Source organism: Thalia democratica, chromosome 6, assembly GCF_965202585.1.
Source record: "Thalia democratica chromosome 6, ktThaDemo2.hap1.1, whole genome shotgun sequence".
Classification (NCBI taxonomy): Eukaryota; Metazoa; Chordata; class Thaliacea; order Salpida; family Salpidae; genus Thalia; species Thalia democratica.
Genome location: NC_139170.1, coordinates 49000395 through 49144573, shown reverse-complemented (window position 1 = coordinate 49144573; position 144179 = coordinate 49000395). Strand labels below are relative to the sequence as shown.

General features: G+C 25.6%; 5 protein-coding genes across 5 annotated transcripts; 2 read left to right on the top strand and 3 right to left on the bottom strand.

Moving 5' to 3' along the window:
- The first annotated feature begins 25299 nt into the window (after positions 1-25299).
- Positions 25300-29404, top strand: LOC145837897 (ubiquitin-ribosomal protein eL40 fusion protein-like). The gene is made up of 4 exons (XM_082945383.1): positions 25300-25319; positions 25951-26062; positions 28604-28793; positions 29248-29404. The coding sequence occupies exons 2-4, from the start codon at positions 25960-25962 to the stop codon at positions 29339-29341; spliced, it is 387 nt and encodes a 128-aa protein (XP_082801509.1). The 5' UTR covers positions 25300-25319; positions 25951-25959; the 3' UTR covers positions 29342-29404.
- A 9371-nt stretch (positions 29405-38775) lies between these two features.
- LOC145839201 (uncharacterized) lies at positions 38776-39656 on the bottom strand. Its single transcript, XM_082946809.1, has 3 exons — positions 39528-39656; positions 39181-39448; positions 38776-38967 (listed from the first exon to the last, which is right to left on the bottom strand). Exons 2-3 carry the CDS (start codon positions 39421-39423, stop codon positions 38776-38778), a joined length of 435 nt encoding a protein of 144 aa, XP_082802935.1. The 5' UTR covers positions 39424-39448; positions 39528-39656.
- A 3131-nt stretch (positions 39657-42787) lies between these two features.
- LOC145839200 (RNA polymerase II subunit A C-terminal domain phosphatase SSU72 like protein 5-like) lies at positions 42788-44235 on the bottom strand. Its single transcript, XM_082946808.1, has 4 exons — positions 44140-44235; positions 43739-43888; positions 43267-43522; positions 42788-42886 (listed from the first exon to the last, which is right to left on the bottom strand). The coding sequence occupies exons 1-4, from the start codon at positions 44226-44228 to the stop codon at positions 42788-42790; spliced, it is 594 nt and encodes a 197-aa protein (XP_082802934.1). The 5' UTR covers positions 44229-44235.
- Positions 44236-65683: 21448 nt separating this feature from the next.
- Positions 65684-124255, top strand: LOC145838089 (inositol 1,4,5-trisphosphate-gated calcium channel ITPR1-like). The gene is given in 61 exon segments (XM_082945625.1): positions 65684-65807; positions 66737-66807; positions 67315-67430; positions 71410-71519; positions 71959-72094; positions 74032-74195; positions 74932-75097; positions 75398-75493; positions 75914-76089; positions 76415-76571; positions 77295-77345; positions 77684-77793; positions 79970-80129; positions 81216-81359; positions 83746-83918; positions 85355-85474; positions 88251-88376; positions 88952-89099; positions 89566-89669; positions 92480-92618; positions 93790-93922; positions 94529-94713; positions 95540-95630; positions 96510-96739; positions 97087-97263; positions 98764-98808; positions 100960-101040; positions 101274-101396; positions 101839-101979; positions 104152-104251; positions 104478-104605; positions 105188-105308; positions 106062-106138; positions 106443-106598; positions 106937-107056; positions 107464-107590; positions 107921-108084; positions 108324-108496; positions 108788-108896; positions 109439-109504; positions 109624-109724; positions 110179-110335; positions 110537-110654; positions 110934-111010; positions 111405-111504; positions 111924-112027; positions 112366-112569; positions 112802-112912; positions 113157-113282; positions 113522-113758; positions 116308-116500; positions 117083-117208; positions 117465-117628; positions 118007-118171; positions 118993-119111; positions 119941-120080; positions 120592-120749; positions 121532-121700; positions 122015-122175; positions 122821-122967; positions 123497-124255. Coding segments are annotated over 61 exon segments (8073 nt in total). The 5' UTR covers positions 65684-65712; the 3' UTR covers positions 123584-124255.
- Positions 124256-132916: 8661 nt separating this feature from the next.
- LOC145838594 (TLC domain-containing protein 4-B-like) lies at positions 132917-140173 on the bottom strand. Its single transcript, XM_082946212.1, has 7 exons — positions 140014-140173; positions 139796-139879; positions 137311-137369; positions 137011-137108; positions 135843-135916; positions 134614-134769; positions 132917-133461 (listed from the first exon to the last, which is right to left on the bottom strand). Exons 1-7 carry the CDS (start codon positions 140157-140159, stop codon positions 133317-133319), a joined length of 762 nt encoding a protein of 253 aa, XP_082802338.1. The 5' UTR covers positions 140160-140173; the 3' UTR covers positions 132917-133316.
- Positions 140174-144179: the final 4006 nt, after the last annotated feature.

Below are 144179 nucleotides of genomic sequence, written 5' to 3'. Positions count from 1 at the left end.
CCCTGATAATTTTTTATTTATATTAAGACCTGCGCAATAATTTAAAAAATCATTTTGTTAATTTCAAAGCTTTTAATTCTTCATATGATGATTTAAGCTTACGCATAAGTTAACTTGTAGAACTTAAGTATTTTGTCTAAGTTTAGTTTTGATTTGAATCTTTTGTTATATATTTATAGTTTATAAACTTAAAGTTAGATTTATTAGAATAATTTTTTCACAGTATTAAAAAGTATTTTACTGAGATTTTTTGTAATTTCTAGTTTACTATCAAAAGTATTAGTTCAGGGTTACCGTTTTACCTGGAATCTTGGAAAAACCTTGAATTTGACAATTTAGGCAAAAAAAATCTGGAAAAACCTGGAATTTGAGAAATTTTGAATAAAAACTGAAAAAACCTGGAACTTTAAGCAAAAATCACTACAAAAACCTTGAAAAATCTGAAATTTTAACAATTTTCACATGTTCAGTAGTAAAATTTTGATTTCACCCAAAAAATCTATCATATAAATAATTAATTTTTTACATCATCAAAATTTTTTTCATTAAAAAACATATTTAAAGTAGCTTAACAGTATTTTTTCAATGTTTTTATACTATTTAACACAGTTTCTTACCTTAAACATAACTTTTAACTAAAAATAGACCCAATAATGTGTACTTTAAAAATCTGGAAGAAATTTGGAAAACCTGGAAAAAGTTTTTAAAAAACGAGCGACAACCCTGATTAGTTGTAAAAACTAAATCAAGATTAAAAAATTTCTTTAAAATAACCACATAAAATTATTTTAGAAAAAATATAGTGTTAGGAAACAAAAAAACAGTTTAATTGTAGAGTAAAAATATTAAAACTTAATATGTTATTATACTACCCACATCCCAAAAATAAAATCTAATTTTTATTTTGTCATTTTAGCCAAAAAAAAATTTTCAGAGGTCATTTTGGACTAGTGTCTTGGATTCTGTGCTACCCCTAAAAAAAATAACAAAAATATATAGATTGTTTACCAAAAATGATATTACGACAGAAAAACAGTGTATGTTAAATTTCATAATTGAGTTTCTTAAAAAAAACATTTAATGTTTAGTTTGCTATGTAAAAACATTAGAAATCATTTGTTTTATACACATTAACATTTAATTCTCATCAGATCAACTAGCAACACTAACAGAGTTGCCACTAAACCTGGAATCTTGAAACTTGTTTGTAAATTTATACTTCATAAATTACTCTTGTAATTTTCATTTTATGTTTTTAAGCCTTGTAGAGTATAATTAGAGATTGTAGGTTTCTGTAAATAACTTAGCACAACTAGTAAAAATTTAGGATTTTTAAGTTGTAACACCAAAAATTATGATTTATTTGAGTCAGGATTTTTTAAATATAACATTTGAATGGTGTTTTTTTTTTTTTGAATTATAATATGCTTTTATAGCCTCAATTTAAGAGAAATTAAAAAATAAAATAAGCAGTATTTTTTCCAACTGTTTATGTATCATCATTAAATAAGTATTTCATTAATTACTTTTTATACAGGGTGGCCACTAAACCTAGAAAAACCTGGAATTTGATAAATTAAGCTGAAATAACTGGAAAATTATTGAGTTTAAGAAATTTGAAAAAACCACTAAAAACCTGGAATTTTAAACAAATTTTACTTGTGAATTAGTAAAATTTTAGTTTGACACAAAAAAAAAATCTATCATATAAATAAAAACTTTTTGTCATCATCAAATTTTTTTATTTAAAAAAAAATTTAAAGTAGCTTTAAAGTACCTATTCAATATTTTTATGCTACTTAAAACTATTTTTTATTTTAAACTAAACTTAAAACTAAAAAGGACCAAGAAAATGTACTTTCAGAAACCTAGAATAAATTCTAAACACCTTGAAAATACTTGCCAAAAACCAGTGGCCACTCTGCTTTAAGTTAAAAATTTATTTTAGTGTCATGATAAAATTCAAAAATATGAAAACCTGTATGTAAAAAAGACCTTCGTTTACAAAAAGCTAGCAATTAAATGTGCGTAAATTATTCTATTCGAATAAGGTGAGTAATAAAGTAAATTTAAAAACTTAAACTACCATATCAGGGACAAAAAAAATCAATTGTAGATGTTGTAGGTGTTTACCACAACTAGCCACATTTGACGTATTTTGCCAAAATTGCCATAGTTTTTCCAATTTTATCATTTTTTACTCTAAATACAATATGTTTGCCATATTTACCTTGATTTAGCAAAATTTCACCATATTTAGCTATTTTTATTTTAACTGCAATATATTTGCCTTATTTTGCATTTTAAAAAGTTGCAATTTATTTTTATAGTTGTTATATTTTGCCACATTTTTCCATGTTTTCAATTATTTGGCAAAACTTTACCATATTTGCAATAATTTTCTTAATTATGCCATTTTTGCTATAGTTGCAACATATTTGCCATATTTGCATATTTAAAAATACTTTTGTCATGGAGTGATGAATTTACTTGAATTTCATTTGTTTTGAATGCTGAATATATGAAAGTAAGTTAAATATTACTATATACGAGTGTGAACTTAGCTTGAATGACTTTTTTGTATCTTTTAAAACCAATTATTTTCAATTTCTTTAATGCTTTTATTCAAGCCAATTCTCGCTTGTTTACTATAATTGGAACAAAGTGCAGCCATATAGCTAAAAATTAACTCAGTCATAACAGTGAATAACTTAGTTATTTAAAATCCAGCTGGTTTTTGTGTAGCTGAGTGAAAGATCTACTTGATTAACTCCTGTCTAAAATTTTATTTGTAGTACGTTTGTTTTTGGTAATGTTTAAATATAGAGTTAATATTTAAGCTGTTTGAATAATTGCTTTAGATTTAAATGTTAAATAGTTTATTTAATCTTTCATAGTTTATTACTTACTTAGAGTTATTATTTTGTCCTGTACAAGTCATTAAAATGTATTAATGGTGTGCCACTAAATAACTGTAAGGTCCTAAGACAAAATATTTTAATCGTTTTTTATCGTTAAATAAACAATAGTGTTTTTAAGGATGGTTAACTGTGTGAAGTATTTTGAAAAAGTTTTAAATGTTTATAGTTGTTTTTAATTATTTAATTACTGCAATAAAACTTGGTTTATTATTAAGTTTCCACTTTTTCTAAGTAATTTATAATAGTATAATATAATTTCTACTTTTGAAATACAGTGCTTACACTATCTTATCGTGGTTCATTTTTTAGAATAGATTCTTTACCTCAAATTTTGTATAAAGTAGAAGAAAATAAGATCTAGTATTCATAAGATAATAAAAAAATAAGGTAGTGTTAAATTATTATTTGGTACACTTAATTTGTTAAGACTACCAACAAACTAAGAGCACCAACATTCATGGACCACATTTATTAAAGTTTGCTATTTTTTGTCACATTTTGTCATAAATGCCAAATAAAAATATTAATTTGTTCAACATTTGAATTTTTTGTCTTACATATGATAGTTTAAATATACTTACTGCGATAGGAGATTCACGGTAGTGTCACAATATGGCTCGTTATCGAGTTGCACACCACAGCTACCTTTTAACGTATTGCTCAGAAGAAAAGACTTTTTTAGCTATTAAATAAACAAAGTAAGTAGATTGTGGGGCGCACAACTTTTCTTTGTAAATTAAATTTTGAAATTTTGAAAATCAGGAACTTGATTCTAATAAATTTATGCTAAAGTTAATGACTGTGTGTATTTAGGAATCAACTGTGTTGAAAGTAAAGATAGTTGAAATTGTTTATTTTAGTACAAAGTGTAAAAAATTTGGTTTTTTAATAATATTGATTTTGAAATAATAAGGAGTACTATTTCTAATACTAAAATATCAATATTATGGTAGCTGTTTTCTAACAACTTGAAATACATTATAAACTTAATAGGAAGGTTTATTTTATCTAGGAAAATTTTAAAGTTGATTTTTTTTTTTTAAGTTATGACTATAACAATTAATTCTATAAGCTTTTGCAACTTCTTTTTAAACAATGCAATTTAAATAAAATATGTTTTTGGTTATAATTTTTAAAATTATTAAAAGCTACGAGAAAATGAAAATTCAAAATATTTTTTCTAATTAAAGTCTTTCAAATTTCTCTATTTATAAAACACAAAAATTTTCTGACTGACTAAGTATAAAAAAGCAAAATACTTTTAGGTATCTAAAAAATCACATAATATAGAAAAATGGCAATGCTTCCTATTATAACCCGCTATCGTTTATGGGACTTAAAAGAGAACAGGTTCACTTACAAAGCTGAGAGCTCCATTGAACAGTACGGTGAAAGTTCAAAGTACGAGTTGGAAGAAATGCAACCCACGGATCCCGACTGCATGGTGATCAAGAAGTGCTTCGGACAAAAAACAGAAATCGGTCACGTGTTCGACGTTCGAAAATATTACCGCGTCGTAGCGCGCGGTGACAAAAGCAGCTGGGGTGAAAAAAGCGACAACCTGCTCTTGTACCACGGAACGAACCCCGAAAGCGCCGTCGGGATACTCCAAAGTGGCTTTTTGCCTTCGAAGGAAGCAGAGTTCGGGCCGGGGGTTTACTTGACCGCCAGCAACTGCCAAGCGCTGAGGTTTTCCGCGAGCAGCATCGCCTTGGACGAGCTGAAGTCGAAGTTCTGCTGTGTTTTTGTCAACGAAGTGCTCGAATCGGAAAAGCTGAAAGAAGCCGCGGCGGGAGACGCGGTGGGAGGTGGAGCGCCGCGGAGGAACCAGTTTGAAAAGTACGTTGTGAAGGAGGAGAAGAATTTCGAAGAAACCCATGAGAAGGACAGTTGCGGGAGGAAAATCAGGAGTTGCAGGTCGGTTGTTTCCGACAGGTCCAACCATTTTGTTTGTCACGAAAATTTTGTGGTACCCAGGTACTTGATAGAGTGTTAACAACCACTGCTTTAGAATAATTGTTCGTTATTTAAATACAAAACAGTCATTTTCTCAGTAGAGCATATCTAGACTCGTGTTTGTTAATAAAACAACTAACTAAACGTTTCTTTATATTATTTATTCAGTGTTGTATGTGCTGAAGCTGTTACTATTTATTTCAAACTACAATACTATAGTTTTAAAGTGATGAAAAACTAAAAATACTTGTTTTTGAAAATATATTAATTCATACAACAGCAAGTCCTTGCGGAAATTCTGTATGGACAATAGTTTTGTTTATATTTAACAATTATAAGACTCTGTAGCGGAGATATCAAATTTTGACATTTCATAATCGGCTATTAAATGACAGGCAAAAAAAAAGATGGACTTATATATATCTATAAAAAGTTGTCATTGATGTAGACTGTAAGATGTTATTTAATAATTTTTATTATACTAATATCCGTCTTTTAATTTTAATAGAGCTAAGTGTAAGCTATTTATTTTCTAAAAGTAAAACAAAAACAGTCTTTCTAGTTTTACAAAGAAGAACAGTTTTATTCTTTCGTAAAATGTACAGCTGTAGTTTTATTTAATTCATATTAATAATGCACCTAATTTCTTATTTAATGCCTAGACTTACAGTAAGAATTGTATAGGAATATTGTTTCATAATAAACTTTACCAAAATCATTTCATAAACGCCCCTTTGCACAAAATTGGTTATTCCATGTTTTATTCAGGGATCAGTAGGTACCAAATAATGTCTAAATAATTTTTAAATTCTTGAAAAACGCGGTCAAGCCAACTTCACACTCTGAAAACTGTTTGGCTTAATGAAAGCTTTGAAAATTTTCAAATTGATCAAAACCTAGTAGTAGACACATTTTCAAAAAAATATTTCTTTAGCATCAAAGAAATCAGGGGTTGCAGTGCAAGTACAAAATATTGACAGTTACTAAAAAAAGATTATAGCCGTTTTTACACATATTATTAACAAGGTTTAGAAAAAAAATATTTTTAATTTTTTTGTTTTTACTCAAACTCATTAAATAAAAACAATTAAAAAAAAACCCAATTGTTTCTAAGGGGCCCCACTCAAAAAACAAAACCCCAATATTTTTTAGCTTTTAGACAAAAGACCTTTCTCTAGAATTAAAAAGAAAGTTTTTAATTAGCTATTAAGGTAAGGAAAATAATTAAAGCCAAAGTTTGGACATTTAAATAAATTTATTCAAGCTAACTTCACACTCATTACAAAAACACTATTTTAAACCATAACAAAATGAGCTATAGTAAAACAGTAGTAAATAGTAATTATAAAGTTTATAGTGTTTTGTACACTATTACTTTGAAAACTTTTATTTATTGTGTTTTAAAAGTATATATTGTAGCAAAAAGTATATTGCAGGCTTGATTAATGCTTTTCAGATTGCCAATTCATGCTATAGTTTTAAAGCAAAAAAGGGGCAAATCTGTTTGCAAAACTAGAAAATCAATCAAAATTGTATATATGATTAGATAAAACTTATCTTAGTCTAAATATAAACAAACTGAAGTTTAATATTAAAAACGTAAGTCTACTGTACTTTTTACCTATATAAAATAACAATCAATTTTTACCATAAAAGTTTTTATATACTTTCACTGCAACTCAACAGAAACTTACTGGAAAAATTTTAGATAGAACTATAGCTTTTCAAGTAAAAACAACAATTTTACAAAACTACTTAAGTAATTAGATTACTTTAAAAAACCAATCAACAAAATCAATTAATGTAAAATAGTAATAAATGCAAAAATAACAAACATTATAAATTACAAAACAAAACTAAATGTTAACACAAACAAAGACACTTTTAAGTAAGTAAAATAACCAAGGAAACTTTTAAACAAATTAACCAAAGACACTTTTAAACAAATAAGGAAGCCTTATAGTCAAACTCTTTCTGCTTACACAGTTCTGGTTTATTTAAAAATATTGAGATTGCTTCTAAATTGTAATTTAAAATGTTTCTTTTTTACGTCAATTACTATTTTACATTAATTGATTTTGTTGATTGGTTTTTTTACAGCAATCTAATTACTTAAGTAGTTTTCTAAAGTTATTGTTTATATTTAAAAAAGCTATTGTTCATTTTTAAATTTCTGCAGTAAGTTTCTGATGAGTTGCAGTGAAATTATATTAAAACTTTAAAGGTAAAACATAGATTGTTTTTTTATAAAGGTAAAAACTGAAGTTTGTTAGTTAAAACATCACTCATTTTTTTTGCAAAATAATTCCTTGTAAAAACTTCATAAAAACACTTTTTTAGCTGTTAATTTTACATTTAAAAAAATACATTTTTTAGGGTGTTTACGGGGTTGCTGCACACTCAGTCTATCTACTTAGGATAACTGAAGTTAGTTTAGGTTAAAAAACCCAAGTCTATTTAAAACTTATATATGAAAAAACTAAGCTAGTTTGGGTATTTTTCCAAAATAATATAATGGCTTTTTTTATTTTAATTTTATTATAATATTTTATATTGTTATTTTACTGACTCCTTTTCTTGTTATTATGGTTTTTAAGATAAATTTATTTTTATTTATTCAGCTTTTGGCTTACACTACTTCCTCAAAATTTCCCATAAATTCATGCTAGCTTTTTGACTGACTTTTTTGCTTCAAGAAGTGGCAACTTTGTGTGTATAGAAAAGTTGACAAATTGTTATGTAGTTTTATTTTAGTTTTATTTATTTAAATTAGGTAACTTGCAAGTGAGGCTTTTTGAGCTATTTAAGCTTTATAATCACCTTTGACGTATTGAAAGTATAGGAAAACAAATTTAAAATTTAGTAAATTAAAAAGTTTAATTATTTAACAAGATATCTTACTTTCAAGAACTGAATTCTATACCAAATATGGAAAGTAGTAAAAAAAAGAGTCAAGACATGTTAGTATTCTTGTCTAGGTTAATCACGTCTAAGTTTAATGTCAAGTTTTCTAGTTTTTGTCTTGTAAATAAAAGACTGCTTTTTGACAACCTGTCTTTTTAAAGAACAAAAAATCTGAATTTTTTAAAAATTAATAGTTTCATTTTTGTGTGTAACTTTTGATTGAATATTCTAGTTACAAAACAGTTGCTTGTCATGTCAGATCACTGTGTAGTGAAAGGGGAGCAGAGCTACATAAACAACAAAAGTCTTTGTTTTAATGTGTTTGCAGTTTCAACATAACTAAAATTTAAACTTAAGTAACAACTGCCTCTGATAATTAATAATTATTAATTTGATTTACTTGAATATATAACTAATCTTATGTAATTTTTGTAAATGTTTACTACTTGTTATGATAAGTTTTTTGTAAATGTTAAATTTAAAATTCTTGAAAGGTGTATTTAAAACATTTTTTTGCTTAAAATCAGTAAAAATTCATCAGGTTGTTTTTATTTATTTGAAATTTAGTGATTTGAGTTTTTTTAACCAAAAAATCAATGTACTGACTTTTGGAGTATAAAATTTTTGAAATATTCTATTCAAAATTTATGCTATTGTAAAGACTTAAAATTAAAGGTAAATACTTTTGAAATAAAACCATATGTAGCTGTATTTCTTTAAACTCAAAGTTTTGTAAGCAGTAATCAAGTATTCTGATTGAAACTTAAATATGAAAAAAACTTTAACTCATTCAGATTTAGATATTATAGATTTTTTCTTATGCTTTTATAAACCTGTTTGATTTTCAACAAATCCTAAAATTATAATATGAATAAGAAACTTGTTTAAAAAGCTCAAGATTGACTTAACCCTATTTATTTATTTTTTTAGTTTTAATTAAAAAGCTAATCAAATGGTACTAAGTCAAACTCCTTTTTATGGTTTTTTATGTTTACACAACTTAAATTGACTTACTATTTTTAATTTTATGGTAATTAAATTTATAAATGATTTAAGTTTTCACTTTTTAGCTATCATTGTTTTAGTTAAATAAATTAAACTATTCGTAAAACTATCTAATTTGCTATAGACTAGAGATAAAGCTTAACTCAAATTTGAATTTTGACTAGTGATGTACCGGACTCACTATCCGGGTCCGGGTCCGGCCGGATATTGCCATTTTTGTCTGATATCCGGATCCGGCCGGACTCTAATTTGAAAAAAAAGTCCGGATCCGGTTCCGGCCGGATTCTAATTTGAAAAAAAAAGTCCGGGTCCGGTTCCGGCCGGATTCTAATTTGAAAAAAAAGTCCGGATCCGGGTCCGGCCGGATCCTAACAGAGATCCGGCCGGACCCGGATCTAGTTAGTAAAAAAGAGCATATTGAAAAACATTTTTTTAAAAACAAACCCTGTGTTAATTAATAAGAGTCATTTTTGCCACTTAAAATTAAACACCTACCCCGATTGGCTCATTTTGTACACGTGACTAATTTACACTTGTTTACATTTAAACTATGAAATAAACATTTTAGAAATGCAACTCTTTACAAATGTTGTAAAATTGAAAACTTTGGAATGAATACTTGCATTATTTGTTGTTTAAAGTTGAGCTCAGTCAATATTTAGAGTTAATACGGTTGAATGTACGAGCCAATGAGAATCATATGACGAAATGTTTCAAACTATATACTGATGCAACAAAACATCAGAACATGACAGGCAGTTTATATGAAAGCAGTTAGTTAGTTTGGTGAGCAGCTTGAAGCAACAAAATATCTTGAACTTTTTGTGAATGCTTATTGTGAGTAGTGTTTTGTTTTAAAAGTGAATATTTCAACTGGTGTTTAATTGTTTAAATATTTAAGCCAGGTTTATAGTTTAATAGTTTATGAAAAATTTTAATTTTTCTTGTTTACTAAAAGTTTTATTTAATTTTTAGTATATTGTTTTAAGTCTTTTGAAATAAATTTAAATAGTTTCCAGTTTTTAAAGTGTTACCAAAGTAATTAATAATTTTTTATATGCTAGTATTTCTTGTAGTGTTTTATGTAAAAGATTATTCAGTCAAAACTGTCGTGTCTGATTATAGAAAGTAGTCTCAGTTTGAATTTAGTATTTGTTAGATATTAATTATATACGGTAGGATTTAATTATAATGGGTACTACTAAAAAATTAAGTGTACCACAATCAGTCCACAACTTTACTACCAAATTGTCAACCTTTGCTAGCTGTTATCTGATTATTAGATTAAAGTAATTTTAAAAACCTCATTCTGACTCAGGCTTGTTTATACTCACTCTAGCTAGTTTTATTGACTTAAACAGTGGCAACCCTGCTAGTTTGAAAATTTTTGGGAATTTTAGAAAATCTTGGACTGCCTGGATCAAGCTAGTTTAGTTTTTTGTAAAAACTCAGGCTAGTTTTCTTTTAGATTTTGAATGAGTTTGAGCTGATCCAGTTTTCAATATTTTGTAATTTTCTAGTGTATTTTGTTCATGAACTTGATTTCAGATTTTTAATTGTAAATAACACCTGAATTTTTAAACCTTGTGGCTAGCTGTTCTACTTATTATTAGATTAAAGTTATTTTTTTTTAGTTTTTAAAAACCTCATTGTGACTTAGGCTAGTTTATACTAATGATGTACCGTACTCACTATCCGGGTCCGGGTCCGGCCGGATATTGCCATTTTTGTCTGATATCCGGATCCGGCCGGACTCTAATTTGAAAAAAAAGTCCGGATTCGGTTCCGGCCGGATTCTAATTTGAAAAAAAAAGTCCGGATCCGGTTCCGGCCGGATTCTAATTTGAAAAAAAAGTCCGGATCCGGTTCCGGCCGGATTCTGATTTGAAAAAAAAGTCCGGATCCGGGTCCGGCCGGACCCGAAATTGTGGGTCCGGTACATCACTAATTTTGACTGACAATTAAGACGTATCACATGTTTTTATATCTAAAATTATTGTATTTATCATAAATTGTATACCTGTTGTTTAAAATGTTTACTCATGAAAAGTGCGAATAATAAAATTTTGTTTATTATTTGCAATGATAAGATAGGTAAGATAAATATTTAACAATCTTCAAGATATTTAAAAATTAATTAAAACTATAAAAATTGAAAGCTTCAATATAGACACGTTTAAGTATTTTACTACCTGAAAGTTAGATACTAAAATGGATTAGATAGAAAATATAAGATCCAGTGTTAAAGTTATGTTTATGCGCTATGCTATGCATTATAAAAGGATTTAAAAAAAGTTTCTTGGATGCACTCCTTAATTAAAAAAACCTTAAAATTAACAAAAATATTCTCCTTGAACATTTTTAAAAATTGTTTTAAAGTGCATAGAATGTGTTTTTGTGATGATTGCTACATGTAAAAAAATTCTGACCAAAAACTTGAAGGTTTAATTTTAAGTTTCTATACAATTTACAAAAGGGTTGTTTTCAGAAAAATTTATTTCACCTTATTTGACAGTTTTTCAAATTGTTTAAAAGTTTTTACAGAGTGTTTTTGTGATATTTAATTTTTTTTTCCTGCAGGAAATTCATGCCATATTTGTAAGCACCCTATATGTATATACTAGTACTAAACTAGATTGAGAAATAAAAAAAAAACAAACACCAATTGTAATAAATCCAATAAAAACTTAGTACTGTATACTCTGAATATAGTAGTTGTACTTTTAGAGTTTATAACTCAAGTTTGGTGAACTAAATTTAAGTTCATTATATTACATAATAAATTCAAAAGTATTACTATGCATTAGAAACCAAAGGCTCACTGGGTTGAATCATTAGAGCAATGATACACCTAAAAAGGTTAAAAACTTATTATGAAATTATTAATACAATTTTTATTGAAATGAATGTTTGTTTACAAACGATTTGTTGTAAATGTAGTGTTTTATCTTACTTAAGTATTTGAAAATACATCGAATTAAGGGGTTTTTCAATAAGTAAATAGTACTTGTAAACTTTCAGCATTCCATAACAAAAATACGCAACTGTTAGAAACTAATTTTGTTTTGAAGAAATTATACCTTATAAACTTAAAATACCAAAGACTTTTTTATATAACTACAGATTCTCACAGTATATTTTTTTACAAAATTTTACTTTTAAATAATATTTATTTAGTCACTACAACGTTTTAATTTTTTTCTAGTTTTAAAATTGAATAACCATTATATCTATCAGTCCTACAACATATTGTTAGAAAATTTTCTACACAGAAGTTTACTAGAGGTTTATTTTACCAAACATTTAAATTCAACTTAATCTCAACCTTTTTCACTGAAAAACAACTTTTAGAACCTATTTACTATATTGTTTATTGGACTATAAAAATAATGAAAAATAAATCAAGCTCTCAAAAAGTTTTGTTTAAGAATAAAAAACCTTTCGATTTTCATTTTTCACCAAGTTTTTAAAACAATTAAAAGGTATTAAACAGAGACAAATTTGGACTAACATATTTGCTGAGGGTTAAAATAAGTCTTAGGGAAAAAAATTGTCTAAGTTTATTAAAATTACTATTCAATTAAAAAGTTTTGTTTTTATTTCAAGTAGTTGAAGTTTTCAACAACAAAAAAATTAAAGACTAGATAACACATAGACAATGTCTAACTTAGTAGTTTTTGTGTTTATTTATTTTTGTTGTTAAGAAAGGTTCCCCAATATGGGCTATATCCTTCCTTTCTGTTAAATTTAACAAACACTGGCTTTAAGTTGTAAGTAAGGGCTTTAAGGTGTAATTGAATAGTGAAAAGGAGATAATTATATAGGGCGTTTCTTTTTATAGCTCTGCTATCAAAAAATTATAAATATGTGTAGTGGAAACCCTGTTCTTAAGTTATATAATATGGTCTAAGTGAAGAGAATAACTACTAAATAACTTAACAATCTTTTACAGAAAAATCTGAAGTTAGTCAACATTAAAGCAAATTAAATTAACTTTAAAGATGAATTTTAATATTTAAAACGTAGTCATAGCTAAAAAACTTGATTGTTGGCTTCCTACTTGTTTGATTTTTTTAACAATTTTTTATTTTTTTAAGATTAAGTTTAAAAGAGTAATAATTGGTTTATATTTTTTAAACAACTTAAAAAATAAGTTTATTTCTATTTGGTAATAATTTTGTTTGAAACTTTTCATAGTTTTGACCAGCACTATTTCTATATATAATTTTTATAAAATACTTTTGATAATAATAGTTGTACTAAACATTTTATTGTATCTATTATTATGACTGATAACTGAAAGGTTTGTACACTAGGTCCTTGGACTAAATAATTATTTACTTAAACAAACAGTAAAATAACTATTTTAATTATGTATTTTAAAATACCTGAAAATATTAGTTTTTGTAAGCTACAGCTTGTCTAATAAAATTGTTAATGGTAGTAAAAATGTTAGTATTATATAGTTAAAATTACATAATATTTAAAACTACAGTGGAAAAAGTTATTTTATAGTTTATCTAAGGAAAAAAATTGTTTAGTTCTGTTTAAAGATGTCAAGTATAAACCTCTATTTTTTAAAATCTTAAGTTGACTGAATTTACAAACCTACTATTTTTGATTTTTAATTTCTTAATAAAAAAAGTCTTCTACCAACTTTTACAAGTCAAAGTGAAAACTTATACTTCAAAATGCTATCAATCCTGACTTTTAACCTTTTTAAAATAAGTTCTGTTGTTTAAATACTAAGGTAGAAGTATAATGCAACTAATAATAAAAACTAGTTTTATTTTAAGTTTAATCAAATATTTTAATTCTTTGTAAGACTCAAGATTAGCTTTCGGTTTATATTTTCTTGTTTCAGTAGTATAAGTTACAAATGAATCTAAACCAGGAAAGTCTTAATAAAACTTTTGAAGGCTTGAAAAATTTAAAAAGTTTCAAAAGTTTGGTAAACCAATGCAAAGACACATTTAGATACACCCTTGTTGATTTGTCAAATGGAAACAAAGACTTTGAAGTTATAAACCGCTGCTTGCAACAGACTGTCGGTGACAGCATAAAAATTGCAAAAATTTATAGAGTACAAAACATCAAAAACAAAGAAAAACAACCAAACAATACCAACAAAAGAATATACTTTCATGGTACATGTCATTCAGCGGTGTTGGGAGTTCTAAAGTCCGGCTTCATGTCTTCTAGTAATGGATTATTAGGTGAAGGCTTTTATCAAGCTGGAAACTTCAGTGAAGCCATGCTCTACAGCTTGAGAAAAATGGAAAAGAATCTGCCTGCTGAATATGATGAGGATAATTCTAACAACTATTTGTACGTGTTTTTCAACAAAACATTAGATAAGGTCAATATTCAAGATATCATAGTAACAAAAAGTGAAATTTCAAGAGGAAGCTACCAAAGACAGAACTGCAATTTGTCTTTTGAAAAGTACTATGTTAAAGAAGCTACCAAGCAAACTTTCGAAAATGATAGTTATGGACATGAAATAAGGAGCTCAATAAGCGATGACTCTGATAAGAGTTGCTATTACGTCAGTCATCATGAGTCCATAGTTCCAGTATATCTTGTTCAGTTTTTTTTGTCTTCTCCAATTCAGCATTGATATCCATTTGTTATACTCCAGTTTTCTGTGGTCATGTTTACATGGAGCTTTCTTATGCCCTTGGCCAAAGTTTTTGTTCAAGTTTTACCCTCTAGGAGATTAATCCCACAGACTCAGTTAATTTGCTAGCTTGTTTGCTGCAAAATATGATTTTAAGCTTAACGAAGTAATGCCTATTTGGTATTTTGAATTTTACCTTATTATGGCTTCTGAACTTGTTGACTAAATGCATATAAGTTCTACACATCAACTGCTTTTCATTAAGAATGTGATAAGTGAATACAATTTTTGCATCACATTTTTTGTTTTACTGTTAACAATCAGATGTATTAAAAATTTATGATTTATTTGCATTATTTTTTATCAAGTACTTTTTTTTGCAATTATGTTTTTACAAATTTAATTATGTTTATGTATTTTGAATTAAAGCTTCTGTTGATAAAATTTTTGCTTTGTTATAATTTAAGTACAGATGTTTTTTAAACTAGTTAGAAAAAAAAATCTTTCAATTAGTTTTTCTATTATATAACTTTTTTGTTTTTTTCTACTGTTTTCTAAGGGCTTTTTTTATATCAATTACTTTCGAAAAAATTGAATCAGTGAAAATTCACTGACAACACAAAATTTAAAATAGAAAACTAGAGCATTTATTTTAGAATAAAAAAAAGTTTATACTTTAATATATTTTTCCATTGCTTCAAAATATTTTTAAAGTTTCAGTAGTGATTCAGTTTCAGGAAATAATATTTTGTTCGAAATGAGTTAGTACTTAATACTAAAGTTTCTTTTTCTATTTTTTATTGTAGAGCTTGAAAAAAGCTTTTGCTAATTATTACATTGTGTTTTTAGGTTTTTTTAATCCTTGCTTGGTTAATTAAACCCTGTATTTAAGAGCAATGGTTTACCTAAATATAAGTTTAATAGGCATACATGGATTGAGCTAAGCTTCTATTTTAAATTTACTTTTTTCAGCATAATTTATTTAAATGACCAAAGTTCAGGCAGCTATTGTACAATATAGTTAGTTTAACTTGCTTAGTACTTGATTATTTCTTCTTAAAACTTTAAGTCAGTATTTTTTACTAAAAGTTTTAATACTTAGTTTGTTTCATATTAAAGCTGTAATTTGTTACATAAAGATTTTAGTTTCAATTTGAAAAAATGTTATATTTTTAAGCTACTCTTTACTAAAACTATCTTCAAATCTATATCTCAAGTTAATACTGAAAACGTTGTCTTGCAGAGTTTATAAAAGGTCAACACATTTTTTTACTTGTTTGCAAACTTCTGTGTGGTTTAAGTAGTTGAAAACAAATTTTCTATAGCTTTTTATTCTTAATTATAAATTTTTAAATAGCTTTTAATGCTTACAAAATTTGTGTGTAATTTTTATTTATTGTAGACTAAAGATAGTTGAAATTATTGAAAATTAAAATAATGTATGTTTTTGATTTAATTAAATCGTTAAACAGTATTAACTGTGAAAAATTTTTGTCGAGAGGCCATTGCATCCATCATTATCAATTTATTACCTTTATATTTAATTTTACCTCCAAAAGGTAAAAAAAATGTTAAAAAAAAAAGTTGTGTATAAACAATACAGCTTCATTTTCAATTATAAGCTAGTAAGACTTTATACACTTATAAAAGTGTATCAATCTACATTAAATTGATAGCAAAGTATAGCAATTAAAGCTATAAGGTAGTAATACAAGTTTTACTAATTATTATTGTTTTAAATTTAATTAATAAAATATACTGCAAAACTCTGTTTAAGCTATATTATAAAATACTAAGCAAAAGCTTGCACGTATACAGTTACTTTTTACAAACAGAAAATTAATTTACGTTAATACAAGAACATTTTTGTTTTAAGCAATTTTTTAAACCTTTTAATGGAATTCTTGATTCAGTCCTTATTTAAATCAAAAATATTTGATCAGCTTATTTTGATCAGCTAATCAAAAAAAAAATTTCAACAACATTTGTATTCTGTTGGTGTTGTTTTAACAATCCTATATCTTTTTGGTATATCTCTCTATATAAAGACTGTGTATATATAAAACTTGTTAGGCTTTTAAAATTTACAAGTCTATTTGTACACAGAATAAATTATGTAACACATAACTTATCTTATAAATAAGGAAATAGAAAAAACTTCAGCATAGTTGTTACATCAATGATTAGTTTTGACCTTATCAAACAAGAAAATCATGAATATCATGTCATAAGTAAATAAAAAATAGATAAAAAAAACTGTTATAAGTCCAAATACTCTAATTCTGAAACTAATCCTAAAAATTATTTTCATGCATAAACTGTTTTGTTGTTTAAAAGTAGTAAAATGAGTTTTCAGTTTTGATATTTTGAAGTTTACTTTACTTCTAAACTTTAGCAAACTTTTTGGAAAACAAGGTTACATGGCTATTCCTATTAAGACAATAAATATCATACAATTCAAATTTTAATAAAAATTTCAAGTGGTCCTTTCTTATAAAGTAGATAGGAACTTTATAAGTAAATACTTACCAAAATTTACAACTGATAGAGATTTTGAAAATAAAAAAAGTTTTGAAAGCAATAACGAACCAACTCAGACTTGGCAGATTTTAAATTGCCAGATTTAAGAAAAGCCTTTTAACAAGGTTTTAAAACCATTTAAAACAGTTTGTGTATTTTCTTAACATTTCAGGTTTAATATGGAGCATTGAAGTTGCCATATGCCACAAAAGTTCGACCTTACATTCAAACTGCGAGATTGTAAAAATTTTTACAACAACTTCAACCACCTCATATCAAATACGAAGTTTGTAATAAAAAATGTTGCATGTGAACATATAAAGTAAGTTATTTATAAATATTTTTGACTAAGATTTTTAATCTTAACTTTCTTATTTAAAGTAACTAGTCTTTATTTAAAGTAAATAAACTTTATTTTTTATAAACAGTCTACATTTAAGAAAGTTTAATTGGTAGAAATTTATACGAAAGTTTCAAATAACTACTTTAACTTAAGTATTTAATGAACTGATAAGTTACCATAACTATAATAAAAAGTGAGAGATGTAAACATTATACAGCCCCTTTAGTTTTTTTTTTGGTGTCTATAAGATTTTTTCCAATATGTTTGTTATAGAACTAATGAGTTTGTAAATCTTCAAATACAGATATTCTATTCTTGACAATAATAATGTAGCACTTAACATAGATAAATATATTTAAAAGAATATTATTACAGAAATGAACAAAGTTGTAAACGATTTTACCTTTTTTAAGTAAGGTAACTAGTTTATATTTGTTATATTAAAAGAATTTATGAATTTAATAAAGTTTCTACAAGAATTCTTATTGGTAATACCTAGGTTAGCAATAAGATAGCTTTGAATACTTCTAAAAAACTAAATATACTGTGAAAGAAGTATTGCTGTTAACAAAATAGTCAAAATTTATAGAATTTTGAAGATGAAGATTTATTTTTGACAATAATAAGTTTTGACTTTAGGACAAACGTTTGTCCAAATTACTTATAACACAAACTTAAAATTTGATAAATTATTTAAAGTCATGTTACAAATATCATGAAACAAATGAAAATGATTGTGCTATATTATTCATGTAGTTTGTTTAATTTGTAAAAACTAGACAAAATCTGTACAAACTTTCCAAAGTCACACAATCCAATGTTTCTGTGTTTTTCTAAGCTTTCATCTAAAGCACGTGACCCCTTGGAACAGTAAAGGGGCCACAGGAGACGATGCTGTCATAGTTTGAAATTTAGGTTACATTTTCTAGAGCTGATGATCATTAGCAAAAACATAAAGGTTTTGAGCGTTTATAAGGTAGTTTAAAAACTTATATTAGATGTTATGGAAAAATTTAGAAAACTTAGAGGCCCATAACCTGTAAAAGGCTGGGCTAAAAGGCCATAAATTAAAACTTAGACTAGATATTCTGGAGTTGATGATGAAGAGCAAAAATAGTATGTTTTAAATGTTTTTAATGGTTTTTTTTCATAAATTTTGTTGGGGGGCATAATTTTTTTAACGGTCTTTTTAAAAAAGTTTTGGAAACCCTGATCTAAAGAAATAATAAATTTAATCAATATAAAAGTTATTTAAACACAAGTTTATTTGAAGAAGCTACTTATAAAAACTAATTGAGGGCAACACACGGTTATAAAATGTTTATGTAAATATTTTTCTGACTAACTCATTTATTGATCAGCTCAATTTGTTTTTTTAGTAACTTATTAACAATTTTTAAACTATACACTTTAATACAAGATTTTCAAAAAAATATATATGCATATTTGTTAGTGTTTGTTACTAATGTAATTTATATGAGTGTATTGTAACAGAGAACAAAAAAGGTTGAAAATTTCAATAAATTACAAATGCTTTAGGATTTAGAACAAATCTAATGTTTGGAGGAAAAAACGTTGATGAAAATTCAATGATGTTTATGAAAGAAAAATTAATTTGTAATTACCAAATAAACTCTTCAGTTAAGATAGGTGTCACATCGGCTTTTATAAATCATCGAAATCGTTGTTTTTGTAAAATCTTCTAACAAAGATGAGTACACTATCACTTTGCTGCATTAATTTAGGTATATTTATAATTTGTTTGCAGTATTTTTCTTTTAACAAATTCGTAAGCACAGTTCACAGTAGACCAATAATTTTATACCATTTTATATTTTTGTTTTCTATAGTTGTTTTTGTGTTTAAAATTCTCTTGATTGACTAATTTAACTCAGGTTTAAGTTGTATATTCTAAAAGGTAATATTTTATAAACACAGAATTTAATATTTTAGTGAATTTAACCTAAATTTGACTTTCTTAAGCGTTCTAAACAATAAAAAACTGAATAAGTACTTTATAAAATATATTTACCATAAAATATTAATTTTTTACTACATAATATTGTACCTTTGTTAATTTACTACAAAATTTACTGATTGCTAAAACTTTATCAAGTTCTTGGAAACTACAGTAGCAGTTTGTAAAATAGTATAAAAAAGTATTAATTTAAAAAGTTTTGTTTAATTATTTAAAAAATTGGTTTAATTATTTTAATATTTAAAGCATGTAATTTTTTTATAAGTTTTTAATTATTGTGTTTGGATAAATACCAAAAATAAATTAGTGTAACTAAAATTTATTTTAAGTTTTAATAGCAGTGCTATAAACTGTAATCTATAGAAAATAAATTTGAAAGACCAACATAAACCAACATTGCCTATCAACAAGCTCATTTTCAGCCTTACAGGGTCAAGACCCTCGTTGCCATGACGCAGATATACGAGGAGGGGGCGTCCAGTTTGTACCGTGGTTGATGCCCGCATTCTTACAGAAGAACTCCTCTGTGGCCCTGATGTTTGGATAAAATAATTACTTTGAACGTAGACTGGTCATCAATTATGGTGTGGCTGGTAGCCAAGCAACCGTAGTGTCAGGAATTCTGGCGGGGACCTGCAAGGCCTTCCTGACCCCTTTTGTAAGGGTCCAGACCCTGCTTCAACACCCCAAGTACTTAAAATCCTTCTCGAACACACAGAACGCCTTCAGAAAAATATCAGGTGTCAAGGAGTTGTACACATCTTGCACAATCTTTCAACTGCCCTCTTCTATTCTATGAAGGAACCTGTTAAAGAGCTTGTAAAGCTCCAGGAACAGGAGAACAAATTAATTTCAGCTTGCTCTGATTTCATCAACGTTTCAGCCATAGAGGGTTTCATCAGTACCATATTCTTCCCAGTAAACGTTGTGAAAACAAGAATGCAGTCTCAGATTGGGGAAGTTACTTGTCGCTCACAAGGATTTTGGTTTTTAATGTGAGGGACCGATCTATGAGGATGGTGTACCGTGGCGTTCATTTGAACCTTATAAGGTCCATGGTCTCATGGGGAATAATATACACAATGTATGAGGTTTACTTTAACACCTATTTGAGTAGATTTAGAAAATAAATATCTTTAACTTAATGTTTATTTGTTGGTGCAAAGTTTTATTTGATGTTTACAAATTTGCTGCTCACTTATGACAGTTTAAGTGTTTTAAAAATTCACTTTTTAAATTCTATTATAATACATTTTCTACTCATTTATAAATTACTTCTTTTTGAAATTATAAAGCTGTTTATTAGTTATAATATTGCATTTAAGGTAGTATAAAATTGTACCTTTGTAAGGTTTGATTTTTTTTGTGTCTTGTATTTTTAGATAATATTAAAAATAGATACTTATAAAATACATTAAGTTTACATATTACAAAACAAATAACAAAAAAAAAAAATTTTAATGTTTTTATGATCTTTTGTTTTAATTATATTTATTATATTAAGGTGACTTTGTTTTAGTTTTTATTCTATTAGGAAAATATATTTCAATGTCAATTTATGAGAATGCTATAAATGACAATACTTCAAAATAAGTTGTTAAAATTTTATATTCAAGTTTTAAGCATTTGTTTAAAGTTATCTATAAAAAACATGCCTGTTAATTTTAATGCAAAATTTTTGTGTAAGAGATTCTTAAATCCATTAGATTTTAACAAATATTTAAGTTTTTTTTTAATGTAGCTAATTATAATAATTAAATCAAAACAAAGTTTGTTAATTTTTAAATTTTTAGTTGCAATAACATTTTAAACTTTTAGATTATAGCAAATAAAAGACATTGAAGTTTTATTTTAATTGTTTTGATAGAAAGTGTTTAAGAGTTATAAAATTTTTCAGACGTTTATTTTATGACAGTTTGTTTTGATGTTGATTATAGAGTTTTAATGAATAATCATCTATTCTGTCCTTTATTTTTTTTATATCTCAATCTAAAACAAGTAGTAAATGTATCTTTTTTATTTGCACAAAAACTCAGTAAGAGTTTATAAATTTAGTAATTTTTATTACCTTAATAGTGAGAATTAAGTAGGGTTTCAGTTGTCAAGTATTTAAAAAATCTGAAAAATTTAATATCATTTAAGTAGCTAAATATCAATTACTTTTCTATCTGAAGTAGGGGCGGGCAACGTTCGGCCCGTGGGCCGGATCTGATCCGCAGAGTGAAAATGACCGGCCCCATACGGTTTTTTAAACTTTAATGGGATCCGCGAGCGAAGTGACAGGCCCGCAAAGGGTCAATATTACAAAATAACTATAAAACTTTGTACAAAACAAAACTGTAAGAATTTGACTTAAAAAACATGCTAAAAAACTTCTTTATAAATTAATGCGTACTTATAATACACCATTTTGTCCCAATATTTTGTATTGTTTTAACTTAGTTGGAATATCTTTTTGTCAAATTACCCCAAACAAAGTGCGTTTTCAAGTAAGATATTTTACATACGTACCTTTGTCAATTACAATGTCAATTCTATTTATAGAAATTATTTAAACGTCTGACATGTCTCAATCTACATCTTAAGTTGTCATATATGAGAAAGTTTTGTGAATTAGAAGGGTTCAGAAAAGTGATTAACTGTATCCATAAAATTAGACTCCGGCCGGATCCGAAACTTTTATTTAAATTAGAATCCGACCGGATCCGGATCTCGACTTAAAATTAGTATTCAGTCAGACTCGGATCTAAAAATTCATTATTCGGCTGGATCCGGTAAATCACTAATTCAAAATGCTTCGGCCCGCAAAAGATTAAAATTTTCCGTATCCGGCCCGTTGATTGAAAAACGTTGCCCACCCCTAATCTAAAGTTTAAACTAATAAAAGATGTTTAAATAAAAAGTATAACAAGTAAAGAATAGTGAAGCATACTTTTAGAATTAAACAAGCATCTTATGCAATTTATGAATTTTACTCATAGTTTTAATTTTTACCATTCACTATAATGCTATAAAGTTCGTTTATTCAACCTAATGTATAACTTAAAAGAGTTTTTATTTTACTTATAGTTTTTTATAAGCATAAAAACCTTCCAGTTTTTTTTTTAAAGAGTTGTATAATATTAATAACAAACTTTTATAAATTTTAGATTTTCTTGTGCAATTATGTTATTTTTAAAAACTACTGAGTACTAAAGTTAGCTATAGCAAGATAAATCATTTCAAACTTGCTTAAAATAAAATATTCAATTTAAAGCCTTATTTACCAGGAGTCTACAACAGAACACAGTTACAAACTACCGAAGACCACCAAATATCAGACTTGGTAAAAACCACTGTGTTTAGTATTGAGAATCCCCAGCATTAAAATTTTAACAGAAAAGTTTTAATAAATTTTATTATCTTGGATATTTAAACACTGAACACATTGCTTTTTACCAAGTCTACAATTAAGTTTGAAAATAACTTTTTTGCAATACTTTTTAAATAGTTGTTTTTAAACTAGTAAAATATGTGCTCTTAACTTAATGTATACTAAACTGAACTTATCTTTATTAATAATTTTATTACAACATTAATTTTATTGAAATTTTTAATCAAAATTTTAGTATAGTTTTGAAATCAAGCCAGTGGAAACTTTTAATGAGAAATTTGTCCGAATAATTACGAAATGTTGTCAACTGCTGTTTTTATGGTTTTCTAGATTGTTTGCATACACATACAACGTTACAGTCATTCAAAAATTAATACTTTTTTGGAAGTAATAAATCTTTGCAGCGAGCTAATGTAAATGTGGCTTAAAACTTGACTAACAGAAAGAACTAGTAAACGTTCGGGTATTTTAAACTGGTTTGAATTCAAAAAATTATGTTTCATATTCTCCATTTTTAATCTACTTTATAATTTTGAATAAAAAAGCCGATGCATTAGAAGACTAGTAAACTAGAAGATTTATTTTTTACAAAAAAAGCTATTGTATTAACTTTTCAAACATAATATTCAAAATAAGTGATATTTTTTTTAAAGGCATTCTAAAAATTATATAACTTTTTCGTTACACATTCATTTTAAAAAGATAACCTGTTTTTAAAATTAAGTGTTTTACATAATCAAGTAGGCTTAATATAACCATAAAGACTTGCACAAATATACATACTTTGAGTTTAATACCTTATATTTGGTCTTAAAATAGCTACATTAATTAGTTACATTACCAAATTTTAGCTTAAATCGTTAAAGTTAACCGATTAGATTGAAAATTTACTTATAATTAGATTAAGAACTATGGTTTTGATTTATCAAGTTGCAGTAACTTTGCTTTGACTTTTCGTTAGTGATTAAAACTTTTATTTTTGTTATATAATTACGAATATTAAAATTTATTAGATGTTAAAAATATCTGCCAATTAAAATTTAAACAAAACAAGCTTATTGAAGTAATTCAAAACCAAAATTTAAAGTACTAAAATTATTAAAAACTAACGTCGTTTTTCTATTGGTTTAACTATTAAAAAAAAATATCAAAAGTTTATTTTGCAAATTAATTTTTACTCCAAAACCTCGTCAGTATTTTTTGCATTAAGATTTTTTTTAAAAATATTGTTATTCAGATTAAAAAGATATTTGTTTTTTATATTTAATTATAAACACAGTTGTACTTGTAGTTGTACAGATACAGAGTATAATAATGCAGATAGAATTACTAAACTGATATTTGAATAGTTAACCAATTAAAGATTGTTTTTTAAAATTTCTTTATTTATATGAAAATTAATTCTGATATTAACTTTTAAAAAATAAATTTCAGTTTAAGTAAATTCAAATAACAATAGTAGTTAATTGAAAGAAAAAATTACAGTAATGTCGCATAGACCTTAAACTTCATACTATTTTAAATGCTTATTTTGAAGTATGAAGTTTTAGTTTGTTCATTTTAATTTGTTTATAAAGTACTATGACTTATGAGTTATTCTAGTATTTATGATTGTCGAAGTTTATTAAACTTTGTGTAAAATTAATAACCAATTAGTTGCATTCAAGAAAAACAATAAAAAGATAAACTTATTTTAATACTATTTCTTGAGTCATAGAACTATAAATGCTTTGTTTCTATGTAAATTTTCAACATTAAAATAATAAATTAATAACTTTATGAAAAAATAGTATGATAACAAAAGTCCATTTGTATTTTTAAAACCATAAATGTCAATATTTGAGTATTGCGTAACTCTAGTGTCTGCAAATACTGTGCTGGTAACAACTGTTTCTTAAACTAAAGTCTTCAAGTGTCTACTCTTGACTAATAAAGATAAAAAAAAAAGTTTGAAACAGCCTATTTTATGTAATTCGATTTTTAATGGATCTGCTTGATAAGGAGTTAGAAGAAATTTCCAAAAATAAATCAAAAAACTGCTCTTTCGACAACTACATCTAAGACTCAAGAACTCTAGAATCTTGATTTAGTGACCTTTATACAAATACAACTCTTAAACTTTATGATTCGTAACTAGACTCACCATGCTAAAATAATTAACTTTAACTTTTTGTTAATAATTTTTTACTAAAATTGGAAGAATAACGAGCATTAAATTTAACCAAAAATAAAACTTTTGAATGAACAGCTACAATTAAGATAATTTAAATTCTGGCTACTATGATTGTGGTCAAATATTTTAGTTGGTTATATAAATATAAAATACAGGCTTACAGGAAACAATTTGTTATTAAATTCTTTTTATTTGTTAAAAAAAATATTTCAAATAATGAAACGTTGTTAAAAAAAAAACTGTGTTTTTTATTTGAATTAATAAAGTAAACAAATTCTTTTATATTTTAAAGACATACTTTTCTATTCAAAATATTAAAATAAGAAACAGTTACTTTTTTTTATCCAAGTATTGTAGTTGGTAATAGTAGTGGTTTTGCTTAAGAGTTCTATTGTATACAGCTGTTTTTTTGTCCCTGGTAGTGAGTATATATTCTCAAAGCATAAAATGTCTATTTTGGCTTTTATGTACAATACTTGATTTTACCATCACAAACTTCTCTTTCAAGCTGTGTTTTGGGTTTAAGGTATGTTAATTCAAATTTTAATAAATTGTTGCAAAAAGTTCATTACTTAAGATTTATTAATCAGAAAGATATATATTTCAAGCATGTGAACTCAGTTCATAGTAGATTAAGTTGCAAAAACATTTTACAAGTTATTGAGTACAAGTTATTAATACTATATAAAGGTGAAATAAAAAACTGAAAACATTTATGAAGTAAAAATAATTTGATTTAATTACCATGTGTAATGTCATGAGAAGCTGTTATATAAGTTGATTGAAGTTATAAATGAAATAATTTTTTTCTCATCCCTTAACTGATCTTCACCAGCTTGAGAAAGCAGTTAAGCCCACATGCTAAATAGTTTACTCAGTTATTACATAGTTAAAAGTTATTTTAATTTTAAATATATTATTATTACTTAAAGCATTTTATAAGTGTTATTTCTGAGTAAGTGTAAAACAAAATATCTATTTACATAGAATAGACTAAAAACTGAAGATATGTCTAAGTTGTGGCCATTTAATCAAATTATACTTTTGTAAACCTTACTACTTTTCAATTTGTACACTTGAAAATAACAACCTGTGTAAGAAATATAAACACAATTTTTTTAATAACATTTCAAATATCACGCACACATTCACCACAGACAACCAGAATGCAGATTTTCATCAAGACCCTGACTGGGAAGACCATCACTTTGGAGGTCGAACCCTCTGACGCCATTGATGTTGTCAAGCAAAAGATTCAGGACAAAGAAGGTAGGTATGTATTTTTTATATTGAAAAAAATATAATTTTTATAGTTAAGTGTTGATGTATGATTAAATATGTTTTTGACTTAACTATATATTTACAATCTGACAATCTTAAAATTAACTTACGACATATTAGTTATTATTTTTAAATGTTTAATATTAGTTAATAAATAACCATCAAAAACTAATTAAAATTTTAATTATTAATGCTACATTTTTATATTGATTATTTACGTTGTGTAGTAATATAAACAATTTTTCTTTTATATTTATTCCTATTGTTATTTATTCAATATATTTTTTATGTTCTTATACTTTCTACGTTAAATTTTAACATGTATCATCTTATTGTTAATTATATTTTTTGTCATTATCCATATTTACCATTCAAACTCAATTGAAAGTTCCAATGTTTTTGATCAAAAACTGGCTATAAAATAAAATCTTTTAGAAAGATCATAAACTTAAAGCAGTCAGTTTTTACACAGTAAACAATTTCACATAGTCTTTTGAGTTGTAAGAGTTTTTACAATAAGTATTTGACAGAAACCCACATTTTGTAATTTTTATTAATTACTAACTAAAATCTAACATTTTGTTTCATTAGTTAAGAATCAATTTTAGAAAGTTTTTTTTACAATCTGTTATAATTAAATAAAGTCTAAATTTAATTTTTCTACTAAAAAATGCTCATAAACATCAAAGGTTATGTAATTTGCGGTAAAAGTTCAAAAAATAAAATGATTAAGTAAACAAAATCAAGCCTTCAAATTTTAATAGTTAAAAAATTATAGATGAAAATGTTTTGTTTTACATTTATATCAATTTGAAATTAATTTTTTAAATATTATGTCTTGAATAAAATTGATTTGGTAGTTTAAACCCACCAATTTAGCTTTTGTTTAATGTTTCACTATGTTTCTTTTAAATTTATAATTGAATATCTAGAGTAGCTTTTCTAAACATTCTTACTCTTGTAAAAGGAAACAAGGGTTAACTTATTACTTTTTACATTTACATTTTTGTAGAACTTAATAATAAATTTATTTTAGTTCATTTACATAAATCAGGGTTGCCAAAAACCTGGATAAAAAATGTAGAGTTTGACAATTTAGACTTCATAAACTTTGATACATTTAAAATGTCAAATTATGAACAAAAATTACTAAAGAATCTGGAAATAATTTAATTTGAATTAAATTTAAAATAATTTTAATTTAAATTAAATTAAAGATAATTTTTTGTGGTATGATTAACCTTTTTATTATTAAAAAATATCATATTTAAAATAACTTTACAGTTTCTTAACAATGTTGTTATACTACTTGGGACAGTTATGTTAATTAAGTACTAAAATGTGCCAAAAAACTTTTGCTTACAAATTTTTTGAGTGTTTTTCTAAAAAACTTATGCCACCTTTCTAAATGTTGTGTTCAAATTTTTTTTAGCCTTTCAAGTAATAGGGTAAAACAAGCCTTTTGAATAAGTTAAATTAAATAAGAAAATTAAAAAGTATTTTAGTCTAAATACTTGATTCAGATAAAGTAATATGTATTGAAAATGTGTCTAAACATTAGTAAATCTTAAGGTAATTATTTGTAACAAACAAATAAAAGCCTATATGAGTTTAAAACATTCAAAATTTTCATTTTTGTCCACTACTGTTTATGAAAGCATATTTTTAATACATAAAGAGTGTAATTGTGAGCTTGTCCAGTTATTTTTCTAAAAGTCTATTTTAAAGTCTGTTTAATAAAAGTAAAAATTTAGATTTAGTAAACTCTGAAATTAAGTTGGTTTCTTGTTGAAACTAAAAATATTAGTATAATAGCATACCACCCTATACCTAACTATAAAGTGAATATTTAGATTAAATATTTTATTCTAAAAATTAAAAAAAAAATTACAGTTCAATTTGAGTAATGTACTAAACGAACCCTCTTATTTTATTATCTGGTTGTTATTTTTCTCTAAGGTTTTATACAAACTTTTTTAAAACAAACTTGAAGCATTTTATTGGAAAAAAAAAAGTAAAAAGAATAATAAGTTTTAGTATAAATTATATAAATAAATATTATACTATTGTTTCTAAAGGTTTTTGTTTGTAGTTTACTTATGTTATAGTAAACAAACTTTATTTTTTTTTAAATGTAATGAAGTAGTATTTGCTTATAAAGTGAGATACATCGCTAGTTTTTTTGTTCAATTGGTATGTAATATTGTAAATAAGTTATTTATTAACAAAAGTAAAATTTGTTTTATTTTGTTAGTGAACAACTTTTTCCGCTTGTAATACATCAAACACTACCAGTTTTAAATAAGTTAACTAAAGTTACAAAATGTAGTTACTATAATTAGTAAGGTTTAAAAAAAAGTTGAGAAACTATTTATTTTAACAAAACTGCACAAATGATGATTTCACATATAATATGAAATCAAAATCAGCATGAATACAACAGCCCTTTTGCGTTCTGATGTGCAGTATAATAAATAAAAAGTATTTATAATTATGTAAATAGTCACTAAATTCCTTAAAATCTCACAGGAATTCCCCCAGACCAGCAACGTCTCATTTTCGCCGGCAAGCAGCTTGAAGATGGCAGGACCCTGTCAGACTACAACATCCAGAAGGAGTCCACCCTTCATTTGGTGCTGAGACTGAGGGGAGGTGTCATTGAGCCATCTCTGAGGATTTTGGCACAAAAATACAACTGCGACAAAATGATCTGCCGCAAGTGAGTATCTGTTTTGTTTTTCTTTGTTTATTTTGTAACTTGTTTATCTAATAGTTCATTGGTAATTTTGCAGTGTATTTTGTATAAATATTTTATTAATATGTTTTTTTTTCAATGTTTGTTAGCATTAGTAAACATATAACAAAAGAATTCATTATCAATATTTGAAACTCTAGCATTGCAATAAATTTGATTGCTTTGTTTTGAGAATCAAGTCTATTTGAAATAAAAAATAGCTTAATTTTGTAGAAAGCATTGTAATTTTACACTGTTTGAAATAATGAATGAGTTATTTAAATATTTTTAAAAAAGCCACAAATGATGATTTCTGATTAATATGAAATCAAAATCAGCATGAATACAACAGCCCTTTTGCGTTCTGATGTGGCCAAGCTAAATATTGAAACCTTCATTTTTTATGTGTTATTTTATTTAAACCTCAATATTTTCGCAGGTGTTACGCCAGGCTCCACCCCCGTGCCACCAACTGCAGAAAGAAGAAATGTGGCAGGACCAACCACCTCCGCCCAAAGAAGAAACTCAAATAAATTTTTTGTTTTCTCTTTTGTGCTTGCAATAAAATGTAGACAATAAAATTCTAGAGCTTCGAATGTCTTGCTTTAATTTTATATATAAGTTTGTATTGTTAGCTTAAAACAAGTTTTAACTTGACATATAGTTTAAATATTATGAATTATAACGATAGCTATAGTTTATCCCATTAGTAATTGCATTTTATAATATTTTTATTTTTCAAAAAATTTGTTTAGTTTTTACATCTAAATGCAACTTAAATGTTGAAAAGTTTAAGTACTTAAAAACTTAAATACCCTTAAAAATTTAATATCATAAAAAATGCACACTGTTACCTTAATCTATACAATTCGTAGTTGGAATTTAAATTTTTTTTTACATAATGTAGAATTTTGATTGAAACGTAACCTAAAGATAAAAAAATTTGTAAGTAATAAAATTTTTTCACTAAACCACACTTAACAGTATCTTTTCAATGTTGTTAAACCACTTGGCACAGTTTTTAAATTAAAAAATAGACCCAAAAGCGAATAAGTTAAAAAACCCGGAAGTTAATTTCATAGAAGGTGTGGCAACCCTGAATAATATTACATGTGTGATACATAATGCCATAATCAGGGTTGCGACTTTACCTGGGATTTTACAAATTAAGAAAAAATTAAAACTGGAGTTGGTGAAATTTCCAAAAAAAAATCCTGGAATTTTCCACATGTTCAGTTGTAAAATTTCGAGTTGACACAAAAAAAAATTGTCATCAAGATTTTTATGTTGGAAAAAAGTATTCAAAGAAGCCCAGTATCTTTTCAATTTTTTATACTTCACAACACAGTATCTTAACTTTAAACTAAGAATAGACCCAAAATGAGTGCTTTTAAAAAAACCTAGAAGAAATTGGAAAAACCTGAAAATATTTTTGAAAAAAAAAAAAACGATTGGAAACCTTGATTATTTAATATCTTGACAAGGTTTGAATGTTCAGACTTCTAAAATACTTTACAGTACCATCTCACAAAAGTAAAACTGCCCACTAAAGCCAATGCCTTAAATACGGCTTTTATGTACGAAAGGCCAGCCCTTTGATAATGGAAGTTGATAAATTGTTAAACTAATACAAAAGCTCATTAACGTTTAAAACATAACAGAAAAATAAAACCGACGTGTGAAACAAATAAGATTAACATTGAACAGTCAATTAAAACTTTACCGGTCTTATTTAAGAGAACAAACTGTTGGGATTATATCGTAATTTTTATATTGGGTTTACTTTATTGGTCTACCGGATTCACCAAAACATGACCTGGACTGTTAAAAACCCAATTATTAAACTAGGATTAATTAAAATTGATCTATCGGACCCACAAATTTAGGGTAAGATCGGATCCATTTTAGTGGTTTGAATTTAGCTGAACCCGGTAGATCACCAGTTTAATTTTGTACTTTTCGGGATGTTTTTTGTGTCATTAGATTTTAACTATATATAATAGTACATACTTTTTTCTACAAAAAAAAAACATTGAATCTTGTTTATTTAATTAGTTGGAACTATTTGTGATATGGAGACCCGATTGGATTTTAACAATAACTAGGGATCCCTGAGCTCACTAGATCACTTACTGCAATTTCAAAGTAGCTACTCACTAGATCACATGATTACAACTTTTTTTTGGTTTGTGTTAGATGTAGGAGGTAGAAACTACTTTACTTCGCTTGGCAAGAGACCTTTTATCTAGGAAAATGCAGTTGATTATAACTTAAAATTTCCTGTGTTCTGATTGAATTCTTGGAAATGATCTTTATAACAAGTTTACACCAAACGCTAACAGCCAAGAAAATTTTTGCTTCGTATACTGCCTTTTAGAACAAAAAACAAATAATGCTGTAGAAGAAAAATCTATAATTTTTTTAATAAAATTTGACGAATATATTTGTTGCGTTTCTTTTGCTACTAAACATAAAACTTTTTATTTTACAGTACTTTTTTTTCGATAATGCCTGAGAAGTAAGTCTGCCTCGTTTCTAAAAAAAGCTCGCTCTATCTATAAGGTATTACTTGGGTAATAAAAACAAACTTCTAATTAAAAAGGTTGAGACTTACAGAAAACTAATTTAGGTTGTTCAACAAAATTAACAAAAAGGTTAAAATTTGCCATAGTTATTGATTTGTAACAGTTTAAAACTTACAAGTGTTTATATTTCATATAATCAAAGTTAGCGATTCCCATTCTAGCCAGTAGAGTATTCAAAACAAGTTTTATTATTGTAAATGCATTTGATGAATTATAATTTATCCATTTCGAGTACAAACACATCCTTAACTGTTTTGAAATTTAGATATGAACACAAAAAATGTCTCGCAAAAGACACTAACTTGAGAGTTTGTTATAAATAGAATTTTCGTATGTTTCAACTATGTACAATAAAACTTCATGTCAGTTAACTAATAACACTTATAGTATAGTTAATAAATATATTTTTTACACTTAAAATTTGATGACATACAAATTCATTAGACAAACGTATACATTTATAGTGCATTCATACCAACACGCTAAACATCCTTGGTTGGATCGAACAGGACATTTAAAAATAAAAGACTTGACTTTAATTTCTGATGAGAAGAAAGTTCTTCAGTCTATGAGCAGCAAGTTTAATTACACTTATTAGATATTTTCTTTTTCGTTAAAAAGGAAACTTTTTGTAGAAAAATGCTATACTCAGTATTTAAGTAAATCTTTAAACACAGTTTAAGTTTCTAGCTATGAACATTAGTTGTTGTATAAGTTGGTAACACGTTTCTTTTTTCAAAAAATATAATTTGTTAGTTAAATTAGAACAAGTTGCATTGGTCATCCATAATATCCAAATGTTGAGAGAGATGTTAGTAAAATGTAGCAATGACGGTTACTCTTTTTTTATGCTTATGTAAAAGAATATGAAAAAAAGTTCTAACACCATTAAGCGTGGAAATTGAATTTATATAAACTTTCTCAAATTTCTGTGTCAATAACTAAAGTTTGTGGAATAACAAAATCTAATTGTAATATTTCATAAAAAAAACAAGAGCTTTGATAGAATTTAGTCTGAAAGACTGAATAACCGCACTATCAACAGTGTTTTTGTCTGAAACAAAATTACTTGCCTTAAGGTAGAACATTTTAAGATAACTAAAATTATACAATTAGAATTAAGGTAGGATTGGTGCACAAATTATTAAAAACTGAATCATGTACGAAAAAATTTAGTTCACAAAATATAACAATAAAAACACTTGATTTATCATTATTATTTATTGAACGACAAAAAATACGCTCAAAAAGTTTAGTCCAAGGACCTGGTGTACAAAAGGAACTTTTTAAATTGAACATTTTATGGTTTAGTTATAACTATTGTATTAAATATTTTTTGTTCGACTTAGAACTATTGAAAAGAATGTTTTTAACTAGTTTGTGAAATGACTAATGCATTTATTTTTTAACTAATTTTTAAGTTTTTTAAATGTTTAGACAAAGTAAAAAAAAACCTTCATACTCTGAAAAACACTCAAAAAAAAAAGCACTGTATACTCCTTTGATCAATAAGTTATCTAAAAAATACTTGTTTCTTAACTTGACTAAGTTCAAATCAGAATATTTTGTAGAAAATTTTTGTTTAGAAATAAATTAGCTGACTCGCTGTTAAAGATAGCAGCTATAGCATATGATATTGATACGAATTTAAAAAAGATATAAATATGGAAAAAATTAAAAAAAAATGATAATACGATTACAGTTACTAATATTGAAAATATCTAATTATTAATTTTAAAAAGTAATCACTGAAGTGACTTTGCTATGTTATAAGCACTTTAAGTTATACTTTAGGCTTTAAAAACTACAATTTATAAGTTGTTATGCAATATTTATTAAATGAAAAAAAAAAAAACGCTCAAAAAACTTTGGTCAAACGACCTGGTGTAAAAAAAAACCTTCAATTATCGAGTGGTGTACGGTTCGATGACCGAAAGGTTTATTTCGTTTACCAGATCCTCAGACTAAAAGTTTTTAAGAATTTCGTTTTGTTTAATAATCATAATTTATTATACACCAGACAGTTTAATGTCTTGTCCAGGACTAATGAAAAAACTTTTAATTAACTTTTTTTGTAAAAATTATAAAAAAAACCTATTACTGATAATATTTATGTAGCATAAAACATGTAGCTAAAGATTTAAAAGAAATCAAGAAAGTATTTTACTTCTTAGCTAGATAAACGGAACAAAAATTTATGGTATATTAATATATACTACTTTTGATAATTCTACAAAATATAAAATACTCATAAAAACTATTTTTGTTTTAATATAACTAATGCTGTGAAAAAATAACTATCAATCTAGATTATACAAAATAAAATAAAATTTAAACTACAAAATCTGTTATACTGAATCGTATGTATTTACTTGTTTAGAATTTAAAAGTTGTATCCGTATAAAAATATTTTTGTCTCGAAAAAATTTTTTTTAGAAGTTTTAAAATGTGCTGCTTATAAATTAATGACATGATTATACTTCAGTTTTAATTCAGAACTTTATAGTGCCTTAGACTTATTAACTACATAGATAAAATAAAAATGTAGATTTTTTTTGTCCAAAAAGAAAAAAAAGTTTATTGAACAAACGAAAAAGACTTAGATCATTATTGTTCTTCTTTAGCCTCAAATTAGGTAGCACTTAGCTTACAATATTTTTATAACCTCTCTGCACAGTAAAAAATTATGTAATTTCAACTTAAAACTTCGATGTTACGTTTCAATGTTTTTGTAAATTTTTTATTACCACTTCATGTGTTTAATAGATCCTCTTCTGATGTTGTTGATCCTCTTCTGAATCTTTGTGTTGTAAAGTATTACTCAATTTATTGAATAATTAATAAATATTAGTTGTAGCAGATAAAATCATGCTATTAAATGCGAAAACTAGATAAACAATGAAACATTTTATTCGTTTTACCAAGACAATAAGATAAACGATTTGTACTTTATGAAACGACTGAATTTATATGTAACTTAGAAGAACGATAATTAAGAAAATATTTAGTTTTATTCTACTATAACTTTAAACGAGTTCTATCTCAGGTCTACCCTTGGCATTGTTTTGGTAAAGATTATAAACTGTTCTTAAAGATTATTTGACTAGAATTTATAAAACAAATTCAAATTTTTTTTTATATGTTCAAAAAATTAGAGACATTGTTTTATATAAGGTAAAAAACATTGATCTTATGTATAGTAAGATTATAAACTACCAACTGGGTTGCCATATTTTCATTTTTTGTTAGTTTTTAAGTTGATAAAGCTATAGAATTTCATTCTTAAAACTCCATGCAATAGTATTAATTACTGTTTATTGAACGAAAAAAAAAAAAAAAGTGCTCAAAATGTTTGGTATAAGGACCTGGTGCACGAAAGACTTTTTTGTTATTTAGTCATACACCATAAATACAAGTTGACGTCTTGTCCAAGACTATTTCTTTCCATTTATTTACTATCTGCTAAGTTTGAAGTAGTTTTAGCATTGAATATGCGACTATGTTGATTTTAAAAACACAGACATATAACTAACTAAATGTAACTTTTTATTAAAACTGAAGTAGGTTTTGTTGTTAAGATTCGCTATAAAAACCTGTTTTATATTTTGTAACATCAAAAACATTACAGCTAAGTAAAGAGATACCATTAGTTGTATTTTTATTTTCACAGGTGTAAATACAAATATTTCAGCAAATAATATTCAGTTTGGCTGCTTTGCTAAATGTATTTTATAACCACCACCAGGTCCTAGGATCAAATATTTTGAGTGCTCTTTATTTGTCGTTCCTTAAACAATATTAATATGAGTATAACGGTAAAATAAGTCTTAAATTTAAATATTATGAAAAATTAAAATTATAACCACCAATGTTACAGTTTCCATATTTTGGTATATTTTCAAGCTTCTTTTAATCATATTTCTAAAAATATTTAGAATTTGAAAAAATGATCCTAAGGATATATTTGATACAATTTTTATGATAAAAACATTTTGAAAAAAAAAAAAAGAAATAAGATAATTTAAAACAACTCAGAGTTAGAAGAATTTGAGTTGTCATATATTTAATTGTTACCTAGTAAACTTTGTAGTTTAAAAAAAAATTTTTTGTGCATGTGTAAAACATGTTAGCATTTAGTTTTCAACTAAATTATTTTTTAAGTATTTAACTTAGAAATTAAAACTTAAGATGGAAAAGGACTTAAATTATTTTTTTTGCTCTAAAATAAGAATTTTAAGCTTTTACAAATAAAATAAAACTAGAAAAGTTAAAAAAAAATTAATCTAAATACTTAACAATTCTAATTACTTAAAACTTTTAGTTAGTTTTAGTGTAGACTGAGGAATTAACATAATAATTTTCAAAAAAGTTAAAAGATAAAAATTTTTTAGTTAAACATACCAGAATGCTTACAGATCCTTACTTTCTCATTATATTAGTTTTTGAAATACAAACTAGTTGCGTTAGTGTCATGATATAAAAAAAAGTCCTAAGTAGTTAAAATAAGCAAATGGATAAATAACCTTTTGACTAGAAAAAAAAAGTTGAATTTTTTACTTGGTTTGAGATAATTTGTTTTTCATCCAAGCGTTTAAGCAACTACTCAAAAATATATATTCACTATTATATTTGTAGCCGGTTTGCTAACCGAACGGATAAAATTAGGACTTAGGTTTTCCAACAGCCCTCAATAAGGTACTTGAAGAATGTAGTTCAAGAGTGTAAAACTCTTTTTAAATTTAGATATATAGTATATAGTTATAAAGTGTAATCAGTAATAAATACTTTGTTTTTACTTGTAAATAAGTGTATAAAACTCTGTTTATGACTAAAACTGTTTTTAATGCATCTTGTTAACAATATATAAAATCTAAGTGAAACCTGATTTGTTTATTGTAATTTTAAAGAGTTATTGCACAATCGTTGCTTACCTATCGGAGATGTTTATATAAAAAAAAACTTAATATAGAAGTGTATCCGAGTTGCGCATAACAATATTGTTATATTTCTTACAAAATTATGCACATCCTATTTTTTCTACGGTATTACTTAATTAGTTTATTAAAATATTGACATTAGTTTAACAGAGCCTAAACCTGAACATACAAATACCCGGGCATTACCGGAAGTTCGTTGTATGATCGAAGTTTTATGTTTACTTAACTATTTGAATTATAAAGTCTAAATTAATTAATTATTAAAATTTTAAACAAAACTTTTCAACTACTTTTGTTAAATTTTGTTCAGTTGATTTTATAAGTTTACTGATCTTTTTTTTCGAAATTATAAAAAATAGTATTGACTATAAGAGACTACATAAACTTTTCTTAAAGACTCCAAGTTAAAAAAATAGTTTAGTTCTACACATATTATACTTTTTTATAACTAATGTTTAATAAAAGACAGTTTTTTCTGCAAGGTTATAACTATTTAAATTTGTCGTTTTAATCTGAGTATAATGAATGTTGTATTTCGACTACAATATAAATTAGCTTTCAAAAATTTGATTGATTTTTTTTAGGATAAAAATATAAGATTTAGTTTTTTTAACTTTAGAATAAAACGGTTATAATACGGTTATTCCTCAATTTAAACTAAAACTAGCTTTAAGAAAGTGTTCAGTAATTAGAAGTATTAAGTATTTAGATTGAATTTTTTTTAATTTCTCTAGTTTTGTTTTATTTGAAAAATCTTGAAATTTTTGTTTTGAACAAAAATAATAATATAAGTCCTTATACATTTTAAGTTTTATTTTTTAAATTAAATGTTTAAAAACTACTTAGTTAAAAACTAAACATTAATATGTTTTACACATGCACGGAAAATTAAAACAAAAACTATAAAGTTTCTCAGCTAACTATTAAAATTATAACAATACAATTGCTACTAGTTTTTTTTCTAAACGTTTTTATCATGAAAATCGTATAAATTATATCCTTTGTTTTTTTTTTTAATTCAAAATATTTTTAGAACTATGGTTAGAAGAAACCTAGAAAATAACTAAAATATGTAAATTCTATTATTGGTGGCTATAATTTTCATTTTTCAAAAATGATAATTTTCAAATTCGTTTTACTATTATACTCTTATTAACTATACCTTCAATTTTTTTTAAGGTGTGATCTCTAAACTTTTTTTACAAGAATTTGAATAGTCGTAATTTGAATTGTCATGTATCAGTTAAACTGGTAAACTACTTCAATTCTTTTTCCTTGGTATAAAATGTATTTAGCGATGTAGCCTAACTGAGTACAACTCGCGAAAATGTTTTTGAACTAGTTTCTTTTTTAATAACAGTTGGTATAAATCTAAAAATATAAACTTGATGCTCATACTCAAAACTGTATTTTAATTTATTGCTAATTAATTGTGATATTTTTATTGAAAGCGTAACTCAAATTAATACCAGCATTTATAAGAAAGTTTAGTGAACAATCACTAAAATATTACACAGCTAAATACAAGCTGCTTACAAACCTGATCTAAAATGTTATAAAAACAGTTGAAGATAATAATACTTATGGAGTTTTATAGAAAAAATTAAAAACTAAGCAGATATATTTATGATACCATCAATGTGTTCAAAATTTTTAAAAACTATGAAATTTAATTTAAAATTTGTAGAATAACAACTAAATATACTAGGATTATTTATTTTACTAGAACTACTATTCACAACTTCCTAAAAAAAAACTTTAGGATTAAAAGTTGAGTAAGTGTTGTAAAGTGTAAAATTAAATGTAATGACTTGGATTTTCTAATAAATTCTTTTAAGATAACAAATATCAAGATTAATCTATAACTAAAAGTTACAGAAAGTTTTGTTTATGTACCGGACAAGAAATATCTTTGATATTTGACTTGATAACCAAGAGGTTTTTTCGTAAAGACCTTGATATTTTTACACTGACTTAAAAGTTTAGTCTACTTGTTTCGATAAAGATATCTATTCTGGGTAGAATGCTTTATAAAGCATTGAACTTTTAAACCATAATTTAAAAATCTTATTCCAAACTGTACAGAAATTATTGTAACATAGAACCTATACTTTACAGTTTACATTATAAATTTTTAAGTAAAAGTCTTGAAATTAAAAGTTATAGATTTCGGCAACACATTAAACTTAAACTAAATAAAAAGTACAACAATAATTGTTTGGTTTATATTTATCAGACGAGAAATAAATTATTGGCAGTGCTCAAGGTTCACATAATTATCTAAACAAACCTAAAGGTACATTACCAAAAGTATAACAAAATTAAGACAGGTGATAAGAAAACGAAAAAAAGTGATTAACAGAACCGGTGGAAAACAAAAATACGTCACATTTCATGAGTTACTAAAATTGTTTTATGGGGGGTTTGGACCTAGCCTGGTAACTTTCAGCATTCTACCAACTCTGGTTCGGACCACACTTCACACCCTTTCCTTAAATATAAATTAGTTTCTACTTCATCAACACTTTTAAGTAGTTCTATTTTTTTGTATTGTGCCGTGTAGCCATCTAGTTCTGCAGTTTGATTGAATTCTTGGATAATTCTAGGAATCGTTTCGTCTTCAGGTTCATCATTTATCTGAAATAAAGATGACAGGTTCTCATAAAAACTATAAATGCATTTGTTCAAACACTTGAAAAATTAGAAGACTTTTTTAGTTTTTTAGGTTTTGTAGAAAAACCAAGATTTTGAAACTTGAAACAACTTAAAGTTTTTATCCGTGAGTTTATAAATATAACTTATGTTTTATTCGATTAGTCAAAACAGTACAAACTACATATTTTTTCTTACCATGAAAGCTAGAGCTGCCACGTGGTGGCAGGCGTTTTTAATCTCGACCAATTCGTCCTTAACGGGAAAATGGACGAAATGAATCACTCTGCCTTCAGTACGATCCGGTTCGTCCAGACTCGTTATCTTGCTTAGCAAGGATAAGGTGCTCCGAGAGTCTAAGCTTATTATGACGTCATAGTCATAATTGGTTTCGCATATGTTTTGAGGGCAGTTTTTAGTCTTTATATTGTCGTCTAACATTTTAAGAACTCCGATTTTGTCATAGCTATAAAAAAGTACTAAATTATTATTAAGAATATGCCTATTATCATTGTTTAAATAAAGAAAATCAAAACTATACGTACAAAGTTGGGTTAAGGCGACTCAGATGTTCTAATATTTTCTTGTATGGAGTGCCGTAGTCAAAACCTATGACACTTTTAGGGTTCGGGCCGGGAACATAAACTCGTGGGACAGTTCCGAAAGAATCGACATTTAACCCTTCACTACTGCAGAAAAATCAGTTTGTAATACATTTAAAAAACAGTTAATAAAAGTCAAGTTTTATTTAACTGACGAGTCTTTAAAAATCCATTAAAAAAAGTATAGAACAGTTTCAATTAAGTCGCTTCTCATTAAAAAAGTATCAAGTTATTTTGTTGTTAAATATATATTGAATTTTTACCTCATCATTTTGTGAGCTTGGACACTCCTGTTCATATTGTGCCTACAAACAACGGCAAAAGTTTTTTTTGAATCCAAAGTCATTGCTTTTGTATCACTTTACTACTTATTAAACAGCTGTTAAATACATAAGTGTTATTGAAATTTAAATAAGTTTGAAGTTTCTAATTTTATTTTGAGACAAAAACCTTTGAACTTTTTAACTTAAACCAATAGCTAACTTTTAAAGATTACGTAATAGCACAATATAATTAATGATGTCACAACATAAGAACTAATCCTTTTTCTATTAGGTTTAATTAAAAATTCTGTGCATAGCTTTCTTTTTTTTTTGCAACGTGTTGTGTTAAATGTTGTATCTAATTATATAATTATTTAACAGTACTTTCGACCAAACTTGTCAGTTAGTTTAATTAGGTATTTACTGAGATCGCTTGGTCAAAAGGACTATAAAATAAGTTTTATGTGTAGGTTTAAAAGTTTTTATTTATTTCTCAGTATAGTTAATATTACCTTCTGTAAGAATCATTTAGTGGTCGTACTATATTGCAAACAAAAAATTAGCTAAATAACATTAAGTTAATAAACACAATTAAAAAGAAAACTATGTAAATTCTATCGATCAAAAGTTTATTTTTAAAGCTGTAATTAATTTCTTTCTCATTTTTAGTTATAATAGCAACCAAAACACTAAAAGCCTTTAGTGAAGCTACGAATATATTTTTAAAAAAGACCAAGTTTAACTACTTTAATCGTTTAGTACTTGCCATTTTACATAAAACAAATAAATCACATCTAATAAGAGTAGGGTATCAAAAACTTAAAAGTATTGGATTAAAAATACACTGTTTAAAAAGTTCTTTGTTAATTACCAGTTTAGTTTGATTTTCAAGATAAACCAGAGGCAAACTTACAAAGATATATAAAAAGTATGGCAACGAAACCCAAAGTGTAATTACTGTAAAAAAACTAGATTTTTAAGTCGATTGTTTAAGTATATTTGTCAGAGCTTTAGTTTTAGGGATATTGAACAGTAAAACTGTATTAGGCTTTCTTTATAGCTGCAATCAAGTATACTGTGTAGACATAGACACTATACTTACGATTGAATTACTTTGACTAAAAACATTAAAATAAATTTAAAAGAGTATATTCAAAGTGTTTCGAGTTTTACTAAAGTAAAAATCAGGTTTGCTAAAGAATTTTTTTCCAAGGTTTACAAAATTTCTTCCATATTTACTATAGAAAATGTCTTTGGTTCTTTTTTTAGTATAAAATTAAATTTAAGGTGAAAAACTGTCTAAAATAGTATGAAAACATTGAATAGATGCTGTAAATCTACTTTGTTAATGATATGTAAACTAGAATAAAATAATGACAATTTTTTAGTATGATATATTTGTTTCAAATCAATTTTTCATATAAAAAATCTTTAGAATTCCAGGTTTTTTAATGATTTTTGTTCGGAATTCTAGGTTTTTTAACTTTTTTGGAAACCCTGAAATACGTATTTAAATGTCAACATCTTTAATTAGTCAAACATATTAGACAAAGTTACGTCTTTTTACAGAAAAGTTTTCACAAACCAAGTTGTATACAATATCTTTAAGGATCACACTAAACTAAACAAATTTAGTTTTAGATAATTAGAACATTGACTTACAGTTTTTTTTGCAACTTAATTTTTTTTTTTAATACAGACCAACATTTTTATACAAAGCATTTCAGTGATATTTTTAAAAAACTATATTTTATGATACTGAAAACTGCATGTGTTATTTGTTTCAAAATTTTCAACAAGGTTAATTAGTTTTAAATAAGTTTACTTCAATTTCCCAATATTTTATTTGGTCTTGAAACGTTTTTAAGACTTTTTGATGGTATTGGATTTTTTTATGTGCCTAGACTGATTTTATAAAACGGAAAATGTTCAAAGATTGTTATTTGACTTCAAACCATTTTTATAAAGCCAACTAAAACTAACAAGTTATTCACACCAAAATTGAACAAAAAATCTATGTATAATTTTACGTTTTCAAATAATTCATACTTAAAAACAATAAATGTTTTCAAAAAGCTAATGATTTCTAAAATATTCTAATGTAAACAAAAGAATAACAATCGTATTCAAATATATAAGCTATTATATAGATAATACATTTTAGAGAAACTAAAAAATTATAAACAAACATTTTCGTTAGACCAATCAAGGCATCACTTATAAGGTGTTAAAATTTATATAAATTTAGGCTAGAATCTAGTCACTAGATTCAGTTTTTCCAAAGTTTATATAAACAAGAGTATAAGTTGCCTAATATTATGTATACAATGAATATTTTATACATAGAATAATAGTTTAAGCTTTAGAGTATATTGTTAAGCTGTAAGTTTTATGGGTCGAAATAAATTTTGATTTTATCTAAAAATACCTCATTAGACTTTTTTTAAATTTTTTACAGTCTAGTTTTTTACTGTACTAACTAACTTTTGCTGTTTAGTATAATAGCTGCAGCATTATGAATAACTTAATTATATGTAAAATTTATTGTAACTGAATTTAATAACGAAGTTAGTATCTTTGAAACTTTCTTTTTAAGAACTTGCATTTAAACATAAATGTTTATATACATATATATATATATATATATATAGAAACTTAAAGTTTATATTAATTTAGAAGTTTTATAGCTAAATAAACGAATAATACAGACTTGTGAACTGTTCTAAATGTATAGAAAATTTTCATATCTAATAATTTTAACAGTAAAAAGAAGTTCATAAAACAAAACTTACATGATTGAACAAAGCACCATAATACAGACAATAGCGCATCAAAAACAACATTATTTTTACTGAAAAAAAAGCTTAAACATTAAGCAACCATTATTCTTAAACTAAACCTAACTCTCAACCATTTATAAAGACCTGCAAACAGTAAATATTATCTAATCAAGTCGTATGCCACGCTATAAGATTTACCGAAACTTTCGTTGAAGCGACGAACTACCTCCAGAGGATTGAACGGGCTGCTCTCCTGAAGCTGAAAACATATTAAAAGTTTTTATTAAATGTAATATTTACGTTTTGCAATAAAACAAAAAAGTTGTTTTATTGACCAAAGCTTTTTGCTGCTCAAAACAATTTAAACTTTCCACAAATCAACCAAAAGTTAAATATTTACACACAAAAATCTTCCTTTCACGCACGCACGTTTGACAAAGCCTCAAAAACCGCACAGGAAGATTAGTGCATCTAGAACGGGGTTTCCCAAAATCATTTTCACTATCGCCAAATTAGCATGAAAAATTGCCCTTTATTAATTAAATACTTAATTATATTTCGCTACTTTACAGTCAAAATATCACACTTTAGGGGAAGCCCCGTTCTAGAACCACTCATAAACTAAGTAAAACATTCAACCATCATCGCCAGCACAGCCACGTGGTGCGAGTCTTCCTTCACGTTTTGCAGCTGATCCTGAATAGGAACGTGCACCAGGTGAACTTCCCTACCGGAACTTTTATCCGCTAGATGGCGCAACACATCCTCCCTGCTCACGGGGTCGAGCGTTATGACGACGTCGTGGTTGTCATGGTGACATGACTGGAAGCGCTGGGGTCGGGGTTTGGTGCGCATGTTCGACCGCAGCATTTTCAGTATAGAGGTTCCGCGGTAGCTGTTGGTTTTTTGTTATTACATCATAGGATTAAAATGAAAAAAAATTTGCACAACTATGTTGAAAGTTCTCACTAGTAAATAAAGAACTACGAAGCTGTTTTATTGGTTAGAATTATTACGTCATACGACTTAAATTTCAAAAAATACCTTGCATAACACTTAAGTTAAAAAGCTAAATTTTAGGGCTAGGAAGAAATTTATTTTAAAAACTAACTAGTCTTGATCAATTTGGACTAGACGGTCGAATATCTCTTCGTATTTCGTACCGAAGTCAAATTTGACGGAATCACTTTGGGATGGGGCGCCCGGTAAAGACACGAATTTCTCAGTGCCGTAAGAATCTACCCGCGTGAAACCAATTTCGCTGTTTTCGAAATAAAATATACGGATTTTTGTAGACTTACTTAAAAAATAAAGCACTTGATAATACCATACTTGCTTTTAATGCCAAAAAACTATTATATATAAATAGAATGTTCGGATTATAATATACAATTGGTCTATGTTTGCTTGTTAAAGTTTACGTTATTTATAAAGCAAAAATTCATTGTAATAACGCAAAATTTATTAGAAAGTAAAGTTAAGTATTTTTTTCAGAATTATGCTATTAAAAACCTCATCATTCTATGAACTTGCACGCTTCTGTTAATATTGTACCTACACACAATCGCGTATTTCATTTGACGTTTCGATTCTTCCAACATAACTTTAAAAATCTGCTAATGGTATAGTTTTAAGGCGCGGTTAAACTTGATATAAAAACGGCCAACTAATATTTTAGATGGTAATCAAATCTATGACGTTTTACCTGACGAAAATGCTATATATATCTTAAAATTGTTTCAGACAAATATTAATTAAACATAACTCAACTGTTCACAAGGCCTTATAAAATACATTAATTTAAAGAAAAATAGGTGTTATCTTACAAGTAACACGATAAAAACACATTAGGAATTTTATTCTATTTAGATACCATTTGCAACTTGATACAACTATATTTTTTATCTTATAAAATTTAAGCTTTTCGAATCTAAGGTTTATTTTTTTAAAAGTTAACTGAAATGTAGCACATTAAAATTTATAGTATAGTTTAATGTTTAAAAAGTTTTAAATTAGTAAGTTCAGAATCAAATGCTCATTGAAAAACACGCAAGAATCTGCAAATGGAAAAACGGCCCTACTAACTTTATAGTAAATCAATATTAGTAATTATTTATTTGAGTAGTCTGTATCATTTAACTTTGTATAATTGCGTCACAATTAATTAAAAACTTTTCTAATCAGTAAAACTGATTTACATTTTTTTTATTAGCCTTTGAAAAGAATTAAAGGTTTAATATTTAAAAAGTTTCAAGTTTTATTTATTTTTATAGACTATAGATAATTTCATATTAAATACTGGCGCTGGTTTATTTACGAATCAAAAAAGTTCTTTATTTGGAAATTATTGTGTATAAGCAAAAAGTTATTTAAATTTAATATATGTTTTAAGCACGATTAAACTATATAAAAACTGTTAATGATTTTCTAATGACTACAAACTATTAGCTTTATAAAAATTAAGAAAACTGTTAACGTATTTTAAAATAACTTTAATATATTAGTCTGTTTAGAAGGAAAATTTGGTTGAAAATAGCTTAATTTATAGTAGCAGTTAATTTTTGCAAATGAATCAATCGGGAAGTTTTAGAGTAGGAATGGCCAACGTACCAACCGCGGAGTGAAAATAATCAGACCTCCAAAATGTTCACAAAGTTTAAACGGAATACGGCAAGCTTAAGCGAACTTTAAAATATAAGCTTGATGTTTTTGGGATTTGAAACAATTAGCAAAAAGTTCTTTGATATGTTTTACGGGAGATTTGAAACATACACAAGGTATAATAAAAATAAATCATATAGAATTATTATCTGTTGAAATGAATTGGATAATTAAGAAACTTAAACGAACTAACTAAAATGCTCCCGACTATCGACTAAAAACGTTTTCTAAATATATTTTGGAAGGTAGGGTTTAAAATTGCATTTAGATGCGTGTACTTAAAAACGGGTTGTGATTTAGTTCAAATTATAAACGAATATAAGTAACAAGTTTAAAAAGATAAGTTCTATGTAAATGTTACTTTATAAACTTAATAATACAACATGCATTAAGTTTTAAGTAGGATGTTAACTTTATCTTAATATTCGTTAATTAAACTCAACTACAAACTGTTGAAAAAAGCTTAAGTAATAATAAACGCTAGTTGTTTGTCAGGAAAGAATACAAGCTTAGCTACTTATTTGGTTAGTTTGGTTTTAAATTATAAGAAATAAAATATCTTAATTCTAAAAAGATGTATAAGGGTCAAACAAAATTTATTTTAGACGTTGGCTGGTTGTTAACTCAATATAACTTTATGTTTTATGAACTTCTACTATATGCCATTTTTTACCACCTTCACCGCAAAAGGGGTGTCGAAAATTATGAAGCTTATCTTATAACATTTTAAAGGAGTGCAGGTAGAATTAAGCGTAAAGTAACTTACACGCTTGACTTTCAAAAACGTTTATCGCTGTAGAGGGAAAAGCGAGACTGATTTTTTTCTACCACAAAAAAAAATGCTATTGATGTTATCGGAGTGGCAATTTAGAATTATTCACTTAGTTTTAAAGATGTGTTGAAATTTCATTCTTTGTTAACTGTTTAGAAAAGTTAAAAATCTTTATTTTTTATTATGTAAACTAGTGCAAAGCAACTGGACATAATTTACTAATAAAACATTAAAACAGGTCTAATTTATATAGACATTATTGCTGCAGAATAAAACTGTATACATACAAAAGATAAACTATTAAGTCGGAAATGGCCATACACTTATATATGTATAATGAACTCCAAACATTTAAAGAGATATAAATTCTAGTTGCCACTACAACTAGTTTAATATTCAACTGCCCTTTCTAACGCCAAAATGGATTAAAATTAAAACTTCAGAATCAAAGTGTTACAAGTTCTGATACTTAATATCTATAAAACTAACCTGTTTATAAACAAACTTATTAGTTAAAAAAGCTATTCACTTACCTTAGCTGAATTGTTTGATTTAAATGTCTACTAATAAGAATTTTAGCGATCTAACGCACGGAAAAACTTATCAAGAGTTCCTTACCCTTTTATTCCTGTACTATACTTACTTGAACTAGTTTCTGATTTAGTACGACAGAGTTTACTAGATTTATTAATCAGACAAATAATAGATATAGAAGAACTTCACGGAGCATTGGCTGTAATTAATTCCTAATGAACCTTCTCGTCTAGAATTATGCATTAAAAAGATGCTACTGCTTCTTCGACTGTATTGGCTAAGTGAATTGTGTAAGAAGTCTATCAGATAATTTTACGTCATAATGCTGTATAAGTTGTTTGTTTATTAAAATTGTTTTACTACAATTAACAAAAAAAAATCAAGAACTAAGTTAAACAATTGGTAAAAAATCAAGTTGCATACAAAAGATTTTAAAAATATATATTGTATGAAATTTATAGGCCCTCTAGAAATACTAAAACACTAATTAATAAATACTACAAATTTTCATTTTTGCTGTTTCTATGATACATTTTTAAAAATTCAAACTATTTCTACTAACTCCAAGGTTTTATAGCTAGCAAAAAATTAGTTATATAGCCATTTATTAGAAAATAAATAATTACGTTTTGCTAATACAGAATGGTTTATTGAAGCATACAACTTGCCTAATTTTACTACATATTTATCCACTAAATTAACTACACTCACAATATAAAATTTAAGTTATAAAATCTACTAAAATTTAGTTTTTATATGTAATTTTATTTAACTGACCTAGTAATAACAACTTTTAGTTAAGTATTAAATTATTACCTTAATGTATTTTTTAAGTTATAGAAGTCTGAAATACTGAACAAATAAATGCTTAATGTGCTAATCAAGTCTATTTACATAAATATAGAATTAAAACTTTATATAAATAACTACAGCTTTAAAAGAAACCCCTATACACCAAATTTGAACTGGTTCACCAATATATTTTCAGTGACTTTTGATACTTTAATAACTTTTAAACCAAGCTCTTGCAAGATACTGTTAATAGCGATAGATTACAATTGGATATTATGCTAACAATTCATCACGTAATTGTATAAAATTGATAATTATAGTACCTATTTTCTATTAAAAAACGCTACTTTTAAAGTGTTTTTTTATAATATTTTTATCCATACGATGGACTTTTTGTGTCATGTCGAAATTTTACTATTTGATATGTAAAAGTTGTTTAAAAGTCCAGGTTTTTATGTTCAAAATTTCTAAAAATTCCAACATAATTTGTCAAGAAAGAATATTTACAGTTGCCAAATTTCACGCAGTTTTACGTACCTTAATTCATTTCAAGTCTTGATTTATGCTAAATCTTGGTTTAATAATTTTATTTAAATAAGTGTAACTGTTAACAGTTTATTTCTAGTTTTTATTTATGCATCTTGATAACAATCACATTTAATTAATTAAATTGTTTAAACAAAATTAATTTTAGATTATAAATATAAAACTTAACGATCATAACTAACTAGATTTACACTGCAAATGATTGAAAAAAACTAATATATGTATTTAGAAATAATTCTAGTCAACAAAAAGTTAACAATAGTAATGCATCATAAAAAAATACAGAAAATTTATAAATATCATTCACAAGTCCTACAATAGTTGATTTCTAACAAGTTGAAATTTTATCTCATATACACGTCTAATTTTATCAAGCAATAAAAACTAATACGTTAAAAACTAGGTACTTATTTATAAACCACTAATTATTATACTACTTAATCAAGCTTTAATTAGTTTTAAGTTTTTAATTGTTTATAATTCCCAAGGCATACTAGTATAAATATCACTACCTATTTTTTAAAAAATATCAGAAATATATATCATATAGCTCTTCTTCATTATTGATTAAATTTAAATAAACCTGCAAAAATGTTTAGCTTTAATTTTATATTTTAACATAAAGCATTAACTTTATCAAAATTGAAGCTAATAAATTAAACTTTTAAAAGTATTTATACTTTGTTCTAGAAATTTCCAACTTTTAAAATGTATTTTACAAAAAAAACTTATTTAATAAAGTTTAAATAAAAAAATATTAAGGTATCAACATTTGAACTATGTACTTAATCTTAGAGTTAGCCAACACATTCTAAAAAATTATTGGTAATTTACAACAACTTTGTTTTGAAACTACTTGCATATCAATGCATAATTTTGAAAGCTGGGACAAACATAACAAGTTGTGATTAAAAAATTTTTCCTGCTGATTAATATATAATACTATTGGGTAAAAACTCTGTTCTTTATAAAGATCTATTAGTAATATATCAAGTTAGACGTAACACATGTAACAAATTAACTGAAAACAACAGTTACGCTTCCTGATGTTCAAGTAAATTCATAGAAGTTTTAAAATATTAAAAAAAAGCTCATTTTAATAACATCATTTAATCATAATTTATAGTTGTTTGAATAATAATTTTGTTCATTTATTTAAGCATAATCAAATAGACATATAATTAAAATATATGCAGGGTTGCTACTATGTGAGTCAAAAAAACTTCCTTGAATTTTATTTTAAAATCCTTTAATATTTTATTATTTGATATAAATTATAATGTTAAATCTAAGAATATTGAAGAACTAACCGGCAAGTTTAAAAAATTTCTTAATATGCACTTAAAAATAAACTTTTTTGAACAAAATAATGAAACTGGATTAACTAAATCTCATTCTAGATCTAGAAAAAAATTCGCTGAGATTTAAAAAAAAATCTTAATATTTCCCTAAAATTTATAGAAAAAACCAAAACTGCCCTGAGTTTAAAAAAAAAGAATCATAATTTCCTGAGTTTTCTAGGACTTGAAAATTCATTGAGTGTGTAGCAACCCTGCAAATGTAAAAAATAATGTATGCTTTAAAAAAAAATTCAATACATAGTCATTAGACCAAAAGTAAAAAAAAGATATTGCAAAATAAAAAAGAGCACTAAATTTTTTATTCATACTTATTTTTAAAACCACAGTTTAATTTTATTATTTGACTAATTATATTATGCTAATAATTATCACTAACTACATTTATAAGTTTCAATTAGTAAAACTTAACTAATTAGCAGTGGTAAACATTAGCTAAATAACATTTGATCATAAGTATTAACTTAAGTGTTTGTAGAAAATCCAATATTAAAACAAACACTTAAGTTAATACTTATGATCAAATGTTATTTAGCTAATGTTTACCACTGCTAATTAGTTAAGCTATACTAATTGAAACTTATAAATCTAGTTAGTGATAATTATTAGCTTAATATAATAAGTCTAATAATAAAATTAAACTGTGGTTTTAAAATTAAGTATTTAAATATGAATTAAAATTTTATTAAATGAAAGCTAATTATTTAAGTTATTTTGCATAAATAGCTTACTAATGATAAACTTATAGATTTAAAAAAAGTTACTGCATAAGTATTACGTCCTGCATTAATTGTTTAACAAATACTTCTCTTAAAATTTAAATATTTCTTTTTTGGATTTTTATTAATGAAAGACTAAATAATTCTTCACAATAACCAAGATAAGATGTTTATTTTTACACATATGTAGTCATTAATCTAGCTAGAATTACACTACCTTTTAATAATTTGATATAACTTATATTGAAAACACAAACAGATTGAAAACAAATTATGAATTTTAGAAAATTACTGGGTGGATGAGTCAATAATCTAAAACTGACTTAGCAATAACAAACTTGGATATAAAACTATTCAATTAAACAAATTAAATTGTTGTAAATATAATTCCAAAAGCTTATTTGTTTAAAAAAGGTCATCTTAATATATTACTACTATCACAAATCTATTTCATTTGGCGCTTCTTTGCTATCCATAAAGATTTTAATTAAATTAACCTGTAAAAAAGGTTTAGCTTAAATGTAATAAATTAATCTATATAAATAATTGTATTGAATTAAAGCTAATAAATTCCACTTTAAAAAGTATTTTTACATGGAAAGACTTTTTAAGAAAATTTAAATAACTAAATTTATAAAAAGGACTATGTACTAAATTTGTTGTAGTCAACCAATAAATATTAAGTGACTATTGGCACTTTAGTATGTTTCGTAAGCTTAGTTTGAAAGTCATTCAAGTACCAATAGTCACTAAAAATTCGTTTTAACACTACTTGCATATCAATACAAAGTTTACAAAATCTTTGATTTTAAAAAACCATGACTTAAAACACTTTTCTGTTGATTTATATAGTATATTTTTGGGTATAAATGCTGCACTTAATAGAGGTTTATTAGTAATGTACTAAATTTAGGCTGAAATAATAGTTACAGTTTCTCATGTTTAAGCAAATTTATAAGACTATTGACCATATTTAAAAAGTGATAATAAAAAGCACACTAATTTGGATAACATTATTATATCCATATTTATAGTTAAATTTAAAACTTTGTTTAATTTTCTCAGCATAACATAATAGGCTCATACTAAAGTAAACGAATTAATTAAAAAAATTAATGTATGTATTTAAAAAATCATTCAACACTAATCCATATAACAAAAAGTACAAAATTGTATTGCAATATAAAAAAAGAGTACTGAAAAACTTTATTCATACCATTTATTATTCATACTTTTTATTTATTTATATAAAATTTAAATTTTATTATACCACTCTTTAAATAATAGTTTTTAGCACTAAAAAATCATCTGTTTTACAACTAATACTCAATCAAAAACCACTGAATTTTTTTTTTATACTAACAACACTAAGCTAATAAGCAACAATAAGTATTTAATTGTTTATAATTAGTATGACTTAATTAATCAGCTCTGGTTAACAATAGCTCACAAAATTTGCACATAGTTTTGAATAGAAAAACATTTTGAATAAAAAGCTTACTAATGATAAACATATATGTAATTAGTCATAAAACATTTAGTGCATAGCTCTATTTCTTGCAGTAAGTACTTATGATAAAAGCAAAAAAAAAAAAAACTGTTAAACAAATACTTTCCTAAAAGAATTTAAAACAATTTTCATTTAAAAATTAAAAAAAAAACTGTAGACTTCTTATAAATTAAAAACAAACAAATATCACGTAAAATAACTTAAGATGTTGGATTTGAAACAAATTTAATTTAACAACAAAATAAAAAATCACATAACATATACAAACTAAATATATCATTAAAAAATTTTTTAGTCGTTACCTTAAAAACACACATTATAGAAACAAATTAAAAAGACTAATGGGCGACTAGACAATAATCTTTAAGTGACTTTTCTATAAAAGCTTTTCATAATCTTATATTTTACAGTATTCAAAAAACTATACGTAGAATAAGTTTAAAAACAATTTATTTAGAAAATTTAAACTTTTATTTGTAGTTCACACAATCATCATTTCAATTATAAATAACAAAGTAAATATGCTTTACATTAAAGTACAACTTATTTAATTAAACATTAACCTGTTTGTAAGTTAACTAATTAAAATTGTTTTAAATTCAATTCTTAAAGCTCAGTTATTTAAAAAATTAACATTATTATAGATTAAAAATATCAAAAAAAAAAAAATTTTTGTATAGGGCTCCTGTAATGAAATGCCTCTTTCATATGCTCCTCCATTGTTTGAATGTTGAGTGTCACAAAATAGTCAAACAAACACAAACATCAGAGGCAATGTTATCATGATTATGAGCTGTTGTTTAAGACCTAGAGACTAAAAAATAGATCTGTAGTACACTAGTAAATACTGCATGTAAATTTATTAGTGTATTATAAACACTACTGTATATACAAGGTTGCCACTTGTTTAAAATAATTTCTTTCAGGTTTTAAAAAGTACACATTTTTGGGTCTATTTTTAGTTTAAAGTTAAGTTTAAGGTAAGAAACTGTGTTAAAAAGTATAAAAACATTCAAAAGATACTGTAAAGCTACTTTAAATATATGTTTCTTAATAAAAAATTTTTTGGATAATGACAATTTTTTATTTATTTATATGATAGATTTTTTGAGTAAAACCAAAATGTTACTACTGAACATGTGAAAATTGTTAAAATTCCAGGTTTTTTAGTGATTTTTGTTCTAAATTCCGGTTTCCTTTCTCAAAATTTCTCAAATTTCAGTTTTTTTTGCCTATATTGTCAAATTCCAGGTAAAGTGGCAACCCTGTATATCAAGTAGCATCTAGTATTTATAGGATAGTTATTAAATAAGTTAGTATTTAATTATCATTAGTAGGCCCAACAAATTAAGTCCAAAATCCATGGGTTACACTTCTTCAATATACATAAAAATCAAAATTTAATAAACCTGCTAAAAAGGTTTAGCTTTAATATACTAAATCCATGTCATTTATGAGCATATTTGCAATTTACTATAGTAAAGTAATCAATTTACCACAAGTAAAAGCTAATTACAATAGATTATATAAAATCAACATTGTGATGATTTTAAAGCTAGCAAATACATAAACTTAATAGTATTTATACTTTATTCCAGTGATTTTCAACTTTAAAAGATAAGTGAAACTTTGCTTATAACATACATTTTAAGATTAAGCTCAAGTCAAAAGGTAGTAAACATATTTCTGTCTATTTTAATACTTTTATTAAAATATAAGTTTTCTATTCAAAATAAATTTATTCATATGCATACTACTTTAGAATATACTTTTTTACACTAATGAATAAAAAGATATCAAATAATTATTGATGTACCCTTGATCTCAATTCAAAATAATGAAAATTGTTATTGTTCTTATAAGTAGATAAAACTATAATCTATACAGGTATATCAGGATATTTAAATTTAAATTTTTTAAGTTAAAAGTTTATAACTTTATCTATGTTTTGCTACTCAAAGTTTTTTTTTTAATGACTTAATCTATTCAACTTGATAACATCAAGATCAATTATTTTACAGTCTTTACAGCATACAAAGAAATTTTTTATAGTAAAACTCAATAATTGCAAGTCTGCTTTAGTTGTAAACCTTCAATTTTGTTTTCAAATGCAAAATAAAATTAGCTTTTTATGATTTACAGTGAGTAGTTTTTTAAGGTCTCACTATTTAAGAGTGTTTTAAAAAATATAACAGACACAGGGTTACAATAGGCTAAAAAAAACTTTTTCAGAATATCTAAAGTTTTGAAACTACAAGTTAATTTGTACATTTTTTGTATAAAATAAAATTCAATGTAAAAAAATGTTTTCATATTGAATAAAAATATTGAAATTGGAATGCTACTTCAAATGTGTTTTATATAAAATAAAGTTAAAATGATACAAAATAATCATTGAGTATGATTAATTTTTTATTTCTTATTTACATCTCATGATTTTATATGTAAAATTATTTTTAAACTTCAGGATTTTACAAAAAAAATTCCAACACTTCTCAAACTTTAGGTTTTTTTCATGTTTTCTGCATAAACTGTCAAATTCTAGGTTTTTCCATTTTTCTAGGGGTTATGTCAACCCCACAGAAAGTTCCAATTAAGATTCGTGTTTAAGAAGGGTAGCTCAGAAAACATGCATCTTATTTGATTTTATCAAAAGAAAGATTAATTTTTTATGTATTATCTTTAAAGGTTATTTTTAATTTTGATTATCAAACTATTTTCTTATTTTATTGTTGTATGTTTGGGTAAGGTGGGTTAGGGATAAGGGTATAAATTAAAAAAATCAAATAGATGTTGTTTTGATATGTGTAAATGATATGAATGTTTTTTAAGCTACCCTTATAGAATGTCAACTAATACATATTAAACTTGAACTACTATTGAGTTTACAATTTACTGAAACCAGAACTAGGAATCAGTTTTTTTTTCTTCAGTTTTTGAGTTATAATAAAAATATCTGAAGTCAAAAATTATTTAAACTAAAATAAAAAAGACACTTTGTACAAAAATCAATATATATTTCACGCTATTTTCATCAGTGGATACATACCAATTAATAAAAGATAAACTTAACTTCTATAGTGACAGTAATAACCATTATAGACAAATATTAATTATATACAAAATCAATTACACAAAACTAATCAAAATATTAATTATTGGAACTGATTAAATACAAATATATAAACATTAAAAGAAAGAAACAATAAACAAAAGACGTAAACAAAGAAACGCTACACAAAACTATTTTTGCCTTCAAAGGGTAGGTTTTCTATTTAAAACACATATAGATTCCATTTTGACTAAGTCAAACACATTACAACAATTTTTAATTATTTATCTCTCCAACAAATTTTTCAGGTTCAATTTCTTAAATCTTCTTAAACCATTTAGGCGAGATTTGATAGTTTTATTTATTAACTCAAGAGTGTATCCAATCCTAGACAACAAGGTCTTAATTTAAATAGTTACTTCTTCTAAGAATTAAAGAGAACAGATAAAATATGCGCGATGACACAGTGTCATTATTAGATTGACTTTATGTTTCAGACCACAATTTGACTGAAAATAGAAATAATCACCAGTAGGGTGATTCCAGGGTTGCTTAGCAAAATTTTGTATATTTAGCCTGACTTTTCAAGATTTTAACCAATTTAGCCTAACTTTTACCTTCCTCTTAGGTACGCATTTAAACTACTAGTTGAACACACATTCTGCTTAGGCATATTTTGTACACATTTTTATCAAAAAAAAATTCTGTCAGGTTTCTTTTTTATTTAGAACAGTAATTCTTGGCTACTAACTTTCTATTGAGTAGCTGCTGTGTTCAGAATGTACTTCAGCAAAAGACAACAGTAATAATAAGTTATGGGAATGTAAAAATAAACAATATTAACTTAATTATAAAAACAATTTGCACTGAATTAGGTATGCTTATTTTCTTATATGCTTATCTATTTGCAAATTATCTCTAAGTGCAACAAATGAGTAAACTACTGCCAAAGAAAATTTAATATTCTCAAACTAAGTTGTAATTATTTCTGCAAAACTAATAATGGTATCAAAAATTGAACATTTGTAATTAACTTTTTTAAAACTTAAAAAAATATAACATCATTTATATTAAAATAATTAGCCATGATCTTACTTCAAATATTCAATTAAACCTTACCAAAAAAAAAAAAAGGAAACAACACATGTAATGAAATAGTAACTATTAAGTAAATACATCTGTTATATTTATAAAATATTTCCTCCTATCATTAATTATAAAATTTTTAATTTTGAAAAATTTTAACTAAGAAATCTACTCTTATTTATTTTAGAAACTCAAGTATTTCTACAAAATACTACAAATAAGTACACTTAACCATGTTCTGTAATATAAATTAAATATTTTCTTATATCATTTAAAATAAAACCTTCTTACTTTACTAACTTAATAATTAAGTATTCCATACATCTGTTTTATAAAATACTTCATCCTATAAAACTTAAAAACATAATCTGCTTTTACTTATTTTAAATAATTAAATAACTCTAAATTATATAAATAGGTAAACCACACACACACATAAAATACTAAACTAAATGCTTAATTATAAAGATCTTAATAACTTACATTTACAAAAAAAATTTTATTCTAAAATTTTACAAAATAGAATTTTGTGTGTATATCAAAGTTTCACTATGGAAAAGTCCTTGCAACAGATCATCAATACTAAAAAGATTACATACAACACCTACTTGTTCAAATACGTTAATGGTTCAAAATGTTTCTAGCAAAATTTTGCAGTTTTAGCCTGACTTTATAAAAAAATTTTTGTTAATTTTTACCATTTTAAGCCTTTCAAAATGAATGAATTTTATCAATTAGAACTGAAAATTTTTGACATTTTACCTAAAAAAAACTGACTTAGCCTAAATTTTTTTAACTTTTTCAAAAAAAAAAACTGACTTAGCCTGACCCGTGGCAACCCTAAATAAAAGTTTTCTTTCTGAAAATGATAGTCTCTAATCAAGTATTTTGTCTTTTCACCAGTACATCAGGCAAAAATAACTCATTATTCTATTCCTTTTCAAAGAGCTTGATAATGAATTACAATATACCATTTACCAAGAAACTTTTAACAACTAACTTAAATGAAAAAATATTTTTCTTTTACTTTTTAAAATTAAGTTAAATTATATTAGATTTACACTCTTAATAGTATGTTTTTATTTATTTAAATTTTCTTATTGTTTTTACCTACAATTCTAGTTTTTATTCTTGTTTGTTTTATAACCAACTGTGACACTTCAACTTATTTTATAAAAACTTATCATAAGGGTTGCCACTTGTTAAAGCAAAAAATCCAGTCTGACATATACCAAAAAGTGGCTAGTGAACATCAAACTAGCATGAGTTCATGAAAAAATTAAAAACAAACTAAATGAACCAAAAACTCAAGAAACATAATCAAGTTTATGTATTACCTATAAGTACCAAAAAAAAATTAATAACACAAAATTTTGAGTTATAAAATTATATGTCATAAAAGCTAGCCTTAGATCAAAGAAAGCATAATATCCAGCCTCAGTTTAATAGAAAGTTTACAAAAGCCTGAGTTAAAAAACAAAGTTCAAATTAGCTTGAATCAGAGTTTTGAAACTAGCCATATAGTTTCTTTGGTGTATGGCAAACATGTATCATTTTCACTGTAAACTAATGCTGTGTCATCTTTCATAAAAACTTTAATACAATCAGGGCGTAAATTGTTTAAAAACTGTCAGTGTAATTTTAATTTTTAAAACTTAGTTGAGATGACACTATGATAATATTTAATAATAATTTACAGCATTCTTTAAATTCAAAGTCTTTTTAGTTAAAACTTTTAAAAACAAACCTATGGATTGCAACTATTTGTTTGTTAGTCATTGTTATATAAGGTATATAAAAAAACTCATATTTTTTACCTACAAATCTCAAATAATAGTAAGAAGTTATCCTTGCAATAGTCAAAGAAATGTCTTTACAACTTTTTATAATTAATATTTGTGACCATGAAGTCAAACTTTAATCTAAAACAAAAGCTCAAGACATTCCTTTAGAAGTTTTTAAAGGTTGCAAAAATATTGTAGAAGGTAGAATTTTATTTTTTCTGTATGTTTTTCTTATATTATATTGAGGTTTTATGATTTTTTTCAAGGGTTTTTAGAAGTACAAGGTTTCCTATCTATTATTAGTAAAAAAAATATTTAAGGCTACAAGTTGTATTTGATAGCATAAATTTCCTGAAAATATATACTGCTACTTTTAATGATGAATATTCCAATTTTTTAATGATTTTAATGCAAAATTTTTATGTTTTGTTCAAAAAGTATTAAATTTAAATTTTCCCAGTTAATTTTTCTTAAATTTTAAAATTCTATGTAAAATTTTCACTCTGAGTATTGTTAATATGCAGAACCTATAAAAAATTTAATCAATTCTACAGGGTTGTCTAAGGTTGTTTGTAAGTTTCTTCAAGGATTTTAAAAAACAACTCTTTGGTAAATTTTAGTAAAAAATTAAATTTAAGATAAAAAAATGTTTGAATAGTATAACAACATTGAAAGGATACTGTTGAGCTGCTTTAAATGTGTTTTTATTATGAACAATACCTAAATAATACAAAATATTCTTAAACTTAGATTTTTCATATCTAAATTTCTTCATTTTACTTGTAAAAATACTTTAAAATTCCAGACTTTTTTACTCAAATTGTTAAATTCCAGGGATTTCTACTTTAATCTTTTGAACAGGTAAAAAGGAAATCTGGTAAAAAAAACTATAGAAAACAGGGTTGTCAAAGGTTTTTTGAAAATGTTTTCTCTAACTTCTTCTAGGTTTTTGAAATACAAGTTTTTTTAGTCAAAATTGGTATACAATAAAACTTAAGGTCTTAAATGGTAAAAAAGTATTGAAAAGATACTATAATGCAGTTTAGAATTGTTCTTTAATAAAAAAGATAAATAATACAAAAAAAAAATCATATGACAAATTTCTGTAATCTAGAATAATTTTCATTATCTTACATGTAATAATGTTTAAAATTCATAATTTTTGGTCAAATTTCTAGGGTTTTGGTAACCCTCATTTTATTAAAAATATTGGACTTTCAGTATACTTGAAATAGTACAGGATTATACTTTGATTTAATTTAAGTTCAGTCATCAAAAAAATAAATTTAATTTCTTATACCAATTTCACAGTAAATTTTTAAATTCTGCAAAATATGAAATAAAATAGTGGAAATCAGTTCCAAAAAATAATTTTGCAGGGTAGCTACTCTTTCAGTCAAAAAACTGTTCAGATTGACCAAGAACTGTCCCAAGTTTTTCAAATGTTTAAAAAATGATTTTACTAAACTTTTCAAACTTTAATGGTTAATAAACTAAAAAATATTGATATTAAAACAACTAAATTTATTCAAAATCTAAAAAAAAATTGTCTTGAGATAATCAAAAAACAATAAAAATATTTTGAGTTTTTCATGAAAAAAAATTCTGAGTCAGACTGAGTCAAACAATAAAGTTCAAAATATGAGATTTAAATATCTTTTTACTGCAGTTTACTAACTTATAGTACATGAAAAAGATGTAATTTTTTTGGCCCCAAAATCTAGTAGTAAATAAAATATTTAATTTGCACAATATTATTTAATATTATACTTCAAAAATGTAAGAAGGATGATATATTGAAATAGGTTTTAATCTTAAATTATTACTTTCTTCATTCTAGTATGATCTAAAACAAGGGTTATATTATGGGTGGTTAACATTTTTGATATTTTGTACTTTCGCACTATTAGCTTCAAAACTTATATGTGTGTCTGTGATTTTAATTGTTCTAAAATAGTTTTGTGAAAAAAACTGCTAAAACAAAATATGTTTAGAAATTTTGTCATTAGCTCAAATCAAATATAAAGACAAAATTAAAACAATTATACGTAAAAAAAATTTGTTATTAATAAACGAAATTAAATTTATTTTTAAACATTTTAGCTAAAGTATATTTACTTAAGTTTTAATTAACCTTTTCAAAATAATTTTGTAAAAAAAACTAGTTATAATTTATCTAAAGTTTTAACTAAATTTTCTTAGTTGTATAACAGCTTTTTAGGTTATCGCGGCATTAACGGAAAAAGTATAAAATTGTGTGTCAAAGTAGATAGAACAGTAGTAAAAATGGTATAAAGTTACAAATACTTAGGAGGGGACACGTTCAAAATCCACCCGCGATCAAAATCCACCCAGTCAAATTCAAGAACCGCTTACCGAACGAGGGTAACAGTTAGGGGTAACAGTGATAGTGAAAAATAAATAAAAAAACTTAAAAAATATATTAAATAAATAAGTAAATAAAGAAAATGTAAAAAAAATCGGGTGGATTTTGAACGCAGTTGGATTTTGATAGTATACCAAATATAGATAATAATTTAAGTTGGGTAGAACATATTGAAATGGCAAAAGGAAAATTATAAAAGGCAACTGGTGTTCTTATTAAACAAGGTACTTTTTAAATTAAAAATCTTTATACTTAACTTTTGATTCACTTTTCAGGAGCTATATAAGGTATGGTCTGTTATGTTGGGGCAGAACTAATAAAAGAAAAGTTAATGGAGTCAATGTACTCTTAAATAAAGCACTCAGTTGCATTCACTATAAAAAGAACAACGGGAGTGTATAAAATATTAAATATTAAAAATTTGTTCAAATATGAGTTAGGAGTTCTTATGTTCAAGTTAGTACATAAGTTTTTACTAGTAAATTCTTAGTGTTACTTAAAAAATATAAATAAAATATATAGCTGTTCAATAAGGTCCTCAAAAACAAATTTTACATTACTAACATTTAAAAGCAGTAATGGTCATAAATTTCTATCTTATTAAGGTAGTAAACTTTGGACAAACCTACCTATTAAGTTTAAAGACCAAAACCATCTGGGAAGGTTCAAGGTTGAATTAAGGGATAATTTATTAAATGATCAACTAATTCAGTAGAGTTTACATAAGATGAACAGGAAACTTTAAAAAAGTATTTGTAAACATTATATTAGTGTTCATTTTTTATCTGAATAAATGTTTATATTTTTTTGAGTATATTAACTGGGTTTCAATAACAGCAAAATTACTCTCAAAATATTTTGTCGTAGTACTTGGTGCACAAAAAACCTTTCGCTTATCGGGTCGCACACCACGGGTACCTTTTAACGTCTTGTCCAGGACAAATAGCATTGGTTCAGTCTAGTTTGTAGATAGTTGTAATATATTATATATGTTTTTTTTTGTAGTTTGTTAGTGTATTAGGAAAAATTTCATAGTCTATATTTTATCTGTGTAAATAAAATTATTAGTCTCTTAATATATTTTTTCAGAAAAAAAAGAAAGTTAAATATTTAAATCATGAGCTGAACTCACTTATAAAATTTAAAACTAGTAATAGGTTGACTTATTTTATGATTGTTAGTATTTTTTAACTTTTTTATTTTATTATTATTATTTTCTTTTACTTTTTTTCAAAGAAAAATCTTAAATATTTTTTAAGTGTTTTTTGTGGCTTTTTACATTATTGTTTGGTATAGTTAAACATCTATATTTAGACATTTATTAAAGATTATAAAACTGTTACTTTTAATTAAGAAGATATATTTATTTTAAACTTTTTATTTAGTTTAAGCAAATTTCTGTTTTTATGGATACAGCCTTATTTTACTTTTTTTTTGAATGTTACAACCTTGTTTTATATATTTATTAGTATGAGTTTATTGTTGCAAGACTTTATTTTACAAACTAAGTTTCGGTCAAAGACCTCGTCAGTGCTTAAATGAACTTTATTCAAATGTAATCTATTTGAACAAGATTTATTTAAGCATTGACGAGGTCTTTACCCGAAACTTAGTTTGTTAAAACAAAGTCTTGAAGGATAAATTCACTACTTCTTCACTAGTAGTTGAGATCTCTTTATTTGTTTTCTAAAAATCAAACCATATAATATTTATTGTATTTTTTTTCTTGTTATGTTATAGCTTTAATTTATTTTTGCTTATTTTTTAAATGTTTTTTAATAAGTTGAAATAAGTTGATAGTAGAGTCTAAATTCTTAAACATACTTTAAAAATAAAATTCAAATTTATTTATAATTTTTTTATTATCTTTTCTAACTCATATAAAAGGTTAGACTACTTGCTAAAATTTTAGATAAATTTCATAATTAAAAACATTTCAGATAGAAACTTTACCTTTTGACGTAGAATTTACAATATATTTTATGTGTATGTAATGTTAGATTTACGTGTGTATAAAAATTATTTTTTTTTTTTGATATTTTTTTTTAATAAAAATATTTGATGTTGTAAAGTTTAATAGTTTCATATTTCATAGAGTTTTTCACTAAGATTTTAAATTTTTCTTCTTTTTAATTTTTAGCTCATTATAATTTTGATTAAGTTTGGGTATGCAACTCGATTACCGTGAAGTCTTTTTGCGTATCCAGGTCATTGAACTAAAAAATTTTGAGTATTTATTCGTTTTTTACACATAACTCTAATTTATAGAAAATACCGGTTTTATGTAACTGTTGGTTTTAACTTAAAAATACAATTAAATATTTTACTGAATGAACCTCTCGCCTAATTACGCACTAGTTTGGTAAGTATGCTATCGTTTAGTTACGTACTTTTTAATTTTCAAAAATACTTTGTATTCACATAAACAATGTTTATAAAAAAATACTTTTCTTATGTTTCATCATTGTCTCTCAAAGGACGGTACATCTCCAAACTGCATACATTTGATTAAAAGAAAATTTTATAAGTTAAAAATGGAAAATTCCCAAAGTGTTTATAATTAAATGAATTATTAGAAAGTAGCTAATGTTGTAGATATAATCGCTACCTCTCTTTTAATTACGAACTTTTGCTGTGGACGTAAAAAGCGTGGCTTCGCGAGAGGTTTTTGTAAAAATAATTTTTATTGTATTTACAGGTTGTTTTGGAAAATACTGTATTGTTTTTACTTTTTATTTTTTACTTAGTTTTATCAATTGAAAAGTATTTGATTTTAGGCGGGTGGGAATTGTTAGTAATTTTATTGTAAAGTCATTGAATATTATTAACAAATTATTAAACGATAAGACTTATATGGAAACATTTAAATATTGAGTGTTTTCTTTTATCTGAATAAATGTTAATGTCATAGTTCATTTTCATCGTTAAAATAAAATGCAAAAACTTGTACATTTACAAATGTATAAAACTTTATAGTCTTAGAGCAAACATTACTTCTAAACATTTTAACCTCTTTTATTATTGTTGTGGTTTTTAATTTATTAAATGTTTTTGAGCTAAGTTTATAACGCATAACATTTTGGTGAACTATAAATTTTTTTATTTTTTTTAGTGTTTGAAATTACCTTTAAATACTAATGTTGTGATTAAGTATTAATAATAAAAAAGATAAGAAAAAAATAAACATTTAAAATATGTTTTGTATTTGTTTTTAATACAGACATTTTGGTATAAACACGTAAAAAATTTTTTAATAAATTTTGTTATTGATGTCTAAAAATAAATTAAAGAAAAAAAATAACAAAACAGTTTGAAATTAATAAAACAGTTATATAACGTGTGTACATCTGAATTATTAGATATTGCTTGTAAGATGATATTTAATCATTTTGAACATAAAGGAGTTATAAGTTATATGCTTTTAAAACTTTGATATTCAATCTAGTTTTAAACGAAAAGTTTTTGTATATTTTTTAACAGGGGTGTTCGAAATTTTATTATTTCTGTTTATTTTTTTTATGTGTGAGAAGTTCATCATGGAGTCAAAAGTTTTCTATTATGTAATACTTTTCAACAGTCTATTTTTAAACATATTGTATAGTTCACTGAATGCAATCAAAAATTAAAAAAAAGTCAGATTATCACAAGTTAATGTATGCTTTCAAATTGTGGGCTGCACCTAAATCAAACAACTTCTTTGATCACTCTCAACAAGAGTGGTTGTTTATGAGAAAGAGCAAACTTTCAATGTTTATTTTTATTTTGTTTAGTTAAGCTGACAAATTTATAGTTCAATTGTCTAACATACTTGATTTAGTAAAATTTAAATTAGTTCCATTCTAATTTTTTCCTCATTTCAACAAGTTAGAGTGTGTGGTTTTTAACAAAACAGGTATGGTTGGTAAGAAACTTACAAAAATTCAAAGTGTTATTGGGATAATTGAGAAAAACTAAGTAGCAACTAAAAACATACATATGTAGTTTGTATTTAAGAAATAGTGAAAAGCTTAATAGTTTTATCTTTGCTCTACATTTGAGTTATTCTTAGAATTTAAAAATGGTAAACACTTAAAAAATACAAAAGTTTTTAGCTTTACTATTGTCTCATTATTATAAGTTTTGTTTAAGAATTAAAAGTGTGATAATTATTTGACTATTTTTAATTGTAAAACAAGTATTGCATTATTTTTCTCAAGTACAGACTAGTAGTCTTTTAGTATTTGTACTACTGAAGCAACTTTTAATTTTGAAAAGCTACCACACTTGTAACTTTAAGTATATTGTTGATAAAAAATGTTCAATTTTTTTTTAAACTCTTAAATTAGATTGAAATATAATAAAATTTAAAAGTTTTCAAAAAACTAAAAATTTATACATACTTTAGGACTGATTCCATTATTTACTATATAAAATATAAACAAGCTTTACATTCTTCTGTAGTCCTTTTCAAGCAACACGAGAGTAGTTCAAATGTAAATTGTTTCGTGTTTTAGCATATTATAAAATATTGCTATTGTTAAATTTCAAAATATAACAAGTTGAAAACTAAAAAATAGTGTAGAAAACTTTTTTGTTATCTTAAACACCCTTTTCTTGAATTTTTATTTATTTTGCTAAACAAATCAAAACACTTTTTATATGTATATTTAGCGTGTTTTGAATCTTAAAACTTTTGTTTAAACTGTTGTAGTTTCCAGTTTTCTTTCAGAATTTTGCTGTTATTAGAACTCATGCCCCACTGAGCATCATTTTTTTCAAGTTTCTAAAATTATTACAATTTTTAAATTTTACTTGTTTAGAATAAAGTTTTGTGTTTAACTTCATTGGTTTCCATTGATCTTATCTTGATGCCATACACTATGCATCTAATCTTGATGCAGGGTTGCCACACACTTAGGATATTCAGGACACTCGGGATTTTTGAAGTCTCAGGATAACTTAGACAGCTCAAAATATTTTGGTTTCTGCTTTCAAACTCAGACTGAATAAGAGTATTTTAATTTTTTTATAAAAATTAGAAAAGTTTCAATTGTTTTTTATCTATAAACGATTTTTATACATTTTGTATGTGATTTATTTGCAATATTTTTTTTATAACCATATTTTAAGAACTAGATTTTTACTAATATTCGAAAGATAAAAAAAAACTTTTTAAAAGGATTTGAAAAAAACTCTGGATAACCCAGGATAGTTAAAGATCTCAAAGGGTAATGTTTTTGACTGATAGAGTGGCAACCATGCATTAGTTTGAAAGAAAAAATACAAAAATAAAACTACTTAAAACATGATTGATTTTTATATATGAAATAAAATGAAAACTGACATCATTTTACAGTTATTTCAAGCTTGACGCTTTATGTTAATTTATTCAATAAATTTTATTGGTAGGGAAAATAGTACATTTTCAAAAAAAAAAAAAAATGTCATGTAATAATCTACTGTGTTCTTAGTTTTTTTAATTTTTGTAAAAGAAATGTTAAATAGATTTTACAGTAGACATACTAAAAAACTTCACAGTTTAAAAAAAAATGTTTAAATTTTTAAATAACTTTTAGACTAATTATGTGTAACTATTTTGGCAATTTTGAGAGTATCAATATTTATTTGCTCATTAGTAATGAAAATAACTGTTGTTAACATTTTTAGTTTGAATAGTAGTTATAATAAGCTCATGACAGTCTTAAGAATAGTTATTCATAAATTTATGATAGTAATCAAAGGAGTTTGTATAATTAATATTTGTAGAGATCTTAGTATAAAAAAAAATGATTAAGTGTTATTAGTATTGAGAAACATCACTCGAAGCGAATATTTGTTTAGTTACAAAAACATTACTGTAAGCAATAAAAATTGACAGTTTCAGATCAACTATGTTTAATTAAAAGATGCCGCAAAGAATTTTGCACGTGGGGGACGTTGTGTCCCTCTACGCCGAGGGTTCCGGCTCTGAAACCGTGTCTGGTTTCATGTCCACACTGGGGTTAGTTTTGTTGTATATTTGTATAGAATTGAATTGTTGATATATTATCAGCATTAATTGTTAAAAAATAGCATGTAAAAAACAAGATGGACCTTCCATGTCTTTATTTAGATAAACAAATAAATTCCAGAAAACATGACTCTTTAGTTTTTATGATCAGTACTCTTAAGTGTTTTAAATAAATAATTAACATTTTAAACTATTTTTAAATTTTGAAAATAAATTTCTAAATAGAGTATTTTAAGTAGTTTTTATAACATCATCCAAATGTTTACATGTAGTTTTATTATATGAGTGGCAAAAAAAAGAATTAATTTGTTTTTTTTATTGTTCAACCTTTAAATTTTACAAAACACATTTTATTTTTTAATCTAATAAATTTTTATTGACTTCATCTTTTGTATCATTTTTTTTGTAAAATGTAAAAGGCATCATGTGGAGTGTAAATAAAATTTATAGGTTTATCATTAAAAAAAAGATTTGATTTAGTTAAGATAAATTATTTAAGTCATTTGCATTAAATTATGTACACTAAGTGTTCTTGTTTTATTGTTTATACTTCAGGGTATCTAGTGATACAGCATCAACATGGTTAGTATCATACACAATAAAAATTTCATCACTAGTTCTTCCCAATTTTTGTTAATTTGTTTGAATAGTTAAAATGAACAGTTTGTTATGTCAAATTGTTTATATTTAAAGTATTGGTTTTAGTTTTATGATTGAAATATGATTATTTTTTAACTTAAGTTGTAACTTAAACTAAACACCTATAAAAAAGGCTAGTAACTAAAAATGAATCTATTACAACTTCAATAGCTTTAATAGCAGTAGTGCTTATAAATTTAAATGTGTACAGTGTGAGCTGTACGCTATGGATTATACCAAAAAATTAGGTAGTAAATAATTAATTCTTATACTAATGACAGGTTGGTAGATGACAGATGTGTAGTACAGCCAGATGCAGGTAACTTGGAGAATCCACCAAAAAAATTCAGAGGTTTTTTGCATTACATTTATCTGTACATTATTTAGTTTTTATATTCATGTCTAGCAAATTTGAACATTAAACAAGTTTAGCTTAATATATGATAAACTAAATTAAGTTTTTGTTCATATAATTTTTTAAAACTATAAACTTACTTTAATTTTTACTTACAAATTTTTACTAATAACATTAGTAAAATTTTATAATTAGTTTTAATAATTAGTTTTAATATTTGTATATTGAAAATATGCTTTTAAATTGAATAATTAAGTGTACAGACTTTAAGGTAATTCAAACTTTCTACTCAAAAAATATTATATGTGTGAAAATGTATGGATAACTTATTTAGTTTTTTTATTGTAAAGTTTTAAACAATAACAGTTAATTTTTTAAGCATAATTGTGTTTTTTTGTTTTGTATTTATAAACACATACAAAAGTTTGTAGTTTTGTTTCACCTCAGTAATTTTATAAAAAAGCCTCAAAAATGATATGATTTTTTCCTTGTTGATATTTCCAGACTGCTTGTTCAAAATTCTTCCGATGAACCGTTACAACGCTCAGAAACAGTTTTGGAAGACGATGAAGTCTGGAAGCACCCACATTGCCGATGCTGTTATAATGAAGAGACTGCAGGTTTGAGCATGTGGCATACTGAAATTTTTTAATGGGTTTTTACATGGGTGATTATCATTTTAATTCTTTCTTATACATTTGTACATAAACCTTTAAAGAAAATTCAAATTAAACGTTTTTAAGATATAGTTTCATTATGCTCTAATCTTTACTCCTTAACTGTTTGTGTGTTCTTGTTTAATAAATATTGAGTATTAGTTGAATTTTTACCTATGAAAAGGTTACTGATACAAAAATTTGGTATACTTAATTTAATTCATTGGCTGGCATGAGCTGAATAATTTTTCTAAAGACATTCGTATTAAACTTATAGCACATTATTTTTATGCATTATTGTTAAGAATTTTCAAAGCTAATTTTTTCTAAGATCTTTTACTAACACTGTCTTTTTACTCTGGTCTGTAGTCATTATCAACATGTCTAACTAGCAATTGTTTGTTTATTTAATGTATACTGTTTGTAAAAATACTCAATGCAGTATTTTGAAATAGTTTATACTTATAGTAACATGTTTAAGATATATAAACATATAACTTCTTATCTTTCACCATCAATCGATACTTTAACTTTATTTAGTTTTGACTTTTAGACTTTTAACTGAAAAAAACAATTTGTTGCAAACTAATTGTTAAAGCTTTTTGGTACATACATGCACCCTTTTTCATGATACCACCAGCATTAAACTTTTAACTTTTTCAAGGCGTCTTACCCGTCTCTTCTTGTTGATGATTGTGAGGTGAGATACTGTGACATCACAAAAGTAATTGTGACGTCACTCGAATGCTTGTTAGTGATGTCTTAACTGCATGCAACTAAATTTGTCAAGTGCGTTCGGACTAAAAAAACAAACATTACCTAAGTTTACAATCAGTCTAATAGTAAAAAAGCCTGATTTTTATTAAAGAGAATACTTAAAAAAAAAGTTTTGTTGATATTTTAAGTCTCAAAACAAACGCTTATTCTTAACTTTTTTTAGTCTAGTTTTAAAACAAGGTAACACCATATATCAAGCTAGTTTTAATGTAAATCAGGCCAGGTCAATTTCCTACTTATTCCTATTTTAAAGTTTTTAGACCCTTAGTGTGTTTTTGTACATACTAATGTTTTTAAAATAATGTTGTAAAAAAATCAAGTTGTTTTAGTCAGTTTTAAGGAAAAATCTTTTAAGGGCTCCCCAGTCCCCATAAACTAACGCTGAATCAGGTTATTTAAAGGGTACTAAGAGTATTAATTTAATCAAAAAAAGAATAGTACTTCTTTTTTAATTTTTACTGTTTTGTGCGTTCGAACAAGCTTGACAAATGTGTGGATGTTGTCTTGTGCCTCCTTCACAATCATCATTGTTTCCATGGCAACCAATAAATCATTGTTTCCATGGCAACCAATAACAAAATGCGCTTTTTATTTCTGTGATTCAAACTAAATTAAATTGTAAGGAGGTGCTCTGTAATCAAACTAAGTTGGGTAAAAATCGGCAAAACTTTGCTTTAAAAATTTATATGAGTTCTTAATTATTTGTGTTCAATTCATGTACTTTAAGTGAAAAATTCATGTTCTTTTTTTTATGATTAAGTTTTTGTTAAGTGATTAATTGTGTAAAAAAGTACAAGGGAGTTTTTGTTTAATCTTTATAAAAATTAGTTCATTTATTTTAATTCATATATGTTTAACTATACTTTGGTTAAATTGAAGGTAATATTATTAAAAAAAAAGTATATTTAACAATTACTGTATATAAACAGCTTTGTTAAATGACACCCGTTTTAGGACTTTTTTATTAAAGATAGTTTTATAAGTGTTAAGGCCATAGGGGGGGGGGGGGTTAAACCATGTTTTTTACAAGTTGATCTTATTTTATAGACGTTTTTCTAAGCTTCAAGATGCTTTTTATTGTTTTAAAAAACTAAAATTATTTTTTGAGATATGACCAGTCAAAGTCGGGTTGCATAATAGGTTCCCTATGGGAAGGGAAAACTAAAACAGCGAAAAAAGACTATTTCATTTAAAATCTATCTCCTCCTACATTTTTCAAGCAATCTTCTTTAAACTTTCTTAGTCTAGTTTTTATATAATAATAAAAAACGTTACTTTGGAATTAAAAAAAAAAACACTTTTGTTTTAATTTTTTTGATAAAATTTTAGTTTTTTTAAATTACTAAAATTCCAAAGTAACGTTTTTTCTTTTTATTATAAGGAACGTTTCCTGAAAATTTGAAAAAGATTGCTTGAAAAATGAAGGAGGAGATAGATTTTTGTGAATTTTAAAATTTCTGAGAAAATTGACCCCAAAAAATTTGCGGTCCATACGTTTATACTAGAAAATTTTTACAAAAAATTAAATATCTCAAAAGTTAAACGATATTTTTGAATTCTATAAAAACTGGCTTATAGTTTGTACTTTAAGCTTTCATATAAAAGCCAAAGTTAAACTTAGTAAAAAGAAATGTTGGACCTCACCTATGGCCTTAAACAACTACTACACTTACAAAACAAACTTTTGATTAAAAGTTATATTAGTTTAAATATGTAGACTTATATTTATAAACATTTTTTTTATATAAGAAGGAATAGTTAATAAATTTTTTGTAATGTTTACTAGACTAATAGATTATAAATAAGATTAGTCTTGCTATTGAATAAAAAATCTAAATGTGCAATAAAAAATTATCTGTTTTAACAATTTTTTTGAAAATATCTTAAAACCAATAAATAACTAGATCGAAAATAGCTAGTGACAATATAAATATGATATGTTTTGTTATTAGAATTTTTAAAATTTTAATTCATGCAGAGAAAACAGTATAAACAAGTTAGAACTTATTAATTTGGTTAAAAAGCACTTTATAAAATGGAAGAAGTCTAAATTTTAGTTAGACCTACAATTTTCAAATTTTGCTAGATTATAAATATATGATAAAAGCTTGTATGTGCTAAATTTTTTTTTATATAAAAGTACTTTCAAGTAGTATTCTGTAAGTAGGCTCACAAATAACTATACTCAATGAAAAATGTAAATTTGAGAATCATCTTTTAAAAACTGTTACACGAAAGTAAAAAAGTTTTGGTATATTTAAATAGTTTGTTTTCAAAACTTACTTTATACTTTTCCGGTAAATGACATCATAAAATGTTTGAGATTTACTATGCAAAATATATTCACTAAGGCTACTGCAGTTCTTTTAACATTGTAGTTAAATAATAAAAGCTATCTTGTGTAATAATTTTCAAGTTAGAAAAAGTTGATTATACAACTATTTGGTTTAACTTGATTTCGTAACTCCATTCAATAAAAGTACAAGTTATTTCAGATAACAAAAAGCAAAAAAAAAATTCTCAATTTGTAAAGTATTTTTTTATATACATTTTGTATTTATTTAACTTATTTCAAATGATCATTAATGTTTGTATAAGTGTTAGTAAAAATAGTTGTGCTTAAATTTGTTCTGATGCTATGAGAAAACTGAACAACATTTAAACAAAATGGTTGGCATAGTTTAATGTTTGCTTGAATGAAGTTAATTAAAAGTTTAAATTATAATACTTATATAAACTAGTTTTTTGACACAGTCAGTAAGTAGCTATACTTTATAAAGTACAAAAACATTTTTTACTAAGTTAAAAGTTTATTTTTCATGGCTGAAACTTAACGGTCATAAGAATTGATTAAAACCTTTTTTTCACCTAATGTTATATGTGAATTTTATTTTTATTTTAAATGCGATTGAAACAGAATGAAAGATAGTTTCAATAAGCATTTTATTTATTTGTTTCCAATGTATAAGTTTGTAATTAAGTACTTTTAAAGTAGTAAAAATGTACTTTAAGTATACTTGATGTTAGCAGTAGTAACTTGTTTTAACTTTTTTATTTAGCTATAGATAAAATAGTTATACATTAGCTCTTACTTTAAAGTAATCTCAAGAGTTTTTATTATCAAAGTTTTAGTATTTTTTTAGTTTGAACAAAATACTGTTGTTAGGAATCAGCATTTGTTGAAAAAGAACAAAACAGAAAGGAAAATATGAAAATGATGGGGCAAGTGGTTAAGTATGGCAGCATTGTACAACTACTACATATGAAATCAAACAAGTAAGAATAAGTATTTATATATACATTTATTATTTATCGCGATCAAAAGTAGTGTTTCACATATTTACAAAGTGCATTACCGAAAATTTTCCTGTGTATAAAAAGATTAAAGAATAATGAAAATTTTCCGAAAAAATATGCTATACCTTCCTTTTTAATACTGTTTTCTTTACTACAAAAAGAATAACTAACCTTCATATGTCTAAGTAGCCTATAACAATAATACTTTACTTTAAATAAGTCTTTTAAGCCATCAGATTGTACTTTTTTATGATTTTTATCAAGTGTAAACATAACTACACAGATTTTTCACTGTGAACAAGCATCTTTTTATTATTTGTTATTTTTTCAAACAAATACCAACACACTGTAACAATAACTCTAGTAAACTTGCTAATTGTTTTAAGTTTTTATTCACACTCGTGTTTCCCCCACAAAGGTTCCTCACGGTGAACAAGCGCCTTCCGGCTCAGCTTGAGAAGAACGCGATGCGGGTCTTCCTCGATCCCGATGGCAACGAGGGGTCCTGGTTCTACATTCAGCTGTTCTACAAGTTGAGGAGCACAGGAGACAATGTTGGTTTATTGATGTTTTTTATACTTATTTGATTCCTTTTGCTTTATTTATACATACAATTGTCCTGAAAACTAAGAAGCACTGTAGATAATGCTGGTTTTTAATAACATTATATCTTGTTGTTTTTATTTAATCTGTTTAAATTTGTTTTCAACTTATTTAATTGTTTTTATTTCTGTTTAAGTTTATGTGGAAACAGCTCGTTTAAGGTTTGTTCTACATGAGTTGTGGTACTCTTCTTTGAAACACTGTTACAAACATCTTGTCTAACTAAAATAAAAAGTTTTTTCTAAGTTTGAAGTTAAATAAAAATGTTTAAACGATGTATCTTTTTGTATCGTTAGTCAAACGAAATAAAAATCATTATACTTCAGAAATAGTTTTGAGAACTTTTTCTGTTTATTAATTTTCAACTAAATTTAGTTTTTTAGAAACATATTAATAACAAAAGAAGTTAATTTTTTTTTTTAATGAGAAAAAAAAGCAACAATTTTGCTCTTGTACTGATTTTACTCACTTTTAAAATACTATATCTGATAACTTTGTTTAGCTCTTGAACAAGGAAATGTATTACACTAAAAACATACTTAATATTTTATTGGAACATTTATTTTTTTAAATAAGGTTATGTTTGTAGTTTAATAGTTTATTTTTGCGTTTTTTATATCTAAGTGTATTTAAAAAAACAATACTGTTTAACAAATAAAAAGCAAATTTTTGGCCTTAGATAATTCATTATTGCTTGTATACAGACTTAAACCTAAGTTATGTGGAAAAAGGTATTTCATATCACACATTTTAAAAACAGACAATTGAAGTCTTTTGTTTTAAGTATTTTGTTTGCCATACAAAATAATTAAACAATTTATGTTTATGATTGAGTCATTATCACGTCACAACATGCTTTTAAACAATGATATATGCAAAAGTTTGTTTTAAATTTTGTGTCGTGATAATTTTATAATAGATCAATAAAATAACTGAACTTGTATTTAAATACCAGCGTAACTTAAGAAAATTATGTATGGCATTACTAACAAATGTTTTTTTACAAACACAAATTCTTTAATAAGTTGTATAATTTACTGTCAAAAATGTTTTAGAAATAATTAAAGCAGTAAAAGCATTTATGTAGAAAGTTGAAAAAAAAAACATTTAAATTAGTAGTTAAAAATTGTAACTACAGAAAATTACTACATACTTCGTTAAAGTGTTTAAATTTTACATTACTTTTCTGCTATTGTTTTTACAAAAAAATTTAATATATAAGTTTCAAAATTTTTTTCTTATAATGTTCGTAAACGTTTTTGATGTTTATTTCTAATTAAAAAAAATATTTTAAAATCAAGTTAAAAAACTCGTTTATTAAGTATTTTTACCAATAAAATAATGAAACTTATTTTTATTTCTATATAATTAATTTTTAATTAGAACGTAAACTTGATTTAATTTAGTCTATTTCACTATCACTATTTACAGATAACTCTATATACTTTTTAAAAAACTAGTATATTTAAATTTACTATCAGATGTTATTAAAGTGTTATAATTACAAAAGTTTAAGATATATCTTTGTTTAAAAAAAATAAAATCAAAAAATATATACACTGTTAGTGATAGCAGATTATGCTCTTTCAAAATTTAACAAAAAACAGATAGAAAGTATTAAACGAACTGTTTAAATAAACTGTTATTTTACCATGCGATTATTCTTAATAAAGTAATAATAAACTAAAAGTATGAAAACAAGTTTCATAAAACCCAAGCGACAAGTTAATAATTTTATTCATCATAATAAATCATAATAAAATACATCATAATAAACTACATCATAATAAAATTTACACATCTGGGTGTAATGGGAGAAAGGTGATTATAATAAGTAAAAACAGTTATTAGAAAAAAATACAAAACAGTTATAAAATAATTTCATCAGGTAATGATTGGGGACAAGGTGGTAATTATGCCGGTGAACGCGGGTCAGCCACTGCACGCGAGCAGACACCAGTTGCTAGACAACCACGGTTGCAACGAGGTGAACAGTGTCAGTTGCAACACAAGCTGGAAAATAAAACTGTTCATGAGCTACAAAGACGACAAGTTGGTTTACGTGTTTTAAAACATAAAAAAATTATTGTTTTTTGTTGTAAAGTAATGATTAATTAAATTTTTTTTTTAAATATAGTTCAAGATATAAAGGTGTTTTAAAGGTTTTCTAATAAACTTTCTTGAGCGTCTGTTTAGTTTAGTATGATGGATAACAACAAAAGAGTCTTTATAAGAAAGTTTGTTGATATAGTTAGTTTAAGAAATCTATTGTTTTCAGTTCCTTTGTAGTTGTTTGCGGAATGTTTTAAATTTTTTCATTTGTTTTGAAAGGTATTTACTGGAAATCACAGTACATTATACTTTTACTTAAAACTAAAAAAACCCTATTATGTTCTAAAACAATTTTAAATATTTCATCTACCAACACTAAATAAATACTCTTAGTAGAAATTATAAGCTCTAAGAAAATCCCTTTGAACGAATTTTTTTAACAAATACATTAATTATTTTACTGATCATATTTAGCATCGAAGTGTTAAAATGCCTATCTACCAACATCAGCTAAATGTTTGAACATAATCAACTCTAAAAACCTTTGTGCTGTAAAACAATTAAAAATAGAACTAAAATATGTTACATTTTTTATATATATATATATTAGTTGACCTTCCAACAGAAAAGCAGTGTTGTATGGAGGATTACTGGACTGAAGTGCTGAATATTTAACTGATTTCTTTATAATGTTTTTTAATAATATTTATTTTATATATATATTTACATCCCACAGAAAAGAAGTGTTGAAGGGCGGAGACGTGGTGAGGATGTTCCACGCCGAGCAGGAGAAGTTCCTCACGTGCGACGAGTACCGGAAGGATTTCGTCGTCTTCCTCAGAACTACGGGGAGAATGAGCGCCACCTCGGCAACTAGCAGCAAGGCTTTGTGGGAGATTGAAGTTTGAATAAGATTGTTAAAATTTTGAATAATAGTAATTCAAGTAATTTTTATACAATACAAAAAGTTTTACATTTCGTGTGTTTGTTTGATTTAACACTTTTGTTACTAGAACCAGTTTTAATTATTTTTCAGTTACATAAACAAGTTCTAAAATCTTTGATCATACTATTTTTTATCTTGTTTTTTTTAACTATTACCAATATAACTGTACTGTTGGTCTAAAATTTTTCTAAGAATATTTCACAAATAAAAGTCTAAAATTCCTAATTTTAATAAATACTTTTGTTTATAAACTCAGGTAGTGCAGAAAGACCCGTGTCAAGGGGGTGCCGGACACTGGAATAATTTGTACAGGTTCAAGCATCTCGCCACTGGAAGCTACCTGGCTGCCAAGGTTACTTAGTTTACAATAAGTGTATTTTAAGATAACTTTTTTTTCTGACATAAGATTTTATCTACACTTAAAAATAAATTTTTTATTCTGACATAAGATAATATCTACACTAAAAAAAACTTTCTAATGAAATCTTGTTTGTAAGGTTTTTGGGGAATAAGACTCTAATATTTTATTTAAGCCACAATTGTTTATAAGATAAGTTTTAGAAAATAGATGAAGCGTTTTTCTTTCTTTTTTCAATTATTTCTGACCTGACATTACTGCTTCACAAAACGAAAATATATCACCTGGCAACACATATTATTATTATTTACCAAACCACAAAAATTAACAATATGTGTACTATATGTATAATAATATATATAATACAATATGCATGTAATCAGCACACATTAAAAACCCCCTAACCCGCAACAGGTGACATGCGACGCTCAGGACGTGTCTTCTTCCAATATGGCGCCGCCCAGCGGTTGTAATTCTTCTGACAACGAGATAGATTCCAGTGTGACGTCAGAAAGAAGCAGGTCGGCATCCAACAGCGATCAGCACATCAGCTTCAGTTTGGTGTCGATCATGGACTCCCACAACGTCAGGTTGGTGGAAAATTTATCAGAAAAATCAATGTCTACCTGTTCGTAAAGTTTTTGGGCTGTGTTATTAAGTTATTTAAAATTATTATTAATCTGTAAAATATATTTATTAACCTTATAATAATCTCGTCTCTATCGTGGATTCGCAGAACATCAGGTTAATTTTTGTGAAAATTAATCTAATGTTTCATAAGTACTAAGTTTAACAACAAGGTAAAAATAGCAAATTTTTACCTTGTTTAAACTTATCTAACAAAACCGCATCTTGATGCTCAATTTATCATGTAAACAACACACAGCTATTCAAAATTACTAACAATTCAAACAGCTCGATATTCGAGATCGACCCGACTCAGGTTACGAACGCGGACGACATAGTGCGCAGCAACAGCTACGTCCGCTTGAAGCACCTGTGCACAGACACTTGGGTCCACTCCACCACAATGCCCATCGACAAGGACGAGGACCGGCCCGTCATGCTGAAGGTTTGATAAAAATAAATTGTAATTTTTAATTACTTTTTTCTGTGACTGATAAAGATGGTTTGACTTGTTGTTTTAAAATGACGCAGTTGAGTTGTGCAGCTTGTCAAGGTTTTTTACTACCATAAGTTATTTAAATTAAATATCTGGAACTCTATCTGAAATTTGAAATTGTTACACAAAGAATGAGTTTTTTTTTTTCAATGCTAAAATATGTATAGCGCATAATTATTGCAAATGTTTAAAAATTATTATGTATGCATTTTTGTCGTTTATTAACAATAACAAGTTGAAAGTATGCAAAAGTACAATAAATTTTTTGTTGTAGTACAGAAAAATGCCCTTTTAACTTTTACAAGTATTGTAAACTATTTGAATATATTACAGCAATAACAACTTCTTTTTTAAATATGAATACTTTATTCCTTTTGTTCTAGCTAGAAACAAAACTGAGTTTTTTTTTGGCATTGTTTTTGACCAGTTGTTTTTTTTGTATGAAAACTTTATCCCCTTTGTTGCTATTTTCCTACGTTGAAAAATTTTAAGTATTTTATCAAATGTAAATACTCAGGTAATAAAGATAGTTCTACTTGTATGCTGTTGTTAACGACTATAAGAACTTCCAAATTTTTATTATTCTTAAATTTTATTGCTGATATGATACAACAAATGTATTATGTATTAAGTTGTTCTTATTTAAGTTGATTTTTTATGTTATTTTTGTAGATTGGAACTTGCAAACACAAAGAAGACAGGGAAGCGTTTGCGATTGTCCAGGTAAGTTTGAAATTTACAATTAATTGTTTATTTTGTAGTAGTCGACTTTAAATGTTTTTTTTAGTTTTTTTAGTGTTTTATAAGGGTAAAGTATGAAATTGATAATGGCAGGATAAAGTAAATACATTAAATAAAGTATTGTTTATTTATAAACGAAAAAAAAAATATGTTAAAACTTTCAAACTCACAATAACTTAATTGAAAAAAAATAGTTTGTTAACATTTTTGCTATCAAAAAAGACCAAGTTACGATCATTACATGCAACTATTTAAAAAAGAATAGTAACAATATACAAAAAAGTTTAGTGAATGTTTAATATAAAATATGAAATAATCAGGTAAATGTTGAAGAGGTCAGGGACTTGGATTTTGCGAACGACGCCTCGAAAGTTCTGATGGATGCGGCAACTAAAATAGAAAAACAAAACATCACCGTCAATAAAAGAAGGTCTGAAAAAATAATTTAAGCCTATTAAAGTACATCTTGGTTTTTAAAGTTACAAAGCTAAATATGAAAATATGGTAACAAGGAAAAAAAAAGCTTTATAATTGCTTGATACTACAAAAAGTTTGGGTGTTTAAAAAAAAATTTGAACTCCTTTGTAATTTTTATAAGCAACGTTTATTTAACTGTACTGCTAAAATAATTTGTAACTATTCACTTTTCACCGTTTGATTTCTAAAGTTTAGTTTTTTGTATGTTAATTTTTATAGCTTGTTTCTTTATGTAAAATATTTAATTATGGTTTTACATAACTCTATCGAAACTTAACAACTGAATTTATAAATATGTACCAAAGGGTTTCAAATGATTCGAAAAAATATATGTTTGAAAAGTTTACCTAAATATTTTAAACTTTGAAGTTGCAATAAGTGAAGTAAAATGACTATTTTAAATTTCATGATAGATTTAAAATTATTAGTTTTTGTTAGTGCCCTTCAGTTTTTTTTATAACATATTTGTTTTGTTTTCTTTAACGATTTGAAACATGATTTTTGTGTATTTTAACATAAAATTACATAGGTAGATTTTGAATCACTCTAAATAAGTTTTAATATTTATCACAACAGTGTTTATGCTATTGAATTTGATAATTTTCATTTCAAATTTGTAGTAAGTTTTGTTTGTTATTTGTTGTTCAAACAAGCTTAGTCTGTGTTGTCTTTTCTTTAAACTGAAAAATAAGTAATTTTAAGGAATTTATTCAATAAGAATCAATCTTAAAAGGGTGAAGACAAATAACACATTTAAAGCAGTAAAAAAGCTAGGTATTGTGCACAGTTTATATTATTATAAACAGTTTTGTTCAAACTGATGGATAATGCTTTTTAGAGAACTTTGTGATTTTTCTAATGTAGAAGCCTCACACAGTTTTATTTGTAGATTTAGTAAAATATATATTGTAATGTAACACTAAAGTACTTTTATTCCTCATCAATAATACTTACTCTTTTCTTAAATATCACATAACAATAATTTTATATAAATAAGTTAAAAGTTTTAGCAGTTTTTTTAAACTATACTTTGTTATTCTCCGACTGCATAATTAATTTTCAGAAATATTTAACTTTTCTTTAAATTATAACATTTAATATGAAAAAAATATAAGTGCTTTCTACTTTTATACAGTTCAATATAGTCATTTCAAGCAAATCAGATTTTGTAACGGATATTTTATAATCAATTATTTGACTTCTGCTTAGCCGACTAGATTTTTTAGGTTAATTTTAATATACTTAAACCAATCTTAAAATATTTCCTCAGATGACATTTATTAACAATGTAATACCGGGTAAATTTTATTGAATTACATATGTAAACCATACTTTTTTATTAATGAAAAAATTTACAGTCGTTTATTGTATGTGATTCAAGTGGCTGAATTTTAAGATTGTTTTATTTTTATTTCAAACTTAATTAAATTAAATTTTGTTTACGTACTTTTTGCACTCTAAAAACAGTTTACAGAAGCAAATTTTCAAATATTTACGCGTTTTAAATTAAAAAAAAATGACACTAAATATCTAAACTTTTAGTTTATTTATTGTCGCTTTATCCATTTTTATCTTTTTAAGTTTTAAAATATTTATAAATATATTAAAAATGGATAAGTTTCGAAGCGCAACGAGCTATTAAATGATCTGACATTTTCCTGTTTGTAATACAAATACTACAAAGGAACTAGTTTTTGTTTTTAACTAATAAAGTAAATCTATTCGAGTTCGCTATAAAATATGTGTTTTTTGTTTGTTTAATTTTTGATTATATAAATGATCATTCATTTAAAAATGATGCTTTTAATAAACTACTTAATTAGGACATTTTCAAGTTTCTACAACTAGTGTGAACCTAACAGCTTTCATATTAAATTTAAATTTTTTTCCAACTAATTAAAGTAATTAAAATCTATACTTATACTGGTTTGCGATGAAATTGTTTGAAACCAGATTCTTTTTCAATAAAAATCCATAAAAAAAGAGATTAAAAGATATAAAAACACAACATAAGCTGCACAACTTACTCAACATGTTTTCTTTGAACTTGTGACGTAATTGATTTTTAAAATTTTTTCTCAGCTTGTCCTTTTGTGTTTATTAACTTTAAATTAGAAAAATTCAACCAGGTTTGTGATCAAGTTGTTGGAAGACCTGATATTTTTCGTGTCTCGCAACGCTCGCGAGGCGGTCGATGCATTGGACGTGCAGGTGGGTGAGCCTGACAGGGAACGGCAGAAGCTTCTGAGAGAACAGAACATACTCAAGCAAGTGTTCAGAATACTCAATGTGGGTGGTATGATATTGTTTTTAAGTAATAAAGTTTACGATCAAATTTAACTTAATGTGGGTAATTTAGATGTTGTTTTCTTATTGAAACTTTTGTTTGAAATAGTGAAAACCTGAGTTTGAAAAAAAAATTAAACAAATAATGTAGAGTTCTGAAAGTTAAAGACTTTAAGCACAATTTAAAAAAACATAAATAGCAGTAGTTAACATATGATAGTAGTTATTTTAGAGAAAAATCACTGATTAAATTAATACTAAATTAAAACTATTATTATTATTTGTTTTAAACATTTTTGTTTAAAACTTTTACATACTGAAATAAGTATTAAGGGTTTTTGATAAAAAAGTTTAATTATTAATATTAAAAAGAGGTTTAGCTAAAGTCAATAAAACATTTATCAAAAAATTTAAGCTTAACTTTTTTTAATGAAATTAGACTTTTAAAAAGAGTTCAGTTATAATAAGTAAACATTAAAAATCAATTTATTTTAAAAATGTATAAAACTAAAGGAATGTTTTTTTTATGAAAAAAGCATTTAGTCTCAACTATTTCTTTATTTTAAACAAGTTTTCATAAATTTAATATTCTTAGTTATTTTAATGATGGGTTTGAAACCTAGGAATAAAAACACTATGTTTTGAAACTTGTTTAAAAATTCAAATACTTTTGTTATAAAACTTTGAACTTGATTATTTTTTAACTAATTTTCTGAAATTAAATGTAAGTTTTTGTTTAATAGCTGACTGCAACTGAATATCATTTAAAAATTAAATAGTTTACATTTATAATATAATGAATAGAAATTTTAAGCAATAGCTTTAATAAATTAAGAAGAGAAAATAAAAATCTATTAAAATCAACTAATATTTTCTCATAGATCAATTCATTAAGAAAAACTTTATACTTTATATTAGTAAACATCATTTTTACAACTATATTTAAAAGAGGGATATTATTTTGTGAATGAAGTACTAGCTAAAAACATTAACTTCATGAATTAAATTGATGCAGCATCAAGTTTATAGTTTTTCGTCGTTAATTTAAACGTTTTTGAAAATAAAGCTTAGTTATTTTTATTATTTCAGGCTCCGTTCAAAAAAATCGACAACCAAGAACCGCTGTTGAAGTTGGAACAATTAAAAGACAAAAAGCATTTTCACTTTCAACACATGCTGAAGCTGTGTTACAGACTTTTGAGGCATTCTTCGAAAGACTACAGAAAAAATCAGGTTGGTTTTGTTATTTGTAAACAATTTGATTTTTATAATAAAAAGCTTTTCAAGTATTGAGTAAGGTTATTATAATTTTTACTCTCTTAGTGTGTTTGTGTCTAGACAAAATTGTTTTCATTGAAAAATAAATAAGTCTAACGCTAAAAGTAATTTGTATTTTATAAATGTAATAACTACAGTAATAAATTTAAAATACAAAAACTAGTAAACGAGTTAGATAAATACGAAACATAACAGTCACTATTACTTTATTTTTATTTGTAAAAAGTCTAAAGAATTGTATTTTTGTTATAAAACGCACTATTTTCAATGACATTTAAAAATGACATTTTTGAAACAGGATTTTACTTTTCAGAAAATAGCGCCCATTGTTAATAAGACAACATATTTAGTAAATATTTGACAAAAGAAAGCTACTTAACACTTGTTTAAAACACAATAGTTTCAACTACAAGTGATTGATGAATATAGGGTTTACACTTGTAAGAAAACTACAAAGTATTTTTCATATAAAATTGTTTCACTGAGTTTTACTTTTTTTTTCACTAAAAAAAGTTTTAAACATAAAATTAAATATACGAGCGCAAAAAATAAAGACAAAAAGCAAAAAGTAAATTATCACGGTGCGAATTCTATGCTTTTAAAATTGGAATATTTGTTTACTTTAAACTTTCTCTATTTCAAAAACGTCACTGCAAAATACCTTTTCAGCAAACATAGAATTTCAGTTTCTCATGCCGCCTTGATATATATAAACAAATAAAATGAAAAAGCGTTGCGGATTGATTTGTTCTTCTTTTTGATTTGAAGTTTTAATGAAAAACTTTTCCTTTTGAAATGTTTTGATATTAAAATGCTTATTTTTTTAATGTTTCTTAAGATAATGTGTAGTAAACATTTCATCTTTACCATCATGTAGTTTTAATATTTCTAATTATTTTTAAGTTAAAGTACGTAAATACATAAGATGTTTGGTTATGTAAAGATGTTACTAGTTATAAAACATAGTAAATTTTTAAAGAAATTAAGATTGAATTTTAGTTTTATACAAAAACGTTAATTTTCCCTAATCTAACTTTTATTGAAACAAAAGTATAGTTAATATAATTTTAATTTTTCATACATAAAACAACATTTATATGTTTTGTAAAATTATACTAAAAATAAATTATGGTAAGTTATTAAAACACTGATGTTATTTTATAATTGGATTTAATTTTACACCAAACGTATTTTAAATAATTAATTTTTTATTAATTTAAAAAAGTAGCTGAATGTTAGAAATATAAGTATTGAGTTACATTACTGTTAAAGCTACGCCTTTATTTAAAGTTGATTAAGGTTATGTTTCACTTTAGTTCATTTAAAATAAAAATGTATTATAAGATGTTTATTTAGGATAAAGTTGTTTTATACTTTTAAAATGAAATATTTGAACTGTAAAACGCAAAACTTGTAAATATAAGTCTTACAATTTAAACTTTTTGCTAAATAAGTTTAATGAAAAAACGCTTAAACTGTAGATATACACGTTTCAAATATTTTAGCTTTTGGGATTTAAAATTAGTACAAATAAATATAGTTTTCGCTAAAAATTTGTTAAAATTACTAAGGTTGCAAGTAAAAAGTATTTTAATGAAAAGATTGTACATCAAAATGTATCATTTCTACTAGTATCAAAACAAATATTTTAAATTGCAATATTTTACCTTACCTTGTTTTATCTTAACAATTTTTTCACTTTATCACCAAGTTATTGATAATTATTTTGTTATATACTAGTTAACTAGTACATCAGATAACAGTTTGTTGTATATGTTTTGAAATATTCGAAAAGTCGACGTATTGTTGGAAAGAGAACTTAGTTAATTCTACAATCAAAAAAATAATAATTTAAAATTTAAATAACTTAATTAACTAAACACAAAAAAAAACAAACTGGTTTTATATGTTTTTTTTCTCAATCCAAGTACATCGATTACTACTGAACATTACTGAACTATTTATACTTCTATTTTCAAAGAGTACACTGAAAAACAAAAGTATTTAAACACTAGTAACAGATAAAAAACAAGTAGTTACTCAAACCATCACAGTTAAAGTTTAAAAAAAAGTCTTAACTTTTACTTTCAGTCTTGTTTGTACACAACTATGTTGCAGTTACCATTATTTCAAAATAGCACAGAGTAATAAAAATTAACACAAACTGTTATTAATCTCAGCACTGTTTTTGATTTTAATACTTTTATTTCAATCTAATTAGAATAAAGCAAACTCCATAACCAAGCAATTTCCAAATATTCAGGAACACATAGAAAACAATTGTCCGTGGCAGTTAAAATGTACAACATTTTCAATTTAATTGCGTTTTGCGTTCCAACAGGAGTACATAGCGAAGCAGTTCGGCCTGATGCAGCAGCAGATAGGGCACGACATACTAGCAGAAGACACGATCACAGCGCTGGTGCACAACAACAGGAAATTGCTGGAGCAACACATCACCGCAACCGAGATCGACACGTTCGTGCAGCTGCTCAGGAAAAACAGGGAACCCAGGTACAAGTGTATAATTATATGAAACATGTAAAAAGTGGTAAAATAATTAAATAAGAAATAAATGTGTTCATGTATATTTATATGAATAGATTTTTGCAAATTAAATATCTTTTATTCACGACCGGTTTCGGTGGCAAAAAATTGCGACCTTTTCAAGAAAATTAAAAATATTAAATAGTTTAATATTTTTAATTTGCTTGAAAAGGTCGCAATTTTTTTGCCACCGAAACCGGTCGTGAATAAAAAATATTTAGTTTGCAAAACTTTATTTAAATAAGCTCTTTACGTTCCAGTAAATTGAGCATTCTTTTTTAGTTAAGGCAAATAACTATGTATACTTATATAAAAAATATGTAAACAATGATTAAAGAATTAAGTAAAAAATATGTTAGTCTTTTGTCTGAAAAATTTATATAATTTTTTTTTAGTTTGTGTAACCTTGCTTTCCATCGGGAGTGACATTTTGTTATTGGTTGCGTTTAATAAGTTTTGCATACTTGTCATTTTTTTTGTTTATTACCATTTTTCAATTTGAAAGTTCGTTTAGCGGTAAAATGGTAACTACTAAAGTAAATAGTTTTTCAAACCCTTGTAAACGTTTTATAACTTTCCAATGTTGATTTTCCTACTGTTAAGTATTTTGATGACAATAGTTTTTTATACAAGGACTAGCACAATTAAGTTTTGAAATAGAATTTTATTGAATTTAATAAAGAAAATAAAAGTAAAACTTAAGCATTTACAAAAAAAAAGTTAGTAGCCGTAAGTTTGAGATATAACTATTTCAGTATTTAAATAGCAGTGAATAAAAAACTTTTAATTTAAAGTATTAGTTACAACATTTTTTTTTAATTATTTGAAAATTAAAGTTTGTTTAACCAAACAAAACTTAATATAAACGTTTTTAATATTTAATACTGAAATACAATAAAATAAAGTTGCACTAGTTTTTGATTTTGAAATGTAAACTCGTAAAAAATCTGGGGTTTAAAAAACTAGCTTTATAAATAATTTGAAATTGTAAAAAGTGTGTTTAAAATCAATTTATAATTTAAAACCAAAATGCACTTGTGGCTCAGAAATCAATTACCAGCGTTTAAATCTTTTAAACAAAGAAAGCTTAATTAGTGTTATGATCTGTAAATAAGAATTACAATGAATTATTAACATTTTCTCCACAAATCAATAGTTTAAATCGATTGCAGGCTTTATCCGTTTTGCGATAAACACAGTTATCTATCAAAACTTGAAACTGAGTAAAACAATCAAATTTTTTTCTTATATCTAACCCATTAAGATTTTTCATTAAAAAAAATTGTAACAGAACTTTATAAAAATTAGAAAAATACTACTTATTACATGATAAAAACATATTATCTAACCGAACATAAGAACTACCTGCCAAATTTACATAAAATCAAATGATATTTTTGCAGGTTCTTAGACTACTTGGCAGACTTGTGTGTGACAAACAAGCAGGCAATACCCAAAACACAGGAACTGATATGCAGGACCATTCTTTCCGATCAGAACAAAGACGTCCTCATCAAAACCAGGTCTGTTGATTAGTAATTATTTATAAAGTAGGTATCAAACAAATACTATAAAAATAAACTTACATGCTATGTTTAATAACTAAGATTTTAATTTTTTATTATTATTAAATTTACATTTTTATTTAGATGTTTTTAAAACTTTAAACTATTGGCTCAAATACACTTAAAATTTTAGATATTAAAAATAAAATTATATGGACATATTAAAAAATATAGGTTTTTTAGCAACCAAAAGTAAAGAAGTGTTCGATTTAAAATACTTTACTCAAGGAAAAACTTAAGTTGTTTCATAAATATTTTTTAAAAAATTTTAACTTAACATCGTTATTTTTTAGTAAATACAATAACTTTATACATCTATTGTACTCAGGTACATTCCATTAACAAATTTAAACTTATAAATTTATTAAAAGTAATGTGTAATAATGAATATGTTATAACAATCTGTAATTCTCAATATACTTACACGAAAATATTTCTAGTTTTTTCTCATTTTAGTAGGTGTTTTTTATGTATACTAAAAGTTTTTGTAAGTAAAACTAAAAGCGTGTTAATGAATTTTTTTATTTAATGTCAAACCACTTCACAAAACTGTTACATTTTTCTATAAATTCTTTTCACAACAAATTAAAACATAAGTATTTAAATGTAAATATATTTATAATAAGCTTTTAACTAGTTAATTTGGATATAAAACTATCAATGAGTCAAAACATTATTTATACAATCAAAGAATTATATTGCTTATTAAGCAGTTATTAAGCTATGTTACTGAAACAAATATAAATTTGTTTATTTAGTTATCATTCAAAAATACAGTTGAAAAAGGTTTTTAAAATCCTTTCAGTATCTGATCAAATTGTAATAATTAAAAATTTACTATATTTGAAACATATTTTGCATTGTTTGATAAGGAAAGCAGGCGTGCTTAATAACTTGTTAATTTGAAACAACAAAAACCATTCAAATTGATAATCTGAACCTATCCCTTTCCATACAGTCAGTGTACTTAAGCCATTAACTTTTGTAGCTTTAAATCTTGTTTGTGATTTGTTTTTTTTTCAAATCCTATTTCAAAACCGATCGTGACCTTTGCCAAATGTCAATGTTTTTAGCAAATTTTATTTGTTTAGCCTATTTTTAATTTTATTTAATCCGATACTGCACATTGCACTTAAAGTTAAAAAAAAACATTTCATTTATTGTTACTTTAACTACACGCTTATCGTTTAAAACTGGCCAACTTATATGTAAATATTTAAATTTTATAATGTTTAAAGGCCTAATTTTTATGTGTTTGTTGAATGAAATTATGAATCTTGAAATAAAATACGCCTTAAATCGTTTTAAACCAAATATTTGTTTTTGGCATATGTTTCATTCAGTGGTTTGTTAAATTTTTACTTGAATGTTTGGTGTTTAAAAGTCAAAATTTGTACTAAAAAACTTGTTGGAATTTAATTAACTTTAACAATAAACAAGATATACTTTTAACACCCTTTAATCGGGTTTTATAGTTTTAAAATTAAAACTTATTTAAGTTTGTATTTACGTAGTGCACAAGTATGTTCTAAACAACAATTAAATCTTAATTTTGTTTAAAAAAATTAAAAAAGTTTAGTTTTTTATTTACATAGTTTCGTTTTTAATAAATTCAGTTTTACAAAACAAATTATAGACTTTAATTTTCTTTATGTAACTAGCTTTACTTTAATTTTATAACATATTTATCTTTTCACAAAACATCTAAACATGTTATAAAAAATCATTCAGTTTGTGATACAACTTAAAAGAAAAATATATAAGTCACTCTTTTAAATATCCACAGCTTATTTGATTAATTTAAACAATGTTTTAAACCAGTAGACATTAAGATTGAATAGATTTCTTAAATACAACATAAAACATATTACTCAGTATGTTATAAGTAATTTTTGTTTCTCACAAATATTTAAGTTATTTTGTTTGAAACTTAAATTTAAATTAGTTAAAGTAAGTAGAAATTCCTTTTTTAATATTGGTAGCTGCATTTAAGCTCTAATGCAAATTGAAAAATTTTTGATAACCAAAGATGATTGTTTTATTGTTAAAAATTAACAGTTTTTAAAACTAAATATTTTTGACCTTGTATTGTTACATGGCCTACGTTTAACTTTATTATTAATCATAGACAATTGTGTTTACAAAATGTGCTTCTTAGCTTACAAAGTTACAAAAACTTTAAAGAACAAAAACACTATTTTTTACACATTTATACATTTTAAATTAGTTGTATACTTTTATTGAGATAATATTATTAGCAGAGTTTTATAATAACCATAATTGTAAATAAAAATAGTACTGCGTTAATTTAATTTTTTACGTAGGTAGCAAATGTGTTTACTTTAAATCATAAACTAAAAAAAAAAACACTTTTTAAGCAATTTTTTTCTATTTTGTTTTCTATTTAAACTGAAAAGGATATACAAATATTGTTTGTATGTTGACAACGAGATATTAATTTGAAACTACTGCTATGAATGTGAAATACAAATATTTTGAAGATTTTAATTTTTGTGCAAGTTCCGATCCTTTTCTTGATTACAAAAATGCAATTGTAATTATTTTAACATAAGTTAACAAGCTTTAACGGTAAGCAAAGTTGTTTCATATGAAGTCATAGAAATTAAAACCGCCGTTCTACGCGGATAAAAATATAAAGCTTCAAATGTGAATTTTGCACCATTAATTCAACAATTATTATTTTTTCTACTTGTCATAATTTAATCTTTCACAGGCTTTTCGAAAACGAGGACACGGTCTCATTAGTTTACGAGCTGAATGATGACTCTTTGCAGGAAAATATTCAGACACTGGCCGATTCCCAGGATGAAAATGACAACAAAATTCTGAAATACTTCAGGTATATTTTTACTTTATTTATTTTATGAAAAAGTTTAAATAGACCTCATTTAAATCTTTAATAGGAAAAGTGTTATTTTTATTAATAAGTTTCAACCTATTTTAAATTAATCATTTCAGTCAACCAGTTTGCTTTGATTAGATGAATTGAAACTTTCTAACGAAAGTTGACTTTTTGTAATAAGTTAGGTATAAGAACATAATAACATCTGAGAAACTTTCTAATAACACATTTACTAAATAGAACAACTCTGACTCAAAACTCTAGAAATATAGTTGTTAATAAAAACACTTAAACTAGAATTATTTACTGTTTATTTTACACCTCGTGTACACGTATAGCTTATATGATATAGTGTTTAAATTTGGTATCATGCTTTTTAAATAAAACAAAACCAGTTCTAAAAAACTATATTAACACTCTTTTACAAACTTTTGACTGCATCAAATTTTAAATTATTTTTTCTTCAGACGGTTTAATACTAAATGTTAAACCTGACACGCTCTTAAAACGGTGATTGATAATATCTAAACAATTAAACACAGTAATTACTAAAAACATATCTTCTCACACAGACACCAGCTGGATTTGTTCAGCAAGATGTGCATAGACCGTCAGTACCTCGCAATAAACCCGATATCTGTTGAACTGACGGTGCCGATCATACTCAAGTGCATGTCCGACACCTCGCTACCCCACCACCTGCGCGCTTCGTTTGTGAAGGTGGGAACTATTAGTTTGATCATTTAATTTGTAAAACATCTGATGAAAACATTGAATGCATGTGTTTAGTTAAGAAAAATGTTTTTTAGACGAGGTAAAATTTAACCTTTGGGCTTCATTCGTCAAAACGTTTGAATATTTTTTACCTTTTTTTATTTTTAGATATATTCCTAACATTTATTTCTCACCACTATTTATAAAATTATTTTTATAAAAATTTTTTAATATAAAGTCTAAGTCACATTTATATAAATATATATAACTAGTTGTAATTAAATTGTGCATCATCTGTTTTATTAAAAGCCAACAACTTACACTTACGTATGCGTAAAAGAATCATGCTTTATTGAAAAATATTAACTTGTTCTCGCAGTTGGCAAATATTAAACTACGTTTACTATTTTAAACATTAAAAATAAATATATTGTTAAGATTTTTGTGCGCAAACTTATATAATTTTCAACAGTTGATGCTGCACATGCACGTGGACAGGGATCCGCAGGAGAAAGTGATCCCGGTGAGGTACGCGAGACTGTGGAGCGAAATATCTCCCAGCATCACCGTTGACGAGTTTGTATAATAATATTTTATTTATTTTTAACTATTTATTGTTTACTTTGGTAGTTACTAGTATATTGTGTAGGGAAAATTCAACAAGTGTCACTGTTGACGAGTTTTATATTATAAAGATTAATAGACTTTAATGTACTACATATTTATTATTATTTATTATTTACCTTGATAATTAATGTTATATTGAGGAGCAAAGTTTCACCAAGCATTAATATAAGTACAAACAACTGTAGATAACAATATGTTTCTTGAAATATATATATATTTTTTGATAGCTACTATCATATAATGTAGTTAAATTTTACCAAGTATTGAGTTTGTAAATGACATTGATATACATTCTAAATAAAACACAACGGCTTTAGTATAAAAAATACTTCACTAGCCTATAAAACAGATTGGAAAGTCTGTCATAAATATAAGTCGTAATGTATATATGTTAAATTAAATTTTTTAAGCAATACTACGTTATTAGAAAAAAAGCAGAATATTATTCATTAGATATTGTAATTTTATACCTTTAATAAACATTAATAAATTTTATTGTTTCTTTACTGCTTACGATTTAATTTACGTACTTATTATGTAGTCATGCTTATGATTTATCATTTAAAAAATCTTTTTTATGATAGGAAAGCTACTTTATAGGTGCAAGAAATTTTGAGTTCTGACATTTCAAATTCTGATAATTCTTTGTTTTTGTGAATTAACTTTTTTTAAACTTAGAAAGTAAAACAATTTTTTTAAACAATTTACCATCATGATCTTTATATATTGGTTGTTTTATCACCAACTGGTTGTATTTTTCCATTTCTAGCTGATTTTAAGGTATGGTCGCTTAAAAAAAATTGTAGTAATTTTAGTTTTAATTTTTTTATTTGTTTTGTAACCAATTATAATGGGAACCGCTCTGTTGTAATTCCCGATCAATTCCCACTCGATCAAATCCGAGAACCGCTTACCGACCAAGGGTTAAGGGTTAGGGGTAACAGTGATAGTAAAAAAAAAACTTAAAGAAAAAAATTGGGTGGGAATTTATTGTGGGCTGGGAGTTGTAAGAATATGCATATGTTTTTATGGCAATTTTTAATTTTTAAACTGCTTTTTTTTTAATAATGCAAAAATTTTGTTTGAAGAAATTATTTAGGTAACTTTTAATTTATGCAGTTATTTAATATCCCATGTATGAAAAATAAAGTTTAAATATTTACATATTTTCAAGAGAAAAAACTTATTTTATTTGTTTGTCTTAGCTAGTTTTTAATTCAAATTTGCGTATAAATTTAACTTTACAATAGTTATTTTTTACGACTAAAGAGAAATTAATTACTTTATTATCAAATATCACTTAAAGTTATTTATAAGCTGTAAATGCTATTTTTTTAATTTAGAGTATAACTTAATTAAACGAAAATAGCATTAACAGTACTGTTATATAATTTAAGATCAATTATTACATTAGTTAAGTAATTTATGTAGGAATGGGAAGTGCTGCAAATTTGGTTGCTCATTTGATTTAAATTGAATTAAGATTTAATCAGACGTTAGGCAAAAATTTAAGTTAAATTACATTAAAACTTTGGCAATAAAATCTTATCTCATTTGTTTTTTTAGCAACATCCTCTTATTGGCAATTATCTACAATAAATTAAAACTTTAAACTTGAGATTTTATAACGGCTTTGTTTAATTTAAAAGTTATTAGAATGAATAAGTCATGCTAATAAAATTAAAATTTAGATAATCCCATCGTCTCCGTTTTTGTTTTATTATCTTAATTTTGCTGTTTTAAGTTAAAGCTGTTTTATAAAATTTAAATTTTTCATAACTATTGCATTTTTTACTTAAACAACGTGATAAATGATTTATGAAAATAAATTATTCCAACAAAAAACAAGGTAATTTATTTCTTAATATTGTCCTTTTTTAGTTTAAGAATAAAAACAATCACATTTTTGTGAGTTTTGTAATGTTTGAAGCATATGCTATAAAGTTGTCTAAAATATCAAGTTTAAGTTTTATTTCCAAGTTATTTTTTGGAGTTCATTTAAATGTTTGTTTAAGTTATCTATTTTTGTTTTTATTTATAGTTATCTGTAACATTTTCAAAATTTTTAATGATTTTGTTACAATCTAGTACGACATTGAAAATGTTTATCTAGCTTCTAGAACACCTTAATTATATCTGTTTTTTTGAAACATATACTTTTTTAACTTTTTACACACAACTATTGTTACAACTTACAATTTTTTTTACCCTTTGCTTGCGAAAAGGAACCCCCAAATTATTTTTGGAGAAAGGTAATTTTTGCCTTGTGTGACGCCCTGATTTTTGAATTTTTGATTCAAAAAGTTAAGGGTATCTGTTTTGTTGTTTTGATCGTAGTAATTCCACAGTCTATGTGTCGGATGTTAATGTCCACACTCTATATATTTTAAAACAACTTTGAAACCACAATTCATTATAAAGTATATTTTAAACTTGGTATTCGTTTTTTAACCACTAACATTTGTTTTGAAATGGTTGTTAGTCGTTGCATGGTATTTAAAGATAATTTCGTTTAAGTTGTTTAAAGCACCTTAACTTTTAAAAAGTACTTTGCTTTACAGTTTTTTTGTCAAGTTTATTTAAAGACTTTACAAGACTATTTAATATATACAACAGTGGCTCATTGCTTAAAGAAGTTTACAACTCATGCGTAATACTTATTAAGTATTCCTTTGAAAAGTTATAAAGTTAAAGTAATTTAATATTTAACACTAAGCTTAATATGAAATAGTATTAACCATTTTTAATTATTTTAAAAGTTACGACAATAGTGAAAATCACAAGACAAAATCGGAAAAGTTCTCGGGTACAATGAAATTTGTGGAAGAATTTCTCAACAACCTCATCAACAAATCAGATGTTTTCATCAATCACGAAGAAAACAAACTAACCTATGAAGTATAAAAATGTTCCAATTAATTTTTATTTCAAAGTGGTTTTTTCTATACTTACAATATTTTACCTTTTAGCTCCATTAGTATAATTTTACTTACTAACTGGCTGTTAATGATAAAATAACTTTTGGCAAAGAATATATCTAGCATTAAAATTTAAAATTTGAATTTTATTAGATTTAGTTATTGGCGAGTTTTTTTTTTCTTTGTTTTTTTTACCTACTAATCTTTTTAACTACAGTAACCTCTCGCATCTTTACGCACTCGTGACGTTACGCACTCTCTTTTAGTTACGCATTTCAGAATTCTAAAAAAAAAAAAAATTTCAATTCTTCAAAATTCTTATGGTATGAAATTTCATTCCTACTCTAATAATCCATTAATATATCTTTAATACAATGCAAGACAAGTTTATCCTTAAGTGGGCAATTGTCAAATTAAAAAAAAGTTATAGTAACAAATATTTTATATATTTTTGTTCAAATAGATTTATGCAAATTTTATACTTTATTCGCGACCGGTTTCGGTGGCAAGAGATTGCGACCTATATTTTTGTTCAAAAGAAGAAATCCATTACAGCGGCAAATGCACATTTTTGTAAAAGACTATAGAAACAAATTTTGATATAGACACTACACCATTTCTTAATTGTAAACAAATGCTTAACTATAAATTGAATTTGCTAAGTAGAATAGAATATAAATGTTAAGTATCAAATAAGTCACATATAAGTAAAAGTAAAGATAAAATCTATATAATTTTAAAATTATTAAAATTTTTCATCAAGTAACATTATTTTATATAAATTTAAATCCTTTTTTTAATATATGTATAGTTTTATCTTTTGTTTTCATATTTATAAATAAAGTAAACAAATTGTTAAAAGTGGGAAAGTACCCAGTCTGCTTTTAACTAGAAGCAATATAAAAAACAGCCATTGTAGTAAGTATGTTTGGTACCTCTCGTATTTTTACGATCTCTCGTTTCTTTACGCATTATTTCTGTGGACACAATGTGCGTAAATAAGCGAGAGGTTACTGTACACAATACTTCTTAGAGCAAAGTATATCTAATCTATTTTTCAGAGTAGAAGTAATAGCAATAAAAGTAACAATAACTCAAGATATTTAGAAAATGTACATTAAAATACTAACATATTTACTGCAAACTAACAGGTAGTCAATCTAGCAAAGCACCTTATATATTTCGGTTTTTTCAATTTTGCCGATTTGTTGCGACTAACCCACACACTTCTGCAAATACTCGATTGCGTCAACGCTACCGAAAGAAGATCGCTGAGCTATAATGGTAATAAATGTTTTTGTTTGCAAAAAAATGTTGAATTATAACTGAAGAGCTGGGAAAAGCACTGTTTTGTGTTTAGATTCTTTAAAAAAAATTAATAAAAACTTTAAAAGTATAAAGTTGAAATGTTAGTTTTACATTTTATTTTAGAATGTTTTTTTTTAATTATGAGTGAATTATATTAACAAGGTTATGAGCTAAGATTTTTTTTCTGTTTAAGTTTTTTGTTTTTTTTTCAGTTTAGAGTTTTGATCATTCTTACCATCTAACAGATTTGTTTTCAAACATACCTCATATGTGTTATTTTAATTTTTAGTGTTTTTAATTTTGACCTTGAGTTTTTTAAATTTAAACCCAAGGTGCATAAAACTAATATATTTGCTAAGTTTTAATTTATGCTAAAAATAATGATGACTAAAACTAATACCGAGATGGCTAAGTTTTCTACTAATAGTTAGAATTCTCCGGCAGTAAATTATTATTTTTTTGTTAAAATTTAAAACAAAACGTTATACATTTCTCATTTTTAATTTTTTTCCAACAATCAGTTTACAAGGTTCATCACTTTAAACATTGTTTATCAAAAAAAACTGTTTTACATACGCAAAGGTTCGAAGATGTCGGAGACGATCTCGCAGGGAGTGGGCAACATTTCCATGCTGGTGTCGAGCATCACCGTCGGAAACACGGGTATCGACCCGAGTGTGGGGGAGAACGAAAACATTCAGATCATCAGCAATGAGCAGGATGAATACGTGCTGGAGACCAAGCTGAAGATAATTGAAATATTGCAGGTTGATTATATAAATATTTGTGATTTACATTAATATTTTATCAATAAAACTCGAAATAGTTCTTAAAAACTTAACACTCTGCAATGTTTAAAAAACAATATGCATTCAATTAATTAAAATGTAAGGAACATGTAAAGAAATCTTAAGTAAAACTTTTTAATAAGGATTATTACAATAAAACTTAATAAATCCGAAAACTAAAGTATTAATTATCAAGTAAGTAAATATGCTACAAATGTACAAAACAACAAAGGTTTGTGATAAGAAAATTGTTATCTACTACAACTGATAGAACACAAGTTAATCTTTAAAAACAGTCTTTGTTTTATTTGTTATCTGTCTAGCAAACTAGTAGAACAGTATCAGACTTAACAAGCTCATTTAATGTGTGAACCAACGATATTATTATTCACATATTAATTTTTTTTAATCATCTAAGTTTCAAAGAAATATTTTGTACAATATTTTTTTTTTGTATTTAACAAGAAAAAATCTTTTTAACATACGATGGTGCGAAATCAAAATGACCTGTTGTATAATTAAAAGTTTTATTAATTATAAAGTGCTTATTTGTTTATCTGCTTGCAATATATAACAAAAAAAATATTTTACTTCAGTATGTGTTCACAATTCAACAAATCCTTTTGAGTAAAATAAAATTTAATTTTGAATAAATTTAAATTATCGTTACTACACAAAATTTTATCATTAATTTTGTATGAAGTAAAAAGAGCATGAGAATTTGGTTGATTTACACGACTTTTTATAAAACACAAGTTAAACTTCGTTTTATAGATTTTCAACAATTTGTAATTATTGTCAACAGTTCATATTGGATGTGAGGCTAGATTACCGAATATCTTACATTTTATCGCTGTACAAAAGACAACATGATTCTAATGACCAAGTTCCTGAAGGTGTGTTTGTTTGTAAAGTTAAAATATTTGGTGAATATTTTTTGAAATTTATTATCGATTTATTGTTTATAGTATATTTTTTTCTTAAAAAATAACTTGATTATTATTTATTTAGTTTTTTCTTGTTAGAAAGCACTTCTCCAAAAAAATTTGAGTAGAAAATGAGTAAAAAAAAAAAACTGATAGAATCAGACAAAAAGACAGCTTGTTTATTCTCAAGTATCTTTAAAAAAAAGTTTTTGTGGTTATCACTAAAAAAACCTAAATTATAAAGAATTTATCTTAATGTTTAACATTTTTAAGTGGCTTTACAAAACACCTGTTTCGTACTGAGGGAAACCTAAACTACTTTATAGTACTTTAGTTTTTTTAAAACAGTAGAAAGTATGTAGACTATTTTAAAATTAATGTTATTACCAATTTACTGATTATTGATATTTATAATACTTCCCGCAAAAACATGACGTCAGATCTGTTGTCAGACCAGGCAGCAAAAAATGAAACAAACTACCAAATAAATAAGTATTAGTGGTATTTTTTGAAATGAATAAACAAGTTTTTATGCCCGACAGACCTGACATAATGGCAGTTTAAAATAACTTTATTATTTATGAAACACTATAAAAGAATTCAATATAAGTTGATTTTTTTTACTTTCCACCTGATAGACCTGACTTCGGATCTGTGCTGCACAGAGGGCAAGAAGTAACTTGAAAAGTATTAATTTTATCATTAACTACTATGTTTTTTTTAAACGCCTGACAGACCGGACATCAGATTCATTCGGCACTGGGGGCAAAAAGGAATTAATTAGTTATTAAGAAATAAAACATTATTTAGTTAAAAATACTGCAAACAGTTTATTCATATATTTTTCAGACCTGACATCGGATATTTTCTGCACTGAGGGCAACAAGGTGTTCGACGGCTCCCTCCAGCAACCCTCCTCCACCAACCCCCTCGACCTGGACGGGAAGGGGGGGAGGTTGTTCCTGCGGGTGCTCCTCCACCTCGTCATGCATGACTACCCGCCGCTCGTCAGCGGCAGCCTGGCGCTTCTTTTCAGGCACTTCAGCCAGCGCCAGGAGGTGCTGCAGGCTTTCGAAAACGTGAGTGGGGATTTTTGTTGTTAGCAGCCTGTAAGCCGAGTTTGACTGAAAGATTAAAAGTACCAACAAGTAGCATTAGCCTAGCTATCATACTTGCACTTGGCGTATTATATTTGTTTGGTTCTTTAGTGTACTGTTTAGTTTTCATATTGAAGTTTATTTGTGATCTGATTTTTATTTTGAAACTGTTTCTTACTGACAGACATTATCAGGGCGGTATTTGTTTATTTGGGTAAATTTTAAGAATTAAAAAGCATAAAATTAAGTTTAATGCACGAAAAACACAATTTTTATTTTTAACATTCAGAATAAAGTGTAATTTGTTTTAATGTCAACCTTGCACGCAGGTTCAGCTATTGGTCACCCGATCGGAACACGAGAACTACAAGCAGGTGAAGAAGAACCTGGACCACCTCAGGTTGCTGACCGAGAAGAGTGAATTGTGGGTTTTGAAGGGGAAGCACCACAACCAGAAGTTGCAGGCGAAGAAGGAGGACAATATGGCCCCCTCCAACGCCATCATGGTTGGTTTTAGTTTTAGTCGGCTGTTTTAATTTTAGCTTCCATTCAATTAGTTACGTATACTGGTGTTCGATTATACTTTAATGTTTTTAAATATAGTTCATTTCACAAAAAGGTCAGTTTCTAACTTAACTTTAACAACTTTAACTTAACTTAATTTAAAAAGTAACTTCACTAGAATATGAATAAAAACAAATAGTTTTTATTTAAAATTTAAATAGTCAGCTACAATTAAAAGCCAATGAAATCAAGTTTGTAATTTTTTTTTAAATTCCAAAACATATTTACGAAAAAGTCTTTAAAACAAAGTATATAGAAAACTTTTTATAAAGGTTTGTAAGGATATTATAAATTTTAAGCTTTTCGTGTTATAAGTTATTGCATGGTTTTTGAACTAAAAATGTTTAAATTGTTTTTGATATTAAAATTAAATATTTTGTGTTTTAGTAATTAAATGTATGTTGTTTAGTCTCTAGGTAATTTTTTCTATGTCTTTTATCGCATTTGTACAGAAGTTATTATATAGTTTTCCAGTTTTTTATATAAATACTTGTACGTGTCTTTGTGACTTGGTTTTGTGGAATTGTCTTGTATTTTGAAAAGTATAAAGTTAAATATTATTTTCACAATTAAGTTTGTCAGATAAGTAGTTTGTAAAAAGCTTAAGTTTTTGTAGTTTTGTTTCATTTTCTATGTTTTTTCAAATAATTTGCATTACTGTAGGATTGACTTATATTAATTAAGTTGAATATCTAATGATCTGAACTACTGAACATACTTTTATATTTAAGAATAGATTAAAATTACTGAGTCTTATCTATATTACTATTTTAGATCGTTCCAATTTAATTGAAAGCTAAAACAAAAACATGGTTTTTTTATTAGGCATTTTTTATAAGTTTTCTCTGTTGCAATATTCATGGTTACTTAACGATAACAAAGTGAAGTGCAAAAATGCAGTTTCTCCACTAAGTAATTAACAAAGCTCACAGTAAAGAAAAGTAATTTGTACATTATGGATAGTATACATAACAAACTTCTGCAGAACTTGTAATTAAAAAAAGGTGACTTGGTAGGTTCAATTCAAGTTTAAAGTTTAAGATTGTGAAAGTCAACCAGGATTGAGTTTATGATGGTCTATGATAACTTTAAAGTTGCAAAAAAAAAGTATAAATATAATGCACCAATTAAAATTTAGGACGTAGTTTATAAACTAGAGTAAAATTAATAGTTATATAAGTAGTATATGTTATTAATGAAGAAGTTAAGAGGTACCCACTAACAACCGAAGGTACAATTAAAATCATAATGGTAAAACTGACAATGTCTTTTAAAATTTGTGTTTAGTGAAATGGAATTGTAATTCAGTTATATATACGTTTGTTGATTAATTTGAAACGTCGAGTTTTTTGAAGTAGTGCTTGCAAATGTGTCGAATCACTGACTGCATGGCTTGCAATGCGTGTTACAACTTGTGTGACGTAACAATACACGATTTTTAGGGGGACATCTGCGTTCTGCCGCCGAAGCACCTGAGGTCGAGACTGGTAAGAACGTGTGTTGTTTGTGGTAGTGGTACTCTATCTGTTTTCTTTTTTTAATGAATTTTAATATGTTTATCAAAACCTAGTTAAAAGCTTTCTGTTTAGCTATATAAATAAGTTAGTTGTAGTGGTCTGAATTTCACAGTGTTTGTTTTGTTTTTTTGTTTATAAATTTTGAATTATGAAAGAAAACTTTGTTGAATTTTTCCATCTATTCACTTAAGTAAGTTTCTGTGTGCGTTGTACACTTTGTGCAAACTAAACTCTTACTATGACTTAATTTTTATTTTTGAAATGCAGTTGATGACATACATCAAACATAGTCTGGTAGTGATGATTTTAAATGCTTTTTTATGAATAAAAAGAAAAAATACCTAATATAATAATAGTATTAAGTAAGAAAGAATGTTGTTAGTATTGTCTGTTTTAAAAACTTGTTTACTTTTTTTATGAATTTGAGACATATTTTCTATACTTATATAATAAGTTAAAACTAATATACTTGTATAAACTTAGATATATAAACTTATATAATAATTAAAATTGTGTTGTTATAGTTCGTCTTTCGAATTTCTTGAAACTTTATTAGATTTTACTCAGATTTTTTTCTAGTTAGATATGTTGGTTATAATGATAATTAACAAGCTAACATGTTTGTTTTTTTTTTGCTTTTTTAAAATAAATACTTAGTTATTGTATAAATCTTAACAATAAAATAACTAATAAAGCTTTTTTTTTTGAAACATTTAATTTTGGTATTTTTAAAGACCTCTTAAAGTTTTCCTAATTTTTATAACTATAAATAAATTTTCTGTAACTTTTGAAGAATTTTCAGATTTTTTATTATAAGGTTAGTACAGTTAAAAATAATTAATGTTTACTAAAGCTAGAAAACTACTAATTTTATAAAAGTTTAAATTTTACAGGTATGTTGTTTAAATTATTTTTTAAAGCTTGTATAATCATACATATTGGCTGATTATATTAGTCTACTTAAAATAAGGTTTTATCAAGTAAAGATAGAACTTTAGCTAGATTAAAAGTTGTAGTTTTTGTAATAAAAATTATTTTAAATCAGGTTTGACTGAATAAAATTTAGCTGTTTTTTTTTTTGCTACAAGAATAAGTTATTTGAGAAAACTTTTTGTGTTTATTTTGTGAATCCTTTCAAAACTTAAACCAACTTTTTTTTTGTTTCTTCAGTATATATCTATAATTATCTTTTTTTTACAATAGGTAACAACATACTTGTTTTCCTTTGCTACTGAATTTAAACTAAAAACTTATGTTCGTTACTCAAACTGAAAAAATTTCAATTTAATTTTTTTTGATATAAGCTGTTTATAATTTTGTAAAACAATAAAAAAGTACACATAACTGAACTAGTAAAAAAGTTGTAAAAACATTATAATTATTTATTACGAAAACTTGTTCATTAAAAATATAAATACTTAGTTTTTTAGATGAAAATTTAAATTATAGCTTGAATATTTTGTTTAACACTTTATGTTAGTATACTAGATAATACAAGAGTTTGATATAAAAAATAACTAAATATTAACTAATTGAAGATTATGTTCCCATATACAAAAATTAATAATTTTTTCTAAACAATTTATATGAAAAATTACTATTTGAAACAAAATGGTTTTTAAACTACTGCAGTAAAACTCTACATTTAAACGTTTTACTTAAGTTAATTTTTTTCTATTTGTTAGAAATAACTTGCGGCAAATACAATTAAAAAAAAAAACTTTACTTCTAGGGTTTATTTTAATTTAACTTTTTAGTAATAAATATCGAGTTATAATTTTCTTTGTGTTTTTTAAAAGTTGTGTCAATTAAAAAATAAACGTTAACAGTTTAGCTGTATTTTAAAGTTCAAAAACATTTTAAATTATTCTTAAACGTAAAGAATAATAAAAAAATAGAATAGTAGGTTTCAGAATATATCTTGTGTAGTGATTTTGAAATAAACAATTACATACTTTAAAACTTTATGTAAATTTTGTATTTATAGTTTCAAATACTTAAGAAAATAGAAGATAGCTAGCTTATTGGCTAGATGAAAATGCCTAAAGAACACTTGCATATTGAGTTAAAAATATTTTTTGTTTCATTATACGAAAACTAATCTTTTACATAATTTTTTAGAAAAAAAGTTCGGACGGAAGCCAAGACAGATCGAAAGCTATCAGCTCAAGTTCTCTGGAAAACTACACAAAAGTTGAACAAGTAAATTAAAGTTTTAATAATAAATATCTATATATATATATGAAAACTAGAGTATTAAATTTAAACTTGATTTTTTTCTCAGTTTTATTCTGTCATTATTCGTAAAATTTCAACATGTTGTAAGCAACTTCTTTCGAAAATAACTTTTAAGCATAAAAATATTGTGTTTTTATCTTTAAATACACAATCCTTAATCATAAAGTTTATTAAAATAAACAAGTTCAAACATTCAGATTCTGACGTACTTCAAGAACCTGTGCGACAGTCGGAATCAGCCAAGCAGAACAAGGGACGTTGAGCAGCAACGGTTGCTAAGGAACATGGGGGCCCACAAGGCGGTGTTGGACCTGCTACAAGTTGGTTGCTAAGCATTTATTTCCATCTAGTTTCATTTAGTTGTACTACATGTCATTATTAGTTCAGTAGCAGTCATTTAGGCATATATGTTAGCTTTAGTAAGTTTTAATAAAGTTTCAAAGGTTTAAGAACTAATTCTCTAAGGTTTAAGGTTTTGTAGAACTGCTAAAAATCAAAACTGTCATAAGTAGACAAAAATGTTGAAAACTTTTTAAAGCAGGGAATATGTTTACAAAAAAAATGTAAAAACTAAAAAAATAAAGTTTTTTTTCAAGCAATAAACTTAACTTAGAAATTAACCAAATAAAATTTAAACTAGCTTTTGAAACAAAAAAACAAGCATTTGGTACACTATTAAAAAATAACGTTAACCAAACTAACTACCTAAAATGTTAGAGTATGCACATAGTCGTAATTCATTGTGTAACTGTGACGTCATAGATATCGTACGAGAAGAGCCACGACCACAGGATGCGGAGGATAATGGAGATGGCGCATTCGTTCCTCCAATCGTTCTGCAGGAACAACGTGAAGAACCAGAAGATCCTCCACAAGCACCTCAATTTGTTCCTAACGCCCGGAGTGAGTTTTCCGGAGTGTTTTTTGTTTGTCTAATGTTTCAACTTTCAAATTTTTAAATGTTTGAACCTGTCGATTGTAAGTTGTGGTGAGTTGTCTCTTTTGATAGTTTTTAATTTGTTTTTGCGACTGAAAGCTTGTTAATAGGACTTTCAGTTTATTTTTTGGAATTTTTGTTACTTTTGAGATGCGGCCCCTTGAACAAAAGTTGCCATTTCGGTCCAAAGTTTGTGGTTGAATGAAATTCGTTTAAAAAAAAAAAACTGCTGTAAAAGAAAAAAATTTTCCTTAAATCTAGCCGTACTGAGTTTTATAATTTTTGCGTTAATTCATTAGTACTAGGAGCGTATCAGTTTAAGCGTGGGAAACTGTTGTTTAAAAAAGATATTAAAAATACAAACAAATTTTTATAAAATATAATTTGTATTTTGACATAAATGAGCGATTTTCTCTTAATGTTATTGATAGACTAGGTGTTTCGCTTGTTTATTGTAAAGACTATGCTGATTACTTTAAAAGCTTGTATAAATAAATTATTCAGACTTAAATATAATTAATCAATTTGATTAAGTAAGAAAAGCTTCTAAGTTGATAATAGAATAGATAATCGTTTGTATGTTATAGTTTTTAATTTGAAATTTAGATTATTGAACCTTATTTAGTTTAAATTAAATTCGGTATTTTATCTAACAACATAGTTGATACTTTAATATTTTCAGTTATATTTAATTGTATTTTATTTATTAAACAAAAGTGTTTTTAAATAAAATAGTTCTGATAAGATAACTTTTAAAAAGTTACTTGGTTCAAAGTTTTTACAAACGTAAGTTTTTTCTTTTTTAATTGCAATATACCTTGAAGTTCAACAAAATAAACTTAAGATATTAGTTTTCAAGTAATTTGTCAATTAAAAAACCAAATGAAAAAACATTACGAAAAATGCCCATATGATTTTAAAAACTTATAAAAATTATTAAGATAATATTTAGTAGAGAGATATTGATATGTTGTATGGTCAAGAAGTAAGTTAATGTTTTATTACATAACTGCAATGTTTTTTCTAAATATTTAAACTAATTATCAGAAACAGTGGTGGTTATTTTAACTTTATAAAAACTTATCATTTATTTGTTCAGTGTGTTAAATTGCATACAAATGTGTAGTTGTAACCAACTAGTTATTACAATTTGTTCACTGTTTACCATCTGTTATTATCACATAACGTGTATTACTAGATAAAAAGTTTGAGATAAAAACTTTAAACATCAAAAAGTTGTATAATCGATATGTATACTATATTTAAAAATAAAGTATATTTAAAATGATTGCTACTTTTAGAAGGTTTAAATCACTTAAATGATAAATGTCAATAAGTAATTTAAACAAGCTTATTTGTTACAGGTTTTTTCCAAACTTAAAATTTTATTATAATAATTGCAATTATTTTTCGTATAAAGCTTTGGATATATAATTTTTTAAGAACTTTATAACTTTTTTATAATTACTTTAAACTGAACTTGATACCAAGCTTCACTTACAAAAAATAAATCTATTTTCAAAGTGTTATCAAAATGTTAACTTTATTTTTTGAAAGAAATTTAATACAAGGATAAATATTGTTACGAAACATTTTTATTTCCATTAATAAAAATAAAAAAAATGTTTTATTTTACAAATATTTATTTCAAGAGTTTTTTTTCAAAACGTATACATATGCAATAATACTCAAATTACTGTGTAAGCTCTAAAGAATATAAAATGTTGAAACATTTTATGTACAAAAAAAAAACCTTGTTTAAGCTGTATTTATTAAATTAATACACAGATTGAGTAGTTGCTTATTTAAATTTAAAAATAATCTATGTTCTCTTAATTAAATAATGTTTTAGGTATATAGAAACAGAGAATTTGTAAAAAATCTTGAAACAGTACAACTTTGATAGTCAAATACTATTTTAACTATTTAATTTACTTCTTATAAATGAAAACTTATTTTTACATAACATAAACAGCTGTGAGCATATAGAGTCTTGGTAACTTTTTTTTAAAGAATTTAAAACTTATTCCATATCAAATAAGTCGAGACCTTCTCTATTCAAAACATAACGTAGTATGTTTTAGAAATAAAATGTCTTTCAAAAAAAAACTCTTCGTAAATCATCAACTTATTTGTAGCTTTTAGAAGCAGAAACAGCCAAGGCGATATTTCAAGACAACAGCGTGTTGTGCACAGAAGTGACGCAAAACGTCATTCAACATTTCGTCAGATGTATTGGTTTGTAATAGTGTGTTAACTGTATATTTCATTTGTTTGTAACTAAGACAATTAAAAAAGTCCGACAACATTAGGATTCAATTGTTACTATTTTCATCCCTTAAATTTTTAAACTTTGTAATTCCAAAGGTTTATGAGACTTGAAAAAGTTTAAAACAATACTAAACTATCTTTCTTTTATGCTGAAAATATTAAATTGAAATGTTTTTTCAACAAAATCACGCAGAGACGCACGGGAGGAAGACGGAGTACGTGAGGTTCCTGCAAGCGATCGTGAAGAGCGACAAGAACTACATCAGGAGGTGCCAGGACATGGTGATGCAGGAGCTGGTCAACTCGCAAGTCGGCGAAGAGGTGAGAAATCTTAACCGCTGGGTAGCGCTCTATTCGAGAGAGACATGAGTAGAAACAGTTTCTCTCGAATGAAGTTTTTAGATGATATATGCCTCCAATGTATGTATTTCTTATGTGAGATTTAAGAAATCCGGGAAAAGATGTGCTTTCATTAGCAGAATGAATTCGATTTTTTCCAATTAATCAAATTTAATCACAACGATCACACGTTCTTTAATAGTTTTTTATAACATCCATTAGATTTTATACTGAAGATTATTGAAATAAAACTTTTTAAAATTTATGCTAAACTACAATAAAACGTGTTAGTTTAGACAACTTTAAACATTCAGATTTAACTTGAAACGTTTTTAATTAAAAGTGAACAAGTTAAAAAAAAATTAAGCTTTATCGGTAAAAAACTTACATAACTTAATATTTATTCAAAAAATAAGTCCTAATGCTCAAAGCAACTCTTAAAATTGTAGAAAGTTTAGTATAGAAAAATTTACTAAATGTAGAAAAAAAAATCATTATGAAATGTTAGCAAAAACTTTACACATGTATTAATTGTTTGTTTAAACTAAATCAAATAATCAACAGGTGCTGTTGTTTTACAACGATAGAGCTTCGTTCAACCAACTAGTAGACATGATGAAGAAGAGCAGCAAGAATCAGATACAAGCCTCACTGTTGTACCACATTGAACTCGTTCAGTTGCTAGGTAGTTTTGTTTGATATTTGTTATCCGCTAGGTGGCGTTTGTTTTATATTTGTTATATGGATACGCTTCTTTTCCCGTATTTTACAGGGAAAACGATTGCATCCATTGGCAGATGGCAAAAGTATTTGTAAAATTTTCAAAATACAATTTTTAGACTTTTTTAAGTGTGAAGCTCTGACTTTGTGGTATCTGTTATTTTTAAACTTTGATACATTGTAAGAATATAAGTAATATCAATCAATGGTTTTAAAAAAGTATTTTGCATAAGACTTGTAAAAAGTGAAAGTTTTTTGTTGAGCGGAACATGTATAAAATTTGTATAAAACTATCTATTCGACTTTTAAAATGGAACAATTCTATGTTAAAGTGTAATATTAGGTACTAACAATGTAAACCATGGTTATATAGTTTTTTTTTTCGAAAATCCTTTAATACTACATACTTATTTATACCAGTTAAGACTGTGTTATAAATAGTTTAAAAAAATCTAAAGTATGTTCGTGACAGTCATTTTAAACCAATTTTACTATTTTTAGAAGTTGAGAATTAGTTGATGATAGATAATTTCTGTTGTGTTTAAAATAAAGTGAATGTTTTTCAATACTAACTTATACCAGTAATTAAAAGGCATACAGTAAAATGTTTGAAGCTAACAGTTTGTTATTATGTTTTAGTATATAGATAAATCACTTACGTGTTAACCAAAAACAATCAAATATATTATATTAGTTATTAATCAAATAAAGTTTACAGCTTACTGTACGGAGGGAAAAAATGTTTATACAGAAATAAAATGTCACAGTTTGCTACCCTTAGATGATATTGTACAAGTTAGTTTAGTATTAACTGTGTAGTAGGAAGGTTTTTGCAATAATTTAAAAGAAATTATCTTGATCAGTTTTAAGATCATCCTTTTTAATACTGAAAAGAGTCGAAACAGTATTTTTTTTAAAGTGAAAATACTATCATTATGTCTGAAAATTAGTAAACTCAGCTAATCACAATACTGCAGTTCATTTTTTTTTAATATAGAAAAAAGTAAAAAAAAACTTTGATCAGACTAACACAATTACTACAACAATTTCGAGTAAAATTTAAATTATTTCAGTATTCTTAATTGTTAATAAAACTCAGGTCGTGAGCCACGAGAGTTGCCTACCTGAAGTGAAAAACGCTTACGTCAACTTTCTCAACCATTGTTACGTAGACACTGAGGTCGAAATGAAGGAGATATATTCTTCCGATCACATTTGGAAGCTGTTCCAATGCTTCATTGAAGACATACACTATGTTAGCAACTCTTTACTTACATATTGAATTTAAAGTTTTTATTTATAGAATTATTAGATTTATTAGAAGAGTGTAAGTTTAATAACGTCATCTTTTATTGAAAATTTGGCTATCGTATTAACATTAGTTTTATCTTTGGAGCTAGGTTTCTTGTTTTCTTTCAAAATAGACGAAATTATTCGTTAATTGGTTAATAATAAATAATACAGCTTTCATAAATTTTGAAAAACAAACTTTAAAAATGTATTTCGTTTTAAAAATAAGTGTTAGTTTGTTACTTTTTTCTTGAAATATAATTGAAAGTGCTTATATAAATATGTGTTTTAAAATTTCCAAAGATAACAACAGAAGAAGGATCGAACAATTCTAAACTGAAAACTTACCTATCAACAACTGTCATGGAAATAATAATGATGTTTTTCAGTTCCCAATTTTCATCTGCAACAAACATTATCGGAGTTAGTTTTGTTAAAATACTTCCAAGTTTATTTTCTATAAGGTTGTCCAGATAGTTTAAGTATGCATTAAAGTTTATCATTAATGATTAAGCAATAATGTTTGTAAATTCTTAATAACTGGTTTGCTACTTTTCAAACCTTGGTTAATAAACTCTAGAACTTTTGTTTTTTACCAAGAATCAAACAATTTTTCTGTATTATAAAAATTGTTTTTTGGGCAGTGTTTAATAGTTTTTTAAAATTAGGAAGTTGAACTAACTAAAAGTTTGAAACAAACATAAATTTTAATTCTGATTAAAATAGTTGTTATAGCTAAGAAATAAGTTAGTATGTTTGTGAATTTAGAGTTTTTTTTTGAATATTTTTTATACCACTACATGATCTTTTTACTTAATATCTATTGACAGAACACTGGTCGTCAAACTGTGTATGTCAACTTGTTGAAAGCCGTCTTCAAGCTTCACCAGAACCTGACTATAAACCAAACTCACAAAATAAGAGTTGAAGACACCATTAAGAAAATGGTTGAAATTGGTTGGTGTGCTATTGATTTAAAAATAAAGTGTATATCGTGTTGTATTGTTAATTTTTGATTTAATAAATTTAGTACATAATTTGATGCAGCCTGTTTAGATACCCTACTTTTTGTATTAAAAATAAACTTAGCGTGATAGTTTGTTTATTCACGATAATTGCTCACATACTTTAGTTATTAATCTTCCGGCTAAAGTTTTTTAATAATTTAAGTTCAAAAACGTGTTTTTTACTTCGATTTTTTTAAACAATTTTTATCATCCTGTGAGAATTATAAAGCTTTTCAAATGTGGTGTAAAAAATAGTGTATTATATTTTTTTTTCAAACAGCACGTGAAAGGAACATAGTTGTTCCAGACTACATCAGCATCGAGCTCCAGAGAACAAGTCAGTCTTCCACATCTCACATCCGGGATAGGATCCTTTCCAGAATGAAGAGCTACCGGAAGCTCACACAGAGCAACAGGGATTCCGAAAATCAGGAAATCAAACAGGTAAACTTTTTTTCATTTTTATTAAATTGTCAGGCACTTAAACAAATAAGCTTTTGTTTCAAAACATTTTTTTGTGATTTTTAAGTTTTAAATTACCTTAAAAAACTAATAACTAGAGTAAAAAATATAGAAATAAAATCTACTCGTACAAGCTCTAAAAATACTTAAACATTTATCCAAACTTGCAATCCAGGAAATAATCTTAGAAAAAAACTAACTATAAATCAAAAAACTTTCAGGTGAAAATAATAGAGGGCCTGCAGAAGAAATTGCAAGTGCTTACTTCTTGGTGGCGCCCTCTGGTGACAGCGGAATTGTCAGTTCTCGTTGACATCCTGCACAGACCTGAGTTTCTCTTCCCTCTGGACACCGAAGCCAGGAAGCAGTGTGCCGACGGTGGCTTCATTTCAAAGTTGGTTTTTTATGCACTCTTTTTTGTTTTTATTCGATTTTTAAATTAAAATGCAAACCTTAATTGCTTGTGTTTGAGTTGCCTAAGCTCAGTAAACTGGAAAAATGTTAATTGTGGTAATAAAAATTTAACACAGACCTAGAATAGTTATAAAAATTTAAACTGTAACTTTTTAGTTGTCAAAATATTTAGGTATAAACAGATAAATGATATAAATTTGAAGCTGAAATGTGTGTTGATATATACTTTTTTAAGCCTATAAACCTATGTCTATATAAATTCTTTTTTTAGGTTGATCAAGCATACGGAAAAACTTCTCGAAGAAAGAGAGGAAAATTTGTGCTTGAAAGTTTTGAAAACTTTAAAAGAAATGATGAAGTTTTATTCAGAAAATAACAAGGCTAGTCACTAAAAAATATGAGCACAAACAAATGTTGTACCTTTTACTGTTTAAATATAAACCTATTAAAAGTTTACTTTTGTTAATAACTACAAGAACGTTTTAGAATTTTAAAACGAAAATAGAACAGTTTAATCGTTTTCTTCAGTATTTAAAAAATAATTAAAAATTAATTAATTGCCTAGCTTAAATCAATAAATATACAAATAAATAAAGCATGGAATCTTTTTTATTAAACCTATAAGTTAATAAAAAGTTCAAACCAAAAATGTTTGATTGCAACATAATGACATTTATCAAACACTCAATTCATTACTTAAAAATCTAAAAGCTATTTATTACCAAATAGTTTATAAGTATTTATTTTTGTTTAGAATTAAAATACGAATATTAAACAAAATTTGATGCTGTGAAAAAAACGTTTTGACAAATATAAAACTTAACGCTTTAGTCAAATATAGAGTCACATAAATCCTATTTGATTTTACAGTGTGTACATTTTGTTAAACTAACAATTGATATTTATGTTTTTTCATTTTCAGATTTTACAAGACGACGACAGTTCTCTGAGCATCAAATCACAAGAAGACATCGATGAGCATCACAGGGTAGTTTATATTATTAATTGCACTGTAGGTTATTTACCACATGGTTAAAAGTTTAAAATTTTTATATTGTTTGGATATATTTTTATCACATTTGTCATTAATTTTACAAACTGTTTCAGGGAGAGAAGCTGCGCCAGAACTTGTTGTCTCGATATTACGCTTCTAACTACCAGCATCTGAAGAAACTGATTAGCAGGGACCAAAACAGTGATAATACGAGGTCAACTACTAAGAATTACGAAATAATGAGATAACGAATTAAGAAAACTTGATACTTTATTTTTAAATCAAAAATTTTTAGAGGCATGGTTCTTGTTGCTAAAATTTAGATAGGCCCCTTAAAAAAAGCATTTAGTATGATTATCTACTATCAATTGTCGCGTTATACACCTAATTAAAACGGTTTTATTTGTAATAAGTTTATATACTTTATATATAAAAATAAATATCATTTAGTTTCAGCAATTTTAAGTAACTTAAGTTACAGTACGTAAATTCAAGTCTAGAAAATAAATTTTAGTATTAAGCTGTTTAATTATAATTTAAAACATCATTATATTACTACAACTTGTAAAAGTTTATAAACTACACTTAGGCATCTTCTCGATATAGCAAAAAGCACTCTAACGTACTAACTCAAATGTTTTGTTTAAAATTTTTGTTTTAATTTGTAGCGAGATGTCGTTAGAGACAGTGCAGTGCAAACTGAAAGACCAAGGAGCTTCTGATCTAGTCATAAGGCTGATCATTGGTAACTATTCCGAAAATATCTTTAATGAAAGCGTGAAACTGGGCATCGCTCTGCTGGATAAGGGCAATATACATTTGCAAGTTTGTTGTTGCTTTTTGATAAAAATGTTTTTTTAAAATCTTTTCCTAAAACTTAGAAAACTGGTACTGGAAAATTATTAATTAAAAACAGCTACTTCGACAAAATTTTTAATTTGTTTTTATTTAAAGAAAATATAAAACAAATTCTATAGAAATATACTCTTAATTTAAAACAATTTTAACCAGCTTGTTAACTTTCAGGCTGCATTTCTTCAAACGCTTGCAAATGACAAAAGCTGTGAAAAGTTCTTTCAAGTATTTCACGAAAAGATCGAAAGCGCTCAAGTTGAACTGAAGAACACCATCACTGTTAACACTAGTAAGTTTGAATTGTGTATTTAAACAAACTTTTATTTAAAAGCTTATTTACATGAACAGTTTTAAATTTATTTTCAAAAAAAAAACATTTTTCCAATTGAAAAATCATATATGGTTTATTATAAATAACTCTGCTTCATATAAACTCAAACTAAAGCCAAACATTTTAAAGACTATCTTACGTAAAAAACAATCATATGAAACATATAACATCATGAAAACTGTTACTGTGATCTGCACTGATTTATCAAAATTAAATAAAATAATCAACAATTTACAGACGATCTTCTGAGCCATCAGGACGATGAAACTGTTGCTTGTGATGCGAACGGAATTTATCCCAGCAATTACGACACTGTTGGTTTTTTATTTGCTTGTTCAAAATTATTTAATTTAAATATTAATAAATTTAATCTAGTATTAGTATTTATCAAATTATTAATAGATTAAAATAGCCTTTTACCCAGTAAATTCAGTATTTTCTATAGTCAGCAGAAATAAGTATATTTGCTTGTTTATAGACTTTACATCAAGTTTATTTAAATCAAGTGCTTGTTTTGTGTGATTTTGAAGTTTTTTTGTTATGATTTCAACAAAACTTGCAGTATTTTAGCAACAAATAATACGTTTTTGGTGCTTAAAAATCTATCAAAAAAATAAGATAAAAATAATCAAACTAAGAACACTTTTCATTCTATTGTTATAAGTGTCTAAAAAATCAGTATATTTAATTATGTTTAAATAAATATAGTTGCCACCTGATATAGAAGAAGATTTAGACGAAGGCACAATGCAAGTAAGACAGGCAATTGAGTCATCAAATGTTCAATCGCAAAGTGGCGCTAGTGAGAGTAAATTATTTTATATTAATTTTATCATCAACTTAGATTTGTTTCTACTTTATTGTACAATAAAGTAACTTTTTGGTTTTATACTTAAGCTGACTTTATTTTCTTTTAGAATATACTATAATTACTATTTTATTTTGTTATCTTAATATAAAGTAAATAAAAGTCATAAATTTGAACTTTTACTTAGTTAAAAAAAATAAAATTACTTTCTTAATCTTATGCGTTGTAGCAAGAAAATTTTGTTAATGCGAACAAAGTAAACCAATGTGTTAAATTTTGTTTCTAACTTTGAAAACTAGTTTTACTTACAAAAAAAAAATAATGCTACTAACATAAGTCATTGAAAGTATGTAAGTAGTACATATGTAAAGTACGAAAGTGAATAAACATGAAAGTAATTTTAGTATTTTGTTCTGCAGTTAATGAAACAAACGAAGCTCAGTTGGGTCCGACTGTATCTATTATGAACCCAATTCTCAGATTTCTACAACTTCTCTGCGAAAATCACAACTCTAAGTTACAAGTAAATATTCATATTTAGTATGGTTTGATTATATAAAACAAATTTTATCAGTTTTATTTTCAAATACTTTTCATTTATTTTTTACTAATGTTATAACTTATCACATCACACTGTACTTGGTATTAAATTTTAAAAATAAATTTATAACCTTCTATTAACAGTTTAGATTGAGTTATTTTAGACATACTGATTTATAGTTTTTATAAAAAAATACCATAGTTTTCCTAGCACATTCTAAACTCGCCAAAAGATAACAAGAGTTCTTACAATCTTGTCACATTTATAAGTATATATAAATTAATAAAAATATTATTCATTATATGTAACAATTTTCCCAGCACTTCCTTCACTCGCAAGAAGGCAACAAGAACTCGTACAACTTAGTCACTGACACCTTAAAGTTTCTCGACTGCATTTGCGGGTCCACCACTGGAGGGCTGGGTTTGTTGGGGCTGTACATTCACGAGAACAACGTGGATCTTGTGGACCAGGCACTCGTGACCTTGACCGAGTACTGCCAGGGACCGTGTCACATTAACCAGGTGAGTTTTGTAACACTTTTTGTTGTTTTTTAGTAAATTAAAGTATAAAAATTTTTAAAGTTTGAGTTTTGTAAAAAAATGGTTTCCATGAAAGATTTTTTTTTATATACTAAACTTCTTTTTAACTTGTTCTACGTTCTATATTTCTAAAAGCTTTCTAAAAATATTTTCTTTAGTTTCTGTTACACTTGTTTATTCATACAAAACAAACTTAAAATAACAAACTCAACAGAATTCAATTGCCTCTCACGAATCAAACGGTATTGACATAATTATTTCATTAATTTTGAACGACATTAACCCACTGGGTAAAGAAAGAATGGATCTTGTTATGAGACTGAAAGTTTGTTTTTTAGTATTGCAATTTACATTGTTTATTTTAAATACCTTTGTTGATTAATTTTGTTTTTATAATCAGTTTATAAAAGTTATTTTTAGTTCTATTTTTTGCGTAACTTTCAACTTTAAGTCTTTAAAAATTGTTTAATATTCGAACTACTTTGCAATATTATCTTTAAACTATAATTAAATTGAGTTCCTAAACCAGTTTTTAATCTAACAGTTTAATCAAAAATTTATGTATACAGAACAATGCTAGCAAGCTACTTCTGGCTATAATGGAAAGCAGACATGATTCGGAAAATGCTGAAAGAATATTGAGAAATATAAATCCTGCTCAGTTGGTATCCGTTATCGAGCAAGCTTACACTAAAGTTTGTTTATATTTAAAGTGTTTAATTTATTGTTTTTTTATTTAAAAGTAAAATTAAACAAGAAGAATTTCTTCAACTACATGTGTAAGTCGTTCTTGTTATTGTAATCAAGTTAATTTTTTAATTACTTTTGTTTTAAGATCAAAAATAACTTAAAATTTTCAACTACATGGCACAAAATACTTCAAGCAAACAAAGAGCAACTTTTCTTCTCAAGGTCACAAAATCAAAACCGCTAGATTTAAAACATCTCACAACAGGGCATCAAGCAGGCGGAATCGTCATCCGGCTCTTCGTTGCCCTCCAGCGACCAACTTGAGGACGCCAGCCCCAGGGTGGTGGGCCACAACATCTACATACTCGCCCATCAGCTGGCCAAGCACAACTCGTTGCTAAGGGAGGCGCTCATCCCTGACAACAGCCAGTCCGGGTCGGAGGCCCTACAGTATTACAAGAAGCACACCGCTCAGATAGAAGTTTGTTGAAATAATTTATTTTATAAAAAAAAAATTGTAAATATATTTTATACTTTTCGTTTTGTTTTTGATCAAAAATTTGTTTTAAGGGTAAATTATGCTTATTGTAACAATAACTTTCGGAAAGTATACTTAAGGTCAGCGTGAGCTGAAAAAAAAAAGCTGAGTCAGCACAAAAAAAAACTTTTTTTAATACTGACTTTAATTTTAATTATGTAAACTTTATTTATTGAATACTTTTTAATATGTTTCGGTAATGTGGGTTAAGGAAAAGGGTATAAATAAAAATTGACAAAAAAAGCTTTAAATAAATTTGCTGACTCAGCTTTTTTTCAGCTCAGACTGACCTTTAAGTATACTTTCCGGCAATTATTGTTATAATACGCAGGGCTGGCTTTGATCTTTCAACTATTGGGTTATATTTTTGAAACAAAAATAGTTTAAATTTTCCAAATGTAGTTTAATTTTTACACTCATTAGAAGAGTTTTTATATTTGAAATTAATGTACTAACATTCTACTAAGAATTTAAACGCTGTCCCTAAAATACAGTCGTTTTAAATGAACTTTTTAGGTTATAATTAATTTAATTATTTTAGATTTCCAAGCCTGCCCTTTCTAAGGTGAGCTTAGTAACTTCGAAATATAGTCTTGTTTTTGGTTTGAAATCACTTTTGTTTCTTTATTCACAAATACTAACTTTTTTCTAACTTTAAGTTTTTTTTCTCAGTAATAAAACAGCTCATTTTTAAACAGCACTTTGATGTAATCATCTTTAAATATTCAAGTTATTTTTGTTCATGGCATCTTATATAAAACTAAGAAGCAATATTCATCTTAACAGTTTTTATAATTTTATACTTTTATAAGATAGGTTTTTAATGATGATAAATTAATGTAAGATTTCTACGTTTTCTTTTAGCGTTTAACAAATTAAAAGCCTGGTGGTTTACAATTATGATATCTAACATACCCTTATTCTAAATACTACAGCTTGATTTTTTTCAGTTTCAATTCTTTGATAAACCTTTAAAACTTTTATCTATTTATTTTACATTTTACTTAAAAAATCGAAGGCAAATTCAAAAAAAAATATCACTTGTTTAGCATTAAGCGTACAATTTCAGAAAAAAAAAGTATTTTTTTCAGAATTTATGTGTACTATTTGAGATTGTTTACAAAATAAAACATATATTTCAATATAAATTAGTTATTAAGTTTCGTAAAGCTCATATGTTTAAGATCTAACAGTTTTAATGTAAGACTGTACTATTTATACATTGAAAACAAAAACGAAAGTACAAACTTGTTTTTTTTTTTGATAACTTTGTCAGGATGTTATATTTGTTAGCAGGTGTTGTTTAGATACTGTTTTATTTAAGTTTATACTTAACAGCTTCCTTTTTTATAAACTTTACCTTTTATTAAAAGATTAATTGCAGAAAGTATTGTTTTCTTAAAGTTTATTTCTTATATTAGTGTTTTCTTCAACTACAATTTTTTGGTCGATGTTATGAAAATTAAAAATCTAGCTTTTAGTTATGTTGTAGCTTTTTGAGGGCAATAACTGTTAAATGTAACTTAAAGTTTAGTGAAAAATATTTTGTTTAATTTAGAGTTATATTTAAATTTGAATAATGAAGCTTCAGCTTTAGTATTCCTCAATGAGCTATCTTTATAAGGGCTGAATGCTTATTTGCTTTTTGAAACTTCTGATACGTTTATAATTTATTCTTTCTATGATTCTTTATTAGAATCATTTATCGGTATAAGTAAAAGCTTTTTCTAAGCCCTATAACTTTTAAATACCTTGATTTCAAAAATATTATTCATCATCTTTCAAATTTTTGTTCTATCTTAACTTTTTTTTTTAATATCACAATTTTCCTTTTGTTTAACTAATCTTTTTAGATACCTAGAATGTAATCAATGTCCTGTTCTAATTTTTATATTCTTATAATAATATATAATATAAAAATATTTATATAAAATAATTTAATTCTGGTGGTCTATTTTGTTTTATAGTGATGGTTTAAGTTTTTTTATTTATTTTAACCAAATCACTCGTTTATTTTAATTAAGAAGCTTTGCTTGTATTATTACTATTTAGTCCTTTTTTTCTACCCAAATCTTTGAAAAGGTATTGCTTGCTGTTTTCTTTATTTTCAATTAAAATTTTATTGCTCAATACAAGGCCGCCAATTTACAAACAAAAATTAGTCTTTTAAATATCTAAATTAAGTTAACTGCTTTTTAAGAAAACTTTTGACAAACCAACTTTAACAAAGCAAATGAATTTTTATGCTGTAAATTAAAAAAAATTAAAATTAGTACACTTTAAGAACACGTATATTATAATTAAAAAATGTTTCAACTGACTATTTTTAAAACAGTCTTCAAACTGTAACTTTTAGCTCAAGTAAAAGTTGTAGAGTTAGTTTAGAAACCTGATTTTATTGTTGGAGACTAAAATTTAAGTAAATAGTTAAATAAATATTAAGTAAATTCACAATTTTTGTTTGACAGTTTCTAATATCTCCCTAACAACAGGTGATCCGTAGCGACAGGGCGATGGAGCAGATCGTGTTTCCGGTGCCCAGGGTGTGCAACTACATCACCATGGAAACCAAACAGCGGGTTTACATGACAACGGAGCGGGATGAACAGAACAGCAAGGTGGGAGGGTTCTTCGAAGAAAGCAACGAAATGTACCATGAGATGGTATGGCAGAAAAAATTAAGAGGTTCTAAATTGTTTGTGATGTAATAAAAATCTAATTTGTCTAGAAAAATACTTGTGAGGTTTTTTTATTACATACAAAGTTAATTACACCAAAATAATCAAAATACTAATTAGTAGAGCTGATTGAATACAAACATATAAGTACCAAAAAGAGCATTAAATAAATAAAGCAACACTATGGTCTAATTTTTATATTTTTATAAATTTTAAATTACAAGAAGTTTAATTTTTTTTATTGTTTATTTTATTGTTTAAAATTTTTAGAGTAAATGACAATTCTCAAAGTTTATTTAATGTAAAAAAAAATGTTTTAAAACAGTAGTGCTTAGTTTGAAAGAGTTATTTAAAAGCAATGTATTCTATTTACAAAATATATCCACATATAATGATATGTTTTAATTACATGTTCAAAGCTATTAAAAGTCAATAATTAGCTAGATTTGAAAATGTACAAACTTCAATGTAATCAGTTCAAAATATCAATCTTATACTATTAAATGACATACGAAAAATTGTTTGAATAATATTCATACAGTGTGTAACTTTCATATAGTATAAATTGTAATTCTCCAATCTTATACAGAATACAAGACACTATACTGGTTCAGTAGACACATATCACTATGGACACACATAGCTTCTTGCCTCGCATTTGTCATCAATCTACTTGTTATTTTGTTCTATCCTTTCAAAAATGACGACTACAAAGGTTTGCATTTCAAACTATGAATACTTCTGCTTTACAGTTAATCAAGTTAAATACCTTTTCGATGGTAAATGGAATAATAAGGGTTATTTAAGTAAAGGTTGACCAATATTTTTAATTTTTAATAATTTAATTTTTTAGTCACTTAGTAAACAAAAATAATTCAAAACTGCTTATACTTTGACTATTTTAATAAACTTGTTTTGGTTTTCAAAATGTTAAAAAGGCTATTTTTATACAAGTATTATATTCTACGTAGGTTGGCAAGACAGAGTGCGACTTCTAATTTACCCGTCAATGCTTCTATCACTAGCCGCCATAATCAACCCGATTGCCATTAAAACGCTGGTGTTCTGCGTCATGATAGAAATTATATTCTGGCTCGGCGTCCAAAACGCTCTCATAATGCTTGGTGGACTCGGAGTTAGTTGTTATAACGTTTATATTATAGTTACCTTTTAATACTGGAAAAAATTATTAAAATTTTATAATGCAAAAGAAGGAAAAAAATTTGTTAGTAGGTGTCGGTTTAGATAATTCTTATCCTAAAAAAATTAATTTTAAACCAGAACATAGACACAACCCTTATTTTTCTGTTTATATTTTTTTAAGTATAAGTTCATGAGTAGTTTTTGTATATGTATTTGCATCAGTATTAATATGTAGGTTATTTTACACAAAAAAAAATACCATTTAAGTTTTTAAAAGCTTGCTTTGAACAATAGTAGATATTTTTTTGGCAATATTTTGAATATATGATTTTTCTTTTGTAAATGAAATTAACCACTTAATAATTTGTAGCTGTTGAACCGGTTCATATTCCTGCTGAGCTACATCGGTAACAAAGGTATGCGGGACAAGAGCCCGTTCGAAATTGTGATGGAGTCCCAGTTTCTCATTCACGTTCTCAACATACTGTTCTGCATACTCGGATTGTTCGTGGACGAGTTGTTCTACAGTGTGCTGGTCAGTGTGAAGTTTGATTGATGAGATAAATTTGCATTTAAAATTTAAGTATGCTTTTAAAATACTTTTTACTTGCAAACACATTGAGCTGCTTTATTCTTATACTGTCCCTAAATGTAAAAGTTTTGTTTGATAAGTTTGTGTTCTTATTGCATGCTTAAAATGTAACCAGTTCTAAAAATTCATATGTAATTAGAAGTTTTCGAACAAAAACAAATTTTTAAACTAGAGTTTCCTGAAATTGCTCATATGGCCTTCTTGGGGGCCGTTTCAGAAATTTAGGAGGCCATAAGCTGCATAGGAAGGGGGAGGGGGGCGTGTTTAGTTAAGGGGCCACATGAGGCCATTACTTGGAGCTTACACTAGATATTCTGGAATTGATAATGAAATGAAAAATAAAAGGACTCGGGCGTATATAAGGGTTATTTTGAAATTTAAACTAGATATTATGGGAGATTTCAAACTTATGCCAGATGTTACGCAAATATTTTTTACTAACACTAGACCAGGGTTTCCTAAAGTGGTCAATTTAAGTTGTTAAGGGGGCTATAATCTGTAAAGAGGGGGGCGTATAAAGCCATTATCTGAAACTTACACTAGATATTCTAAAGTCAATGATGATGAGCAAAAAAAAAGGTCCTGGAGTAATTTTTTGAAAGATCTTATTTGAATGAACCATTGCTTTTTTATTTTTTCTAAGGTATTGTGAAAAAAATGTTAGGGAAATCCTGGTTTAAGCTTATAACATTGGATAAGTTTACAAAACTAACCTTAGCAAAAACTACTGTTGCTGTTTTTTGACTAAACATTTATTCAAACAGTTGTTCGATCTGATAATACGCGAGGAAACGTTGTTAAACGTCATAAGGAGTGTCACAAGGAACGTAAGAAGCCTCATGCTGACTGCATTACTAGCAATCATCCTCGTTTATATGTTCAGGTAACTTGACCGCACTTTTGCAGTTGTCCTCGTTTACATGTTCAGGTAACTTAACCGCACTTTTGCAGTTGTCCTCGTTTATATGTTCAAGTAAGTTAACCGCACTGTTGTAGTTGTCCTCGTTTATATGTTCAGGTAACTTGACCGCACTTTTGCAGTTGTCCTCGTTTATATGTTCAAATAAGTTAACCGCACTGTTGCAGTTGTCCTCGTTTATATGTTCAAATAAGTTAACCGCACTGTTGTAGTTGTCCTCGTTTATATGTTCAAGTAAGTTAACCGCACTGTTGCAGTTGTCCTCGTTTATATGTTCAGGTAAGTTATCAGCACTGTCGGCAATTGTCCTCGTTTATATGTTCAGGTAAGTTAACAGCACTATTGCAATTGTCCTCGTTTATATGTTCTAGTAACTAACCGCACTGTTGGAAAAATATTGTTGACGAGAAAAATTTTTTTTAAATTTTTAGTTTACTATTACTAGCTGTTGTATCTAGTTGAAAGTAATTAACTTATTTGATTTATATAGTTCAGAAATAAAAAAATGTTGAATTTATTAGTTTTTAAATAAAAAGGCACAAGCTAAGTCTCAAGTATTTTTTACAAGACACATTTAAATTAGACACTTTTCAAAAAGTGTTTGTCTAATAAAAAGTTGTTTTAAATTTATTTTTCTACTTTAAAGAGTTATGTTGATTCTATATGAAACAAATAAAAATTTTATTTATTTTATTTCCACTGGCCAAATAAAAGCACACTAAATAGTTTTAAATTTATTATTAGATGGCTTAAATATAATAAAAGTATTATTCAACAAATATATTTTTCACAGTATAGTCGGATACTTGTTTCTTCAACAAGATTTTCAAGTCAACGTCACTCCGAGATGCATTGCCACGTCACAATCGAAGCATGCGTCACAATCAGCTCAACTTCAGTATTGTCACACTAAAGAATGCAATGAAACGCGAGGTACGTACATGTATATTTGTAATTGTTGTATACTCTTGTACAGTTTTACTAAGAACTTAAACAGAAATTTCTCTGACAACTTTTTTATTGGTATTTGATTTTTATTTTTAAAACTTCTAAACAAGGTTTGTTTTATTTTACACTAATTAAAAAGCTAAAAATTGAAGTAGTCGATTCATTCATAGTTTAGCCCAGCAATATCTGGTGTGGACATATTTTTTTTCAAGTTAACGTATTAGTACAGGTGTGCACATGTTTTTTTTAAGTTAACGTGTTAGCATGGCCTTACGTTTGAAAAGTATCGGAAGTCAATGAATAAAAGTATTTTTTTATATTTTGTATTCTCTGTCAAGTTATAACTCAATATGGTGTTTGAAAACCTTTCGAACAAGAACAGCAATTCTTTGTCGAAACTCAAACAGTTGAAAGTACACAAAACCAACTGTTCGCAGAAACAGCAGCAGCAATAAAAACAATATAATGTCTATTGGATAATTTAAACAAAACACAGAAACGTCGAAGTTGATGGAAGAGGTAGGAGGTTGTTTGGAGGAAGAGGTGGAGGAAAACCACTGCGAGACGTTGCTCATGTGCATAATAACCACGCTCAACGAGGGACTGAGAAACGGGGGAGGAATCGGTGACATTCTGAGGAAACCTTCTCAAACTGTTTGTTGTTAACTCAATGTTTTATTGTCATTTATTTTAACCGGGGATGTATTGAGAGTGTCATCTTTAACTGTTTTTAAACAATTTTATATATAAAAGTTTTCATAATTTATTATATTTTATATTAAAATTTTCATATATATTTTCCAAGGAAACGGGTCAAATATGCACAAAGGGTAATTTTTGCACGAAGGCTAATTTTTGCACGAGAGTAAAAAAATAAAAATAAAAACAAGAAAAAATAAGCTACCGACCGAGGGTAAGGGTTAGGGGTAACAGTGATAGTAAGAATAGAATTAATAATAAATAAAAACTAATAAAAAAATAGAATTAATAAAAAAAAATTTAATCCGTGCAAAAGTTTCTTCGTACAAAAGTGTCTTTGTTCAAAAGTGAAGTTTTGTTCAAAATTGACGTCGCGCAAAAGTGTCCCTTCGTGCATATTTGTCATCTATCAAAAATCCTAAAGAAATGTTTATTCACCTGGTTAATTATCATTTATAGTATGTATTAAATTTTATTCTTTCAAGACTTTGTTGTGCAAACTAAGTTTCGGTCAAAGATCTCGTCAGAGCTTGTGTAAAAAATTTAATTTTAAAACTTATATAAGCACTGACGAGGCCTTTGACCGTAACTTAGTTTGCACTACAAAGTCGTGAAAGAATTAAATATATTATTTCTCCTCTAGCAGTTCAGATCTCTTTATTTGTTGTATAAAAATCAAAACATATAAAGTTTATAGTATTGTTTAAGTTTTTAAATTAATTATTTTTATTTTCCAGGAAGGACCGCGCTTCTTCCTCAGGTTCGTCTACGACCTCCTCTTCTTCTTCATCCTCATCATCATCGTCCTCAACCTGATCTTCGGGGTCATCATCGACACCTTCGCCGATCTGAGGTCAGAGAAGCAGTGCAAAGACGACGTGCTGAAGAACACCTGTTTCGTATGCGGTTACTATTAATTTGTTTATTTGTTATTTTATTTGTTGTTTTATATTTTATTAGGCATATAAACAAAAGAAAAATTTGAAGAACACGTCTTTTGGATGCGGTTATTATTATCTATTTACTTTATGAACTATTTACTATTGTTTATTATTATTATTTATTATAGTAAAACATGTTACATAAATTGTTTCGATAGTAAGAAATTGTAAAACTGTTTTATTATAATTTAATAAAACGTTTAAAATGCTTAAAAAAGGATTTAATTTTTATATAATTTTAAGTTTTAGCTGAATATAGAAAGTTAAATATTTTGAAAGGCTTGGAAAGGAAATGTTTCGACAACAAGACGGTGTCTTTCGACAAGCACATAAAAGACGAGCACAATATGTGGCACTACCTCTACTTCATTGTTCTGCTGAAAACCAAAGATGAAACCGAGTTCACTGGTCCGGAAAGCTACGTGAAGGATCAGATACAAGTTTGTTGATGAAATAAACAGTTTATTTTTTTGAATAATGATGCAATAGTTTGCCTTGATTTTAAAATACAAGAAGAGAAGTTTGTTAATTGGCAAAAGACTTTATACATGAATTTATACACAATTGAGTAGTTTGAAAAATATTTAAACAGTTATGATACTATTTAATTTAATACTGGCTTTAAGTAAAAGCATTATTGATTGTTTTCAACATAATTTTATAATTGTTTTAATGAAACTAATAAAAATTTAAATTTTAATCATTTGCTAATAAAGATCGTAGCGAAACAAGTTCACTGGAATATATAATGATAACTAATTTAAACAGTACTCTTTCTTTATTAAACCAAAACATGTTTCTGTCTGTTAACAAGATACATGTGTTGATTTAAAATGTATTTCAGCGAGGTTGAAAAAACAACGTTTAAAATTTTAGTGTCTAACTCTTTAAATTTATAAATTCGTTCTGTCTTTATCATTTTTTGTTATAAAAAATTAAAATATATAAATAAATAAAATACTATAAAACTCTTTAATTTGTTATAAACTAACTGAAGAGCTGTTCTGTCTAACAGAACAGTGAAACTTTTGTATTAGTAAAACTTACTTTTTTATCAATACATACATTATTTATTGTATTTTCAGAACGGATCGTTGCAGTGGTTTCCAAGGTTACAAGCGATGTCGCTATCTGATTGTGACGTAACAGAAAACTCAAATGAGGAACTTGCGATTAAACCGATGTTGAGCGCATTACATAGCAATATCACCAACCTAACGCAACAATTACAAGTTATTATTCAAATAAGTACAAGTAGTTGTTATTTAAACAGTTACAAATATATTTCAATAATTATAAGTATTTTTTATATAAATAATTAAAAATATATTTCAATAATTATAAGAATTTTTTATTTAAATAATTAAAAATATATCTCAAAAATTATAAGTATTTACTATTTCAACAACTGCCAATATTTATCATTTTGGAAATTTTTTTGGTTATCATTCTGTTATAAATGCAGTTTTTGAATTTTTAAAACAATAAAAATGGTTTTTCTTATGCTAAATTTTTTGAAGAGCACTTATTTTTTAATTTTTGGTGAAATTTATTTATCATTCGTTTAGAAATGCTCAATAAAGTAAACAGAATAAGTTTTGAAGTTATATAAAAATAAGTTTTGAAGTTATATAATATAATAGTTATATGAATATAAATGTAAACTAGTAATAATAGTTCATTTTAATTTAGATCGCATATTTAATTAATTGCTTATTTTTATGTTTAGAAAACAGTTTAAGTAGTGATTTTCAACAACAGATTCTGCAAGACCAGGTTGCAGAGCAGAAAAGAAAACAGCAAAGGTTAACAATAGTCAACCCGAATAAAATCAACAACTTGGGCTGAAATTGACAGAACTATTTGTTTTAATTTTTCTTTTTTAATAAAAAATAGACAGTCAAAACCTCATGGGCCAAAAAATTGTTCTTCCATTTACTAACCACGTTGCTTAACATTACGTTTTTTTATTGAGAAAATTTTCTTATATTTTGATACTTATTCGCCTTATAAGAAATCAGGACTAACAATTGAGTTTTTAAACATTGTCGCTAAAAAACACTTCGGCCCCAAAATACTTCAAGTAAAAAAAAGTAGTTCTTCACAAAACTAACAAAAGTTTTTTGCCGATCAACGATAATGAGATTCATCAACAGCTGTGGGGATTTTTTACTAGGATTATCTTTCAACTAACAATTAGATTTTCGTGCAATTTTCAATTTGTTCCGATCATGATAAGTTTTTTGAGCTTGAGTTTTTTATTAATTAAAATCAGTTTTTCATTCCAACTTTTTTATATCATTTGAAATTTCAGTTGCTCTTTTTAAATTTTTACTTTTGTTTAAATTTTTAATGTCGCAAAATTGTTTTGTTTATACTTAGTTGTAAAGATGCTGTTTATTTTTTGTTTTTTTTTATTTCTGTATACTGATTTATTTGATCCATATGCATTTTTATGTTTAAACGTGTTTATAAAAGCATATTTTGTAATAACGTTGTAATAAAGATACTACAGATGTATGTCAAAAGTATGTATAATTAGTTTTGTAATTTTTATGCCATTTTTGTACAGAGTTTCCTATTACTATGCTTAAATAAATTTAAAATGAGCAAGCTACTTAAGTTAGTTAAAATAAACTAAAAAAAAAGTATTTTTTAAACATATTAATCCTGTAAGATTTTCCTTTATTAATTTAATTTACGCTAAACACAAAACCAATTAAATTCAGTTCCAAAATAAACTGTTTCAAGTTTTACTCTTTTAAACTGATAATCAATTCTTGCTACGATATTTCGTGTTCAAACGTATTTATTTGTATATTTAATTTGTATATTTAAAAGATGTTATGAAGCACTTTGAAGTCTAGTTTAAAGTTATTGTTTGTTTAAATAAACTAAGTGTAAAAACTAGAAAAATGTTTTGACTGTTAACCAACTAGATAATTTTTTCGCGCTGTTAAAACAAATATAACACATTATCCAATTAGCTATTTTACAACAGTGTTAGATTTATATTAGCAATTAGTTTAAGATTAGACACAAAACGAGTGGTCGTCAAGATAACAAAATTTGTGCACCAAAAATTGTAAAATAAAGAATCAGTGTTGCCACCAGGTCAGGAAAAACTATAAAAAAAATATCTTGTTTTGCAAATCCTTGAAATGGTAAAAAATTAACTAAAAATCCTCTGACGTCAAAATGATATTGCGAAGTTTTCCTATGAATTTACAAAATTACTTATTTTCCAATGCCTTTATCTAATAAAAACTAGGAAAATATCCTTTATAAAACTGCAAAGTTTTTCTATTAATATATTAAACAGATACCCTAAATGAATAAGCAGTTTTTGTATGCTTTTTAGTATTGACGATCTGTGGCAAGGGCACTTCAATAGTGTAATTATGACATATACAGTTTATCTTGCAAAATTTTAGAATCAAAGTATTTTTAGTTTAAGTAAACAAATAAGTTCTTTATAATTAAGCTCTAAGTTTAGTATTTTTTGTAACTAGTTTATAAGTGTACTTTAGCTCTTTATAATTTAAAAGGTGTTTAAATTTGAAAAATAAGTTATCAGAGAGGTATTTTATATGGTTTAGTTTACTTATTTGTAACTTTTTGTAGAATAACTGAAGTTTTTGAAATAAATAAGAGTAGATTTATTTGTTACAAATCTTATACTAAATGATAAGAAGAAAAATAGGATTGAAAGCTTTATATAGTTTCAAGTGTTTGATTATGTACGTCAGAAAAAGTTTAAATTAAGAATTTGATTAAGAAAAGTCAGGAAAACTTAAATAAAAAGTCAGAAATTTTTTTTCAGCTTGATCTGTGGCAACCCTGAAAAACTTTGTGCAACCCAATATCCAACTTTCTCATAATGTCTACTCAAGCTTTTTTCAATAAGCACTTTTTATCAGAATAAAAAAAAGTTTTGGCCCCCTCCAACTAGACTACTCGAAAAACCACCATTAAAAGCACCTAAGACCTTTTTTTTAATCTTCATCTGCAACTTAACAGTTTGCTCACACTGTTTGAAGATTCTGATTGGTTAAATTTATACACTGTCAAAGAAATGCACAAATTTGTTTACTTTTTGTGAAAGTTTAATTAACAAAATGCAAACAATAAAAAAATTAAATGTTAAAATAGTTATATGACTGTTCTAACTTATATGAAATCGTTCAATCGAGATTTTGTGTAACAAATACAACTTTTAAAGTTCTATTTTAGAATTCCAATTTAGGGAACTAAACTTAATATAAACGTTATCTTATTAAGTTGAAATTTTGCTTGCATAGGCTTTTTAAAACCACGAAAAAAATTCACTTAAACGTATGAGTATAAGTAAAGTTTGTTTTCTATAACTTTAGAAATAAGCTACTTGAAATCTAATTTAAATCACTAGGTTTTGCTTAAATTAATTTGATAATCTGTAGATTTTTCAAGATTTTTCTTCTCACATTATCAGCAACTTTAAAAGTTGCCTCAATGTTTAACTAAAACTACATAATTATATTAATTACAAATTCTTAAATATATCAAATAAACTACAAGTTTTTAAGTGTTTCAACATGTATTATAAAAGTACAAAAACACAAAGAACTTTTATGAAAATTATTGAACATATTTTACCGAACAAAAGGAAAAAAAAATCTGGTTAAATAAAACATGACGAGAATAAATTTTAACTTAATTTTTATCACCCAACGCATAACATATTTTTAAAGCAAAAAACGAAATTAAATATTGAGCACAACAAGGTAGCACGGTAGGCTATTCGGATCATTTAAAGCTGGGTTCGTCAAACCGGATATCGGTATATAGTGCTGGTTAGAAATTAGAATCCTGTTCTTTCGATACTGAAGTACAGTCCTGATTCTCATGTACCATTATTGCTAAAAATATCACATTTTCCAATTTATCTATAAAATAACAATATGTATCGTCTTCGGTAATTTATTTTTGAAATTTGCTCATCTCATCTTTCAACTTAATCTCCATAGCTTATTCCATGGCGGTCCTCCATAGTTGGGTTGCTTCAATAGTCGCCTTAACTTAATTTTTGCTGAAAACAAAAAAAAAATTTATACATTATTAAACAACAACAACTAGATAACAAATGTATTTACTTGGCATTAAACTTAATTAATAAAGTTAATCATTAAGGTTAAAACAGAAAAAAATCAGCAATTTTTGTTTGCTCCATTTACAAGTATTAAAAAAAGCCTACATAGTAAATGTTTTGTGTTTTATTTTGTTTAGCCTGATTTTTGTATAAAATTTTAAAAATCATTAAAATTTTATATTTGTTACAATTTTGTTTATTCTGAAAGACTAGTCTCTTCAAACTAACAAAACAGGTAATTTGTCATTGTTAAACAGCCTTTATTTATGACTAAAGCTTTTCTAAACTTTTAATTTGTGTCTTTATCTTCAAACTTGATTGAAAATATAAAAATTCATGGTTAGTTTTCCTTGACTCAAAAAACGAACAGAGTAAAAAAAAATATTGGTATTTATTTTTATAATACTCAAATCATTAGTAGTTAGTTTATATGTATATTTTTAGGTCAAGCGCAGTATTTTTAGAATTTGTACTTTCTTTAATAAATTGTAAACTTAGGTCAATTATTTTCTTTTACAAATATCTCTTTTAATTTCAAAAACAAGTTTAATAATTTTTAATACAATTGTTAATAGAAAAACATAAAAATAGTCATTGAATTTTGTCATATAACTCTGGAATTGGTAGACTTTTAGAATAATAATCAGAAAAAAAGTTTTGCTTCCAAGAATTGAGTGAAAAATTTCTTTCGTGAGCCGAAGTAATTGAATAAACACTTTTTTAGTTAAAACAAAATAAATTTCTGACGACAATTTATATTAAAACAATTATTTAGTTAGACCATAATCTCAGATTTCAATTCATAGTTAGTTTTTAGGTATAAATTATATTAATTAAGGTTAGTTTTGCACAACTTATTTAAAAAAAAGTTCTCAGGCCGAAGGTTTTTTTAAGAGAGAGATAAAGTTTGCGGTAAACAATTTTCTGTTTTCAGTTGTACAGCAGATTGTTTCAGAGTATGCATTTAAAGAACTTTAGTGTTCTCAAAAGTTTTGTTAAGTATAAAAAAACCGGAAAACTTACAATTACCTCCCGAATTTTATTTTATTTATTTTACTATCACTGTTACCTTTAACCCTTCACCTTGGTTCTCGGATTTAATCGGGTGGGAATTGTGCGCGGGTTGGAACTGAGCTTGTTCTAAAGCAATTGTACACGTTCAGTCATTTTTCGCTTAAGTACGCACTTCAAGCATTTCCAAAAAGTGCGGACTCGATTGGAAGTGCGTACTTAAGAATTCGTGGTTTAAGGGTTTCTACATTAAGGCTAATAAACTAAATACATTAACAATCCCTAGATTATTAGCGAATCTATAGTAAAAATCTATAGCAGTTATTTTTATTTTAATGAACACATGTATACACCTACTTTATCTTCTATTCTTTCCTTACAGTTTCTATTTTTACAGAGCCAAGTTCAACTGTGTGTTGATTTGTTAAAACACAGAAACATATGTCGGTATAATAAAAGAAGAACACTCTACAATTTGTTATTATTATACATTAAAAATCACTAACATTATCTAAAATTCTACTTAAACAAATTATTAACGTCCACTGTATACATTTAACCATTAAAGCCATTAAAGATTTTATGCGCGGTTGAATCGTTTTTATACTTGTTTTTAATTTCTTAATACTATTTTTTATACTTTATAACTTTAAAATTTTTGATAAGTTTACTATTTTGAAGACTTTTAACTGTTCATATTTGAATTTTCAGAAGTAGAACAAACTTACTATACTGTGAATTTACACCCTTCATATACTTAGTATTAGTTTTTGAATGTCGAATATTGTACTTTTATATGTGGCTGCAATAAAAAATGCCAATCGAAATGCATTAGAGTTTTTAACTGAACAAGTAAATGGTAGATAAATCTTACAAGATTCGGCCAGTCTAACGTTTCAAACTTGAAATTACAATAAAAAAGATGACCTCTGAGGTATCAATAAGATTAAGAATAATTGTTAAATTTATATCAAGTTTTAATCTTGATTGTCTACAAGTATTTTCATTGGAACATCAACACAAAATTTAATTAAACTTGTTACAAATCACAACACTCTCTTCTTGTTTTAGTTCAAACTAAATAAAATTTTATTTTGTAATTAGTAAATCTGTAAGTTTTGTACTAATAAAGGTAATAAGATGTTTTTAAACTAATAATAGCTTAATTGCTTTTGAAATTTAGTAGGCTCGAAAAAATATAAAGCAAGACTAATAAGCATAGTTTTTTTCATGAGCTTAATAGGACAATACAGACAAAAAACAGTAATTAATAATAAGACAAGAGTCTAGTTTAAACATTTGCTTTATTTATTATTTACTCGAATATTTTAATATTAAATAATATTAAAAACATGATACTATTTAATTTACTTTTAGTTAGTTTAAAAAAAGTTGTTAAATTAAAAAAAAAAAACTATTAGTTTTCAGCAAAAAAATAAGTAAATATTTTTTTTCCATAAACAACATAAACTGACAGTAATATTATGCAAGAACTTTATTGTTTAGTTAAGTTTAAGGTAAACATTAAAAAATCTTTAATATATTTTTTACTTGACTAAATCGTTTTTTGTTCAAAACATAATACATTTTTTATTTACGTACCATATAAAATAAGCAAAAAATGGAAAACAAACTTTTTACAAATACACCTAAAAATAACAATGTAATTAATACAAGCTAAAAACTTTTTTAAAAGTAGAATTTCACTAACTTTCGCACATAAATATCAATAAGCATTGTCACAATTTATATAAAATCTAAAGGCTGCCTAGTTTAAACTGTAACAAAAACTTTATTAACTTCGATTTTATTGTTGTGGTGTTTAAGATCAAGTAAATAAATATTTTCATTTAAGTTCGTTGTTATAGGTGTTAGTAATTAAGTTGAAAAAGTAAACAAAAAAAGTTACCAATGTTTTTATTGAGTTTAACACCATATAATTTAATAAGTTCGACAAGACGATATGAATTCACTCCTCTTATTTATTGTCATTAATTAATTTTTTATAGTCACTTACTATAAATAAATATATATATATATAAGGTTGTTATTTAAACTTAAACACCTTCTACTGAGCCACACTTGAAGGGCTTTTAAACAATTTATTAGAAAAATAAGATTTCAAAAATACTAGTACACGTGTTTTGTAAGACTAGACGCCTTAATCTTCAGCCAGCTAAATTCCTAAAAAGTATTGATGATCAATAGGTTTTAAAACTACAGAAAAGAGTATTAAAAACGTTTTCAGCAAAGTTAGTTAAAAGGTTTTTGTAAACAACTATATCGCTAAAACAACTATTAGAAAAAAGTATTCGGTTTTAGTAACTTTTTGTAATTTATCGATTTGAAGTAAAACTAAATTCTTACTGCTAGTTTATTTTTAATGTTGCTATTGATCATTGAAGGTTTATGAAAAAATGTAAATTTTAGTCTAATATTAGAGTGAGTTAACTATGCATTAAATAACAATTTAGAGACTTTAGTCTACAATACTTACTTTATTTTTGTATCAGCAACATTTAGGGTCAAATTTGTGTTTCTATCTGTTTTTATAAGACCCTGTAGTTAAAAAGATGTACTTTTATATTGCAAATAAAGCACATAACTTTTAAAAATAGTCGGTTAAAAGTCTATAAAATCATAGAGATATAGATAAATTAAGATGAAAAAAAAGTGCTCACTTGTTTTTCAAACAGGTGTTTACTTCTATTTCAATTTTACTTTTTTTTTGCTCATAATATACTAATTTTTTGCACACTATTTCAACAGTTTTTATATTTCGATATTTTAAATTGTGATAGAAAGTAGCATGAGCGTTTGTACTTAAATATAAACTAAAAGTATATTAACTGATTTAAACAGTTTTTTGCTTATCTAGTTGTAGTATGTAATACAAAAATTACTTAAAGATAAAGAAAAGAGTTTGTAATTACTAATTTATTATCCAATTTTTGAATGTATAATTAAGTAAAACCTTTTCTCTTGAATAGTAGAATTGCAGTTATTGCACTAACTTGAGAAAAATAAATTAATCATGTATTGCCAAAACCATATTTCTAAAAAGATTTATAAACTTTTATTGTAAGTTTTGTAATACTTAAACTTTAAAAGCTGTTTTTTATCTAAAACTAACTGACTTTTGTTTACATGTTGCGTAATATGATACATTCTGTTTAAACTTAAATTAATTTTAGAAAATATTTTAACAAAAAAAAAATTAAAACTTAGAAAAAAATTAGTAACTTTTGTTTCTTTTATTTTTTAAGAGGATTTAGTTTGAAATCGGTTTGCTTATTTATTAAGAGTGTCTAACAAAAAGTTTCTACTTGTTTCTTCATGTTTTGCAGCCTACATTAAAAGTATTGTATTAAATTATACATGTGTATATTAAAAATCGAGCTGATTATTTTTTGATCTTTAGTTTTTTTTAACTCTGTATATTTTACAAATTAGTTTGGTGTCAGACCACTAAGGTTAAAATGTTATTTTTTTTAAGGCTTTAAAGTTTAATGGATTATTTAAATTATGTCTGAATTTTTTCTACGATTCGTAAGATTTTATCAATTTCGTTTTGAATTATATCAAGTTAAAATCAATAATAATTCTTCAAAGTTTGATCGCTGTAATGTATTTGCAACTAGTTCAAAAATTCAAAGTAACAGAAACAATCTTTTTTAAGTTTTGATACTTAATAAACTTCTTGTGGTTAGACTTATGTTTGTTTTAAACAAAATATTGTCACTGAACAATTCTCAATCTGCTTCGGCATCAAAAAACCCAGATGAGACAAAAGACGGCAACATAAAGCACTTCAAGACTTAAAAAAATTAATTTAACAATTGAACCTCAGAATTATTGACAGGTTCAAAGGAAGATTTAAGACTATGGATTGCGATAAAGATTGCTTATTAAAGCTATCTTGTTGCATTATTTGGAACATTTCTGGCAAAGTAAAATAAAAAACTTGGAAAAAGTTTTAAACTACAGTTTTGAACTATAACATGTTTCGTGTCAATTTCAACTGGTTGATAATGCTTTAAAATAAAATCTTTGTTATACACCTTTCTTCTCAAAAAAAAAACAACTACTAGGAAAAAGTTATACTTCAGCAGTTTGATTTAACATAAGTTATTAGTATTTGTAAAAGTAATTCACTTGGACTTCTACTAGTATATAATAGCCTTATTTTGTAAAGATAAAATGGATTATGTGTTTTAGTAATTGCTGTGATTTTAAACAAGCTCTTAAATAATAAGTAAATTCAAACTGATGTAATTTGAACATTTTAAGGATCTGAAATGTTTATTATGTACAATTTATTTAACAGTATTTAACATAATTCATTTAATGCTTTTTTTTTATAAATAGTTTATTACTTTTGTTCATTAAAAACAACTGGGGATTGTTTAAATTAAAAACACATTTAATGAAACTATTGTGATTTTTTTATTAAACTAAACTTCGGTATTTACGTTCAGTGTTAAAAAAAAAAAAAATTGAATATCATAGCAAACTTTATAAAAATTTAAAGCAAATATTCCTTATAATTGCATATAAAAAACTTCATAAGTAAACTTTCAAAACTTGTTATTTATGCAAGTTTTATAAAAATAAAAATTGAATGTTGTTAACTTTAATTAACTACTTTGATAAGTATTTAAATTGATTAACAAGAATCTTAAAAATCAACTTTTAATTATAATTTATTAAATTAACTAAATGTTAGTAAATAATAATAAATAACTAAATGTTTTTAGTAAACTTGTTTTGGAAAAATAAAATAGATAAATGTCAGAATCTGCAGTATTTCAGTACTAGGATAAAGACAAACATATTACTCTCTATAAATTAACAAACAAGTATTTTGTTTTAGGTGCAAAGAAACCTTTTCTTTGAATTATAGAAGAATAAACTTAGATAAAAATAATATAAAACATAGTAAACTAGTTTGCAAGATCTTGAATGCTTAAAATATATTTTTGATAAGGATTTGATAATCAAAATATTAAACTTCAGATGCATGTTTTCAATTAGGATTGCTATAAATTACAGTCAACTTATTTTCATAAAAAGTAAATAAAGTTCAAAATAAAATTAGTTCCAAGTAAAATGTCAAACGACAATCGAAATCACTTGAGTTTTCTTGTAGAGACGAAATAGAGATTAATATAAAAATAAAAAATAAAACTTGCGGAAGTACATAGTATAGAGTAAAACTAAATTGTTTTTAAAGAAAAGCAAAACGTTAATTAAAGCTTTAAACGGAAATTTCAGATTTGTAAAGCGATAACAAATAAATTATTTATTTCTTTTCAAGGCACACTGCAAGCATTTTTTGAGATTTTACCTAAAACTTCTCACATTAAACTTGAACAAAAACAAAACGAATGTAAAAAATATATAGAACTGTAGCAGCGATCAGCTTTAGTATTTTTATAGTACTTAATCTTTTTTCAATTGTTCAGTTTCAGGTGTTCTGTGGAAGTACTTAAGGGCTCCCATGGCGATTTTTCTGAACCAGATAATATTTAAGCAGTCGACCGCCATTGACATGGATATCCATATGTAGTGCTCGATACCCGGTAATCTGTTAATAAAAAATACGAAGTCAAATATTTAATTGTTAAAACATTTTAATCAATTTTATCGACACTTATTTATCCTATTTTCATGTTTAATACCTGGTTGTAAGAAAAACTAAATTTACTTGGTTTTGAATAATTTATGAAATTGAACTATTGTAATACTGTTGTTTAACTGTATTTTAATTTTAATTTATTTTTTTTTATTAAAAAAGTTAAAATTTAATATTTTTAACGTTACTACAATTTTTTAATGTATTTTTCGGCATATAAAAATTAGACTACTATAGTTGTGTTAGTTTGTATAACAATCAATTAACATTTATACCTCCAAACTTATTTCATGTAAGTATGAAAATTAATTTTCTTTATTAATAAAACAGATATTTAATTGCTTTTAGTTCTTTTAAGACTATTGTCTACTCAATGTGAATATACTAAAAGCTTAGTAGTTTAAATCTTATTATACAATTATAATTTATTAAAAAATTATCTCTATGGTATAAAATGTCTTAGAAAGCCTACAACTGTTGTAAACTGTTCTAATTGCTCTAATGTTATTATCTAATTATTTTATATAAAAGTTTTTCATTAACAAAAATAATAGTATTAATTTTACATGTGAAATTTTTTTTCCTAATTTTAAAAACTATACATTTGAGTAAAAAATACTACCCGGTTTCTTTAATTGTGCATGAACATAAAATATAAATGTTTTTCATAAAAGCTTCAAATAAATAATTTATAACCAGTTAATAAAAACAAAAACAGACATAAAACAATTTTAGTTGTTGTATAAAACTGTCGCAGTTTACAATAATATAAAATTATAGAAATTAAAAACTTATTTGTATACAACACATTCCATATGATTATTATTGAAGTACTAGTTATCAAACTTTTGGAACAACTAAAAATAATTGTTCAGTGTTTCGTTTCAATTGACTTTTTCATGCTATAGTTACACCAGATAAATTTATTTTCATAATAAAAAACCAAAAAAAAAAAGAAGGAATTTAAACAATCTTTATGGTGTTTAAAATAAAATAGAAAACATTAAAACCTGTAATACTTCCAATACTTGTATATTTTAAACTACGTAATAAAAAGTAGAAGATTTTGTTATGTAAAACTTAATTTAATACATTGCAACTAACGCTGCCTTGTAGACGTCGGTGTTTATTGTTTGGTACATTTTGTAGTAAAATATGGGCATGGCGAATATCCTGCACATGAAGAACACAAACATCAGCATCAAGCCGTTGTACAAATACAACTTGCCAGTTTTCTTGTTCAACGAATACAGCATCCACCTGAAGTGGGAAATTTCAATTAAAAAAAATTAAAAAGAAATTTTTAAATCAATGGAAAAATTTCAATTTTACTTTATTCCTGATTTAAAGAAATGGTAAAAGAGATTCAAAAATTACAGGTTTAAGGAATTCATACATCTGTGTTGAGAAATATAAACTGAAGCAGGGTTTATGAAAGTGGGCAATATCGCCCATTTGGGTGAAAAAGTGAATGACTAACAGGTAAAGGGGCTACATATAATAAATGATTGTTTTAATTTCTACCAAGTGAGCGATAATGAAAATTATAAAACTTGAATTAAATTTAATATTTTAAAATACAGTTTGTTACATTCACTTTTACTGTCAATGGATAAATTATTTTTGCTAAATTAGTTAGTTTAGCTTAATAAAAAAACACTGGTAAAACAAAAAAGAGTTTAAAAAATTAAATGTAAAGGTTATTTATTTAGTTTTATTATGCTTCTAAAGTGAGAAACATATAAAATTATGAACTGTTTTTCTTTATACTGCAAATACACTTAAGCTGTTTTAATACTTAAACGGTATTTAAAAGTTAGGATAGAAATTTATGAACGAAGTTTGTACTTTTTATAAAACTATATAAATTAAGATTAAAGTTTTATTTTTTTTCCAACACCAGTATAAGATAACTGCAAAAAATTAATAAAAATGTTTTTGTAATTTATCGAACTGTTGTAGCCTTAGTGAAAATCACCGTATATCTATTTTTAAATATCATGTAAACTAGATTATGAATCACAATATTGCAAGTTTATTTTTAAAACATCTACAAATCTTTACCAACCATTTAAAAAATTTTTTAATTATACATATCCTTTTTCCTCATTAGATAATTTTACAAAAACCATAACCATATTTACTTTTTAGACAAACAAACTTAATCAAACTTTAATTTTAGCAAACAATTAGTGAATTTATAACAAGTTTAAACATTAAACGGTGATTAGCCGTGATAGCTTGGTTTACTAAAGATGTTTTAATTATAAAATATTTTGCATGTGTTACATTAAATTAAGTATACTGCTTAAAACTAACAAAATATTTATTACCTCAAATTTACGTAAGTAGTTGAAGCCTCTGAAAACAACTTGAAACAAGCGAAATAGACCAAGTACTGTTTGTTCTAAAAAAAAAATTTAAATTTGATGGCAATTTTGTAGATTTTTTAAGCTTAAGCGAGTTCAAAAAAGAACCTTGCTTTTAGCATAAGTTACATAAAGAGAAAACTGAAAGTTATAGTTGAAACAACTTAACAAAAGTTAAGAAAAATGAAACATTTACAGTAAGTTTACAAAGTAATTGTAGCTTAGAATTTAGCTGAATACATAAAGTAAATGTCATGCTATAAAATTAACATTTTATAATTCATCCTCCAACAACATTATATAACGTTTTCTACTTACTAGTTATTCTTAAACAGTTTCTTATATTAAAAAATATTGTTTTTGTTCACAAAGTAATAAAACTATTCAAAACATTATTAACTTACTAGATTTTGTAAGAATGTTTTTTTTTTAATTTAAGTTTTATCAATTTACTAAATAGAACTTATGTTACTTAGTTTTGTAACTTGAACTCAAGTATAAAAACTTTGGTTAAAACATTATTCTAAACTGAAAGGATTTAATTAAGAGCTTATTATTACTTGAGTTGCAAATTTTTACTACTTATTTAAATATTTATAAACTTTAAAAAGTAAAAGTGCTTGTTACTCTTTGTACAACTTTGTTCTTAACAACACGTTTAGTTGCAAAATAACTGATGTCATGAACAAAAAAATAATTATTATTTAAAAAACATTTACATTTAAACATTTTGTAACTTTAAGTTGAAAGGTTATGGTATGATACTGATATAAACTTTAAACAGCTCAAAAATATTACAAATGTCATGAGTTCTTGAAAAAAATTACAAGAAAATGAAAGTTCAAAAACTTGTCATTCGCATAGTCAAGTAAATGCATCTAAGCACTAACCAAATGCTACTAATTTGTAAAACAAAGAGTGAACATTTTTAGAATACAATACAATTTTCACTAAATGTTAACTTTTTTATATATTCTTTAAAGAACTAAAATTTATTTGTACTGTTTGAAAAAGAACTTAATTATTACTGAAGATATTTAAAAATTTTTTATAACAAAATCTTTCATACGTTTACTTTCATTAAAAAAGATTTTATTTTTTATTTTCATTATTTTTTAATCAAACAACTAACCAAGCAAACAACACAACAGGTCAACACGGCAATGTGATGCACATAAACATCAATTGTAGCTCCTATTTTCTGTTTGTATATCATCAGCATTATCAGGTCTGTTCCCAATAAAGTTTTTTATTTTACCAGATAATATTTTAAAGCTATCAAAGTATGATTAAGATGTTCTATATAAGATACAACGGAAATTTATAATTTCTTAGCAAATTTTTTTGTGACTACTATAGTGGTTATTATTGTCCACCAAAATATTGTGAATTCTACACAACAGTTAATAAATTAAAAGTGATTACAACAAACCTGCTGAAATGTATCCTGCTGATATGGCAACTGTGTTAAATGAAAATTGATCCCCGCCTCTATTTTGTTGTTAAGGATTTAATATAAACAAACAGAAACTAGTTATTCTTTAAGCATTAAAGCGTAAAGGTTTTTTTTTTGCTTATATTAGAAAAGGTTTTACTTAAGAAATAATTTAACATTTCTCTTTGGGAAAAATAAAATACTCAAATAAATCTATCTGCTTTTAGCTAGTACCATGTTTCCTTACTAAGCAATGAGTAAATAAGGCTTGTTTTTGTAGAAAACATTATAATAAGTTGTATTTTTTAAAATTTATATTTGTATGGTCACTAGTCAATTGTTTCTACAAGAAGACTGGTAACACGTAAAAACTTGGTGATTTATTTTAAACTTATTCATTTTAGTTTTTTTTATGCTTGAACTATGGTTAGTTAAACATTAAGAAATTAGTTGAAGTAATTTCTTTACTTCACAACTACATCCATTTATATTTATTGTTATGTAAGATATAACTTAAGTGCACTGATTAAAAACACAATGTACACTTTTTTTAGCTAACAATTTTACAAGTACAACAAAAATAAACAGTTTTTTAAGTCGAACATTTATTGTTCTTTATTAAAATTAGGGGCTGCATATTGTACAACTAAAGCATAAAGTGGTAATAATGTTTGCTTAATTAAAAAAGTAGTACAAGTATTAAAACGTTTACACAAACATTATGTGCATTGAATGCATTATACTACTGAATAAAGTTTTTTTTATTTAAATATTTTTTGTATAATTTGTAGGACTTTTCAAAATTATTCAATCAAACTAAACTCACCTCATTATATTGATAAATTAAACACTTATTACAACAAATACAACTTTCACAAACACTAACAAAAATAATAAGGTCATGATAGTGAAATTTTACAAGTAGGTATAACTGTTGAGTATTTTTAATTAGCTACCAGATTCTTTTTACAGGGTAAAAATACTAAAAGTTTATTATTAAAAAAATTATTTAAAACTAAATGCAGTAAAAACTTTATAAAAGATGTGAACTAAACAAATATGCTTTTTATATTTTTTACAAGGTTCAAAATACTTTTATGACTTGAACTTAAAAAAAAATCTAAGGTTTAATTGAAAACATTTTAGACAGACATATAACTAGGTCTGGTAGGTGTCAAATATGCACAAAGGGACACTTTTGCTTGAGGATTCACTTTTTCACGAGAACTTTTTTCATAAATTGAAAATTTCATTCTTACTTTACTTTTTAATTTTTCTTTTTACTATCACTGTTATCCCCAACCCTTACCCTTGGTCGGTAACTTTGTTTTTTTTTTCTATTACTTTTTTTCTTTTTTATATATTTTGTTTATTTTACTTTACTTTATTTACTATCACTGTTACCCATAACCCTTCTTTCCTTTAGTCTGCACTTTTTTTTAGCAGTTTTTTTAAATAATTTTTTATCATTTATTTTTCAGTCATTTTTTATTATTTTACTCTTGTGCAAAAATGAGCCTTTGTGCAAAAGTGTTTTCGTGCATATTTGACCCGTCCCAAATTAGGCAATAAAAATTAAATCACTTTTTTTAGTCTTATTTAACAGAATGCTTTTACACTCTTTGAAAATTCAAAGCAATTTAAATAAGACTTATAAGGGAACAAATTTTGGGTTTCATTGACTTTTATACTTCATATTCACAATGTAAAAAGAGCATAAACAATAGTTCAACTAAAAATATTTCTCCACAAACTAATATTGAGTAAATATTTTTTTCCAAAATAATTCCTATTTTTATAAAGTTAGCAAGTCTGTTGAGTGAAATTGTTAAATTTAAAATATTTTTTTGATAGACAAAAAGAGTAGCTTGTTATCATTATTTTGGTCATATAACTTTTACTTATCAACTGCATACAAATATTTTCTTAGATTATTTTTCAAGCCTGCAAAGAACCTTTTTCTGAAAACTTGAGGTTATTAGTTCAAAATACAAAAAAAAAGGTGGACAAAATCTTAATGAGTTTCTTAATATCTGAGGAAAATGAGAACTAAAAAATATTGTCTATGTATTTGGTTGGAAACTTTTTATTTATAGCTTTATCTCAAAAGACAATAGAAACTTTTATATTTTACAAAAATTGACTTATAGTTTAACTTTTATGTCTAAATTTATAATGCTATGGTTGTTCTAGAATTGCAAATTTTAAATTAAAGTGCACATCAAATTGCTAAAAAATAAACAATATGCACTAAAAAATATTAAGATTATATGGTTTAAAAATTCTTACTTAAAAATTAGAAAATTAAATTGTAAAAAAAAACTTGAACTATCACAGAATACAACACAAAAAAAAAATTTAAAAAAAATTCTGTGAGCAGCAAAAAAATTGTGCATATTTCGGAAATCACTTTAGAACTAGTTAAAATAAACTTAAATTTTTGTAAAAAACGTTTTAGCAAATCAAAAAGTTAAAAACTAACACTGTGTAACCAGGAAAAGTCCAATAATAAACAGTAATGATTGCTAAGATGGTGCTTATAACTGCATGTATGGACGATAAGACCCTGTTTGATGCAATCATTAGTCATTATGTAATAAATAACTTAAATAAAAAGAAATACTAAACAATAAAAATTCACAGTAAGAACTACGAATTACAAACTAAACTAAAACAACAAAATATAATAATAATAAAAACCTGGAGTTCCATTCAATTTTGTGGTCGTCTTTTAAAGCCCTGTAGCCGCTGTAGAAGCTTGAAAAGTAAGGGCTGAGAATTTCCATAATGATAAAGCATAGCACAAAACTTGTACCAATGATCGCAATTGTTTCATGAACGTCCATTACTTTTAATTAAATTTTCTATTGCAACAAGCATAATTACAAATAAGTTGAACTGTACTTTTTCATTGGTTAGTATGGTACTTGATGAAAAAATGTGACTTTAAAAGCTGAAGTTGAACACACAAAAATAGTTTATTTAAAAGACTTAAACAAAGTAAATTTAGAAAAGTTAGTCATTCAATGAGGCGTGAGTTTGTTAAATCATACATGAAATTTGCAAGTAAACATGTGTACACTTCTATATAAACCTGAGTATAGTCTACAAAGTATTAAACTTTAACTTTAAGTTTATAAAGCTAAGTTCTAATGAGCCTTGTTTAGGCTGAACAATGTTAACTTTATCACATATTGTTGAATAAAACCATAATAAAGCTAAACATAAAACAAGGAGTGGCTATTTTGATGTATAGAAAAAATATAAAATAACATTTAACTTTACACTAAATGACCATTTAACTAACTCCAGAGCCTTATTACACAAGTTATTTAAGAAACTACAATTAAAAACTTTATATAAAATATAAAAAATTTGTATGTATGTACTTCAATACAAATAAATACCAGTTTTTGTTAGTGAAAATATATCAATTAGTATGAAGCAGTCATTTAAAAACAGACTTATAAGGCATATGTTTAGAATATGAAATACTGTGGCAAAAGTTATTTACAACACCTGAATTTATACTAAAGTGTTGGTAACTAAATAATATCTCACAAATTAGCTTTTTGATTTTTTTAATAATTAAGTTATTAATATATTAATAGTTAGTCAGCTTTTAATAATCTATAAAAATAAATTGAGTATAAACTAATACTTTTTTAATTAAACATATTCATAACATGGAAACAATATTTGTCACCTAAATTTTTATATGTATTTACAGATGGTCCATACTTTAATAATCGTATATTGCAAAAATTTAAGTACTTATACTTTCTTAAGTAGATTAACTATTTAAGAATAAACAATTACTGGCCTTTAATGTTTGTATTGTACCAACATAAAGATTTATAAACATTTATGAGAAACCTTATATTACTTAATGATCACACTATTATTTTTCTAATATTGTACCCAAGATCTTGATAATACTTAACAAAAATAATAAAACTATTAATTTATACTGAACTTATTTGATTAGAGTAATAAAGCTGACTATTAAGTATTAGAAGATTGACAATTTAATTAGTTAAAAAAGCTTATTTGTGTTAAACATATTAGTTAGTGACCAACAGTTGAGTATCAGTTTTGTAGATTAGTGAAAAATTTGTAAACTACTGTACTTAATATTTTTAAAACTATTTTATTCTATCTTACAACATTTAGAAACTATTTAAATACAATAATTTAAAAAAAACTAGATTAAACATTTACAATAAAAAAAACATGAAGATTAAAACTAGTTCTAAGTTTTTATAAAACTTTAATTGTGACTACTATTAAAAACATGTACTATAGCCATGAAAGTAAACTATAAAAAGTTAAATTTGATACTATATTATAAATACAAAATTTACGATAAACTTTAAAGTATGTATATTATACATCTTAATAGTAGGTTAGGATTGCTTATAAAAACTACTTCTTATCAAAAGCGATCAAAATGTTAAACTTCTAACACAAAAACAATTTCATGATATAAATTGATTAAAGTTATATACCTTGCTAAAAATATCATCCTATATCACTACTTTTTAAACTGAAATTTTTTACTTGTAGATGTTTAAAGAGCGTTGCCCCTCTTTGACTATAAATAACTTTCCTGAATGATCTTAACGGTCCTGAGTCATCCAGTGTATTTTCAAACCCATTAAAAAGATTTATTATTATTTTTAAAACTAATAAAACTCAAGTTCTCCAACAAAATTGTTTGTAAAATTACAAGTTATTGTTACTTCATCAACTTAATCTTATTAAAAATTTGGAAAAAATTCCTGAGAAGTTGAAAAAATCTGAAAACTATTCTGAGTTTTTTATAAAAATGCCAAACTATCCTGAGTCAGTTAGAGTTTAAAAAAATAAACTCAAAGTATGCTGAGTTATACTGAGTGTGTGGCAACTCAGTTTAATACTAAATACAGCTAACAAGTCTCTAATAATAACAATACTCTAATTAGTCCTATGATTTCTAAAACTTCTAAATTGTCTACCTTACTAGAATCTCTCAAAAAGCGGTTCATGTTGTCCCCTTAGAGAAACTATGCTATAACACAATTGCCAAAGTTTTAAAAAAAATCCAACTAAATTTAAAACTAAATTTAAGATAAAAACTGTAATAAAAAGTATAAAAAAACTTAATTACTACTATAATACTACTTTACATGTGTTTTATAATAAATTAAATGATACAAATTTCTGAAGGTAGATTTTTTCTATCTCATCAAAATTAATAAATTTTACTTAAAAAAAATTGTTCAATTTCCATATTTCCAATTTTTTTGCTTAAAATTTCAAACTCAAAGATATTGGGATTTTAGGTTTTTTGGCAACCCTTTATAGTCACATATGAATATTTGCTAAAAAGTTACTAATTCAACTAAAACTAGTGATCTAGCGGATCCAAGATCCGCCCAAAACCGGCAATTTAATGCTTGGGTTCGGAATTGGCCGAATCTTAATTTTTAATAAAAGATCTGGATTTAGCAGGATCCTAAATTAAAAAAAAAGATCCTAACCGCATCCAGCTGAGATATGACAGATCCAGTTAGTTTTGAAAGATTTAGTTTTCAACGATCAGCTTCATTCAGTTTTATGCACTTATACTATTGTGTTTTGAATATTAAATATATATATATATATATATATAATAAGCCAATTGAAACAGACTAATTAAAGTTTAAGTAATTCAATCATTTGTTGTAAACATACAGGTACATACATTCATTAGAGAAAAAAAAAGTGAATTGTTATATTAAAGTTTCTTGCAGATTAGATTCTTCTACTGTCTCTGTAATTTAGTTCTATATAAAAACTTTAAATATTTTATTTTCTTAATTTAAAAAACATATTTAAATTTTGACGTATTTCAATTTGTTACAAGTCTATACAATTTTAATTTAACTATTTTATTCTCATTTAATTATATTAAGTAAAACTACTACAAATACAGCTCATTTAATACTTGGTTATTATAACTTTATGAGGCAGCAATTGTTCAACAAAATTTTCTGCTCAACAATGCATTTAATATGAAGGCTAGTATGTTGTTCTTAGAATCCTCTTCAGCACCCTGTTACATTTATATACTTCAACTGATAATTAAAGATTAACAGTTTTTTAGAAAATAACAAAAGTGTGTTTATAACCAAGGCCCGTCAAACTGTTGGCCATTTTAATAATTCTTCTACAGCGGATAAGAAACTAAAAATATCCAGATCACATTAGGTGCATCAGTGTCAATGCAAAAAGCAGGGTTCCCAAATGTTTTTAGGAAATTTTTTTCAGGTTTTCAAAATTTCCTTCAGGTTTTTAAAAATTACAAACTGTTGGGTCTATTTTAGTTTTAAGTTAAGTTTAAGGTGAGAAACTGTGTTAAATAGTATAACAACATTGAAAAGATACTGTAAAGCTACTTTAAATGTGATGACAGTAAAATTTATCTATATGATAGATTTTTTTGTGTCAAATCGAAATTTTACTACTTAACATGATAGATTGTAAAAAAATTCAGGTTTTTTTAGTTTTTTTTCAAAATTTTTCAAACTCCAGGGTTTTTAGCCTAAATTGTCAAACTCCAAACTTTTCCAGATTTTTAGCTGTTTTGCAACCCTAAAAAAGCCTTGCTACTTGTGCAAGATGTTGAAACAAAGTGGAACTAAACCTACTTTATGCTGAAAAGACTAGAAAAATTAAAAACAAGTGTCTAGAACTACGTGGCTAACAACAAATTTAAACCCCAAAATATTCTTACAGCTGATAAATACTACTTTTAGCATCCTTAATGAATTGCACAAAACTTTTTACATAGTACCACAGCAGTGTAGCAAAAACAACGCATTAATATCAAGTGTAATCCTGCC

Coding starts and splice junctions, on each gene's coding strand:
- LOC145837897 (XM_082945383.1), top strand. CDS start 25,960: ATGCAGATTTTCATCAAGACCCTGACTGGGAAGACCATCACTTTGGAG. Junction 26,063..28,603: donor AAAGATTCAGGACAAAGAAG/GTAGGTATGTAT, acceptor AAAATCTCACAG/GAATTCCCCCAGACCAGCAA. Junction 28,794..29,247: donor GACAAAATGATCTGCCGCAA/GTGAGTATCTGT, acceptor ATATTTTCGCAG/GTGTTACGCCAGGCTCCACC.
- LOC145839201 (XM_082946809.1), bottom strand. CDS start 39,423: ATGTTAGACGACAATATAAAGACTAAAAACTGCCCTCAAAACATATGC. Junction 38,968..39,180: donor TGGCAGCTCTAGCTTTCATG/GTAAGAAAAAAT, acceptor TCTTTATTTCAG/ATAAATGATGAACCTGAAGA.
- LOC145839200 (XM_082946808.1), bottom strand. CDS start 44,228: ATGTTGGAAGAATCGAAACGTCAAATGAAATACGCGATTGTGTGTAGG. Junction 43,889..44,139: donor CAAGTTCATAGAATGATGAG/GTTTTTAATAGC, acceptor TTTCGAAAACAG/CGAAATTGGTTTCACGCGGG. Junction 42,887..43,266: donor TGGCTGTGCTGGCGATGATG/GTTGAATGTTTT, acceptor ATATGTTTTCAG/CTTCAGGAGAGCAGCCCGTT.
- LOC145838594 (XM_082946212.1), bottom strand. CDS start 140,159: ATGGACGTTCATGAAACAATTGCGATCATTGGTACAAGTTTTGTGCTA. Junction 134,770..135,842: donor ACTACTTACGTAAATTTGAG/GTAATAAATATT, acceptor TTCCCACTTCAG/GTGGATGCTGTATTCGTTGA. Junction 133,462..134,613: donor ACCGACGTCTACAAGGCAGC/GTTAGTTGCAAT, acceptor TTTTATTAACAG/ATTACCGGGTATCGAGCACT.